This window comes from Ranitomeya variabilis, chromosome 6, assembly GCF_051348905.1.
Source record: "Ranitomeya variabilis isolate aRanVar5 chromosome 6, aRanVar5.hap1, whole genome shotgun sequence".
In the NCBI taxonomy this organism is placed as follows: Eukaryota; Metazoa; Chordata; class Amphibia; order Anura; family Dendrobatidae; genus Ranitomeya; species Ranitomeya variabilis.
In genome coordinates, this window is record NC_135237.1 from 114847590 (window position 1) to 114991768 (window position 144179).

The window sequence follows — 144179 nt, forward strand, 5'->3', positions numbered from 1 at the left end:
ACAGTTATATGAAAAAGTTTGGGCACCCCTATTAATCTTAAGCTTAATGTTTTATAAAAATTGTTTTTTTTTCAGTTTCATATATCTAATAACTGTTGGACACAGTAATGTTTCTGCCTTGAAATGAGGTTTATTGTACTAACAGAAAATGTGCAATCTCCATTCAAACAAAATTTGACAGGTGCATAAGTATGGGCACCTCACCAGAAAAGTGACATTAATATTTAGTAGATCCTCCTTTTGCAAAAATAACAGCCTCTAGTCGCTTCCTGTAGCTTTTAATGAGATCCTGGATGAAGGTATTTTTGACCATTCTTCTTTACAAAACAATTCCAGTTCAGTTAAGTTTGATGGTCGCCGAGCATGGACAGCCCTCTTCAAATGATCCCACAGATGTTCAATGATATTCAGGTCTGGGGACTGGGATGGCCATTCCAGAACAGTGTAATTGTTCCTCTGTATGAATGCCTGAGTAGATTTGGAGCGGTGTTTTGGATCATTGTCTTGCTGAAAGATCCATCCCCTGCGTAACTTCAACTTTGTCACTGATTCATGAACATTATTGTCAAGAATCTGCTGATACTGAGAGGAATCCATGCGTCCCTCAACTTTAACAAGATTCCCGGTGCCGGCATTGGCCACACAGCCCCAAAGCATGATGGAACCTCCACCAAATTTTACTGTGGGTAGCAAGTGTTTTTCTTGGAATGCTGTGTTTTTTTTGCCGCCATGCATAACGCCTTTTTGTATGACCAAACAACTCAATCTTTGTTTCATCAGTCCACAGGACCTTCTTCCAAAAAGAAATTGGCTTCTCCAAATGTGCTTTTGCATACCTCAGCCGACTCTGTTTGTGGCGTGCTTGCAGAAATGGCTTCTTTCGCATCACTCTCCCATACAGCTTCTCCTTGTGCAAAGTGCGTTGTATAGTTGACCGATGCACAGTGACACCATCTGCAGCAAGTTGATGCTGCAGCTCTCTGGAGGTGGTCTGAGGATTGTCCATGACTGATCTCACCATTCTTCTTCTCTGCCTTTCTGATGTTTTTCTTGGCCTGCCACTTCTGGCCTTAACAAGAACTGTACCTGTGTTCTTCCATTTCCTTACTATGTTCCTCACAGTGGAAATTGACAGGTTAAATCTCTTAGACAGCTTTTTGTATCCTTCCCCTGAACAACTTATGTTGAATAATCTTTGTTTTCAGATCATTTGACAGTTGTTTTGAGGAGCCCATGATGCCACTCTTCAGAGGAGATTCAAACAGGAGAAAAAACTTGCAAGTGGCCACTTTAAGTAGCTTTTCTTAAGATTGCATACACCTGGCTATGAAGTTCAAAGCTCAATGAGGTTACAAAACCAAAAAAAGTGCTTTAGTAAGTCAGTAAAAAGTAGGTAGGAGTATTTAAAACAAGAAAATAAGGGTGCCCATACTTATGCACCTGTCAAATTTTGTTTGAATGCAGATTGCACATTTCCTGTTAGTAAAATAAACCTCATTTCAAGGCAGAAACATTACTGTGTCCAACAGTTATTAGATATATGAAACTGAAATAGCTGTTGCAAAAAAACCCAATTTTTATAAAACATTAAGATTAATAGGGGTGCCCAAACTTTTTCATATAACTGTAACATTGCCCACGTAGTATATAGCAGCCACGTAGTATATAACACAGCCCACGTAGTATATAACATTGCCCACGCAGTATATAGCAGCCACGTAGTATATAAAACTGCCCACGCAGTATATATAACACAGACCACATAGTATATAAACACAGCCCACGCAGTAACACTGGCCACGTAGTATATAACACGGCCACGTAGTATATAACAGCCCACGTAATATATAGCACTGGCCACGTAGCATATAGCAGCCACGCAGTATATAACACAGCCCACGTAGTATATAGCAGTGTGGGCACCATATTCCTGTTAAAAAAAATAGTTATATACTCACCCTCCGTTGTCCAGCTAAGCTGTGTCGATGCGCGCACGGCTGCCGCCAGGTGCAACATACTGATGAGACAACCACTCACAACCTATCAATTCATGGAGGGGTGACTGCTAGTATTAAATTGCACAAAAACCGCTTGTATAGGGCGCTGGTCACAGGTAATGCACGGTGTCTGGCTTACAGCCTATTAGTGACACCCATACTATTAGATTAGGCGGGCTGCCCAGCACTATATGAGTGCACTCCATGAGAACAGACACCCTAGTTTACAATTAAGCACACATTTTCCAGAATTAACCCAAGCTGTTGATTTTCCCCATCATAAAGATTTTCCCCAGCCTATAAACAGCAGCCCGCAGCCACCCAGAAAAGACTCCTATTAGATGCGCCAATTCTGTTGCTTTGCCCGGCTCTTCCCACTTGCCCTGTGGATGTGTCATGTGGGGTTCATATTTGTGGGGTTGATGTCACCTTTGTATTGTCTGGTCACAGCCTCTCACTGACGCTGCACTCGCCGCAGCTCAGCCATCAGTGGTTCTCAAACAAAAACCTATACAGAAAGAGACACCAGAAATAACAACTTATATAGGCTAATGAAAACCAATATAAAAATTAACCCTTAAAGTTCCATCAGACCAAAAATAATACCATAAAATATATTTTTATTTAAAATTAATTGCAATCACAATACATCACCAATATATAGAAGTTTTTATTAAAAATATTTAAAAACAAATTATTTTTATTTTTTATTAAGAACATAAAATATATAAATAATACTTTCATATAACTCTTCCAATCGAGGTTTTTAAGGGATCTAATAATATTTAATGTAAATCCCGTATGTGCAGGACAGGGCAATTCCAAACTGGTCAGTACCAAAACTAGATGAATATAATGCAGCAAATAATATTAATTTATAATAATATATTATGTGATAAAAAATATATAAATCAAAAAATGTGCAGATAATAAGCAAGTGTGTATATATACACATGCACACTTCTCCCTTGTGTGCCACAATAAATTCAAATATTCAAATATTAAAGTGCAATAGTGCATGTAATAAATTAAATTGCCACAAAACATACAGTGTAATCACAAAAATAGTGAATAAAGGGATCCAAACCCCGAAATAATTATATAATTGTATCACAATGCTGCTAAATGTGCCAAGCCTAGTGCAAACCAAAGTTTATGAATACTGACCAGTTAGGGATGCCACTGCCCCGCACACAACACTCCAACGCTGTTTCGCTCACTGCTTCATCAAATTTGGGTATAGCAACAATGGCTTCAGAAGTCTAGCAACAATGGCTACAGACGTGGATCCACGTCTGTAGCCATTGTTGCTAGACTTCTGAAGCCATTGTTGCTATACCCGAATTTATCCCCTGATGAGCCCCTAAACTGGGAAGGGGCGAAACGCGTAGGGATGGCGAGATGGGACTGAATATGTCACCTACTCAGATAAGTTTTTTTCTTTATGTTTCTCTGTCAAGACAGACCAAGCACAGTATTTGCTTATAAGACAACAATGAGGGATTGACCTCAGATACTTTGGGCTTGTAGATGCACTAGCCTAACGCAATTGAGAGACACTATATGTGATACTAATTTGTTTTGTGTTTCTTTCTTTTTTCTGATTTTGTTTAATATTTTGCTAATTTTTTCTCTGGTATAAGATGCGGAACTCGTATGGCATCTAGAGTGCAGACTAATATGCTACTCACAGTAACAAAAATTTATCAGATTATCCATTGAAGAGAGGGTAATGAGGGATGGTTCTCAGTCGTTTCTGTATCCTTATGTGCATTAGCCCTAAAACTAAATGAGAAATACTATATGTGATACCCTATAAGGCAGATAATTTTTTTATTTGGGTTTATTTTGTTTTTTGTTTTTTGTTGAATATTTTGTTCCGTTTATTTTTGGACAATTTAGGGTGTAATATATATATCACCCAAAATATATTTACATCCATTGAGTGTATTCATATATCTGCTAACCTTTTCGGAGGGGTGTTATCTTGCTTAGGGATCCATTTTGTATATTAGTTTTATTGGTCTGTCTATGACTTTCAGGTCATTAACCACTAACAAAGATAGTGACATATTGTTACATATATTAGAGGCTTTACTACTCATGACCTCCGAGTATCTAACTGAGCACACTTCAACTGTGCCCTGCTGTACCCCATAGCTCTGTACTATTTATATATTTTTTCAAGAATATCCTTTTGAGGTAACTGTGGGGTACATGCAATTTAGTGCATTTATGCAGTAATGTCTGCAGTGTTTTTAGAACTTTTTGTTCACTTTTTTCTTTTTTCACGTTTTTTGGTTAGTGTGACCTATTGGTCAATTTGTGTGTGTATGTCTGTGGGTACCTGGGTGTGGGTAGCAAGTAGGACCCTACTAGGGTGAGAAGGGACAGTCGACGGTGAGCGGGGGCGCCATATCGAAATCTAGGGTGCCAACCTCCGCTGGTAGGTAGGTTTAAGGTACTTTAGGGCCACCTACAGGGACTGTGTCAGGTATATCTGCTATTTTCTCCCTATTTTTCTAGCTTACCCAACCCAGTTGGCTGATGTTCATTGCATACATTTGAGTTTTACTAATTGGAATTTTAGACAATCTAATAAAATATCGTTTTAAGGATAGTACGTTTTTTCTGGTTCTTCAATTTAATATATCCTTTCAATATTCTAGCTGGTTTTCTATTTTTGTGATTACACTGTATGTTTTGTGGCAATTTAATTTATTACATGCACTATTGCACTTTAATATTTGAATTTATTGTGGCACACAAGGGAGAAGTGTGCATGTGTATATATACACACTTGCTTATCTGCACATTTTTTGATTTATATATTTTTTTTATCACATAATATATTATTATAAATTAATATTATTTGCTGCATTATATTCATCTAGTTTTGGTACTGATCAGTTTGGAATTGCCCTGTCCTGCACATACGGGATTTACATTAAATATTATTAGATCCCTTAAAAACCTCGATTGGAAGAGTTATATGAAAGTATTATTTATATATTTTATGTTCTTAAAAAAAAATAAAAATAATTTGTTTTTAAATATTTTTAATAAAAACTTCTATATATTGGTGATATATTGTGATTGCAATTAATTTTAAATAAAAATATATTTTATGGTATTATTTTTGGTCTGATGGAACTTTTTAAGGGTTAATCAGTGGTTCTCAGCCTGGACGCTTGCATCTTGGCACCGTCCAGGTTGAAAACACGTGTGCCACAAGTATTAGGCTGGGGTCACACATGGCGTAAGAAAATACGCCACGTATTATACGTCCGTACTACGGCCGTAATACGGAGAAATGTCCCCAAAATATTGATCCGTAGTCAGGGTGTTTCAGCGTATTTTGCGCATGGCATCCTCCGTATGTAATCCGTATGGCATCCGTACTGCGAGATTTTCGCGCAGGCTTGCAAAACCGACATCTAATGGATTTATGTGCTCAAATGTTAGGGAAAACATATATACAGTATATATATATATATATGTCATTGAGACACATATATATATATTCTGTATTTAGATTTCATTCAGCGCGATATCTGTGAACAGCCGCTAATTCAATTGCCGGCTTTTCATTTCTCCTGCACAAACCCGACAGGATATGAGACATGGTTTACATACAGTAAACCATCTCATATCCCCTTTTTTTTTGCATATTCCACATTACTAATGTTAGTAGTGTGTATGTGCAAAATTTCAGCGCTGTAGCTGCTGAAATAAAGGGTTAAATGGCGGAAAAAATTGGCGTGGGCTCCCGCGCAATTTTCTCCGCCAGAGTGGTAAAGCCAGTGACTGAGGGCAGATATTAATAGCCAGGAGAGGGTCCATGGTTATTGGCCCCCCCGTGGCTAAAAACATCTGCCCCCAGCCACCCCAGAAAAGGCACATCTGGAAGATGCGCCTATTCTGGCACTTGGCCACTCTCTTCCCACTCCCTGTAGCGGTGGGATATGGGGTAATGAAGGGTTAATGCCACCTTGCTATTGTAAGGTGACATTAAGCCAGATTAATAATGGAGAGGCGTCAATTATGACACCTATCCATTATTAATCCAATTGTAGGAAAGGGTTAAAAAACACACACACACATGATTACAAAGTAGTTTAATGAAATAAACACAGCGGTTGTTGTAATAATTTATTGTTCTCCCATTCCATTTCCAGGACCTCGCTTGGCAACATAATAAACGCACAAGATACATACCTTCTGCTGTCAGATCTCGTCCCACGAAGTAATCCATCTGAAGGGGTTAACTAATATTACAGGCAGGAGCCCTGCAAATGCAGCTGTGCTCCGTGCTTGTAATCCCCGGGGAATGAATGAAATGTAGGTCATTGACCTACATTTCCTTCAGTCGCGGTGATGCGCCCCCTGGTGGATGTCCTCATATGACCTGGAGCGTGGGAAAAAGTTCCCAGGCTGCAGTTCATGAGAACATCCAGCAGGGGCGCATCACCGCGACTGAAGGAAATGTAGGTCAATGACCTACATTTCATTCATTCCCCGGGGATTACAAGCACGGAGCACAGCTGCATTTGCAGGGCTCCTGCCTGTAATATTAGTTAACCCCTTCAGATGGATTACTTCGTGGGACGAGATCTGACAGCAGAAGGTATGTATCTTGTGCGTTTATTATGTTGCCAAGCGAGGTCCTGGAAATGGAATGGGAGAACAATAAATTATTACAACAACCGCTGTGTTTATTACATTAAACTACTTTGTAATCATGTGTGTGTGTGTTTTTTAACCCTTTCCTACAATTGGATTAATAATGGATAGGTGTCATAATTGACGCCTCTCCATTATTAATCTTGCTTAATGTCACCTTACAATAGCAAGGTGGCATTAACCCTTCATTACCCCATATCCCACCGCTACAGGGAGTGGGAAGAGAGTGGCCAAGTGCCAGAATTGGCGCATCTTCCAGATGTGCCTTTTCTGGGGTGGCTGGGGGCAGATGTTTTTAGCCACGGGGGGGCCAATAACCATGGACCCTCTCCTGGCTATTAATATCTGCCCTCAGTCACTGGCTTTACCACTCTGGCGGAGAAAATTGCGCGGGAGCCCACGCCAATTTTTTCCGCCATTTAACCCTTTATTTCAGCAGCTACAGCGCTGAAATTTTGCACATACACACTACTAACAGTAGTGTGGAATATGCAACAAAAAAGGGGATATGAGATGGTTTACTGTATGTAAACCATGTCTCATACAGGAGAAATGAAAAGCCGGCAATTGAATTACCGACTTTTCACTAACAGCGCTGCGTATTTCTCGCAAGTCACACTGCAGGTCCGTGTGGAATCCGTATTTTTCGCGCCCCCATAGACTTTCATTGGCGTATTATTTGCGCAGTACGCTGACAAACGCAGCATGCTGCGATTTTGTACGGCCGTAGAAAGCCGTATAATACTGAACCGTAATATACGGCTAATAGGAGCAGCCCCATTGAGAATAATTGTGCCGTATGTAATGCGAGTTTTACGGACGTAGTTTCTGCGCTCTTACGTCCGTAAAACTCGCATGTGTGACCCCAGCCTAACACCCACGACACTGATCTCTCCGTACTGGAAATATCAGGACGTGTGAAACCCAGCCTTAAGGGCACAAAAATAAAGTTTGAAAATTCACGCCAAATTTCTGTTTTTTTCATAAATAAACGCAAGTCATATCGAAGAAATTTTAACACTATCACGAACTACAATATGTCACAAAAAAAACAATTAGTGAGATCCGTTGAAATGTTCCAGAGTTATTATCTCATAAAGGGACACAAAAATTAGCTCCGTCACTAAGGGGTTAACATAGCCTTGGAGCATTTTATGAATTACTACTAGTGATGACGAGCGAATATACTAGTTACTCGAGATTTCCTGAGCATGCTTAGGTGTCCTCCGAGTATTTTTTAGTGCTCGGAGATTTAGTTTTCATCACCTCAGCTGGATGATTTACATCTGTTAGCCAGCATAAGTACATGTGGGGGTTGCCTGGTTGCTAGAGAATCCCCACATGTACTTATGCTGGCTAACAGATGGAAATCATTCAGCCGCGGCAATAAAAACTAAATCTCCGAGCAGTAAAAAATACTCTGAGGACCCCCGAGCGTGCTCGAGAAATTTCGAGTAACGAGTATATTCGCTCATCACTAATTACTACATGTGTACAAGATCAGAACCACAGTTGGTACATGTATACACCAAGCTTAGTGCAGCGATAAACTGTCAGGTCAGCCACATATTGTATTGCGTGAACCTACAACTTCCATTACGTCCTTAGCAATGGCAGGAGATGCTGGGAGTTATCAGCCATCATCAGGCTACACAGGGCCGGCCTTTGCCCTGTGCGACCGCACAGGGCGCCAAGGCTCGTTAGCATACAAGGGGCGCATTTATTGAGCTCAGCAGATTAATGTCACATTACATCAAAATCAGGGGTGGGATTCAGCCGGTACGACCCGGTACGGGGCAGCCGTTTTCTAAAATTTCCATCTGCCAGCGTTCCGGTTACCACGCCCCCGGTCATCGGGCCCCCCCTGGCAGTGGCGTAGGAAGGGGGCGGCACAATGCGGGGGGGCGGGTCGCCGGCGGCGCAGAATTTACCTGGCTGTTCGCTTCTCGGCTTCAGAAAAATGGCCGCCGCGATCTCCATCTGCGCATGCGCGGCATCCCGCGGCCATTTTCCTGAAGCCCCGGGCAGCAGAGCACTCCACCTGCGCACGCGCGGCCTCAGGAAGATGGCCGCCCCCACCGATAAGCAGATAGAGCAGGATCGCGGTCAGGTAAGAAGAACTTGTTTTTTTTTTTTAATTATTATTGAGAGCGGCGATCGGGAGGGGGGGGCAGGGCAGAAAGCTGGACACAGGGAGGCAGAAAGCTGGACACTGGGGCAGAAAGCTGGACACTGGGGCAGAAAGCTGGACACTGGGGCAGAAAGCTGGACACTGGGGCAGAAAGCTGGACACTGGGGCAGAAAGCTGGACACTGGGGCAGAAAGCTGGACACTGGGGCAGAAAGCTGGACACTGGGGCAGAAAGCTGGACACTGGGGCAGAAAGCTGGAGACGGGGCAGAAAGCTGGGCACAGGGGGGGCAGAGCGCTGGACACTGGGGCAGAACGCTGGACACTGGGGCAGAGCGCTGGACACTGGGGCAGAGCGCTGGACACTGGGGCAGAGCGCTGGACACTGGGGCAGAGCGCTGGACACTGGGGCAGAGCGCTGGACACTGGGGCAGAGCGCTGGACACTGGGGCAGAGCGCTGGACACTGGGGCAGAGCGCTGGACACTGGGGCAGAGCGCTGGACACTGGGGCAGAACGCTGGACACTGGGGCAGAACGCTGGACACTGGGGCAGAACGCTGGACACTGGGGCAGAACGCTGGACACTGGGGCAGAACGCTGGACACTGGGGCAGAACGCTGGACACTGGGGCAGAACGCTGGACACTGGGGCAGAACGCTGGACACTGGGGCAGAACGCTGGACACTGGGGCAGAACGCTGGACACTGGGGCAGAACGCTGGACACTGGGGCAGAACGCTGGACACTGGGGCAGAACGCTGGACACTGGGGCAGAACGCTGGACACTGGGGCAGAACGCTGGACACTGGGGCAGAACGCTGGACACTGGGGCAGAACGCTGGACACTGGGGCAGAACGCTGGACACTGGGGCAGAACGCTGGACACTGGGGCAGAACGCTGGACACTGGGGCAGAACGCTGGACACTGGGGCAGAACGCTGGACACTGGGGCAGAACGCTGGACACTGGGGCAGAACGCTGGACACTGGGGCAGAACGCTGGACACTGGGGCAGAACGCTGGACACTGGGGCAGAAAGCTGGACACTGGGGCAGAAAGCTGGACACTGGGGCAGAATGCTGGACACGGGCAGAATGCTTGACACAGGGGTAGAATGGAGACACGGGGCAGGATGACAGACATGGCGTCATGACTGGAGACACTGGAGGCAGGATTGGAGACAGATGGGGCAGGATGGATACGATGGAGACAGATGGGGCAGGATGGGAAGATCATATGGGGCAGGATAGATACTCATTAGGGCAGGATGGGAGAATATATGGCTGACGCCAGGAATGAGACACACGGGGGCCAGGATGGCGAATATTATTACCATAGGGGCTAATTAAGGGATATTATTACTGCAGTGATGTATTTATTTTATTTTTTGAGTATACTGTTTTAAATGGAGGGGCGGTCCTATTACTGTGTAGAGTGACACTATGTCGCCTTCTTCATGTGGTGTAATGTAGAAGTTGGGAAAATTAAGTAATGTGTTCTGCAAGTGGAACTCGAGATAACTGTGTTATTTCCTGCAGAGACGAGTCCTGGCTGGATGAAGTGATGGCGGTCTGTGCGGGATGAAAGATGAAGGACTTCACCTAGAGATGTCACTGGTGAGTCAGTGTGTTACCTATACACTGACACTATACACTGTATACTATATACTGAGGTCCTGTGTATGTCACCGGTGATCACTGTATTACCTATACACAGACGCTGCATACTAAGTACAGATCTCCTGTGTATAATGGCACTTATGGTGATAGTATTGTGGGTTTTTTTATTATTGATCAGTATTGTAGTATTCAGTCACTATGTGGTGGTAATATGTGGTCTGGTCATGATGTTGTGGTATTCGTTCCTTGTATTTGATATTATTCGATCACTGTGGTGGTAACATGTCATCTGGTCATGGTGTGGCGGTGTTTGGCCTTGCAGGCCGCCGCTCTGCACTCTGATTGGCTGTCAGCCCATATGGCTTTGGACCAAGCGTCATTTTTTCCTTTTGGTCCGCTTTAAAGCACTTTATAATTCCCGTTATTGCAATATTAGTGTTTCTTCAAGTGTTTTGCAGGGAAACACAAGTTTTCTAAGTAAACGTGTTGTTGTGAATATTAAAGAGTTATTGTTTTCTTTCAAAGTTTGGAGGGGGGGGGGGGCGCCGTCCTGCAGTCTCGCACAGGGCGCCTTTTGGGCTAAGTCCGGCCCTGAGGCTACAGACCATACAGGATCCACAGTACTGAGGAGACAGGCAGTATTACAAATAAGCATTTACATCCAGGTATCATATAGGTGACATCTCTGATTGAAGTCATTCCCTATTAGATTATCTCAGCACAAGAACATTTTATTTAAACACATCCAATTTGTGGAAGTTATTATTCCAAGATCTATTGATTATAATTAACTTTTGTTCATGGGAAAACCCCTTTAACTTGTGACATGCAAACAAGCAATGTCCAGTGTGCCATTACCTCAGATAAGGAGGGCATATTTCCTCTAATGTCTTGTCCATTAACCACAAATAATTATTTTTGCTGCATATTTCAAGACAAGATTGTGAACATCAGACACAGCTTCAGCAGATGGTTATCTGGGGACAAAACTTTCTCCAGAGACATACTGATAGAGAATTTAGACTGAGTCCCAATGGGGACAGCGATGGTAATGTCTGTAAAGTACTGTGGAACATGATGGTGCTATATAAGCAATGCATAATAAATTCTCCACCAATATAGATGAAAAGCTTTCCACCCTACTATCCAAATCCCACCTGACCGCTCAGCCCTAACCCACTTTGTACCCTGACTGGTTGGCGTGAGCATGGGAGGGTGTGGCCCCACTGTGCCACAAGTCAGACTACCCTGGAAGGGGCGTGACTAAGCAGCTACCTGGGTGTTCACTGGAGCCTCTGATGGTGAGGTCAGGCTTGTGCGGCAGGTAGCTGCCAGGTACCACTCCAGGGTGGTGTCTGGCTGTGGCTGCTGATCCCACTGGGGGATGGAACGCAAGGGCAGGACTAGGCAACGGCTCGACTGGCGGGCACGGCTGAGACACTGGAGATGGGCACAGCTGAGACACTGACAGGCGGGCGAGGCTGGCACTCTGGCAGGTCAGGAACTGACTTGGTAGGGACAGTAACACAGGCAGGTATATGGAAACAGGTAGGGGCCTGTTCAGACTGGAGGGTATATGGGGACAGATAGGGACCTGACCCGCAGATTGCAGAATGGAAGTGGAGCAGGACTGCAAGGTTGCGGAGCGCAGAACAGAAATGCTGGTTGCAGTGCAGCAAGCTGAACCGCAAGGAGCAGATGCAAGGCAGAACCACAAGGAGCAGATGCAAGGCAGAACTGCAAGGTGTGGAGTGAGAGCAAAGCGGAACCGCAAGGGACGGAGCGAGAGCAAAATGGAACCGCAAGGGGCAGAGCGAGAGCAAAGCAGAGTATACACAGCAGGAAAAGGAAGCCACAGACAAGGATACAAACAGGTACAGGTTAAGGCTGAGTTCAGACAAGGTCAGGGACAGGATCTAGGATACAAGAATAGGACAGAGTACAGACAAGGACGGACACGGGAACAGATACTAGACAAGGACACAGGCCTGAGTATGAAGCCCTCGGGGAGACGGAAACATAGGACACAAAGTGCACCGTAACAGGTCTGGGGATGCAGCCCCCAGAGAAGGCGGAAACAAGACAGGACCTGGCCCCTCAGCAGCAAGACACTGACTGAGGAAAATAGTTGCTCAGGCATCCTCCTATGGGCAAGGATGCCTTAAGTATTCGAGGTCTCTTGACAATTGGCTGGGGACACTTTATGAAGATGCACACTGACTCAATAAGAGCCAGGTAGTGCCGGTGCCACCCCCTATGCACACAGCTAGGAAGTATGCAGAGAGCAGGCAGGAGGCACCCAGCATGGAGCTGGCAGAAGACAGAACTCACAGCATGGCCCGGAGTAGTGAGTAAGTTGGTGTGTAAGGCAGGTGGGGGATGGGAGGTCATGCAGTGATGCTGGCAGAGTTGTTACACCCGCATCTTTAAATGAAGTCTGTCACTCCTAAAACTATTTAAACTACTTATACAGTTCTACAGGGGACTTAGACCTTATAAAAGTCATACCTGTTGTATACATTTACTTTCCATTTTTCCAACAAATCATTTAACTTCATTTCATGTTATCCAGGCAAAGCAGAGGGCTCAGTGCACCATTCTACCCCCTCAATCACCATGCCGAGCAATTCCCGTTAGCTTGATTGACTGCACTTGCCCAGATTGGGCGCTACCTGAATTGAATCCCCGGCCTTGCACTACCCATCCTCCGTGATGCTGCAGAAGACGTGCAGATCTGCTGTCATCCTACTCTCCTGCTTAGAGCGGCCGTTTGTTGCACAGAGGACCACACAGTAGCGAGTGGTTGCTGCAGACAGGCGAGAAGGATGAGAGTGCATCCACACTGATACTGGGTGCGCACGCTTGCTGGGCTCCTGCACTGTCAGTGCTGGATGTACAAAGCCAGGGATTAATAATAATAATAATAATAATAATATAAATTTGATTTCTATAGCGCCAACATATTCTGCAGCACTTCAAGTCAGGCAGGCTGCAGCCAACGCCAGGCACCTTGAGCAGAGGTGTAGATCCAAATACTGCATGGTTTATGTTTTAACAAACGGCAGGTGAGGCAGGGAATTGTCAGAAAGGGAACAACCTCTCTAAGGCCGGAATCACACACAGCGAGATACGACTGAGTCTCGCAGGTTAAAAAGAAGCTCTGGCATCGGCACTCCGGAGCGGAGCGGGCGGCCGCATAGCAATACATGGAGCCACACGAAGTGCCGGTGCCAGAGCTTCTTTTTGACCTGCGAGACTCGGCCGTGTCTCGCTGCAGTGTGACTCCGGCCTAATCAATGGTCTCATACACACGTCCTTTTTTTCACATATTAAAAAACAGACTCATCAGTGTTTGGTCCATTTGCATTTTTTATTGTCAGTGATTTTCTCAAATGAAAAAAAAAATTGGAACGCTTTCACCCACCCATTACCTTACTCATTCCAACATCATATAGCTGGACATCTGGAGACACCTTTGTTAGCATCATATCTTTCTTTGCAGACTACTACCCATTGGAAATAAGCTTATGAGACCGATATAATTCAAGACCTTCGTATTTTTGGTAGCCCTTGTGCTTCTATTTAGTGATTTTTGTTTTTATGGATTTTCCTTTTGTATATATCACTCATTGTAGTTTTTAAATAAATATCTAAGAAAGTATATGGTTTTAAAAGGTGTATTTCTGTGAACCTAATATGGAGTAAAAAATTGTTGATGTTAACCCCTTAAAGGGGATGCTCGGGGGCCCAACACCCGACACACCCACCAACCAGCTGAAAGGTGCCCTAGCGGTGGCCAAAAATAAGCGACATATTTATTATGCTTTGCTTATATAGCGCTATTAATTCCACAGCGCTTTACAGACATTATCATCGCTGTCCCCATTGGGGCTCACAATCTAGATTCCCTATCAGTATGTCTCTGGAGTGTGGGAGGAAACCCACGCAAACACGGGGAGAACATACACACTCCTTGCAGATGTTGTACTTGGTTGGATTTGAACCCAGGCGCTAACCAGCGAGAGCAAAGCGGAGCCGCAAGGTGCGGAGCGAGAGTATTTCTGTGTAAAAAATTGTTGATATTAACCCCTTAAAGGGGATGCTCGGGGGTCCAACACCCGACACACCCACCAACCAGCTGAAATGTGCCCTAGCGGTGGCCAAAAATAAGCGACATATTTATTATTTATTATGCTTTGCAGTATGTCTCTGGAGTGTGGGAGGAAACCGGAAGAAACCCACACAAACACGGGGAGAACATACACACTCCTTGCAAATGTTGTACTTGGTTGGATTTGAACCCAGGTGCTAACCACTGAGCCACCATGCTGCCCCTAATACATACGGGGTGGACCACCACAGCTCTGTACACCGCTTAGTGCGCACTACAGAGCACTGAACTTTATCTCCCATTTATTATTCTCTAAAAAGCCGTAACTTTTCTTTTTCTGACTAGCTAGCCTGTTATGATGACCTGGTGGTTAGGAGCACTAGGAATGACTTGATGAGCAAACTAGTAATACAGGACAAGCTCTGGGAAGTGGGAGCTCTGCTGACCGCAACCCCTAATCCTATCGCAACAACTAGAAATAGCCGTGGAGCGTACCTGACTCTGCCTAGACGCCTCTTCACAGCCTAAGAGCTAACTACCCCTAAAGATAGAAAATAAGGCCTAACTTGCCTCAGAGAATTCCCCCAAAGAGAAAGGCAGCCCCCCACACATATTGACTGTGAGTTAAGATGGAAGTCACAAACACAGGAATGAAATAGGTTTCAGCAAAGGAGGCCAGACTTAACTAAACAGACTTGAGGATAGAAAAGGTATCTTTGCGGTCAGCATAAAAACTACCAAAAAACCACGCAGAGTGTGCAAAAGAGACCCCACACCGACTCACGGCGTGGAGGTGCCACTCTGCATCCCAGAGCTTCCAGCTAGCAAGGCAGAATCATGATAGCAAGCTGGACAAGAAAACAGTGGTAAACAAATAAGCTAGCAGGGACTTAGCTTTTGCTGGAGTAGACAGGTCATCTGAAAGATCCAAGAGAGAACTGAACCAGTACTAGGACATTGACAGCTGGCATCAAGTAACGATCTAAGTGGAGTTAAATAGAGCAGCCAGCCTAGGACTAAACGAGGTCAGCTGAGGAAGGAACCTCAGAACCAGCAGCTCCACTCACAGCCACCAGAGGGAGTCCATGGACAGAACTCGCCGAAGTACCATTCATAACCACCGGAGGGAGTTCGAGAACAGAATTCACAACACTAGCCATATGATGATGGATTGTTTTTTTGGCGGGAAAATGTGTGTTTCAATTGTTTCATTTTTACATACTTATTGATTACATTTTAACCCCTTCACCCCCGGAGCTTTTTTTGTTTTTTCGTTCTCGTTTTTCGCTCCCCTCCTTCCCAGAGCCATAACTTTTTATTTTTCTGTCAATATGGCCATGTGAGGGCTTGTTTTTTGCGGGACAAGTTGCACTTTTCAACGACATCATTGGTTTTAGCATGTTGTGTACTAGAAAATGGGAAAAAAATTCCAAGTGCGGTGAAATTGCAAAAAAAGTGCAATCTCACACTTGTTTTTTGTTTGGCTTTTTTGCTAGGTTCACTAAATGCTAAAACTAATCTGCCACTATGATTCTCCAGGTCGTTATGAGTTCATAGACACCAAACATGTCTAGGCTTTCTTTTATCTAAGTGGTAAAAAAAAATTCCAAAGCTTGCTAAAAAAAATTGTGTTATTTTCCGATACCCGTAGCGTCCCCAATTTTCGTGATCTGGGGTCGGGTGAGGGCTTATTTTTTGCATGCCGAGCTGGAGTTTTTAATGATACCACATTTGTGCAGATATGTTCTTTTAATCGCCCGTTATTGCATTTTAATGCAATGTTGTGGCGACCAAAAAAACGTAATTTTGGCGTTTTGATTTTTTTCTCACTACACCATTTAGCGATCAGGTTAATCCTTTGTTTTTTTGATAGATCGGGCGATTCTGAACGCGGCGATACCAAATATGTGTAGGTTTGATTATTTTTTAATTGTTTTATTTTGATTGGGGTGAAAGGGGTAGCGATTTGAACTTTTATATTTATATATATTTTTTTATATTTTTAAACATTTTTTTTTTTTTTAATTTTGGCATGCTTCAATAGCCTCCATAGGAGGCTAGAAGCATGCACTACACGATCGCCTCTGCTAAATAGAGGTGAAGCACAGATCACCTCTATGTAGCAGAAATGCAGGGTTGCTCTGAACGCCGACCACAGGGTGGCGCTCAAAGCAATCGGCCAATAACAACCATAGAGGTCTCAAGGAGACCTCTGGTTGTTATGGCAATGCACCAATGACCCCCGATCATGTGACGGGTCAGCGGTGCGAGCACCTCCGGCCGCGCGGCCAGGAGCGCTAGTTAAATGCCACTGTCAGCGTTTGACAGCGGCATTTAACTAGTTAATGGGCGCGGGCGAATCGCGATTCCACTCGCGCTCATTGCGCGCACATGTCAGCTGTACAAATCAGCTGACATGTTGCGGCTTTGAGGTGGGCTCACCGCCGGAGCCCACCTCAAAGCGGGGGTTCTGCCAGCTGACTTACTATTCCGTCAGCTGGCAGAAAGGGGTTAAAAAGAAGCACTCCGGTTCATTTTTTTTATTCCCTAAACCTGTGCAAATGTTAGTGCAGTGTCATTGTGTTAATATGCTCACCGATTGCCATCTTCTCCAGTATCCAGCACCATCCCACTCCTCCTCTCCGTGACGTCACCGCTTTTCAGCCTCTTGGCTCCCTCTATGCTCTGTATGTGAGCCAGAAGTCTCAGAACAAGGCTCTGCAGGCTTACACTGTTATAGATGCTCCATAGGCTTACTTTGTAAAAGCCCCTCTGGCGTCACACAAGAGCGCAGTCTGACCCGAAGAGTTTAAATCACTGTCACGTGACTCAAGTGGAGCTGATCGGCACTGGATACCGTAGAAGACAGCAATCAGCGAACATATTAACACACTGACAATACAGTATAACATTTACCCAGGTTTGAGAAGTGAAACAAATTAACGTTAGTGCTTCTTTAAGGACGCAGTCAGACGGCCATATAAATCGCACTGAGATCGGAATGCAGTGCACAAACTGGCCGATGGCTCTCCTGACCCGAGAGTGACCGCTGCATAGAAATACATGAAGAAGTCTCGCTCAGGTCAGGAGAGCTGCTGGCCAGTCCGTGCACTGCGTTCCGTCTGACTGTGTCCTACCTTCAAACAATTCTGACTGCACTACTGTGAGTCCTTGTGATCACTTTAACGTTTCAGAGAAAATATACTTTGACGATTCGGCCGGGGACCATAGCCAGAGGCTAGACTAGTCCGGATGAGGCCCCGTCTGGTTTTCCCAGTACTGTTGCAGGTGACTGATGGGTCACAAAAGAGAACAGACATGTCAGTCACATGGGAAGAGCCAGATTTTCAAAGTATATTTTTTCTCTAATGATGGAACATTTGAGAGAATAACATATCTTACTGAAATTCCTGCTGCCAGCGGTGTGGGCAGCAGGAATCACCTGACAGGTTCCCTTTAAAGGGGTATTCCCATCTCCAAAATCCTATCCCAATATGTAGTAGGTAGGTGTAAGAATAATATTAGCAAATATCTCTAATTAGAAATGTAGTATACAATTGTGTGAAAAGAGGGATTTTTGGTTCTTACCGTAAAATCTCTTTCTTGGAGCCTTCATTGGGGGACACAGGTAACCATGGGGTGTATGCTGCTGTCGCTAGGAAGCTGACACTATGCAAATAAGGAAATGTTAACTCCTGCTCGGCAGTATACACCCTCCGACAGGCACAATGCAACTCAGTTTGGTGCTAAAGCAGTCATAGGAGTAAGTATAATCAACTCAACCTATGTACCAACCCAAAACAACAGCATGTTGGCCAAGCCGGTACAAAATAAAGGGAGGGTGCTGTGTCCCCCAATGAAGGCTCCAAGAAAGATTTTACGGTAAGAACCAAAAATTCCTCTTTCTTTCTCGCTTCATTGGGGGACACAGGTAACCATGGGACATCCAAAAGCAGTCCCAAGGGTGGGAAAAAAATAGTCAGAGAAAAGAAGACTTAAGGTACCTTCACACTAAGCGACTTTGCAACGATAACGATAATGTTGCAGCGTCCTGGATAGCGATATCTTTGTGTTTGACACGCAGCAGCGATCTGGATCCTGCTGTGATATCGCTGGTCGTTGCTGAAAGTTCAGAACTTTATTTGGTCGTCAGATCGCCGTGTATCGTCGTGTTTGACACCAAAAGCAACGATGCCAGCAATGTTTTACAAAGGTAACCAGGGTAAATATCGGGTTACTAAGCGCAGGGCCGCGCTTCGTAACCCGATATTTACCCTGGTTACCATTGTAAAAGTAAAAAAAACAAACAGTACATACTCACCTTCTGCTGTCTGTCACAAGTCCCTCGCCGTCTGCTTCCCGCACTGACTGTGAGCGCCGGCCGTAAAGTAAAAGCAGAGCACAGCGGTGGAAGAGGGGCCCCTGCGATAAAAGAACCGGACGGTCTGGGAGTCTTCATTGGACGTCCGACAGCATGTTTACTAGCTCCACGTACCAGGCCCTGCGAGGCCAATCTGGAGCTATTAAGAGAACGGGGACCCTCTCTGCCTTTATCTTTTTTATGACCCTTGGAATCAAGGGAAGAGGAGGAAAAAGAGAGGGCATGTGAAACTGGGCCCACGGGATCACCAGGGCGTCGCAACCGACGGCCATCGGGTCCCAAGACCTGGCTACATACTGGGGAACCTTTTGGTTCGTTCGGGAGGCCATTAGGTCGAAGTCTGGAATTTCCCATCTCTGACATATCTGGTTGAAGACGGTGGGATGGAGAGACCACTAGCCTGACGCGAGGCCCTGACGGCTGAGGAAGTCGGCTTCCCAATTGTCCACCCCTGGAATGTGAACAGGTGAGATGGCGGTAACGTGGTTCTCTGCCCATCGTAGAATGTTTGATACCTCCCTCATGATCTGCTTGCTGCGAGCCCCTCCCTGATGGTTTATATAAGCCACGGCCGTGGCGTTGTCCGACTGAACGCGGGCCGGATTTCCTGCGAGGAGGGGGTGCCAGCGGAGGAGCGTGAGGAAGATCGCCCTGATCTCCAAGAGATTGTTGGGGAGAAGGGTCTCCTTAACCTTCCAGCGACCGTGCGCTGTGATGGAGAAAGACCGCACCCCACCCCTGAAGACTGGCGTCGGTGGTGATCACCTGCCAGCGGAGGGGGAGAAATGACCTCCCGCACAAGATGGAGGCGGAAAGCGTCCCCCAAGTGAGAGTGTCTCACATTGAGAGGAAGGCGAATTGGGCGATCTAGGGAAAGTGGGTTCTTGTCCCAGGCAGACAGGAGAGCCAGCTGGAGAGAGTGAGAGTGAAATTGAGCGTAAGGTACTGCTTTCATGGAAGCGACCATCTTCCCTAGAACCTTCATGCAGAGCCGTAGAGGTAGAGGAACCGGGCGCTTTTAGGCTTTGATGCCCTGGCGGAGAGAAGAACTTCTCTTTCGGGAGGAAGACCTGAGCTTGGATTTTGTTGAATTCCATGCCCAGGATCTCGAGGCGTTGAATTGGAATCAAGGTCGACTTGTCCCTGTTGATTATCCAGCTGAGGCGGATCAGCGTGTCCAGAGTGATCTGGAGACTCTGCTTGCAGTCCCGCTGAGACGGATACTTGACCAGAAGGTCGTCGAGATAGGGGATTATGAGGATCCCCTTTGAATGAAGGATGGCCATGACCGCTGCCATTACTTTCGTAAAGACCCTGGGGGTGGACGCTAGGCCGAACGTGAGAGCTGTAAACTGGTAATGTTGTTCCTGGATTGCAAAACGAAGGAACCTCTGATGCTGCTGACAAATCGGAATGTGCAGGTAGGCATCCTGAATGTCCACAGAGCACAGATATTCCCCGGTTCCATGGAAGCGATCACTGAGCGCAGTGACTCCATCTTTAAGTGTCAAACCCAAAGGTGGTGGTTCAACAGTTTGAGATCCAAAACCGGGCGGAGACGTCTTTTCGGAACCACGAACAGACTTGCGTAAAAACCCGAAAACCGCTCGTGGTATGGAACAGGAACGATCACTCCTGAGGTGAGGAGGGCATCGATAGCCTGGGGGAGCCCTGGGGCATGGGACGGCTGCTTGGGTGGATGGGAGAGGAAGAAAAGTCTTCCTGGGGGGCGAAGAAAATTCTATTTTGTAGCCTGATGTGACTATGTCCCTGACTCAGGCGTCATCGACTACCGATAACCAAGCCTCTGTGAACAGAAGAAGCCTGCCTCCCACCCTGGAAAGATTTCCAGGTGCGGGTGACCCATCATTTTGAAGAGAATCTGTGGCCGCGAGATCTGGGAGGTTTAGAGGAGCGGCTCTTAGCCCTCCAGTGAGCCTGAAGTAAAGTTTTCTCCGTTCCCCCTGAGCGGAAGAACGCTCCTGCTGGGAGGAACCGCCAGAGAAGGAGAAGGGCCGGAAGGGACGAAAGGACTGGGGTCCCCTACGATTAAAGGGGCGCTTAGGCCTGGATTGAGGGAGAGAGGGTGCTCTTTTCCACTTGTAGCGTCGGAGATGATCTGGTCTAGCTTAGTGCCAAAGCCTGGAGCCCTAGTACGGAAGGCCAGTGAGAGACTTTTTAGAAGCTGGGTCAGCATTCCATTCCTTCAGCCAAAGGACACAGCGAATGGCAATGATGTTACTGTTTGCTCTTGCGGAACAAGCAGCCACATCCAAGGAGGCATTTAACAGATATTTCCCCACGTGTGCAATCTGGTCCGCTAAATCAGCTAGTCCCTCCGAAGGAGCCGAAGCAACGATGCCCCTGCGAAGTATCTTGGCCCAGGCAGACACAGCTTTCGCCACCCAAGAGGAGGTGAAATTCGGGCAGAGGGAGGCGCCGGACACCTAAAAGGCTGATTTAGTTAAAGCCTCAATTTGCCTGTCCGTAGCGTCCTTAAGAGACGCTGCATCAGGGATAGACAGAACTGTCTGCGAGGATAGACGAGAGACAGGTGGGTCTACCTTAGGGGAATCAGACAATTTGCTGACTAGGTCTGGATTAAAGGGGTACAATATATCCAGACGCTTTCTTCCTGGAAAACGTTTTCTGGGTTGTTCCCAGCGTCTAGAGGTAGTATTCTCAAACTCTTTGTGATTGGGAAAAACTCTAGAGGGCTGTTTCACCCGTTTGAATGAAACGGGTCCTCGTGGGAGGTGGAATCCTCCTGGGAGGTGGAATCCTCCTTCTTAAGTTCAAGGGTTTGAATAATAGCCGAATTAAGGCTATCTACCCTGTCCTGCGTGCCACAGGTCTAATCTGTATCCGAATCAGACTCTGAGTGCGAAAGTACATCCGACCCGACGTCCGCCTCAGAGGAGGGGGAACGGGTGGAGAGGGGTATTCTAGATGGTGCCGCGGGTTTCCGGAGAGCTGGATGAGGAGCTAGACAGAGTCCTCTTTCTGGATCCTTTCTCCAATCTGACCCTGTGCGGGTCGTGGTCAGGTGTGAGAGAATCGCCGTGGGAGGTGTTCGTGGCACTGGTGGCAGAAGATAGAAGCGGCAAGTGTTACAGGACCTGTTCCAGGGACTGGGACACTTTTGTCAGGTCTGAGACTGACTGAGACATAGCAACAGCCCACTCCGGGGGAGGGGGAGTGCACTCATCCAGAGCAATTTGAGCTTCCTGAGGGACGGACATGGTGGAAGGACTGCAGGACAAACAGAAAGGCAACGAGTTGTGGCAGCTTCTAGTCTCCCATAGAGACTATTGAAGCATGCCAAAAGTAAATAAATTTTTTTAAAAAATATAAAAAATATAAAAAAGTTAAAATCACCCCCCTTTCGCCCCATTCAAAATAAAAATAAAATCAAACATACACATATTTGGTATCGCCGTGTTCAGAATCTCCCGATCTATCAAAAAAAAGGATTAACCTGATCGCTAAACGGCGTAGCGACAAAAAGTAAAAACGCCAGAATTAAGTTTTTTTTGTCACCGTGACATTGCATTAAAATGCAATAATGGGCGATCAAAAGGTCGTATCTACACAAATATGGTATAATTAAAAACGTCAACTCAGCACGCAAAAAATAAGCCCCCACCCAACCCGAGATCACGAAAAATGGAGACGCTATGGGTATCGGAAAATTGCGCTTTTTTTTTTTTTTTTTTTTTAAAAACAAACTTTGGAATTTTTTTTCACCGCTTAGATAAAAAAAGACCTAGACATGTTTGGTGTCTATGAACTCATAATGACTTGGAGAATCATAATGGCAGGTCAGTTTTAGCATTTAGTGAACCTAGTAAAAAACCCAAACAAAAAACAAGTGTGGGATTACACTTTTTTTTGCAATTTCACCGCACTTGGAATTCTTTCCCATCCCGTTTTCTAGTGCACGACATGGTAAAACCAATGGCAAAAAACAAGCCCTCACATGGCCATATTGACGGAAAAATAAAAAAAGTTATGGCTCTGGGAAGAAGGGGAGCGAAAACCGAAAACGCAAAACCTAAAAAAGCTCTGGGGGTTTAGGGGTTAAGTGTGATAAACATGCAAAAGAATAGGAAATGAGGAAGGGGCAAACAGTTTTTCTCTTAACTGTTATTTTTTCTGATTCCCTATGTCTCTTCCTCGTGTGCAGGCATTGCAGGACCTTGGGTATCCATGGTTAAGACCCCTAGCATATCAGTGGTCGCAACCATAGATACTCAAGGTCCTGCAATGTCTACACGTGAGGAATGAGACATAGCAAATCAAAAAAATATTGGGATAGGATTTTGGAGATGGGAATACCCCTTTAAGGTTTGCAGCCATATTTTTGGGGAAGTTGGACATGTTTTAATAAATCGCCTACTACAAATACAAATCAAACAGTGCATGTACAGAAAGACAGAATTGTAGATGCAAAAGCTTTAGAAATAAGTGATTTATTTAAATATGCGAGACATGACAATTGGTGTATGGATTCAGTTTGTGGTAATACTCTAGTCAGCTTTCCCTAACTGAATTAGGAGCTCCACTGGGCTTTAAGTAAAAAGGATATACCACTCCAAAATGGGAACTTAGTGTTTGCGAAACAAAAAAACGCGTCGCATTTATACATAAAACTTTATTGCACCAGGCTTTCATTATTGTTTCATGAAAAGATGGTCAATCATCCTTCATCACACAGAAATACAATTAAAAGAAATTTCAGATCAGGTTTTATGCAAATAAGAATCGGAAAATAGTCATATTATTGTTGTAAAGTAGTGACAGAACTACAAGTTACAGCAAAACCGGCAAGCTAAGGCCAGATGGGGCATATTTGAACTGTATGTCCAGAATGACATAGAAGTACTAGGGCTCTGACAGATCTTGTATTTTTTTCCTCTTTCCTGAAAAAGTAAGACCAGATATTTGACAATATGTTCACAACTGCAGAAAGAAGCACAATGACTGCCTCTAAAATACAGCTGAAAACCTGTTTAGTACTAACCCTATGCATAACTGCAAGTGGCACTGTTCAATAAGGGAAAAAAAACCACCACAAACGACACGTCCGCGCTCCTGGCATCTTTCTTTGCTTTCCCCATAAAGTTACTAGGACAAAGTAACTTTACACACGCTGCTCCTCTTATTCCTCCCGGTAACAGCAAAAATTGGTCAAGTGGCTGCTACCATTCCGTTTGTCAGTGGAATGGTGTCAATTTATTCATGTATTTCCAGGATTAAAAAAAAACAGGAATATGTTGCGACATTAAAGGGGTTGTCCGCTACTAGAACAACCCCTTCTCATTCCTCATCTATATTCTCCTTCCATGCTGGGGCTGTTCCAGCAGTGTCGGCACTTGGGTTCCCAGGGCTCACGAGAGGTTGTCATGTGAGCCCTGTGCCAAATCAGCACAGGCATCACTGTCCCCGCCTTCGGACAAATCGATCAAGAGGAAGTCAGAGAGCAACCGCAGCCCTGACTTCCTGTCCATGTTCAAATGAGCCCCGGGAATTTGAGTCCCAACACAGCTGGAACGGGAGGTGAGTGTAGGTTTGACGGGGCCAAACATGAAGAATGAGAAGGGGTTGTTCTAGTAGTTGACAACCTCTTTAAAATAGGGGCTTAAGCATTGTACAAATCTATCTATTCTCAGGAGAAAAGCTAAGAAAATGCAGAATTCCCTACTGACGATCCAATGTTCGGCTGATCAGTGACAACAGGATTTTATAAACCCACATTCACTACAATGATGCATTTACCTTGGCAGTGAGATGGCAATTTTATCAAAAGTGTCTAAATACTGGCTTCGCAATCAATCACAGCTTTCATTTTACCCTTTGAGCCCCCCGTGCCCACTAGCTGGGACTCATAGGAGAACATCAATATCACTATATACTTCAATACTGTAGCATTCCAGTACATAGTACAAGCGATCACAGGTTCAAATCCCCCAAGGGCACTAAAAATAGAATAAAATTTTATAAAGTAATTAAAAAAAAATTATATACATGTTTAAATCACACCCTTTTTCTCAGTTAAAGAAATGTTAAAAATAAACGTGTTTGGTGTTGTTATGTCTGTAAAAGTCCAATCTATCAAAATATAAATTGTTTAACTTGTACGTTAAAAACAGAAAAAAAAAAAAAAAAAATTCCCAAATGACCATTTTTTTTTATTGCCGAATTCATCACAAAAAAATGTAATAAAAAAAAATTAAAACATCTCTGGCACCCCAGAATGTTTTCAATAAAAATGTCAGCTCTCCACCCAAAAAAGAGGATTTTTGTACCTACCGTAAAATCCTTCTTGTAGCCATCATTGGGGGACACAGCAGACCATGGTTCTGCGGATCTTGCTGCCCAACCCAGGAGTGATCCCAGGTGGGGGTGACCCGCCATGAAAAGCAGAATCTCTTGCTCCTGGTTCGCGACAACTTGGAGGCAATGTGGGCGCCAAGAAGAAGTTGGCTTGAAGCATGGTCTCTTCTTTTCTTGAGACACAACCAGCCTCTCTTGGAGAGTAGCCGAAAACTGATAAAATCTTTCGAATGGCGAAATACGAGGAGTTCTCTTTTGTGGAAGCAGGGTGCTCTTGCTGTCCAAAATTATTTTGTCCAGCTTTTACCCTGAAGAGGCGAGATCCGCTTAACCATGGTCTCCTGTGTCCCCCAATGAAGCAACCGAGAAACAAGCACTGCCCTGATCCCTGATGAAAAATTTTTAAAAAAGTTATGGGTCTCAGAAAATGGCAAACCAAAATTTTTTTTTTCTTTTCGCTTTTTTGAGTTTTTTAAAACCATTAAAATAATAAAAAATATTTACTTGCTATGGCAGAAGATGTACTGACCTGAAGAATCATGTTGCCAGGACTTTGTTGTACAGCACAATGAATGCCATCTAAACAAACCCCCAAAAAAACAGTAGCAAAATTTTTTTTTACTGTTTCACCCCACTTGGATTTGTTTTTTATAAGTGCTTTATGTGGTGAAATGAATTGTGCCTTTAACTTCTTAATCCCCGGGCCATTTTCCGTTTTTGTTTTTTGCTCCCCTTCTTCCCAGAGCCATACATTTTTTTTTTTTTTTTCAGTCAATATAGCCTTGCGGGACAAGTTGAAGCTTTGAACGACACCATTGGTTTTAACATATCGTGTACTGGAAAATGGGAAAAAAATTCCAAGAGCGGTAAAATTTAAAAAAATAAGTACAATTCCAGTTTTTTGCTTTTTTTCCATGTTCACTATATGCTAAATCTGACCTGCCATTATGATTCTTCAGGTCATTACGAGTTCACAGACACCAAACATGTCTAGGTTCTTTTTTAAGTGGTGGAAAAAAATCCAAAATTTGTTGAAAAAAAAAATAAAAACTATGCCATTTTCTGAGACCTGTAGCGTCTTCACTTTTCGTGATCTCGGGTTGGGTGAGGGCCTATTTTTTACACGCCGTGCTGACGTTTTTAATTGATACCATTTTGGCCTGTTATTGCAATGTAGCGGCGACCAAAAAACGTAATTCTGGCGTTTTGAATTTTTTTCTCCTTACGCCGTTAACCGATCGGGTTAATTATTTTTTTATATTGATACATCGGGTGATTTTGAACACAGCTACCAAATATGTGTATATTTGATTTTTTTTTATTGTTTTATTTTAAATGGGGCAAAACTTTTTTTTTTAACTTTTTGCATGCTTCAATAGTCTCCATGGGAGACTAGGAGCTAGAGTACTTTGATCGCCTCTGCTACATACAGGCGATGATCAGATCACCTGTGTGTAGCACAAATGCTCATTTGCTATGAGTGCCGACCACAGCAATCTAGCAATGACATCCACAGCGCTCTGCTGCAGACCTCTGGTTGTCGCGCCGAACCCATCGGTGAGCTGCGACCATGTGACGGGGTCACCGATGGGCGGAGCCAGTGACGCACCTCCTGTAAGCGCACGTTAAATGTCAGAGATTGACAGCTGCATTTAACTAGTTAACAGCCGCAGGTGGATCGCGATTCCATCCGCAGCACATGTCAGCTGTATAGATCAGATGTCATGTGCCCGAAAAGGAGCGGGCTCAGCGTCGGAGCACACATCAAACAGGCAAAAAAGAAGCGCGTATTATTACAGCACATTTCGGAAAGGGGTTAAAAACGACAACTCATTGTGAAAAAAGCAGCCCCTCATACGGCTATGGTGACGGAGAAATACACAGGGATCTTGGAAGAGAGAGAGGAACAAACTAAAATTGGCTAAAGAGGGAAGGGGGTAAAAAAATGAAAGCTGAGCTGTAATTGTTGCTGGAGCCAACTTTTAGGCACTTTTGATAATGGAAAAAAAAAAAATTCTAGTAAAAAGTGCATGTAAAATGCCACAACTGTCAAAGCCTTACACTTCATCTATCAAGCAAAAGATATGGCTTCCAAAATCCTTTTAACAGACACATTGTTCAGTTAGATTTTTAAAAACGCAATAAAACCTTTAAAACGGTTATGTTCTAAACACTGTGATCCAGAAGTCGCCAGCTTCATTGCCATCCAGTGTGTCCTTGTGTGTGCACCTCGGGGGAAAACCGTACAACAGTAAAGATAGTGTCAAACCGTCCATGGAAACGCTGTAATCTCTCCTTCGCACGGCTGGATCCCGACAGAAACCTCTTAACACCAGACAAATCATACTTAAATATGTAAAAATACTAGACTAGGATCGTTCTTTAAGAGTGATAATAATTTCCAAAGAGTGTTCAGTCGCACTGAGGCTCTCTCGAAACAATTGTGTGTGTTGCCAGGCAGCATCTTCTTCTCCGCCGCTCAGATCGGCTTCAAGTACGACGTCCGACGCATTACCAAACTCTGGGTAAGAATGCAGGGCTGTATCTGTGGAGGGAAAGGCAATTTATTGAATAATGGTTTACATAGAAAGGAACGACATAAAGGGTAAAAAGTGAACTATACTCCATTCCGGGCTAAAGGGCCACGGTACACAGCTGTCAGGTGAATGCTTGTACAGCCAACAGCTCTGTCCCCCTACTTCTCCATATACAGTTAGGTCCATATATATTTGGACAGAGACAACATTTTTCTAATTTTGGTTATAGACATTACCACAATGAATTTTAAACAAAACAATTCAGATGCAGTTGAAGTTCAGACTTTCAGCTTTCATTTGAGGGTATCCACATTAAAATTGGATGAAGGGTTTAGGAGTTTCAGCTCCTTAACATGTGCCACCCTGTTTTTAAAGGGACCAAAAGTAATTGGACAATTGACTCCAAGGCTATTTCATAGACAAGTGTGGGCAATCCCTTCGTTATGTCAAAACATAAAGTGAAAACAACCCAGGAGATTATTAAAGCAAAGAAGTGGAATATTCTTGAATGGCCAAGTCAGTCACCTGATCTTAACCCAATTGAGCATGCATTTCACTTGTTAAAGACTAAACTTCAGACAGAAAGGCCCACAAACAAACAGCAACTGAAAACCACCGCAGTGAAGGCCTGGCAGAGCATCAAAAAGGAGGAAACACAGCGTCTGGTGATGTCCATGAGTTCAAGACTTCAGGCAGTCATTGCCAACAAAGGGTTTTCAACCAAGTACTAGAAATGAACATTTTATTTAAAAATCATTCATCTGTCCAATTACTTTTGGAGCTGAAAATCCTAAACCCTTCATCAAATTTTAATGTTGATACCCTCAAATGAAAGCTGAAAGTCTGAACTTCAACTGCATTTGAATTGTTTTGTTTAACCCCTTAGTGACAGAGCCAATTTTTACAATTCTGACCACTGTCACTTTATGAGGTTATAACTCTGGAACGCTTTAACAGATCTGCTGATTCTGAGACTGTTTTTTCGTGACATATTGTACTTCATGTTAGTGGTAACATTTCTTCGATATTACTTGCGATTATTTATGAAAAAAACGGAAATATGGTGAAAAATTTTTAAATTTTGCAATTTTCAAACTTTGTATTTTTATGCCCTTAAATCAGAGAGATATGTCACAAAAAATAGTTAATAAATAACATTTCCCAAATGTCTACTTTACATCAGCACAATTTTGGAAACAATTTTTTTTTTTGTTAGGGAGTTTTTATTTTCACAAGTGGAAAAACAGAAATTTAACCATAAATTTTGTTGTGCAATTTCTCCTTAGTACGTCGATACCCGATATGTGGGGGTAAACCACTGTTTGGGCGCACCGCAGAGCTTGGAATAGAAGGAGTGCCGTTTAACTTTTTCAATGTAGAATTGGTTGGAATTGAGATTGGACGCCATGTCACGTTTGGAGAGCCCCTGATGTGCCTAAACAGTGGAAACCCCCCACAAGTGACACCATTTTGGAAACTAGACCCCCAAGGAACTTATCTAGATGTGTGGTGAGAACTTTGAATGCCCAAGTGCTTCACAGAAGTTTATAATGCAGAGTCGCGAAAATAAAAAAAATTTTTTCCACAAAAAAAGATTTTTTAGCCCCCACGTTTTTATTTTCACAAGGGTAACAGGAGAAATTGGACCCCAAAAGTTGTTGTCCAATTTATCCCGAGTACGCAGATGCCCCATATGTGGGCGTACGGCAGAGCTCAGAAGGGAGCACCATTTGACTTTTTGAGCGCAAAATTTGCTGTGGCGTTTAGAGACCCCCAGATGTACCTAAACAGTGGAAACCCCCCAATTTTAACTCCATCCGTAACCCCAAAACACCCCTAACCCTAATCCCAACCCGATCCATAATCCTAATCACAATTCTAACGATAATCACAACCCTAACCCCAAAACAACCATAACCCTAATCAGAACCCTAAATCCAACACACCCCTAATCCTAATCTCAACCCTAACCTCAAACCTAACCCTAATCCCAACCCTAACCTTAACCCTAATCCCAAACATAACCCTAATGCCAACCCTAATCCAAACCCTAACCCTAATCCCAACTCTAACCCTAACTTTAGCCGCAACCCTAGTCCTAATTTTAGCCCCAACCCTAGCCCTAACTTTAGCCACAACCCTAACCTTAACTTTAGCCACAACCCTAAATTTAGCCCCAACCCAAACTCTAACTTTAGCCTCAACCCTAACCCTAAATTTAGCCCCAACCCTAACCGTAACCCTAAATTTAGCCCCAACCCTAACCCTAACTTTAGTGCCAACCCTAACCCTATACCTAACTTTAGCCCCAACCCTAACCCTAAATTTAGCCCCAACTCCTCTAGCTACCGGCCAGCAGATCATGGCGGGCGCACTGCGCATGCGCCCGCCATTTTCTTACTGGAGGAAGAAGCTGGCAGCCAGGAGGGAACACAGGAGGACCCAGGGACACCGGTAAGTATAACAGGGTCCCCGAATCCCTCTATTTCTCTGTCCTCTGATGTGCGATCACATCAGAGGACAGACAATTACACATCGCTTTTTTTTTTTTTGCGGTCGCCGGTAAACAGTTAAGGCTACGTTCACATTTGCGTTGTTGTGTGTTGCGTCGGCGACGCATCGGCGACGCAACGCACAAAGCTTGCAAAACGCATTGTTTTGTGACGCATGCGTCCTTTTTTTGCTTGATTTTGGACGCACAAAAAATACAACTTGCTGCGTCCTCTGCGCCCTGACGCGTGCGTTGCAGTGACGCATGCGTCACAAAACGCAAGTGCAACGCATGTCCATGCGCCCCCATGTTAAATATAGGGGCGCATGACGCATGCGTCGCCGCAGCGGCGCCCGACGCTGCGTCGCCCAACGCTAATGTGAACGTAGCCTAATTACCGGCGATCGAAAAACAGAGGTCGGTAAAAACGACCTACGGCAGCCGAGACCCCAAAGATCTTCCGGGTGCCGGCCGGCGGGGGCACCTTGCGCATGCGCCCGCCATTTTTGGGCCGCAACAAGATGGCGGCGCCCATCGGGAACCACGAGGAGCACCGGGGGAGACAGGTGAGTATCGGGGGGCGATCGGGGACCCCATTTCTCTGTCCTCAGATGTGCGATCACATCGGAGGACAGAAATTAAATGGGAAATTGCGTTTTTTGGGGGTTTTTTGCGGCCGCCGGTAAACTGTTAATTACCAGCGATCGCAACCCGGGGGTCGGTAAAAAAAACCCCGAATCATGTTCTCTAGGGTCTCGGCTACCCCCGGTAACCGAGACCCCAGAGAAAATCCGACTCTGGGGGGGCGCTATTCACTTTTTCCACAGCGCCGTTAATTAACGGCGCTGTGGTTTAAGTACCCTTAACTGCCGCAATTAAAAGGTGGTCGTTAAGGGGTTAAAATTCATTGTGGTAATGTCTATAACCAAAATTAGAAAAATGTTGTCTCTGTCCAAATATATATGGACCTAACTGTATGTGAACTTTTTGCTTGATTCCCTACAGGGAGAGAGAAGTTGCTACCACATTTGCCCAGCAGCCCCTTATCTACATGGAAAACGTGCTTGAATTCCACCTAGCCGACCCTTATCCCCACTACATTATCTGTTGGGAAATTTGGGAAGGTTACATATATATATATATATATATATATATATATATATATATATATATATATATATATATATATATATATATATATATATATATATTTCCAACTGAAATCAACAATTTAGTAATTTATTAATGGAAACCATTTGACTGCTGTTTGGGAAAGCTTTGCATGACACTTGAGGTAATATCAGATACTGTTCCAAATTTTCTCTCTCTCTCTCTATATATATCAGATGGTTGGCTGGTCCCACTGAAATCAACAATTTAGGCAGGCTATAATGTATATGAGGGACATCTAGGTGTGAAGATCCCCTGAGAGGCAACTATTTGGAAGGTGTATTCTTGCAATGTAAAGATCCTCAACCAGCAGATCACCATCAGGACAGCTCTCCTGTGCGAATGCATTTTAACAGAACTTTGTTGATGTACGTACAGGACAAGATCGTCCAAAAGTGCTGTGAAAAAGACATGATAAACCCCGAACCCACTAAAGCATTAACTTTACTATATGAAAATTAGGGGGGTTTCCAAACTTATGATACTGATGACCCATCTTTACGATAGGTCATTAATATGAGTTTGGTGGGTGTCAGAAATCCTGAATCCCCACTAATTAGCTGTTTCCAGCTGTGGTGATGACCAGATGTAAACAGGTTCTGAACTGCATTAATAGAGAACGGCCACTACACAGGAAGAAGCCGCAGTCTCCTTACTCTAACACTGTACATCCAGTCTAGATTGAGTAGTGTAATTATTGAGTTTTAAGGGGTTTCCCTGTCCTGACAGCGCAGTTTATTTTAAAATAGCCGCGCATTCCTCACCCTCCCAGGGTCCTGTGACAAGTCTACAGCACTGATATCACGTCGACAGAGCTGCAACCGATACCCGAGCTCAGCGGTTCTGCCCAAATTGATGCCATGAGCCATCAGCGCTGCAGTCAATAACAGACAAGCGGTGGTGGAGATCAGTGATGGACCTAGGGAGTGTCAGGTAAAGGTAAAGGTCAGGTTTTGTTTTGTTTTTTTCTCAAAAACAAACTTCAGCAAGGAAACAGGATTTCTGAAACTGGAAAACACCCTTTAAGTTTTTATATCTTCTGAGGAAAACATATTATTGAGCCCACCTATATTAGTAGGTGCATTATTATATGCTGGTGGGAGTCCGGAGCTAAGAACTTGTTTGGCAGTCTCCGGACTGACCAGGAGCTCTGGAGTATTTTCCCTCAATATCCTAATCGTCGTTCTAAACTTTTAGATAACTTTCATAATAAACATTAGGCCAACGTTACCAGCATTAGCTTCTACTTGTGTTTCTTGAGAACGCAGCTGCCAGTTTATGTTTCCACTGTGGAAAGTCTGGCTACTGGAGCGGACACTTATACTTTCAATGCTCAGTCCCACTGAGGCACATTCAAACTTCCAGCCAATTTTAGCAGAAGAGGAACCTTCTGTCCGGGCCAAATATACCTGTAAGACAGAGATAGGGTTATTGGTTCTGGGGAGGAGACTGATAGATTGTAGTTACGGGGTATGGCTGTGCATACAGAAGAGACGAACACGTCATTCATTTATAGTTGTCCTTTCTGGATCTATTGATGGCACGTGTCATTCTAGATTAAATACAGGTATTTTATCTGACATTTACCTAATCTCTATTGTCCACTTAAGAAATGCTCATAAATTGTAATGTTTGCAAGTCCTGCTGCCCTCTAGTGTGGACGGGAGCCTCCTAACTGTCCATTGTTGGGAGAATCAAGGATCATAATTGAGAAAAGTGGCTATCTGAGAAGTTTGGTAATGTTTGACTCCATTTCTTCATTGAAAAAAAAGCATGCATGCTTGGCCAAAATAAGCGTGCATGTTTCTGGGGAGGTCATGGGAGATAGCAGGCAGCCAACAGCAACCTTGTGGGGCTGATTCATCATGACCGGGATTGATCACGCCAGTCTTGATAAGGAGATGTGTTGGAGTCATACGCTCCTTGTTCATGAAAAGGTGGGACGAGTGCTGAGCACCTCCATGGGCGCCCTGCCACAAATCTTACTGCAGTCACAGCTCGAGTTGCGTCAAAATTATAGACTTGAGAGAGTTTTCAAAGTTTTTTACGCCAGCATAATGGTGCCAAATTTTTTTTTCTTTTTTTATATCAGCAAATAAAATAATTAAATGCAAATTATACATGCAATCATTCTGCAGCGCAGACGCCGCCGCATGCCGGATGAAGGTGACTTTTTTTTTTTCAATATATATGATATTCATTATGTAAACTAGGGGGAAGGTCAGTGAGGGATCAGAGCCATACTGGTGAACACCTAATTAGAGCACCACATGAAGACCCCCCACAGGCCGCCCCGAAGCACGAGCATATAACTTACTGAAAATAAAGATTACACAACAACCACAAGATGGATTTCATCAACCCAGGTATAATTTTAATCAGTATAACGGCGCCAACCTGACACTGTGTGTAGGTTACTGTGCACAATCCTGCTGACAGGTTCCCTTTAATAAAACCTGAAAGTCTACACTTCAATTGCATCTCAGTTTCATGTTAAATAAAAAACAGGCGTGCCGAGCCCAAATCATGACGATTTTGTCACTGTCCAAATATTTCTGGACCTAACTGTACCCCTTCAGATACATTTGGGGACAATAGCATGATCTGCGCTCGAATACAGAGACCAAAGACTGGCTGCAGCGGTCACATGATCATGGTCATCACTGCTAAACAATGTACAAAGACTGGAGGGACCATCAGTGCAGCGGTGGTGGAGAAGTGGCTGTTTTGCTGGTTACATCTAAGCTATTTTGCTATTTTATTGCATCCACTGCTTTGGTCGATTTCTTTTATTGTTTTTTTTTCATTTCAACCCCTTCACGCCTTGGCTAAATTTGTCTTTGCACTTCCCTCCACTTCTCCCAAGAGTCATAACTTGTTATTTCTCCATCAACATATCTATAAGTGGGATTGTTATTTTGTGTGAATGTAATTTTGAATGACACCATTAATTTTACCATGTAATGAACTGAAAAACATGAAAAAAAATCAGACGCAGTGAAATGTTAAATTAAAAAAACGCAATTCCACTATAATTTTTTGGGCTATTTTTAGTGCGTTCAGTGAATAGTAAAAGTGTCTTCAAATGATAAAAAAATACAGCGATTCAGAACTTTTTTTATGGATAAATTTATCATTTAACCCCCAGAGCTTTTTTTGGTTTTGCGTTTTCGTTTTTCGCTCCCCTTCTTCCCAGATCCATAACTTTTTTATTTTTCAGTCAATATGGCCATGTGAGGGCTTTTTTTTGTGGGACAAGTTGTACTTTTGAATGACACCATTGGTTTTACCATGTCTTGCTCTAGAAAATGGGAAAAAATTTCCAAGTGCGGTGAAACTGCAAAAAAGTTGCAATCCCACACTTGTTTTTTGTTTGGGTTTTTTACTAGGTTCACTAAATGCTTAAACTGACCAGCCAATATGATTCTCCAGGTCATTACAAGTTCATAGACACCTAACATGTCTAGGTTACTTTTATATAAATGTTAAAAAAAAAATCCAAACTTAAAAAAAAAAAAGAAAAAAAAAGAATAAATTGCGCCATTTTCCGATAACTGTAGCATCTCCTTTTTACTTGATCTGGGGTTGGGTGAGGGCTTATTTTTTGCGTGCCGAGCTGACGTTTTTAATGATCTCATTTTGGTGCAGATACAATCTTTTGATCGCCCATTATTGCATTTTAATGCAATGTCGCGATGACCAAAAAAACGTAATTCTGGCGTTTTGACTTTTTTTCGCTACGCCATTTAGCGATCAGGTTAATCCTTTTTTTTATTGATAGATCGAAAGATTCTGAACACAGCGATAACAAATATGTGTATGTTTGATTTTTTTGTTTGTTTTATTTTGAATGGGGCGAAAGGGGGGTGATTTGAACTTTTATATATTTTTTTATATTTTTAAAAACATTTTTTTTAACTTTTGGCATGCTTCAACAGTCTCCATTGGAGACTAGAAGCTGCCACAACCCGATCAGCTCTGCTACATAGAGGCAATGTTCAGATCACCTCTATATAGCAGATGGCGCTCATAGTAATCCGGCAGTGACAACCATAGAGGTCTCCAGGAGACCTCGGGTTGTTATGCCAACACACCGGTGACCCCCGATCACGTGACGGGGGTCACCGGTGTGCGTATTTCTGGCGCGATTGACGGAAGCGCAATTTAAATGCTGCTGTCAGAGATTCCACCCGCGCCTATTGCGGGCACATGCCAGCTGTTCAAAACAGCTGACATGTCCCGGGAAAGATGTGGGCTCAACACCGGAGCCCACATCAAAGGGAGGGAGTCCAACATTGGCATACTGCAGTTGGCCAAAAGTATTGACACCCCTGCAATTCTGTCAGATAATACTCAGTTTCTTCCTGAAAATGATTGCAAACACAAATTCTTTGGTATTATCTTCATTTAATTTGTCTTAAATGAAAAAACACAAAAGAGAATGAAGCAAAAAGCAAAACATTGATCATTTCACACAAAACTCCAAAAATGAGCCAGACAAAAGTATTGACACCCTCAGCCTAATACTTGGTTGCACAACCTTTAGCCAAAATAACTGCGACCAACCGCTTCCGTTAACCATCAATGAGTTTCTTACAATGCTCTGCTGGAATTTTAGACCATTCTTCTTTGGCAAACTGCTCCAGGTCCCTGATATTTGAAGGGTGCCTTCTCCAAACTGCCATTTTTAGATCTCTCCACAGGTGTTCTATGGGATTCAGGTCTGGACTCATTGCTGGCCACCTTAGGTGCTTTCTCTCAAACCATTTTCTAGGGGTTTTTTTAAGTGTCTTTTGGGTCATTGTCCTGCTGAAAGACCCATGACCTCTGAGGGAGACCCAGCTTTCTCACACTGGGCCCTACATTATTCTGCAAAATTTGTTGGTAGTCTTCAGACTTCATAATGCCATGCACACGGTCAAGCAGTCCAGTGCCAGAGGCAGCAAAGCAACCCCAAAACATCAGGGAACCTCTGCCATGTTTGACTGTAGGGACCGTGTTCTTTTCTTTCAATGCCTCTTTTTTTCTCCTGTAAACTCTACAGTATGTTGATGCCTTTGCCCAAAAAGCTCTACTTTTGTCTCATCTGATCAGAGAACATTCTTCCAAAACGTTTTAGTTTTTCAGGTAAGTTTTGGCAAACTCAAGCCTGGCTTTTTTATGTCTCGGGGTAAGAAGTGGGGTCTTCCTGGGTCTCCTACCATACAGTCCCTTTTCATTCAGACACCGACGGATAGTACGGGTTGACACTGTTGTACCCTTGGACTGCAGGGCAGCTTGAACTTGTTTGGATGTTAGTCGAGGTTCTTTATCTAACATCCACACAATCTTGCTTTGAAATCTCTTGTCAATTTTTCTTTTCCGTCCACATCTAGGGAGGTTAGCCACAGTGCCATGGGCTTTAAACTTCTTGATGACACTGCGCACGGTAGACACAGGAACATTCAGGTCATTGGAGATGGACTTGTAGCCTTGAAATCTCATGAAAGCTCATGCTTCCTCACAATTTGGTTTCTCAAGCCCTCAGACAGTTCTTTGGTCTTCTTTCTTTTCTCCATGCTCAATGTGGTACACACAAGGACACAGGACATAGGTTGAGTCAACTTTAATCCATGTCACCTGGCTGCAAGTGTGATTTAGTTATTGCCAACACCTGTTAGGTGCCACATGTAAGTTACAGGTGCTGTTAATTACACAAATTAGAGAAGCATCACATGATTTTTCCAACAGTGCCAATACTTTTGTCCACTCCCTTTTTTATGTTTGGTGTGGAATTATATCCAATTTGGCTTTAGGACAATTCTTCTTGTGTTTTTTCATTTAAGACAAATTAAATGAAGATAATAATACCAAAGAATTTGTGTTTGCAATCATTTTCAGGATGAAACTGAGTATTATCTGACAGAATTGCAGGGGTGTCAATACTTTTGGCCACAACTGTATTACGCCCAATGTCGAAAAGGGGTTAAAAGATCAGACATTTCCTGACAAATATGTTTATTTTTAAAAAAAATATTTGCAACTAGGGGAGAAGGTGGGCGTAAGTAAATGATTTTTTTACATTTCTTGATAATACTTTAAAAAAATAAAAAAATGTCAGTCTCCCTTGGAGACCTGCGATCATTTGATCGCTTGTAATTTATACTACAAGAAGTCATAACATATAGTGAATTTAACAATCTCCTATGATGCCTCGCCGCAGGCTCAAGCAGCACAAAGATGGCAGTAATGGGAGTCTCTTCAGGAGGCCATCAACCTGTATCTTAAATGCCTCTGTCAGTGGTTAACACAGCTTTTTTGGGGTTAAACAACAGTGAATGGGGATGTCTCCTGTTTCTGCCGATAGTGGAAGGTGATGGCTGTATAACACTGTCCCCAATGTAAACTATCCACAGTGCGTTGTTGCAATGTGCATCACTAACACTTTTTTTCATTAAAAACAGCAGTCCAATTATGTGCAAAATAAGGATTTTTGTGTACTCACCGTACAATCCTTTTCTCCGAGCCAATCATTGGAGAACACAGACCGTAGGGTGTATGCTGCTGCCACTAGGAGGCTGACACTAAGTGATACAAAGAAAGTTAGCTCCTCCCCTGCAGTATACACCCTCCTGCTGGCTCTCAGCTAACCAGTTCGGTGCAAAAGCAGTAGGAGATCAATAACAACATATGAGCTTACAGCATGTCATATTATATATGAGAGTATAGCATATCAGATTGAGCTTACAGCCTATCATATTATATATGAGAGTATAGCATATCAGATAATAAAAACAAGCATAAGCTAATACCAGGGTGGGAGCTGTGTCCCCCAATGATTGGCTCGGAGAAAAGGATTTTACGGTGAGTACACAAAAATCCCTATTTCTCCTTCGCCTCATTGGGGGACACAGACCGTGGGACGTCCCAAAGCAGTCCCTAGGTGGGGACAACATCAGATCAGGCCCTGTGGAACCGCTACTTACAAGTGCACCACCGCGGCCTGCAGAGTCCGCCTGCCCAGACTCACATCTGTGGAAGTGTGGAAATTATAGTGCTTCAAGAATGCATGCGGACTGGACGAATCCGCAAGCTTGCAGGCGTGCCTTGCCTGGTGCCTAGAACCCTCGATAGACAGGGAGATAGGCTGACATCTAGCACGGAAGGACCCCTGAATGGTGAAATGAATTCACCATGTTATCATGGCCGATGAAATGGCTAAACCCTTCCTGAAAACATCAGGAAGCCTTCCTCTACCGTCAGGAAGCCCAAATAAAAGCGTCCAACCGTTAGAAGGACGCCTTCCTCGAGACATACCTACTCAGAGCACTCACTTCGTTCAGAATATGGGGAACTCATTCCATTTTGTGTACTGGTGCTGAAAGAGATGAGGGAAGAATTATGCCCTCATAACAGTGGTAATACCTTACCACCTTGGTAACAAGCGATGGGGATGGCCTGAGGACAACCTTCCTTGAAGGTAATAAGGGAAAAAAATCTGAAAGAGCAGAGCAGCTAGCTCCAAAGACTCGTCAGAGTGAGGATATCGCAGAGAAAAAAGGGCGACTTTCCCTGATAGTAAAGTCTGCCCGGATGAAAAGGAGTCTACTGTAAGGCTGCTAGGACTATTAAGGTCCCAATGATCTAGGACCATAAAGGTCCCAATGGTCTAACAGTATGCGATAGGGAAGAACTACGTGTGAAAACTTCCTGTGAGAAAGTCCCTACTTGCAGTTTTGCTGCGATAAGGCGGGAAGACACTAGCTCCGCAAACAAAAACTTACGTGGTCAGTGCGGATCTCGGAGGATCACTGGGGCCCCTTTCTGCTTCCGAAAGGCTTTCGGAAGTACAGTAGTGGAAGTGGAGTTATGGAAACTGGTACCACGGCAGAACCAGAGCATGGAGTGCGATGGATCTTGGATCTCGAGGCCGAACCACGAACACGAGTACATTGGCATTCAGTCTGGACGTCATCCGACCTACAACTGGAGAGCTCCAGTGAAGGCAGATCTGATGGAAGACCTCGGGGAGAAGTTCCCACTGACTTGAGGCGGAACCCTGACGGCTGAATTTGTTTGCCGTCAAGAGTTCTACTCCTGTGATATGATATATACTGTCGAGATCAGCGAATGATAGATCTTGGCCCATCAGAGAATGTGAGGTACCTCGGTCATGGCGCCTGACCATGGGTACCTGGTAGATGATTGACGTATGGCACCACCGTGGCATTATCCATTTGAATTTGGATAGGGTGACCCACCAGAAGGCAGTGGACCTGCTGTAGGACTACCGTTCGGATCTCCAGAGCAATGATAGGGAGAAGACTGGCATTGGTAGTTACTAATAACCATTGAACCGGGAAAAAGGCTGTGGATGAAGAAGGGGCTCAGAGACTATCGTCTGAAAGTCTGTTTGACTTGCTAAAAACGAGCGGAGTGAAGGAAACTGCTTCCATTGTCGTCACCATTTTCCCTCAGAACTCTCCTAGCAAATAGAATGAAATGAGGGGGTGAGTAATCAAGTCCTCAGAACTGACCTTGCGCGAGCTCCCTGTTGAAGGGCCATGACCTTGTCTCGAGGGAGAATTACCATCCTTCTAGAAGTGTGCAGGATCATCCTCAAAAAGGATATCTGCTGGGCTGGAAATGAGGAAAACTTGTCTAAGTGTAGCTGCCAGCCCAGGTGAGAGGGTATCGCAAGTGATATAGACGACTCAGCGTAGTCCTGGAAGGGCAGCTAGACAGTCAACCACACAGGGCAGGACGAGCACGCCTCTAGGGTGCAAGATAAACATGACATCCGCCATGACCCGTGCTAACACTCTGGGTGCGGAAGCAAGGCCGAAGGACAAGGTTGTGACTTGAAAATGCTGTTCACGAATGGAAAGGCAAAGGAATTTTTGAAGAGGGTAAGCATCCCGAATGTCGATGGATGCCGGAAACTGCACCTTTTTCTGTTGAAGTAATGACTGAGTGGAGGAAATCCATCCGAAGAAGGAGGACCATGTCAAAGGTTGTTAGAAGTTTGAGGTCCAGGGTCTTACTTTTCGTTCCCCTTTTTGGAACCAAGATCCCTTAGATCTAGACTGTGCTGGACAATCCTTATACAATCCTTTGTCAGTCTCCCGCTCAAAAGATTTGATTGGCCAGTTGTTACTGGTGTGAATCAAGGTAGTTAAGGTCTCCAGCCAGGAGACCATTGCTCTAGCAATCCATGTGGCTAGGGAGGATAGAACGCTGAACCCGAAGCCGCAAGACGGAACTAACCAGATTTGCTATCTGACAGTCCGTGGTATTTTTAATTGATGACCCATCGGGTAGGGATACTGGTAGGTACAGTTATATGAAAAAGTTTGGGCACCCCTATTAATCTTAAGCTTAATGTTTTATAAAAATTGTTTTTTTTGCAACAGCTATTTCAGTTTCATATATCTAATAACTGTTGGACACAGTAATGTTTCTGCCTTGAAATGAGGTTTATTGTACTAACCGAAAATGTGCAATCTGCATTCAAACAAAATTTGACAGGTGCATAAGTATGGGCACCCTTATCATTTTCTTGTTTTAAATACTCCTACCTACTTTTTACTGACTTACTAAAGCCCTTTTTTTGGTTTTGTAACCTCATTGAGCTTTGAACTTCATAGCCAGGTGTATGCAATCATGAGAAAAGCTACTTAAAGTGGCCACTTGCAAGTTGTTCTCCTGTTTAAATCTCCTCTGAAGAGTGGCATCATGGGCTCCGATTTGAAAACAAAGATTATTCAACATAGTTGTTCAGGGGAAGGATACAAAAAGCTGTCTAAGAGATTTAACCTGTCAATTTCCACTGTGAGGAACATAGTAAGGAAATGGAAGAACACAGGTACAGTTCTTGTTAAGGCTAGAAGTGGCAGGCCAAGAAAAACATCAGAAAGGCAGAGAAGAATGGTGAGATCAGTCAAGGACAATCCTCAGACCACCTCCAGAGAGCTGCAGCATCAACTTGCTGCAGATGGTGTCACTGTGCATCGGTCAACTATACAACGCACTTTGCACAAGGAGAAGCTGTATGGGAGAGTGATGCGAAAGAAGCCGTTTCTGCAAGCACGCCACAAACAGAGTCGGCTGAGGTATGCAAAAGCACATTTGGAGAAGCCAATTTCTTTTTGGAAGAAGGTCCTGTGGACTGATGAAACCAAGATTGAGTTGTTTGGTCATACAAAAAGGCGTTATGCATGGCGGCAAAAAAACACAGCATTCCAAGAAAAACACTTGCTACCCACAGTAAAATTTGGTGGAGGTTCCATCATGCTTTGGGGCTGTGTGGCCAATGCCGGCACCGGGAATCTTGTTAAAGTTGAGGGACGCATGGATTCCTCTCAGTATCAGCAGATTCTTGACAATAATGTTCATGAATCAGTGACAAAGTTGAAGTTACGCAGGGGATGGATCTTTCAGCAAGACAATGATCCAAAACACCGCTCCAAATCTACTCAGGCATTCATGCAGAGGAACAATTACACTGTTCTGGAATGGCCATCCCAGTCCCCAGACCTGAATATCATTGAACATCTGTGGGATCATTTGAAGAGGGCTGTCCATGCTCGGCGACCATCAAACTTAACTGAACTGGAATTGTTTTGTGAAGAGGAATGGTCAAAAATACCTTCATCCAGGATCCAGGAACTCATTAAAAGCTACAGGAAGCGACTAGAGGCTGTTATTTTTGCAAAAGGAGGATCTACTAAATATTAATGTCACTTTTCTGGTGAGGTGCCCATACTTATGCACCTGTCAAATTTTGTTTGAATGCAGATTGCACATTTTCTGTTAGTACAATAAACTTCATTTCAAGGCAGAAACATTACTGTGTCCAACAGTTATTTAGATATATGAAACTGAAATAGCTGTTGCAAAAAAAACAATTTTTATAAAACATTAAGCTTAAGATTAATAGGGGTGCCCAAACTTTTTCATATAACTGTATATCACAGGAGATTCTACCCGGTTAATCTGCCTGTGGCAGAATGTGCGGCTGCATCCAGCAGGTCATAGTCTCTTGCCATCGCCGCTCTCTTTTGACGGTGCAGAGATAAAAATTAGGAACCCTAGATCCATCAACCTCTTAACAGGGAAGTGGAGAGGAATTGTCTGCCTTCTTGCATCATCCGCTAAATAGTGGTGATGCAGAGGGGGGTGCTCGTACGCCAAAAAAGGGTGCCTCTGAACATCCACAGAGTTCAGGTCTCCGGGTGGACAGGACACGTTGTCTGGCGTTAGGCCTGGATGCAGAAGAGGAAACATGGAGGCGACACTCCATGTGCTAGTCTGTTGATGGTGTGGGGAGATCGGTGCCCTTTAAAGGACCCGTCGCCCTTAAAAATCAGGCCAGGCATGGCATCCCACGTAGAGGCTTCTGTCCAGTGAATCGCTTATCCGAACTGAATGGCAAATGCTCTACGAGGGAGTTTAGTCTCCTTATGAGGGACACTGGGTAGTCTAGAGCAGAACCAGAGTCTTCGTCAATGTGCCAAGATTGGTTACTCTTCTCTGAAGCTCTGGCAAGTTCAGGCAATATCCAATCCATATTCAGAGCCTTGTTGTCATCAAATCATTGGTGAGGGAGCAGGAAACGAAAAACTTCCCTTTTCTAGATGCCTGTATGTTTCTAGACGCCTGTACGTTTCTAGAATACTTGCGGCCCCTGCAAGCCGACGGCTCCCATGTAGGATAGGGACCATGTACTGTATATCAGTCCTGCGAGCACTCCGAGCCACAGAGAGTACACAGAGGAATTCTATCTCTTGGTCAGAGAACCATGGATTGCGGTTAGTGACGAAGTCCACTGAAGGGAACTAGAGGATAAGCTGGGGTTGGCGGCGGAGGGCTCCTTGGATTGATCATGCGCCTTTAAGACCAGGGAATACTGGTCATGCGCCTTTAAGACCAGGGAATACTGGTCATGCGCCTTTAAGACCAGAGAATACTGGACATGCGTCTTTAAGACTAAGGAATACTTGTCATACGCCTTTAAGTCCAGGGAATACTGGTCACGTGCCTTTAAGACAGGACATACTGGCCGTGTGCCTTTAAGACCAGGGAAAACTGGTCGTGTGCCTTTAAGACCAGGGAAAACTGGTCGTGTGCCTTTAACCCCTTCCCGACCTATGACGCATACGCTGCGTCATGAAAGTCGGTGCCAATCCGACCTGTGACGCAGCGTATGCGTCATGGAGGGATCGTGTCCCTGCAGATCGGGTGAAAGGGTTAACTCCAATTTCACCCGATCTGCAGGGACAGGGGGGGGTTTACTTTAGCCCAGGGGGGGTGGCTTTGCCCCCCCATTGCAATTTGCAATATTCCACCTATGAAAATGGTGAAAGATTGCAATCCAGCCATGGCCGATGCTGCAATATCATCGGCCATGGCAAGAAATCCAGATCTGCCCCCCCCCCCCCACCGCCACCGATCTCCTCCCCAGTCCTCCGTTCTGTCCCGTACTCCCCTCCGTCCGCCTGTCCGCTCCCCCCGTGCTCCGATCCACCCCCCCTGTGCTCCGATCCACCCCCCCACCCCCTCATACTTACCGATCCTCCCGGAGTCCGTCCATCTTCTCCCTGGGCGCCGCCATCTTCCGAAATGGCGGGCGCATGCGCAGTGCGCCCGCCGAATCTGCCGGCCGGCAGATTCGTTCCATGTACATTTTGATCACTGTGATAAAAATAAAAAAAATAGTAAATGAACCCCCCCTTTATCACCCCCATAGGTAGGGTCAATAATAAAATAAAGAAAATATTTTTTTTCCCGCTAGGGTTAGAACTAGGGTTAGAACTAGGGTTAGGGTTAGAGTTAGGGTTAGGGGTAGGGTTAGAACTAGGGTTAGCGTTAGAATTAGGCTATGTGCACACGGTGAGGATTTGGCTGCGGATCCGCAGCGGATTGGCCGCTGCGGATTCGTAGCAGTGTTCCATCAGGTTTACAGTACCATGTAAACCTATGGAAAACCAAATCCGCTGTGCCCATGGTGCGGAAAATACCGAGCGGAAATGCTGCGTTGTATTTTCCGCAGCATGTCAATTCTTTGTGCGGATTTCGCAGCGTTTTACACCTGTTCCTCAATAGGAATCCACAGGTGAAATCCACATAAAAAAACACTGGAAATCCGCGGTAAATCCGCAGGTAAAACGCAGTGCCTTTTACCTGCGGATTTTTCAAAAATGGTGCGGAAAATTCTCACATGAATCCGCAACGTGGGCACATAGCCTTAGGGTTGGAATTAGAGTTAGGGTTGGAATTAAGGCTAGGGTTGGAAATAGGGTTAAGAATAGGCTTGTGGTTAGGCTTATGGTTAGGGGTGTGTTGGGGTTAAAGTTGTGGTTAGGGTTGGGGTTGGGATTAGGGTTGGGATTAGGGTTAGGGTTGTGGTTAGGGGTGTGTTGGGGTTAGGGTTGTGATTAGGGTTATGGCTAGAGTTGGGATTAGGGTTAGGGGTGTGTTGGGGTTAGTGTTGGAGTTAGAATTGAGGGTTTTCCACTGTTTAGGCACATCAGGGTTCTCCAAATGCAACATGGCGCCACAATTGATTCCAGAGAATCTTGCGTTCAAAAAGTCAAATGGTGCTCCCTCCCTTCCGAGCCCCGACGTGTGCCCAAACAGTGGTTTACCCCCACATATGGGGTACCAGCATACTCAGGACAAACTGGGCAACAATTATTGGTGTCCAATTTCTCCTGTTACCCTTGCGAAAATAAAAAATTGCTTGCTAAAACTTAATTTTAGAGGAATGAAAAATTATTTTTTATTTTCACGGCTCTGCGTTTAGCACTTGGGGGTTCAAAGTGCTCACCACACATCTAGATAAGTTCCTTGGGGGGTCTAGTTTCCAAAATGGGGTCACTTGTGGGGGGTTTCTACTGTTTAGGCACATCAGGGGCTCTGCAAATGGAATGTGACGCCCGCAGACCATTCCATCAAAATCTGCATTTCAAAACGGCACTGCTTCCCTTCCGTGCCCCGATGTGTGCCCAAACAGTGGTTTACCCCCACATATGGGGTACCAGCGTACTCAGGACAAACTGAACAACAACTATTGGGGTCCAATTTCTCCTGTTACTCTTGCGAAAATAAAAAATTGCTTGCTAAAACATAATTTTTGAGGAATTAAAAATTATTTTTTATTTTCACGGCTCTGCGTTGTAAACTTCTATGAAGCACTTGGGGGTTCTAAGTGCTCACTACACATCTAGATAAGTTCTTTGGGGGGGTCTAGTTTCCAAAATGGGGTCACTTGTGGGGGGTTTCTACTGTTTAGGCACATCAGGAGCTCTGCAAACATAACATGATGCCCGCAGACCATTCCTGTTATGATCCGGTGACCTTGGAGCCGCATGAGAGACTTTCTCAGGAGTAGGTGGTACCTGTACTGACCGCAAACCCTAAACTAACACCGCAACTAGAAGTAGCCGTGGGATGTACCTAACACGTCCTAGACACCTCGACACAGCCGGAGGACTAAATACCCCTTATAGATGGAAATGGGAATTCTATCTTGCCTCAGAGCAGAACCCCAAAGGATAGGCAGCCCCCCACAAATATTGACTGTGAGTATAAGAGGAAAAACACACGCAGGCAGAAAAACAGGATTTAGCAAAAGAGGCACTTCTAGCTAAATAGAAAAGGATAGGAAAGAATTCTAAGCGGTCAGTATAAAAATCCTAAAAATATCCACAGCAGATAATACAAATATTCTACATCTAACTAAAGACATAGAAAGTATATCTGCATCTCCTGAGAATCCAGCATGACTGAAAAATCCAAACAAAGTCTAAGCTGGACAAAAACACAATGAATTGCACTGAATTGCAAAGCACACTGCATGTGTGCACAGAGACAAAAAACCAGACACTTATCTTAGCTGAATTGGCAGCAGGGCATGAGGAGCCAGAGAGAGATGCAATCCCTCCAAGTACAATGGACAACTGGCATGGACTCATGGATCCTGCACACCTAAATACCTAATAGAGCTGCAATCAGCAGAAACACCTGCCCAGATTACAACCCCAAGACAACTGCACTACCACCAACAACCACCGGAGGGAGCCCAAGAGCAGAATTCACAACACATTCCATCAAAGTCTGCATTCCAAAATGTCACTACTTCCCTTCCGAGCCCCGGCATGTGCCGAAACAGTGGTTTTCCCCCACATATGGGGTATCAGCGTACTCAGGAGAAACTGGACAACAACTTTTGGGGTCCAATTTCTCCTGTTACCCTTGGGAAAATAAAAAATTGTGGGCTAAAAAATCATTTTTGAGAAAAGAAAAATTATTTTTTATTTTCATGGCTCTGCATTATAAACTTCTGTGAAGCACCTGAGGGTTTAAAGTGCTCACTATGCTTCTAGATAAGTTCCTTGGGGGGTCTAGTTTCCAAAATGGGGTCACTTGTGGGGGAGCTCCAATGTTTAGGCACACAGGGGCTTTCCAAACGCGACATGGTGTCCGCTAACGATGGAGATAATTTTCTATTCAAAAAGTCAAATGGCGCTCCTTCCCTTCCGAGCCTTACCATGTGCCCAAACAGTGGTTTACCCCCACATGTGAGGTATCGTTGTACTCCGGAGAAATTGCCCAACAAATTTTAGGATCCATTTTATCCTGTTGCCCATGTGAAAATGAAAAAATTGAGGCTAAAATAATTTTTTTGTGAAAAAAAAAAGTACTTTTTCATTTTTACGGATCAATTTGTGAAGCACCTGGGGGTTTAAAAAGTGCTCACTATGCTTCTAGATAAGTTCCTTGGGGGGTCTAGTTTCCAAAATGGGGTCACTTGTGGGGGAGCTCCAATATTTAGGCACACGGGGGCTCTCCAAACGCGACATGGTGTCCGCTAAAGATTGGAGCCAATTTTTCATTCAAAAAGTCAAATGGCGCTCCTTCCCTTCTGAGCCCTGCCGTGCGCCCAAACAGTGGTTTACCCCCACACATGAGGTATCAGCATACTCAGGACAAATTGGACAACAACGTTCGTGGTCCAATTTCTCCTTTTACCCTTGAGAAAATAAAAAAATTGTTGCTAAAAGATCATTTTTGTGACTAAAAAGTTAAATGTTCTTTTTTTCTTCCATGTTGCTTCTGCTGCTGTGAAACACCTGAAGGGTTAATAAACTTCTTGAATATGGTTTTGAGCACCTTGAGGGGTGCAGTTTTTAGAATGGTGTCACTTTTGGGTATTTTCAGCCATATAGAACCCTCAAACTGACTTCAAATGTGAGGTGGTCCCTAAAAAAAATGGTTTTGTAAATTTTGTTGTAAAAATGAGAAATCACTGGTCAAATTTTAACCCTTATAACTTCCTAGCAAAAAAAATTTTTGTTCCAAAATTGTGCTGATGTAAAGTAGACATGTGGGAAATGTTATTTATTAACTATTTTGTGTCACATAACTCTCTGGTTTAACAGAATAAAAATTCAAAATGTGAAAATTGCGAAATTTTCAAAATTTTCGCCAAATTTCCGTTTTTTTCACAAATAAACTCAGAAATTATAGACCTAAATTTACCACTAACCTGAAGCCCAATATGTCACGCAAAAACGATCTCAGAATCGCTAGGATCCGTTGAAGCGTTCCTGAGTTATTACCTCATAAAGGGACACTGGTCAGAATTGCAAAAAACGGCCAGTTCATTACGGTCAAAATAGGCTGGGTCATGAAGGGGTTAAGACCAGGGAATACTGGTCGTGTGCCTTTAAGACCAGGGAATACTGGTCGTGTGCATTTAAGACCAGGGAATACTGGTCGTGTGCTTTTAAGACCAGGGAATACTGGTTGTGTGCCTTTAACCCCTTTCTGACCACGGAAGGGATAGTACGTCTGAGCTCAGAAGCCCTGCTTTGATGCGGGCTCCGGCGGTGAGCCTGCATCAAAGCCGGGACATGTCAGCTGTTTTGAACAGCTGACATGTGCCCGTAATAGGCGTGGGCAGAATCACGTTCTGCTCTCGCCTATTAACTAGTTAAATGCCGCTGTCAAACGCAGACAGCGGCATTTAACCGGCGCTTCCGGCCGGGCGGCCGGAAATAAGCGCATCACCGACTCCCGTCACATGATCGGAGGTCGGCGATGCTTCTACATTGTAACCATAGAGGTCCTTGAGACCTCTATGGTTACTGATGCCGGATAGCTGTGAGCGCCACCCTGTGGTTGGCACTCACAGCACACCTGCATCTGCTACATAGCAGCGAATATCAGATCGCTGCTATGTAGCAGAGGCGATCGCATTGTGCCTGCTTCTAGCCTCCCATGGAGGATATAGAAGCATGGCAAAAGTAAAAAAAAAAAAAAGTAAAAAAAATGTGAAAAAAAAAAAATATACAAGTTTAAAATCACCCCCCTTTCGCCCCAATCAAAATAAATCAATAATAAAAAAAAAAATCAAACCTACACATATTTGGTATCACCGCGTTCAGAATCGCCCGATCTATCAATATAAAAAAAGCATTAACCTGATCGCTAAACAGCGTAGCGAGAAAAAAAATTAGAAAAGCCAGAATTATGGTTTTTTTGTCGCCGCGACATTGCATTAAAATGCAATAACGGGCGATCAAAAGAACATATCTGCACCGAAATGGTATAATTAAAAACGCCAGCTCGGCACGCAAAAAATAAGCCCTCAACCGACCCCAGATCATGAAAAATGGAAACGCTACGGATATCGGAAAATGGCGCAATTTTTTTTTGTTTTTTTAGCAAAGTTTGGAATTTTTTTTCACCACTTAGATAAAAAATAACCTAGTCATGTTAGGTGTCTATGAACTCGTACTGACCTGGAGAATCATAATGGCATGTCAGTTTTAGCATTTAGTGAACCTAGCAAAAAAGCCAAACAAAAAACAAGTGTGGGACTGCACTTTTTTTGCAATTTCACCGCACTTGGAATTTTTTTCCCGTTTTCTAGTACATGACATGGTAAAACCAATGATGTCGTTTAAAAGTACAACTCGTCCCACAAAAAAATAAGCCCTCACATGGCCAAATTGACGGAAAAATAAAAAAAAAGTTATGGCTCTGGGAAGGAGGGGAGCGAAAAACGAACACGGAAAAATGGAAAATCCCAAGGTCATGAAGGGGTTAAAGACCAGGGAATACTGGTCGTGTGCCTTTAAGTCCAGGATATACTGGTCGTGTGCCTTTAATGGACTGGTCAGATACTTCCTTACACGGGTACTGATGTAGAGTCGATGTGCCCCTTTAATGCAAAAAAAGTCGCCCCAGTGTGAGCCGGCCGGGTGGACCAAGATGGCCACCGGGAGTTGCAGAGTTGATAAAATCTCGCAGAGAGCAACAAGCGCCAATTTGGGAGGTGGAGCCACGGACACAATGTTGAATAGGCCCAAGCCGGGGGCTAAATTTCTGTAGCTGGCGGGCGACACCAGCGGGGCGTTCCAGGCGAGACTTCCGGGATGCGGCCTACACATCAGCCGAAGCCAGGGGCTAAATTTTTGCAGCCGGCCGGAGCGTTACCTCAGAGAGGTGGGCCACAAGAAAGTGGCTGAGGCTGCCTGTCAGCATGTGGATATCCCTCTGAAGATGGATCCACTGACCATCGGTGCGCGTCCCGGCATGGAGCCGCCGCGGATATGGGTTTCAGCGCTGTTCTGTGCAGCGTGGACGGTGCAGGGATAAGCCTCAATCCATCATCCGTTTGTTAGGGAGGTGGAGAGGAACCGTCCGCCTCCTTGTGCCATCCGCTTTCACAGTGGTGGGACTGTGGGGGCTGCTCGGACGCCATAGAGAGGGGCCTCTGTACATCCACGGAGTTCAGTCCGGGTGGATAGGGCCAGTTGTCCGGCATTAGGCCTGGCTCCAGGAGAGGATACATGGAGGCAACACTCCATGTGGTCGCCTGTTGCTGGTGTGGGGAGATCGGGACCGTGAAGGAACTCCGTTAAAAAATACAAATTTACAGAAAAGTAAAAAATAAAATAAAAACGTTGGGGTCTGAAACAGACCCGTGTGCCTCCTACAGACACTAAGCAAGAACTGGTTAGCTGAGAGCCAGCAGGAGGGTGTATACTGCAGGGGAGGAGAGAACTGTCTTTGTAGCACTTAGTGTCAGCCTCCTAGTGGCAGCAGCAGCATACACCCACGGTCTGTGTCCCCCAATGAGGAGAAAAGCACTTGATGTAGTTATATCTTACCTGCTCATTTAGTCATAGGGGTGTGCTTCATTGCGTGACTGGTTGATATGAAGTACAACCCTATGACTTGCACACTGCATCACTAACAACGCACTGGGGACAGTAGACATGCTAAAAAGGACATGACAGGTTCCCTTTAAAGGGAATCTATCAGTAAGATCAACCCTCCTAAGCCGTCCATATGGGCATGCAGCTCATAGAAAGCTGAATAAAATGACATTTTGATATCTGCGATCCGATGTCTTCTGCCAGAGAAATTCACATCTTTTCTTAATATGTAAATGAGCTGAGGACCGGACACAGATCTCCCAAAAAATCTGGCATTACCAGTGTGAGACATGTATATCAAAAGAGCATACTGTCAGTCATTACATGTCTCACACTGATAATGTCCCTTTACATGTAAAATAAGCTCTGGAGGCAGATTCTCAGAGAGATCTATGTCCAGCCCATAGATCTTAACAACTTATTTATATATTAAAAAAATTAGGATTTTTCTGAGAGAAAATATCACATTGCAAATATTGAGGTTTCATTTTACTCGGCATCCTATGACCTACATGTCCATATAGGCGGCTTCGGGTCGATCCTATAGACAGATTTCCTTTAAGTCTATGTTCAGGCAGGGATTTTTGTTGTTGACTTATTGAAGAAACAATGTTATTCTCATCAAATATAACAAACCAATAATATAATTTTACTAAAACGTCCACTTCTGTTATTATGTATATCAGGGTCGGTTTCGATCAATTTAGATTTACCATTTTCCAGTCATTCTCCACTTTCCGACATATAGACTCTGTCACCCAGACTCCATTTTCCCAGCCACTGATCACTTCGTTGTTATTTGAGACTCTCGTGTAGCGATCATCGACAACGTTGTACTGAAGATGGAAACGTTTGTCAGCTTTCTCTTTTTCAGTTGGTACAAAAATGAAACTCTTGGCCTGAAGTCAAACAGAAGATGACAATCATTACAGATTCAATCATTATCTGTTGATTGTGTTCCGATGCAGCAATTACAGAACAGTCTTCTCCAGTATCTACGCCGCTTTCCGCTATCGTATAGACGTGCTGCCTTGGATATTATAAATTATTGGCATACAATGATTGTAGCTTAGAAACAATTAACTGTAGCAGAAACGCACAGATTCTGGCAGGATCGGCCAATCGTTTAGTGAGCATGGGGTTCACCAGGTTCTCTCAATAGCGAATGTCCGGGAAAAGAAGCACCGGAATATTGGATTTCTGTGCCCAGTCTTTTGCGTCCGTTGGAAACAACACTTGACCAATAGGGTCTGGGAGCAGCAGGTTTGCGTTTTCCCATTAAAGGGAATATTTCACATTTTTTGCCACCTAATCTGATAGCACCACAATGTAGAGACAGGGGCCCTGATTCCAGAGATATGCCACTCACTGGGCTGCTTGTTGTAGTTTAGATAAAAATTAGTTTTATCAACAGGAGATCATTACTAGAGGAGTAGCAAACCTGTTACCAGGTGGTACAACCCCGCCCCCACCACTGATTGGCCACTCAATACCTATGCACAGTGTACACAGCTGCCAATCAGTGGGGTGGGCGGGGTTATACAGAGCTCAGCATTTAGAGAACTGGTAAATCTGCAGGGGTTTTTTTTTGGGGGGGGACTGTGTGTATGCAAAAAAATAATGGAGACATGTTGGATTCTGACAAAAATAACCCATACTAGTCTATGGATCCATGACAAATCACAGACTGTAGGCACTGTCATATGGGTGCTGTCCATGATTATCCATTACTACAATGGATACGAGAAATTTAGCAATTATTTTTTTTTAGAACGACAAAATTACAGATGAATCATTGATGGTATAAAGGACACACTGACCTATCATTGATGAGATTCAGATCCTAAGCACTGATGAATAATGGTCTGGGTTTTAACATGCAAGAAAAATAACTTCTGTCTGAATGAGACCTTAGCTGTATGGGATCTTTAATTACCTGCAAGCCAGTTTCTCCTCGTGCCACCCGCCAGGCTACAGATCCTGACACTCGACCACCAAGATCACCAGGTTTGGGCATCTTTGGAGACATAAACTCCACAATCTCCACTATCAGCCTCCCAAGCAGCTCCTTTTTTCTTTGTTCTGGCAAGGACTGTTGTCGCTAAAGGTAATACACAAAAATTATCCGGTCACTACAATGTAGAAGCATTGATGCCACGTAATGAGATAAATGTAAAAAACAGAATAGATAAGATAAAAAGAAACTGTGCTGTGGTTCGATTTCAGTAAAGGTACCTTCACACTAAACGATATCGCTAGCGATCCGTGACGTTGCAGCGTCCTGGATGGCGATATCGTTGTGTTTGACAGGCAGCAGCGATCAGGATCCTGCTGTGATATCGCTGGTCGTTTAGGAAAGTTCAGAACTTTATTTGGTCGTCAGATCGGCGTGTTTGACACCAAAAGCAACGATACCAGCGATGTTTTACAATGGTAACCAGGGTAAATATCGGGTTACTAAGCGCAGGGCCGCTCTTAGTAACCCGATGTTTACCCTGGTTACCATCGTAAAAGTAAAAAAAACAAACAGTACATACTCACCCTCTGATGTCCGTCACGTCCCTCGCCGTCCGCTTCCTGCACTGACTGAGGGCCGGCCGTAAAGTGAAAGCACAGCACAGCGGTGACGTCACCGCTCTGCTGTTAGGGCCGGCACTCAGTCAGTGCAGGAAGCGGACGCCGGGGGACGCGAAGGTGAGTATGTACTGTTTGTTTTTTTTACATTTTACACTGGTAACCAGGGTAAACATCGGGTTACTAAGCGCGGCCCTGCGCTTAGCAACCCGATATTTACCCTGGTTACCCTGGGACCTCGGCATCGTTGGTCGCTGGAGAGCTGTCTGTGTGACAGCTCTCCAGCGACCACACAGCGACGCTGCAGCGATCGGCATCGTTGTCTGTATCGCTGCAGCGTCGCTTAATGTGAAGGTACCTTAGCTCCAGTGATAACGTGTTGCCTGGAACAGAACGTGGCTCAATGTGGATCTCCTGATCTGTTCCAGACTGATTAAATATGTGGCTCTATCACATCAGGGACATGTGGAAGTGGACTATACTCAGAACATAGGTGCGCATAGCTAGCTACAGAGGGGAAGCTGGAATTAAAAAAAATCTTTAATAGGATGCACCCATAGACTATATTGCAGCATATTACTTTGCATACCAGCTCAAATTGTGAGCAGATTTGTCTGTAAGAAGCCAGCATCAGCGAGAAATTAATATGAAGCTGGTCATGCAGAGTACATTGGCAGAACTTTTCCGCAGGGCTGGCTGATATTGGGGGCTCTTGACTCTCTCCTGACTTGATGTCCCAGGAAAGAGGGCATTAGAGTTGAGTCATGTCGGTAGTCTGTGGCCCCTGAACCAGAGCCCTATGAACCTCTTGCTACCTGCTATAGTCGTTGACACTTAATCTGATTAGTAGGCCTGGTGTGACGTCTGTCACCATTGCAGCATGATTCACGAACAATGAATATGTACCTGGCATACAAATCAGAAAAAGTTTTGGAGATGCCGGCAGGACTCTGGTCTGCTGGCCATGGACTAACTACAAGCAAGACCGCTGGACCAAGGTTTTATGAACGTTCAAGCGTAACACTCCATGAGTGTGACGGCGGTGGGTGTGGACCTATTGCGCCATGGGCCGGGTTTACCCTGGAGGGGCATGGCTAAGTGACTACCTGGTTTTCGTTATATCCTCTGATGGTGAGGATAGGCTTGGCCGCAGGTAGTTGCCAGGTGTCACTTCAGGGCAGTACCTGGACGTGCAGCAGCTGACCGGAGGATCAGGGCAGGAGGGCAAACAAAAGTGTATTCAGGCAGTCCGAGATTGGGGCAGGCAGCTCAGGTTCACTATACAAAGCCTTAGTTAGGAGTGGAAAGGTCAGACTGAACAAGTAAATAAGCCAGGTCAGAAACGGAAGTCAAATCAAACATGCGCAACACCTAGCAGCAGACTGCAACTAGGAACCTATGCTCAGGCAAGGGTAGAGAGGGAGGAGCTGCCTAATATATCCCTAGCCTAACAGGGGATAGGCTGGGGAAAACAAACCCTGCAAGACACAGCAGTTAAATTCCGGCAGGATGTGGCCACACCTTCTTATTGCCAGGTGGAGACAGCAGAGATATCCAGCAGTACTGCATGAGGACAGTGGCCTGACACATGGAGGATCAGAGCAGTGAACACAGTGAGTAGGGCGACGTTGAAAAGGCGTGAAGGTCGCCAGCATGACAATAAGTAGAAGCAGTTTAAATTTTCAATTTTTCTTTCTATATGATAAAAACATATGCCACACCAATGGTGAAATGGACATGCACCACAAACGGATGAAAACTGCATCTAGCATACTGATGAAAAATGTTTCATTTTTTTCCCTACCCAAAAATATATGTGGATGTCTGAATGACACCTGAGTCAGAGTGAGTATTCTAAAATTGGCTTTCAACCACTATAGTACAACACACGCTGTCTCTGAACGATCCAAGTATTTTCTTACCGTCTTGTTGAGACCAGCAATTGTTTCTCTTAACCAACTTTCTCGAACATCCTTTCTCCTGGAGATGACGTCTTCATGTTTACACGAATACCTCCAAGTGACGTCCACAACCTATGGACAGGACTTAGAAGTTAAAATTTCTATTGTGTTTTTACTTTCTTATCAAATAGTGATGAGCGAGTATACTCATTACTCGAGTTTTCCTGAGCACGCTCGGGTGGTGTCCGAGTATTTGGATGTGCTCGGAGATTTAGTTTTCGTTAACGCAGCTGCATGATTTGCGACTGCTAGGCTAAATAATGTGGGAATTCCCAAACAAACAGGCAACCCCCACATGTACTCAGACTGTCTAGCAGCCGCAAATCCTGCAGCTGCGTCAACAAAAACTAGATCTCCGAGCACATCCAAATACTCGGGAGACCACCCGAGCGTGCTCAGGAAAACCCGAGTAACGAGTACACTTGCTCATCACTATTGTCAAATTGAAGGACTAGGAATGTGTAGGAGAGAGAAGCCTTTCCACAGACCTCTCAAATGGTCGCAATGTTGATGACTATATGTTACATATATGAATTTACTCACAAGTTAGACATACCTCGTCTTTGGAGAAGGCAATGATATATGAAAGCTTTTTCCCCCATCCGACTTCATATAGGAGGGGTTTGTCACAGGCATTCTCACAGGGGTCACAATGAAGCCATCTGTTTTGAGATGAAGAGAACACCTCAGTCCAGACATGATCTGCAGAGTGTGAAAACATGCACTTATTTGTGACATGGCATTGTAGATTTCATTCGAGAGTTAAAATAATAATAAAAAAACACAGATAGGATTTCACCAATAAGAAACTAAATTCTAATGACATGATTTCACATATTGACCATTCAAGGATTATTCCTGAAAAAAAAAAAAAAGTTATTCTCTATTCAATGGATAGGGGATAACTTGCTGATCACTGGGCGTCTGACCGCTGGGAATCCAGAGATCAGGGCTTTGGCACCCCAAGAACAGGGCTCGCAAGTCCCACAGACAATGAGCGAAGTGGAGGAAGAGTATGAGCATGTCTGCTCTGTACAAGTCAGAGCTGTAAAGCCCAGCTCATGGGTTGCCAAAGACCTGATCTTGAGATCGATGGAGGTGTCAGTGGTTGGACCCCCCGCGATCAGCAAGTTATCCGCTATCTAATGGATAGAAGATAACTTGTTTTTTGTGGAGTAACGCTATAAGACAAATGCCACAATCCAACTTGAAAAAAATGGATAAGATAACTCTTATGAATCCACGTTTTCAATGTAAACATTTTAAAGAGCTTTTCTTTCCAGTAGTTTAGGCAAAAGAAAATAACTCTACCAGTAACATGTAAATGTTATATTCACCCAATTTTATATTTTTGGTTCCTCAATCTTAATAGCAAAGAGAACATGAGATGGGATGTTGCTTTTCAGTCTCCAGCTCACCTGTAGAGTCCCACACATATCTTGCTTCCAGCCCCAAAGCCCTGCAGCACAAGGTAAAGCAGTTGGCCCATTCCCCGCACCGTCCACGTCTGGTTTCTAAAAGCTTTCCTGGGTCATTATACCTAAAGTATTAAAAAATATAGGATTTCAGTAAACATACTGTTCACTTGCTCACCTTGCACATAGAAAACGGCAAGTCTTTCCAACTGCTGAATTATTTATTTAAAACATTAAATGGAACCTGTCACCAGAAAGAACACTCCAGGGAGAAAATGAACTTTATTGCCATGCTGCGTTCCCATTTCAGTCATGGGGGAGGCACCGGCGTGGGATCAGTCACCACTCTGAGAATACAGAGCAGCGGCTGTAACCGCACCCCTGACTAACAGCCGACCTTAGTGCAGAGTCAGTGTCTCTCAGGGCTGGGGCCACGGTTTCAGTCATGGGGCGGCGCCGGTTCAGGCTACTTTCACACTAGCGTCGTACGACGCACGTCGCAATGCGACGTTGCGACGTACCGACGCAAACAGAGTAAAAAACACAACGGGGGCAGCGGATGCAGTTTTACAATGCATCCGCTGCCCCATTGTGAGTTCCAGGGAGGCGGGGGCGGAGTTCCTGCCGCGCATGCACGGTCGGAAATGGCGGACACGACGCACCAAAATACGTTACATGTAACGTTTTTTTGTGCCTACGGTCCGACACAATACGACGCATCCGTCGCACGACGGTTGCGACGTGTGGCAATCCGTCGCTAATGCAAGTCTATGGAGAAAAAACGCATCCTGCAAGCACTTTTGCAGGATGCGGTTTTTTTCCAAAACGACGCATTGTGACGTGCGTCGTACGATGCTAGTGTGAAAGCAGCCTCAGTCACCACTCTGAGAATAAAGAGCGGAGGCTGAAACTGTGCCCTGGCCCTGACTAACAGTCGACCTTAATTCTGAGTCAGTCTCAATCAGGACGGGGGCGCGGTTTCAGTCATGGGGTGGTGCCGGTTCAGTAACCACTCTGAGAATAAAGAGCGGAGGCTGAAACTGTGCCCCGGCCCTGACTAACAGCCGACCTTAATTCTGAGTCCGTGTCAATCAGGACGGGGGGCGCGGTTTCAGTCATGGGGTGGCGCTGGTTCAGTCACCACTCTGAGAATACAGAGCAGCGGTTGTAACCGCGCCCCGGCCCTGACTAACAGCCGACCTTAATGCTGAGTCAGTATCAATCAGGACGGGGACTCGGTGTCAGTCACAGGGGCGGTACCATTTCAGTCACTACTATGAGAACATAGAGTGGCGGCTGTAACCGTGGCCCCAGTATTAGGGCTGGTGGTCAGTCAGGGTTGGGGCACGGTTACAGACGCTCTTTTTTCTCAGAGAGGTGACTGAACCAGTGCCAGCGCCACACCCTGTGACTGAAAAAGGAATGCTGCTGGGGATAATAAAGTTCACTATCTCCCCGCAGCATTAGGCTATGTGCAGGCACCAGGCAGGTTAATAGCGCTTTTTCCGATGACAGGTCCCCTTTAAAGAATTGAAAGTAATGGAATTTATTTGTTGATAACATATAAGCGCTCATTTACCCTCAATTTATTAGGAAGCCAACTAAGTAAATTCCCAGGCCAGCGCCAAATCCATCCTGCTTGGCTGACGGCATCATTGCCTGAACTCACACAGCATAGAGGCTGACAGTCAAGCAGGAGGGGCAGCGCTGGGCGAGGCATAGGTTTCTCATCTACAGCCGAAAAGCTGATTTATCAGTAACAGAGGAACGGCCCGGCCATGTAAAGGTATTGTAGGACTTATACTTGGAAAAGTTACACGTGTATATTAATATTTGTGCAATTTCTCCTGAATATGCGATACCCCATTTATGGGGGGAAATCTACTGTTTGGATGCACGGCAGGACTTGGAAGGGAAGGAGCATCATTTGACTTTTTGAATGTAAAATTTGCCGGAACAATTAGTGGACACCATGTCGCGTTTGGAGAGTTCCTAATATGCCTAATCAGTGGAAACCCCCCATAAATGACCCCACTTTGGAAACCACACCCCTCAAGAATTTTATCCACAGGTATAGTGAGCATTTTGAACCCACAGGAGACAGAATTTGATAACATTAGGTCATCATATTGAACATGTTGTCATTAGTGTTGAGCGGAAGTGCTCACTACTCCAGTTTGCATTGGGTGCTCGGGTACGCACCAGATATCGCGGGTGCTCGAGTGACATGCTCGATTCCCTGCCCCGCATGTTTTGCGGCTGTTAGATGCCCCCCAAAAAAATGTGGGGATCTGCAATACTCTGCATACCAGAGCACCCAATGCAAACTCGAGTAGCAAGCACTTGCTTTTGAAAAATCCCAATTCTAATTCCAACCGTAACACAACCCTAACCCTAACAACCCTTACACAACCCTAACTGCAAAAAATTGAAAAAATATATATATATATTTTGTAATTTTTTAATCTAACTAAGGGGGTGACAAAGAGGTATTTGATTTACTATTTTTTTTTATTTTGGTCACTGTGATAGACCCTATCACAGTCATCAAAAAGAACCAATAGGAAAAATGTCCTATTGTTGCCGGGTACTTGCCGTCAGATCTCGACCGGCATACTGAGCATTTGCCTGCCATTTTCTTTCAAGGAAGATGAAGTTGGGGGACGGAGCAGGAGGGATCGGGAATAGCGGAGGTGTTGGGGAGGCTTGAGGGACCCCACTTATCTCTTTTCTGATATGTTACATCATTTCAGAGGAGTGAGAAATGAATTTTAAATCGGACTTTTTTCTGATCACCGTTAATTCGGTACTGGCCGTCAGATCTCGGCGGTGGTTAAGGGGTTAATTAAAAATATAATCACTAGCAGGACATGGCTAAGGGAATTTTTGTTCATCTCTAATCACTGATTGTGAAATTCTTGGTGAACTCATGCCCTTGCACAAGAATATCAAACTTTTATATCAGTGAAAGCCACTAATTCTCTAATAATCCATACACAAAGTATGATACAAGCCTACAGATTTCCTTTCTAAATGGACCTGGAAGAAAAGTTACACATAAGGGAAAAAAATCATAAATTCATGAAGAGATACAAAGATTTCACGTATAGATGACAAAAAATAAAGAAATCAAAGACTAGAAATGCCACCTTGGGAACCTGTTGATGTACTGACACTTGTTGCAATAATGGTTCTCCACCCGGCTGGCCCCCCACCGTAAATCATCATCAGAGGGAGAAAGTGATTCTTTAGCCTGAGTCTGCTCTCCACATCTGCTACATGGAAGATTGTTCACCCAACTGAAGAATTGTTCCTTGAACCAACATAACAGCTCTAACGTCAAGAAATCATCTTCGTTCATGCTGGTATCTGAAAAGGCAAAAAAAAAAAAACCGACACCAAATTTTTATCCCATCCCAAGACTATCAAGTAACACCAAAAAAAAGCTTTATATGCCACCATGTATAGATTAAAATAATGTTTTTATTGAACCAACTTATAAAAAGATATGTTAAAAAGGTAGAACAAAATACCACAGGTACAGTATAATTTTTAAGTGGGTCAACCAGGGGGTACAAACCCCTGGACAAAGCATTTCCAAGAGAAACGCGCGTCGGGTGTGGTGGATCCCCGGATGTTCCAGGGTAACTATATTTTGCTATGTTTATCATGTGGGCATTCCTCATTGTGGTATTACATTGGTGCTTTGTGCATACCATATGCTGCTATCAATAACTCACAGAGCTACGTTAATATCACTGGATACTTACCGTATATATACCTTATGTTGTGCAGTGTAATTTAACCATTTACTTGACTATATTAAGGTATGCCACATGGTAGCATTTTAGCTTTACCCTTTTCGTCCCCGAATGTATTGAGGACTACCTATCTTTATTTCTGAATCACTGATTATAAATATGATATTGTGGACAATGCAATATGACTATCAAACTAAGCTCATGCAGCCTTTATCTATCCTCCACTCCCTCAAGATGGCTGGACCATCATTGTAGATACATCATTGTAAATACACACCTGTACTTTGTATCTCCCTTACCTCAATGTAGATTGTAAGCTCTCATGAGCAGGGTCGTCTTATTTTTCTATAATTATTGTATTATCTTTAACGCTGTTACTTATGACTTGAGCTGTTGAATTGTAAAGCGCTGTGGAATATGTTGGCGCCATATAAATAAAGATTATTATTATTATTACTACAGTAACAAGCCACGAACATTACAGGCACGCTGAGAGAACCTATAGCGAGAAATTCTGGCTATGACCCCAGAAGTCCTGCGGAATACATTCAACAATACGGAAAGGCGCGTTCAGACGTGTTTGGATGAGAACGGTGGACATTTTCAACACCTACTTTAAAACATCCGTTTCTAATGAACCAAGGTATGTATAGTCCAAATTTCAGTACGATAGACCGTCTCTTTTAGAAGCTACAACAATTTTTCCAGGTAAAGTAGCGAGTGAATCACCCTGTATATCTCATCAATGAACGCCTGGGACAGATCCCATAAAGTAGTATACATTACAGAAAGAGAATAATGATTTTAGTTCAGTAGATACTTGCAGTATACTGATATGAAGCAGAAAGACAGTGGCCAACCTGGCACTCCATTTAGCATATACATCGAAGGCTTTCCAGCTAAATGTGGGGAAAAACTGTGAAAGGAGCCAAGGTGAAAAAGCATCATAATGCAGCGTAGGACCCAGAATGGACAACTTGGGGAATTATAGTTTGGAGATACAGTATAAGTAATGGCATCAGGGGTTAAAGGGTTATCCTCAATATTGGAAGTTATCACCTATCTTGCGAATAGTTGCTGTTTGATCTTTGGAGTCCAAACGATAGCGCCTGCACTGATCCCAGGAACAGGCTTGTGTTGTGTCCCTGTGGAAACGGAGCGTTGGCCACACATGCACACATGCTCCATTCATTCTGCCATAGAAAGCTGAGCACTGTATCTGACAGTCTCCAATGGTCCCATAGAGAATGAATGGAGCTCCACTCCGATGGAGCATTTCAGAGCCCTTATCAGCGTCAGTAGGGTACCAGGGTCTATGCTCCCACACGCTTTTGAGGTAGGGATTGTAAGGGAACATTTATGTCTGTTTTGCCACAAATTGTTGTCTAATTCTGGCTTTAGGGGAACATGAAAAACATAAGTTGATTATTGTGATTTTATTAGATGCGTTGTGAATTATATTTGTGATTCTAAGTCTCTTCATGAACTTATTCCCTAGTGGCTGAGCATCCAATTTATCCAATATCCAATTTAGCAAAAAGCATGAAACTATCTAAATGTGTCAAAACCCCAATGCACATATGTATTACACATAGGAAGTCAGTAAGTAAGCAGAATTCAGATCAATTACCGGACTCGAGGCTTTTGGCTTGCTGGAGTTTTTCCTGAGCTTTCGCTTTCAGTTCTGACACAGGAATGTGTTCTCGGGCTTTCTGCTGGAGCTCGGGCAGCTCATACATCATAACATGCTGAGCGTTTGACTGTAGTGTCTTGAAAAACTTGATTTCAGATGCCTGGAATACAAGAAGTTTATTAACCAGATGCATGGTCTTTAAAGAACAAGATTAAACAGTTAAAGGATTATTCTCAAGATCGGTCATCAGGAGTGCACCACTCCCCGGCCTCCCACTTGCAGTATTGGCGGTATGTTCCTGATGATTGCCTGTTCGGACCAGCAGGGATTGTGGTCTGGGAGGTTGAGAGCAGACTAGGATTAGCTCCTGCAAAAATCTGTCTCTGATCCTGATACCAGGCACTATTATCCCTGCAATTGTTCATAAATACGCGTGACAGCATACTCACTAGTCCCAGCAGTTCGAAACCGCTTTCAGAAGGAATATTTGCCAACATGATGAGGCAAAAGACCCAAGCTGGGCATCGACCTGTCTAACATGGTGCTACCGATGGAGACTCTGAAGGGACAAGACAGCGGAAGTAGCTGTCCAGCTGGAACGGTTTATTACCCACACATGCAGCCTTTTCTGATGCACCGTTCGATCTCCGTGAATGGGAAGGCGGGCAGGCCAGTGACTTTGAGAAAGGTGACGATAATGGTGAACCCAAGATGACGCCAAATGACCTGGACACGAATGCCCTGCCTCTCGCATGCTAATATCCCATGTCACAAGTGAGGTATGTGCTGCCTAGGACGCAGTTGAAGATGTACATACAGTGCAGAAAATAAGTATTTGATACCCTGCTGATTTTGCAAGTTTTCCCACCTACAAGGAATGGAGGTCTGTAATTTTTATCGTGGGTACAATTCAACTGTGAGAGAATCTAAAAATGAAAACTAGAAAATCACATTCTATGATTTTTAAATAATTACTTTACATTTCATTTTATTGCGTGAAATAAGTATGTGATCACCTATCCACCAGAAAGAATTCTGGCTCTCACAGACCTGTTAGTTTTTCGTTAAAAAGCCCTCCTACTCTGCACTCATTACCTGTATTAATTGCACATGTTTGAACTTGTTACCTGAATATAAGACACCTGTTCACACAATCACACTCCAACCTCTCCACCAAGGCCAGGACCAAAGAGCTGTCTTGGGAAACCAGGGACAAAATTGTAGACCTGCACAAGGCTGGGATGGGCTACAGGATAATAGGCAAGCAGCTTGGTGAGAAGGCAACAACTGTTGGCACAATGGAAGAGACACATGATGATTATCAATCTTCGGTCTGGTGTTCCATGACAGTTCTCACCTCGTGGGGTAATGATTCTGAGAAAGGTCAGAAATAAGCCCAGAATTACACGGAAGGACCCGGTCAATGACCTGAAGAGAGCTAGAACCACAATCTCAAACATTACCATTAGCAACACACTACGAAGTCATGGATTAAAATCCTGGAGGGCACGCAAGGTTCCCTGCTCATGCCAGCACATGTCCCGGTCTATTTAAAGTTCACCAATTACCATCTGGATGATCCAGTGGAGGCATGGAAGAAGGTCATGTGATCAGATAAGACCAAAATAGAACTTTTTGGTGTCAACTGACTAGTGATGAGTGAGCATGCTCGGATACTATGCTTGAGTTGCTGTGGCTGCATGTCTCATGGCTGTTCAAGAACCACAACACATGCAGAGATTGCTTGTTTGTTAGGCATGTGTTGCAACTGTCGAACAGCCGCGAGACAGCCAGCCATGGCGACTCATAGTATTAGAGCACGCCGAAGATACTCTATTAGCAATCAAGCATGCTCGCTCATCACTAATCAACCCCACTATCCGTGTTTGGAGGAAAAAAAATATGAGTACAACACCAAGAACACCGTCCCAACCGTGAAGCATGTTGGGGGAAACATGAAACGCTGGGGGTGCTTTTCTGCAAAGGGGACAGGACGACTGCACTGTATTTAAGAGAGGATAGATGGTATCATGTTTAGCAAGATTTTGGTCCTTTCCTCAGTAAGAGCATTGAAGATAGATCGTGGCTGGGTCTTCCAGCATGGCAATGACCCGAAACATCCAGCCAAGGCAACTAAGGAGAGGCTCCGTAAGAAGCATTTCAAGGTCCTGGAGTGGCCTAGCCAGTCTCCAGACCTGAACCCAATAGAAAGTCTTTGGAGGGAGCTGAAACTCAATGTTGCCCAGCCACAATCTGAAAGATCTGGAGAAGATCTGTATGGAGGAGTGGGCCAAAATCTTTGCTGCAGTGTGTGCAAACTTGGTCAAGAACTACAGGAAAGGTCTGACCTCTGAAATTGCAAACAAAGGTTTCTGCATATACAGTTAAGTCCATATATATTTGAACAGAAACAACATTTTTCTAATTTTGGGTATAGACATTACCAGTATGAATTTTAAACAAAACAATTCAGATGCAGTTGAAGACTTTCAGCTTTCATTTGAGGGTATCTACATTAAAATTGGATGAAGGGTTTAGGAGTTTCAGCTCCTTAACATGTGCCACCCTGTTTTTAAAGGGACCAAAAGTAATTGGACAATTGACTCCAAGGCTATTTCATGGACAGGTGTGGGCAATCCCTTCGTTATGTTATTCTCAATTAAGCAGATAAAAGGCCTGGAGTTGATTTGAGGTGTGGTGCTTGCATTTGGAAGGTTTTGCTGTGAAGTAAACATGCGGTCAAAGGAGCTCTCCATGCAGGTGAAACAAGCCATCCTTAAGCTGCGAAAACAGAAAAAACCCATCCGAGAAATTGCTACAATATTAGGAGTGGCAAAATCTACAGTTTGGTACATCCCGAGAAAGAAAGAAAGCACTGGTGAACTCATCAATGCAAAAAGACCTGGGCGCCCAAGGAAGACAACAGTGGTGGATGATCGCAGAATAATCTCCATGGTGAAGAGAAACCCCTTCACAACAGCCAACCAAGTGAACAACACTCTCCAGGAGGTCGGCGTATCAATATCCAAATCTACCATAAAGAGAAGACTGCATGAAAGTAAATACAGAGGGTTCACTGCACGGTGCAAGCCACTGATAAGCATCAAGAATAAAAAGGCTAGACTGGACTTTGCTAAAAAAAAAAAAAAAAACATCTAAAAAAGCCAGCACAGTTCTGGAAGAACATTCTTTGGACAGATGAAACCAAGATCATCCTCTACCAGAATGATGGAAAGAAAAAAGTATGGCGAAGGCGTGATACAGCTCATGATCCAAAGCATACCACATCATCTGTAAAACACGGCGGAGGCAGTATGATGGCTTGGGCACGCATGGCTGCCAGTGGCACTGGGTCACTAGTGTTTATTGATGATGTGACACAGGACAGAAGCAGCCGAATGAATTCTGAGGTATTCAGAGCCATACTGTGTGCTCAGATCCAGCCAAATGCAGCCAAACTGATTGGTCTTCTTTCATACTACAGATGGACAATGACCCAAAACATAAAGCCAAAGCAACCCAGGAGTTTATTAAAGCAAAGAAGTGGAATATTCTTGAATGGCCAAGTCAGTCACCTGATCTCAACCCAATTGAGCATGCATTTCACTTGTTAATAACTAAATTTCAGACAGAAAGGCCCACAAACAAAAAGCAACTGAAAACCACCGCAGTGAAGGCCTTGCAGAGCATCAAAAAGAAGGAGACACAGCGTCTGGTGATGTCCATGAGTTCAAGACTTCAGAAAGTCTTTGCCAACAAAGGGTTTTCAACCAAGTACTAGAAATGAACATTTTATTTAAAATTATTTAATCTGTCCAATTACTTTTGGTCTCTTTAAAAATAGGGTGGCACATGATAAGGAGCTGAAACTCCTAAACCCTTCATCCAATTTTAATGTTGATACCCTCAAATGAAAGCTGAAAGTCTAAACTTCAACTGCATCTGAATTGTTTTGTTTAAAATTCATTGTGGTAATGTCTATAACCAAAATTAGAAAAATGTTGTCTCTGTCCAAATATATACAGTCATGGCCAAAAGTATTGACACCCCTGCAATTCTGTCAGATAATACTCAGTTTCTTCCTGAAAATGATTGCAAACACAAATTCTTTGGTATTATTATCTTCATTTAATTTGTCTTAAATGAAAAAACACAAAAGAGAATGAAGCAAAAAGTAAAACATTGATCAGTTCACACAAAACTCCAAAAATGGGCCAGACAAAAGTATTGGCACCCTCAGCCTAATACTTGGTTGCACAACCTTTAGCCAAAATAACTGCGACCAACCGCTTCCGGTAACCATCAATGAGTTTCTTACAATGCTCTGCTGGAATTTTAGACCATTCTTCTTTGGCAAATTGCTCCAGGTCCCTGATATTTGAAGGGTGCCTTCTCCAAACTGCCATTTTTAGATCTCTCCACAGGTGTTCTATGGGATTCAGGTCTGGACTCATTGCTGGCCACCTTAGAAGTCTCCAGTGCTTTCTCTCAAACCATTTTGATGCCTTTGCCCAAAAAGCTCTACTTTTGTCTCATCTGACCAGAGAACATTCTTCCAAAACATTTTAGGCTTTTTCAGGTAAATTGTGGCAAACTCCAGCCTGGCTTTTTTATGTCTCGGGGTAAGAAGTGGGGTCTTCCTGGGTTTCCTACCATACAGTCCCTTTTCATTCAGACGCCGACGGATAGTATGGGTTGACACTGTTGTACCCTTGGACTGCAGGGCAGCTTGAACTTGTTTGGATGTTAGTCGAGGTTCTTTATCCAACATCCGTACAATCTTGCGTTGAAATCTCTTGTCAATTTTTCTTTTCCGTCCACATCTAGGGAGGTTAGCCACAGTGCCATGGGTTTTAAACTTCTTGATGACACTGCGCACGGTAGACACAGGAACATTCAGGTCTTTGGAGATGGACTTGTAGCCTTGAGATTGCTCATGCTTCCTCACAATTTGGTTTCCCAAGTCCTCAGACAGTTCTTTGGTCTTCTTTCTTTTCTCCATGCTCAATGTGGTACACACAAGGACACAGGACAGAGGTTGAGTCAACTTTAATCTATGTCAACTGGCTGCAAGTGTGATTTAGTTATTGCCAACACCTGTTAGGTGCCACAGGTAAGTTACAGGTGCTGTTAATTACACAAATTAGAGAAGCATCACATGATTTTTCGAACAGTGCCAATACTTTTGTCCACCCCCTTTTTTATGCTTGGTGTGGACTTATATCCAATTTGGCCTTAGGACACTTCTTTTTGTGTTTTTTCATTTAAGACAAATTAAATGAAGATAATAATACCGAAGAATTTGTGTTTGCAATCATTTTCAGGAAGAAACTGAGAATTATCTGACAGAATTGCAGGGGTGTGAATACTTTTGGCCATGACTGTATGAACCTAACTGTATGAAGTTCTGATTTTCTATTGTATCAAATATTTATTACATGCAATAAAATTAATTATGTAAAAATCATACAATGTGATCTTCTGGATATTTTTTTTAAGATTCTGTCTCTCACAGTTGACGTGTATCTATGATAAAAATTGCAGACCTCTTCATTCTTTGTAGCTGGGAAAACTTGCAAAATCGGCAGTGAGTCAAATACTTATTTTACCCATAGTATAGAGGCAGAACTGACTATTTACCGCCTTGATAAAAATCATATAAAATAGCACTAAATAAAATGGTCCATATCTCGAGAACCATAAGAAGTATAAAAAAAAAAAAAAAAAACCCTTATAAAACTCAGGGGAACAGAAGGAGTAAAGTAACCAGTCATTTTGACCTGGTAACAAGTTTAAATCACCCCTTTCTCCCCGTTTAAAAACTAAAGAAATATAAAAATTAAAACATTTGGTATTGCCATGACAGTAAAAGTCCAATCTATCAACATATATAATTATTTTAACAGTACATTAAACACTTTTTTCAGTCGCTTCACTCCCACTAAAAATGTATTAAAAAGAGATCAAATGGTTGAATGTTCACAAAAATAGTACCAATAAAAATGTAGGCTCAGAGAACAAAAAACAAGCCCCTGCCTGGCACACCTATTGAAAGAAAAATAAAAACAGATTTTTTTTTTTACAACTAAAATAAAAAACCTAACAAATTTGGTATCTCTGTATTTTTACTAACATGAAGAATCATATTGCAAGGTCATGTAGATGGCATAATGAATATCATGAAAACAAAACCCCAAAAATAAGGGCAGAATTGTATTTTGTTCACCATTTTGCCCCACTGGCATTTTTTTCCCCTTTTTTAGTATATTGTATGGAAAAGTAAATTGTGTTATTCAAAACTACAACACCTCCCACAAAAAAATAAGCCCTCATATAACTGTGTTTGATGGACAAGAAGGGGAGGAAAAAATAAAAAAGCAAAAACATAAAATTTCTGGTCATAAACAGTTTTAACCAACATACACAAAGAAACAATTCATGGACCTTTCACAGAAAGTAGTGGAAATGTAGTAAGTAGAGATGGGCAGACGCCTGAATGTTCGGGTCAGGCTGAACAGTTAAAAAACGTTCGGGTACCAGAACAGTACCCGGACCTGAAACCCATTCGTGAATGGGGAGCCCGAACATCCAGTGTTTGCCACGTTGTCATGTGCATGACATGGCATACATTGCTTCTGATCGGCGGTGAAATCACTGCAAGAGCAGGCGGCGGCTGATGGGAGTATTTATCAGCCAGTGCCTGCACTGTAAATAAATAATAATAATTAAAAAATGGCATGGATTCCCCTGTATTTTTGATAACCAGCCAGGCAAAACTCACAGCTGGAGGCCGCAACCCTCAGCTGTCAGCTTCAGCAAGGCTGGTTATCAAGATTAGAGGGTTCCCCACTCTGATTTTTTAATGATTTAAACAATAATTAAAAAAATGGCATGGGGTCCCCCCATTTCTTGACAACCAGCCTAGTTAAAGCAGACAGCTGTCATTCTCAGGCTTGTAGAGGACCGTGAACATTGGTCCCCCCCAGCCTAAAAATAGCAACCCACAGCCGCCCAGAGAAGGCTCATCTTTGCCCGGTTCTTCCCACTTGCCCTGTAGTGGTGACAAGTGGGTTTCATATTTGTGGGGTTCATGTCACCTTTGTATTGTCTGGTGACATCAAGACCACGGCTCAGTAATGGCTCTATAAGACATCTATCCATTACTAATCCTATAGTTATATTGTCTATAAAGAGACAACCAGAATAAATTCCTTTATTTGAAATAAAAACAAAACACTTTTACTTTTTATATTTAACCCCTTAACGACCGCCGATACGCCTTTTAACGGCGGCAGTTAAGGGTACTTAAACCACAGCACCGTTAATTAACGGCCCTGTGGAAAAAGTGAATAGCGCCCCCCAGAGTCGGATTTTTTCTGGGGTCTCAGTTACCGGGGGTAGCCAAGACACCAGAGAACATGATTCGGGTTTTTTTTTTACCGACCCTGGGTTGCGATCGACGGTAATTAACCGTTTACCGGCGGTCACGAAAAAAAACAAAAAACGCGAGTTCCCATTTCATTTGTCTGTCCTCCGATGTGATCGCACATCAGAGGACAGAGAAATGGGGTCCCCGATCGCCCCCCGATACTCACCTGTCTCCCCCGGTGCTCCTCGTGGCTCCCGATGGGCGCCGCCATCTTGTTCCGGCCAAAGAATGGCGGGCGCATACGCAGTGCACCCAGAAGGGGTAGCCGAGACCCCAAAGAACATGATCGGGGTCGGTTTTTACCGACCCCTGTTTTGCGATTGCCGGTAATTAACTCTTTACCAGCGACCGCAAAAAAAAAAGCGATGTGTAATTCTCTGTCCTCTGATGTGATTGCACAGTCTATCCGTCACTATGTCGGAGCTGACTGACGCCAAACAACTGAAATGTGAAAGAAGCCTTAGGGGTGTGTTGGGGTTAGGGTTGGAGTTAGATTTGGGGGGTTTCCACTGTTTAGGTACATCAGGGGGTCTCTAAACGCCACAGCCAATTTTGCGCTCAAAAAGTCAAATGGTCCTCCCTCCCTTCCGAGCTCTGCCGTGCACCCAAACAGTGGTTTACCCCCACACATGGGGTATCAGTGTACTCAGGACAAATTGAACAACAACTTTTGGGGTCCAATTTATCTTGTTACCCTTGTGAAAATAAAAACTTGAGGGCTAAAAAATCTTTTTTGTGGAAAAAAAAATATTTTTTATTTTCACGACTCTGCATTATAAACTTCTGTGAAGCACTTGGGCATTCAAGATTCTCACCACACATCTAGATTTGTTCCTTGGGGGGTCTAGTTTCCAAAATGGGGTCACTTGTGGGGGGTTTCTACTGTTTAGGTACATCAGGGGATCTGCAAACGCAACATAACGCTCGCAGACCATTGTATCAAAGTCTGCATTCCAAAACGGCGCTCCTTCCCTTCAGAGCTCTGCCATGCGCCCAAACAGTGGTTTACCCCCACATATGGGGTATCAGCCTACTCAGCATAAATTGCACAATACATTTTGGGGTCCAATTTCTCCTGTTACCCTTGTGAAAGTAAAAATGTGGGGGTGAAAAGATCATTTTTGTGGAAAAAATGACTTTTTATTTTCATGGCTCTACATTATAAACTTCTGTGAAGCAGTTGGGGGTTCATAGTGCTCATCACACATCTAGATAAGCTCTTTGGGGGGTCTAGTTTCTAAAATGGGGTCACTTGTGGGGGGTTTCTACTATTTAGGTACATCAGGAGCTCTGCAAATGCAACATGATGCCCGCAGACCATCCCGTCAAAGTCTGCATTCCAAGCGGCTCTCCTTCCCTTCCGAGCCCCGATGGGTGCCCAAACAGTGCCCCCCACATATGGGGTATCAGCGTACTCAGGACAAACTGGTCAACAGATTTTGGGGCCCAATGTCTCCTGTTACCCTTGAGAAAATAAAAAATTGCAGGCTAAAAAATCATTTTTGAGGAAAAAAAAAAGGATTTTTTTATTTTCATGGCTCTACTTTATACATTTCTGTGAAGCACTTGGGGGTTTAAAGTGCTCACCACACATCTAGATAAGTTCCTTAAGGGGTCTAGTTTCCAAAATGGGGTCACTTGTGGGGGGTTTCTACTGTTTAGGCACATCAGGGGCTCTCCAAACGCGACATGGTGTCCGATCTCAATTCCAGCCAATTCTACATTGAAAAAGTAAAACGGTGCTCCTCTTCCAAGCTCTGCGGTGCGCCCAAACAGTGGTTTACCCCCACATATGGGGTATCGACGTATTCAGGAGAAATTGCACAACAACTTTTGTGGTCTAATTTCTTCTGTTACCCTTGTGAAAATAAAAATTTGGGGGCAAAAAGATCATTTTTGTAGAAAAAATGCGATTTTTTTTTATTTTCACGGCTCTATTCAGGAGAAATTGCACAACAAAATTTATGGTTACATTTTTGTTTTTACACTTGTGAAAATAAAAAAAATGGTTCTGAAGTAAAATGTTTGCAAAAAAAAAGTTAAGTGTTCATTTTTTCCTTCCACATTGTTTCAGTTCCTGCGAAGCACGTAAAGGGTTAATAAACTTCTTGAATGTGGTTTTGAGCACCTTGAGGGGTGCAGTTTTTAGAATGGTGTCACACTAGGTTATTTTATATCATATAGACCCCTCAAAATGACTTCAAATGTGATGTGGTCCCTAAAAAAAAATGGTGTTGTAAAAATGAGAAATTGCTGGTCAACTTTTAACCCTTATAACTCCCTAACAAAAAAAAATTTTGTTTCTAAAATTGTGCTGATGTAAAGTAGACAGGTGGGAATTATTATTTATTAACTATTTTTTGGACATATCTCTCTGATTTAAGGGCATAAAAATACAAAGTTTGAAAATTGCAAAATTTTTAAAATGTTCGCCATATTTCCGCTTTTTTCATAAATAATTGCAAGTAATATTGAAGAAATGTTACCACTAACATGAAGTACAATATGTCACGAAAAAACAATCTCAGAATCAGGAGGATCTGTTAAAGTGTTCCAGAGTTATAACCTCATAAAGTGACAGTGGTCAGAATTGTAAAAATTGGCTCGGTCATTAATTAACAAATTCGCTCTGTCACTAAGGGGTTAAAAATAACAGACGCAGTTATACTCACCTAATGCTCATTCCATTGAAGTCCTTGTCTTTGTAATAAAAGAAAAATAAAAATCAACCATATTCCTTGTCCCCATATCTTGTCCATCTTTCTGTCCCATGCCTTAATCCATTGTCTGGGGATAAACAGTTTTCAACCTGGATGGTGCCAATATGCGACCGTGCAGGCTGAGTACCACTGGTGAATGAGCTGCTGCGAGCGCAGCATCAGTGAGCAACGGTGACCTCATCGAAGTTACTGCTGGTCACTGAGGCTGCGTTCCCAGCGGGGCTGAACTACAGTGACCTCGGTGAGATCCTCACTAGCACAGTGAGAAAAAGCCTCACGGTGCAGCAGTGAGTTCACCGGGAGGAATTTCTTGAACTGCAGTGAACTCTATGAGCTCAGCGCTGCACCATGAGACTTACTCACTGTGCTAGCAGGGATCTCACCGAGTTCACCGCAGTTCAGGGACCTGGCTGAGAACGCAGCCTGAGTGACCGGCAGTAACCTCGATGACATCACCGCTGGTCACTGATGCTGCACTCGCAGCAGCTCATTCATCAGTGGTTCTCAGCCTGGACGATCGCATCTTGGCACCGTCAAGGTTGAAAACTGTTTATCCCCAGACCTGGATTACAGCGTGGGACAGAACGACGGACAGGTGAGGGACATGGTTGTTTTGTTTTTTTTTTATTACAGACGACGAGGGATTCAATGGAATGGGTGTTATGTGAGTATGGTTTAATTTAGAATCATTAAAGGAGTCTCTGTCATTCTTTCAATTAAAAGACACTATTTTGCCTGTGTGATTATTTACAATATAACTAAAGGATTAGTAATGGATAGGTTTCTTATAGACGGCTCTCCATTAATAAGCCGTGGGCTTGATGTCACTACACAATTCAAAGGTGACATTAACCCCACAAATATTACCTCACTTGCCACCGCTACAGGGCAAGTGGGAAGGGCCAGGCAAAGCGCCAGAGTTGGCTCATCTAATAAATGCACCTTTTCTGGGCAGCTGCGAGGTGCTTTTAGGCTGGGGGAAGGGGCAATGTCAATGGCCCCTTACCAGCCTGAGAAATACCAGCCACTAGCTGTTTGCTTTAGCTTGGCTGTTTGTCAAAATTAGGGGGGACCCCACACCGATTTTTTTTTATTTATTTAATTACAAAATACGGCGTGGGGACCCCTCTATTCTTGATAACCAGACTTGCTAACACTGACAGCTGAAGGTTGCAGCTCTCAGCTGAGTTTTGCCTGGCTGGTTATTAAAAATATGGGGGAAATTTTTTTTATTATTTATTTAGAGCACAGGTGCTGCCAATACTCCCATCAGCCGCCGTCTGCTCTCGCTGTTATTAGCAGCAGCAGGCGTAGGCTGATGAGCGCAGTAGTCCCATCAGCCGATGCCAGTGACCGGAGGTAAACTTTTTACCTCCGATCACAGCTGTGGGCACACTCTGTCATTTGACAGCGTGGGAACTGCGGCTGTCTGATTGGCAGTAATTATTTCATCGCCGACCAGAAGCAGTTTTTGCCCCACTGTCTTTAACATGATAGCATGAGAACCAACCAGTATTCGGGGTGCCGAACCCAAACAGTAACACGCACTTCCTAATGAAGTCTCTAGTAATAAGTAGTAAATTCTAGGCAATGTATGATGTAGTAAGAATTGTCCTCCACCCTCCTATGCTCTAGTTACCAGGCTTGGACTCGGCGCCTGCTGTCCGCTTCCTGTAGCAGCAGGTACCGTCACATTTGACCCGTTGAGGCGCTTGTCTCTTTCAGATGCTATGCGGTCTCTGACCTTTCGCAACTTCTCTACAGATGCCTTCTTAGGAAACACAAGATGTGTTTCTCCCTGTAGAATGAAAAGAATGTATGAAAAAGTAATCATATTAATTTGTATGTCATAAATCAATAGTACGCAGGAAAATAAGAAACTTAGTAATATATCTCAGCAGAGAAATCAGCTTTTTCTCCTCCTGTATTGATCTTTCACTGTCATTCCAAGCGTAAAATTTGTATTAGGTGAGGACAGATTTTCCCATTACTGAGATAGGAGTTGACAGTTGGTGCTTCTGAAATTCTATGCAGAGGAGGGAGGAGACAGACATTCTACTCCAAGCTCTCTGGAAACAACAGTTATAGTTCTTCATAGAACTTTATAAAATGCGTACTCACATAGTAAGATTTTCATGTGTACTCTTGATTTATGTGAAAAGATAAATAAAGAAAAAATAAAAGGTTGGTTACTCTTTAATGGGAATCTGTCAGCAGGTTTTTGCTATGTAATCTGATAACAACACAATGTAGGCGTTAAAACACTGAATTCAGTGATGTTGTGTTTCTTATTATGCTGTGACATATAAGAAGAAAATAAAAGCGCACTCACCAGTTTTGAACTATCAAGGCGGTTTATTCACATGTGAATCATGCGGTGCAGGGAGGGTTTGTGAATACAAAGAGGATGACAGCTGTTTCGTGCTAGGTGTGCACTTCAACAGATCCAATGACGAGTGAGGGGGAGAAAGGCATTTTGACTGAAAGGGTCTTAAAAGCCCCTCCCATTATTCACTTCGTCATAATGGACAATTAGCCACTATCCGGAGAAAAAATATAGTGAAACAGTGAAACATTTAAAACAAGATAAAAACATTTAACGGGTGATGAATAATAACATTTAGGAAGAAATATACTATAATACAGTCACAATGAAAAAGATCTTTTACAAAAAAACCGACATATCTACTCTGTCATTGAACCCTATTGGTCCAGATGCGTTTGCTCTTAAAATCCACCTTGCCTTGCCTTCTTATATGTCACAGTGGAATTGTTTTTTTCAAAAGCAGCACCAAAGTGGAACCTTTGCAGCGGTTTTTTGGTTTATTTGACAAAAGGTATAGACGGTGCGACTTCATGCCTCTGGAGCAAAAAGGGTCTGGCGTATAGCGGCTGTGCGATAGCATTTTTTTCTTTATTGTGGACTGTTTCTTATTATGCTGTGTGCTGTTTACTTACAATGAAGGTTTTATCAGTAGGACATAATCATTGCTGGGACCCTAGTGCCAAGTTGTCTGACTCCTCCCCCACTTGTAATAAGCAGCTCACTGTCACTATACAATGTACAGAGAACCTGGTGTTGTACTCTGTGTCACAACTGCTGCCCCAGTATACTAAGTGATATATCATTGGATTCGGCATCTCTTTTCCTTCTTTATGCTGCTCATAGATGAAGTAGCAAAAACCTGCTGACAGATTCCCTTTAAAGGTTTTAAAGGGACCCTGTCATGTCCCCAAATGCTATTTAACTACAGATATGGGGTAATCCTCAGGTTAGTAGTGTAACAATGCTAAACATTCGCCTTATTGAAAGTGCGATCACTGGGAAGAAATTCACTTTTTTCCTCCCAGCAGCCTCCAGCTTTCAGTCATATAGGCGCAGCTTCAGTCACCGCTCACAGCATGTGAGCATGCTCTAACACTTTGATCGACACCTCACTCTGCACAGATGCGCTGTCAGATTGCCGGACGCGGTTACAGCCTCTGCTCACTGTTTACTGAGTGATGACTGAAGCCGCACCGGCCGCACCTTAATGACTGAAAGCCGGAGGTTCCTGGGAAGAATAAAGTTAATTTCCTCCCAGTGGCCGCGCTTTCAATAAGGCAGCTGGACAACATTGGAACGCTATTACCCTGCAGATGAACCCTATATCTACAGAGAAATAGCATTTGGGGACATGACATTTTCCCTTAAAAAACTTAGCGGATCTTCACACCACCACAGATACACATGAATAAAATTGAAGATCTGCAAATCATAGTCTAGATTTTTTTGCTTTGACTATATTGCTGTATATAACAGGAAAATCATAAAATTTTCTAACATTCACATCATAAACTTTACCGACTCGGTCGCCTGTGTATAAAAATAATAATAATAAAAAAAAGTCCTTTGTAATGATTCCAATTTCAGAACTGAGTGATCATGTAGAACATGAATGTCAGGTGACTCTACTGCTTACATAATGGTCACATGATGTGGAGGATGTGACTGATGTAACCTTAGTCCTATTCCCTTAGCCCAGGGATCCATTTCACAGGACGGATCCATTCTACAGCTGTCATCTGCACTGATATTGGAAAGGCACGCCAGCAGAATACAGAGAAATGAGAAAACTGCAGGATATATTATTATATAAACAAAGGAAAAGATTGTTGAATATCCCTTTAAGCTGGCAAAGCATATGAGCGGTAACTATGATGTCCATGATTAACACTCGTGTAGAGACACCGTCTTGTGTCCTGTACACAGCGGAACTCCGATAATAACTTACGGTTTCATTATTGTATTTCCACCTTTTTGTTGGTGTTTTTCGCCACTTCATTTGCGCCTCTTTTTTAAACCTATGTTCTATATGTTTGGCCGGTTTTGTTTTTCTTTTAGGTTTCTTACGGGGCCGGTGTGTCTGGATGTTTTTGGCAGATGAATCAATTGCGACTTTTTAAAAAGTTGCAATTTTGTTAGGAAAATGTACTTAAGTCCCCACCCCAAAGTGATTTTCTGTACATCTGCTATTTATGTGACATTCTAAGTGTAAAATGCGACTTTTCACTCTAAAAAGGTACAAAACAAAAATCAAAATTTTGAGCCAAATTCATGATCCGTGTGGACCATTATAACAAATTCCACAAGTCAAAAAAACCCTCAAAAATGAAGAATTGGGCCTATAGAGAATAATATACGATGTAACCTGCACCATCATTCACGCTAATCTCTAAAAGCAAGTCCCTGCTGGTAATGAGGAGCAGACTGTATCGGTCGCACACTTCGCTGCTCAGCCACCTGTACCTATGATGCCATCACACACATGACCCCATACTGGCGCCCGGCGTACCTCCTCAAATCCCATCTCAAAGAGACACTCCACAGCGCCTGGAACTGGTAAGAGTCTGGTGGAGAATGCCGTGTTCCCAATTCTGATGGATCGGTATTTTTCTTCATTTGGACTCCTGTTAGATTAATAGTCATTGGTTAGTACAGGCAATAATCGGGTGATCACAGGGAATCACATACAGCTGGAACACACTGACGCCTGGGCGATACCATTTTAGGGTAGGTTGTAGTGTCCCCTCACACTATAACGTTGTCCAATCAGTGCCAACTGTGACGGACACACGTACACAATCAGTGCCTACTGTGACGGACAGCCACACGTACATAATCAGTGCCGACTGTGACGGACACACGTACACAATCAGTGCCGACTGTGACGGACACACACACTTACAATCAGTGCCGACTGTGACGGACACACGTACACAATCAGTGCCAACTGTGACGGACACACACAGAATCAGTGCCGACTGTGACGGACACACAATCCGCGCCGACTGTGACGGACACACGTACACAATCCGCGCCGACTGTGACGGACACACAATCAGTGCCGACTGTGACGGACACACGTACACAATCAGTGCCAATTGTGACGGACACAATCAGTGCCAACTGTGACGGACACATCTACACAATCAGTGCCGACTGTGACGGACACACGTACACAATCAGTGCCGACTGTGACAGACACACGTACACAATCAGTGCCAACTGTGACAGACACACGTACACAATCAGTGCCAATTGTGACGGACACAATCAGTGCCAACTGTGACGGACACATCTACACAATCAGTGCCAACTGTGACGGACACACGTACACAATCAGTGCCGACTGTGACAGACACACGTACACAATCAGTGCCTACTGTGACGGACACACGTACACAATCAGTGCCTACTGTGACGGACACACGTACACAATCAGTGCCTACTGTGACGGACACACACACTTACAATCAGTGCCGACTGTGACGGACACACGTACACAATCAGTGCCAACTGTGACGGACACACACAGAATCAGTGCCGACTGTGACGGACACACAATCCGCGCCGACTGTGACGGACACACGTACACAATCCGCGCCGACTGTGACGGACACACAATCAGTGCCGACTGTGACGGACACACGTACACAATCAGTGCCAATTGTGACGGACACAATCAGTGCCAACTGTGACGGACACATCTACACAATCAGTGCCGACTGTGACGGACACACGTACACAATCAGTGCCAACTGTGACGGACACACGTACACAATCAGTGCCTACTGTGACGGACACACACACTTACAATCAGTGCCGACTGTGACGGACACACGTACACAATCAGTGCCAACTGTGACGGACACACAATCCACGCCGACTGTGACGGACACACGTACACAATCCGCGCAGACTGTGACGGACACACAATCAGTGCCGACTGTGACGGACACACGTACACAATCAGTGCCAATTGTGACGGACACAATCAGTGCCAACTGTGACGGACACATCTACACAATCAGTGCCGACTGTGACGGACACACGTACACAATCAGTGCCGACTGTGACAGACACACGTACACAATCAGTGCCAACTGTGACGGACACACGTACACAATCGGTACCAATTGTGACGGACACAATCAGTGCCGACTGTGACAGACACACGTACACAATCAGTGCCTACTGTGACGGACACACGTACACAATCAGTGCCTACTGTGACGGACACACGTACACAATCAGTGCCGACTGTGACGGACACACAATCCGCGCCGACTGTGACGGACACACGTACACAATCCGCGCCGACTGTGATGGACACACGTACACAATCAGTGCCGACTGTGATGGACACACACACACACTTACAATCAGTGCCGACTGTGACGGACACACGTACACAATCAGTGCCGACTGTGATGGACACACACACAATCAGCGCCGACTGTGATGGACACACACACAATCAGCGCCAACTGTGACGGACACACAATCAGCGCCGACTGTGACGGACACACAATCAGCGCCGACTGTGACGGACACACAATCAGCGCCGACTGTGACGGACACACACAGAATCAGTGCCGACTGTGACGGACACACACACAATCAGCGCCAACTGTGATGGACACACAATCAGCGCCGACTGTGACGGACACACAATCAGCGCCGACTGTGACGGACACACACAGAATCAGTGCCGACTGTGACGGACACACACACAATCAGCGCCGACTGTGACGGACACACACAGAATCAGTGCCGACTGTGACGGACACACAATCCGCGCCGACTGTGACGGACACACGTACACAATCCGCGCCGACTGTGACGGACACACAATCAGTGCCGACTGTGACGGACACACGTACACAATCAGTGCCAACTGTGACGGACACACACAGAATCAGTGCCGACTGTGACGGACACACAATCCGCGCCGACTGTGACGGACACACGTACACAATCCGCGCCGACTGTGACGGACACACAATCAGTGCCGACTGTGACGGACACACGTACACAATCAGTGCCAATTGTGACGGACACAATCAGTGCCAACTGTGACGGACACATCTACACAATCAGTGCCGACTGTGACGGACACACGTACACAATCAGTGCCGACTGTGACAGACACACGTACACAATCAGTGCCAACTGTGACAGACACACGTACACAATCAGTGCCAATTGTGACGGACACAATCAGTGCCAACTGTGACGGACACATCTACACAATCAGTGCCAACTGTGACGGACACACGTACACAATCAGTGCCGACTGTGACAGACACACGTACACAATCAGTGCCTACTGTGACGGACACACGTACACAATCAGTGCCTACTGTGACGGACACACGTACACAATCAGTGCCTACTGTGACGGACACACACACTTACAATCAGTGCCGACTGTGACGGACACACGTACACAATCAGTGCCAACTGTGACGGACACACACAGAATCAGTGCCGACTGTGACGGACACACAATCCGCGCCGACTGTGACGGACACACGTACACAATCCGCGCCGACTGTGACGGACACACAATCAGTGCCGACTGTGACGGACACACGTACACAATCAGTGCCAATTGTGACGGACACAATCAGTGCCAACTGTGACGGACACATCTACACAATCAGTGCCGACTGTGACGGACACACGTACACAATCAGTGCCAACTGTGACGGACACACGTACACAATCAGTGCCTACTGTGACGGACACACACACTTACAATCAGTGCCGACTGTGACGGACACACGTACACAATCAGTGCCAACTGTGACGGACACACAATCCACGCCGACTGTGACGGACACACGTACACAATCCGCGCAGACTGTGACGGACACACAATCAGTGCCGACTGTGACGGACACACGTACACAATCAGTGCCAATTGTGACGGACACAATCAGTGCCAACTGTGACGGACACATCTACACAATCAGTGCCGACTGTGACGGACACACGTACACAATCAGTGCCGACTGTGACAGACACACGTACACAATCAGTGCCAACTGTGACGGACACACGTACACAATCAGTACCAATTGTGACGGACACAATCAGTGCCGACTGTGACAGACACACGTACACAATCAGTGCCTACTGTGACGGACACACGTACACAATCAGTGCCTACTGTGACGGACACACGTACACAATCAGTGCCGACTGTGACGGACACACAATCCGCGCCGACTGTGACGGACACACGTACACAATCCGCGCCGACTGTGATGGACACACGTACACAATCAGTGCCGACTGTGACGGACACACACACACTTACAATCAGTGCCGACTGTGACGGACACACGTACACAATCAGTGCCGACTGTGATGGACACACACACAATCAGCGCCGACTGTGATGGACACACACACAATCAGCGCCAACTGTGACGGACACACAATCAGCGCCGACTGTGACGGACACACAATCAGCGCCGACTGTGACGGACACACAATCAGCGCCGACTGTGACGGACACACACAGAATCAGTGCCGACTGTGACGGACACACACACAATCAGCGCCAACTGTGATGGACACACAATCAGCGCCGACTGTGACGGACACACAATCAGCGCCGACTGTGACGGACACACACAGAATCAGTGCCGACTGTGACGGACACACACACAATCAGCGCCGACTGTGACGGACACACACAGAATCAGCGCCGACTGTGACGGACACACACAGAATCAGTGCCGACTGTGACGGACACACACACAATCAGCGCCGACTGTGACGGACACACACAGAATCAGTGCCGACTGTAACGGACAGGCCAGGGCAGAGGACAGGAGGCATGCACAGGAGCATAACCAAAACGTATCCATCAAGATGGGCATAGAGATGACGGCAGTAGTTATTGCCGGGACAACAGGTTATCCCCTGATTACTGGGATCGGATCACCAGGACCCCCCATCCTGAGATAGGCACTACGAAACCCCCAGAATAAGCTCTGCAGCCTTGTACTGAATGGAGACTTCCAGAGCCCAGATTCCGGGATCACTGGGGGTCCCAGCAGTCAGACCCCCAGCCATCAGCCAATTATCCCATATGGCTAGGGGAGACCTTGTTATTTTGGGGAGAATCTTGGACTCTCTTCCTTCCACTAGTGATCGCCTCGTCCATGGCGCCACACTGGCTGCAGTCACCTTCACTACTGGACTGGCCAATCCTACAGGCACCAGCACCGGCTGCACACTGCTCAGATGGAGCGGATCTCTGTCCGCAATGAATGACGTCACGCCTCCACATCCAGCGTCATGGCACCACAGACCCCTCCGCAGCCAGTGATGTCACCGCCGGGTACAGGACTCACCGCAGGATATTGTCCGCATAGGTGAGCAGCAGCTGGGAGGCGTCCATAAACACCTGGCGCCCGTTCTGGCACAGCTCGGTGATGGCGGAAGACTCGGAGGAAGCCATGACTGTGAGCCGGGGCTGAGTGCAAGGAGGAAGCGCAGCGGCGCGGAGCACGGCGCAGGAGCGGATGTGAGACGGACCCGGAACCAGCGGCCGGCTCCCCCACAGGTACGGACGGAGGGTCCCAGACTGCTGGAGGCGCCGGTCCCTCTGTGCACCAGGACTCAGCGCCTTCCACACAGCAGCCTGGTCACATGACGTCATCAGAGGGGCTTTAACATCTACCCCACGGGTGCAGAGATGTCACAGTGTGCCAGGGGATAGTATAGGGGCAGAGGTGTCACAGTGTGCCAGGGGATAGTATAGGGGAGAGGTGCCACAGTGTGCCAGGGGATAGTATAGGGGCAGAGGTGCCACAGTGTGCCAGGAGATAGTATAGAGGGAGAGGTGCCACAATGTGCCAGGGGATAGTATAGGGGGAGAGGTGCCACAGTGTGCCAGGGGATAGTATAGAGGAGAGGTGCCACAGTGTGCCAGGGGATAGTATAGGGGCAGAGGTGCCACAGTGTGCCAGGAGATAGTATAGAGGGAGAGGTGCCACAATGTGCCAGGGGATAGTATAGGGGGAGAGGTGCCACAGTGTGCCAGGGGATAGTATAGGGGGAGAGGTGCCACAGTGTGCCAGGGGATAGTATAGAGGAGAGGTGCCACAGTGTGCCAGGGGATAGTATAGGGGAGAGGTGCCACAGTGTGCCAGGGGATAGTATAGGGGAGAGGTGCCACAGTGTGCCAGGGGATAGTATAGGGGAGAGGTGCCACAGCGTGCCAGGGGATAGTATAGGGGAGAGGTGCCACAGTGTGCCAGGGGATAGTATAGGGGCAGAGGTCCCACAGTGTGCCAGGGGGTAGTATAGAGGGGGAGGTGCCAGAGTGTGCCAGGAGATAGTATAGAGGGAGAGGTGCCACAGTGTGCCAGGGGATAGTATAGGGGCAGTGGTGCCACAGTGTGCCAGGGGATAGTATAGAGGGAGAGGTGCCACATTGTGCCAGGGGATAGTATAGAGGGAGAGGTGCCACAGTGTGCCAGGGGATAGTATAGAGGGAGAGGTGCCACAGTGTGCCAGGGGATAGTATAGAGGCAGAGGTGCCACAGCGTGCCAGGGGATAGTATAGGGGCAGTGGTGCCACAGTGTGCCAGGGGATAGTATAGAGGGAGAGGTGCCACATTGTGCCAGGGGATAGTATAGAGGGAGAGGTGCCACAGTGTGCCAGGGGATAGTATAGAGGGAGAGGTCCCACAGTGTGCCAGGGGATAGTATAGAGGGAGAGGTGTCCCAGTGTGCCAGGGGATAGTATAGAGGGAGAGGTCCCACAGTGTGCCAGGGGATAGTAAAGAGGAAGAGGTCCCACAGTGTGCCAGGGGATAGTATAGAGGGAGAGGTCCCACAGTGTGCCGGGGGATAGTATAGAGGGAGAGGTGTCCCAGTGTGCCAGGGGATAATATAGAGGGAGAGGTGCCACAGTGTGCCAGGGGATAGTATAGAGGGAGAGGTCCCACAGTGTGCCAGGGGATAGTAAAGAGGAAGAGGTCCCACAGTGTGCCAGGGGATAGTAAAGAGGAAGAGGTCCCACAGTGTGCCAGGGGATAGTATAGAGGGAGAGGTCCCACAGTGTGCCAGGGGATAGTATAGAGGGAGAGGTGCCCCAGTGTGCCAGGGGATAGTATAGAGGGAGAGGTGCCACAGTGTGCCAGGAGATAGTATAGAGGGAGAGGTGCCACAGTGTGCCAGGGGATAGTATAGAGGGAGAGGTGCCACAGTGTGCCAGGGGATAGTATAGAGGGAGAGGTGCCACAGTGTGCCAGGGGATAGTATAGAGGGAGAGGTGCCATGGGATAGTATAGAGAGAGAGGTGTCACATTGTGCCAAGGGATAGTATAGAGGGAGAGGTGCCACAGTGTGCCAGGGGATAGTATAGAGGGAGAGGTGCCACAGTGTGCCAGGGGATAGTATAGAGGGAGAGGTGCCACAGTGTGCCAGGGTATAGTATAGAGGGAGAGGTACCAGGGGATAGTATAGAGGGAGAGGTGTCACATTGTGCCAGGGGATAGTATAGAGGGAGAGGTGCCACAGTGTGCCAGGGGATAGTATAGAGGGAGAAGTCCCACAGTGTGCCAGGGGTAGTAAAGAGGAAGAGGTCCCACAGTGTGCCAGGGGTTAGTATAGAGGGAGAGGTTCCACAGTGTGCCAGGGGTTAGTATAGAGGAAGAGGTGCCACAGTGTGCCAGGGGATAGTATAGAGGGAGAGGTGCCACAGTGTGCCAGGGGATAGTATAGAGGGAGAGGTGCAACAGTGTGCCAGGGGATAGTATAGAGGGAGAGGTGCCACAGTGTGCCAGGGGATAGTATAGAGGGAGAGGTGCCACAGTGTGCCAGGGGATAGTATAGAGGGAGAGGTGCCACAGTGTGCCAGGGGATAGTATAGAGAGAGAGGTCCCACAGTGTGCCAGGGGATAGTATAGAGGGAGAGGTGTCCCAGTGTGCCAGGGGTTAGTATAGAGGGAGAGGTCCCACAGTGTGCCAGGGGATAGTATAGAGGAAGAGGTGCCACAGTGTGCCAGGGGTTAGTATGGAGGGAGTGGTGCCACAGTGAGCCAGGGGATAGTATAGAGGGAGAGGTGCCACAGTGAGCCAGGGGTTAGTATGGAGGGAGTGGTGCCACAGTGAGCCAGGGGATAGTATTACAGGGGGAGGTATCCCAGTGTGCCAGGGGATAATATAGAGGGGGAGGTGTGCCAGGGGATAGTATAGAGGGGGAGGTGCCACAGTGTGCCAGGGGTTAGTATAGAGGGAGAGGTGCCACAGTGTGCCAGGGGTTAGTATAGAGGGAGAGGTGCCACAGTGTGCCAGGGGTTAGTATAGAACAGGGGTCTCAAACTTGGCTGGATATATAGGACGCATATAGAAAAAATTAGAACTTGGGGTCCGCATTCTTTGAAGGACAAAGTCACATTTTTAGTGATACCATTTGTTCTCTATACCTTTTGAAAATTTTTGCCGTGTTTATTATACATTTCTTTATAACTTGGGTAATTATGGATGTGTTTGAAAAAAATGATTTTAAAATCTGAAATGTTGGCCTACTGATATGTATGTTCAGTAAATGCACTCAATACTTGGTCAGGGCTCCTTTTGCATCAATTACTTCATCAATGCAGCATGGAGGCGATCAGCCTGTGGCACTGCTGAGGTGTTATGGAAGCCCAGGTTGCTTTGATAGTAGCCAAGTCCGCTCATCTGTATTATTGGGTCTGGTGTCTCTCATCTTCCTCTTGACAATACCAGTTTTATGAGATTGTAGACGGCTCTTATTTGCTTGAAGTTTTTAAACATTCCTTCATTTAGGAGTTGTGACAACAGAAAATTACCCCTATCTAACCAATTGTTGAAGCCTTTTAGCTTGTATATCTCTTACATGTTCTAGGTATACCATACAGCTGTGTAGTTTGTGAAGTTACCAATTCCCAGCATATTCTTGCCTCTATCCCACACTTTATATATTAGGTTTAGAGTGGGACAGTTTGCGGCATTCTGTCAAAGGGGGACCTATGTGTAATACTGACATGACAGTTTCCATTTAGTTCCTACTCTAAGTAGTTGACCTGATATCCTACAGTGCTCGGTTGTGAGGCCAAGTAGTAGATCCAGGCATTCGGGATAGAGAAATCAGTGTTTGGATTGATATACAATAGTCCTTCAGCCTCACTTGTATATCTGAAGCCTCCTTCACTCCAGCTCTATTCCTAGCACTGCCTCCTCCGACTTGACTGATGTTTCCGGTGCCTGAAGTCTGAAGTCACACCCAAAGTCAGGCATAGAAGTTGTCAGTCAAATAGGAGGAGGGTGAGGAATAGAGATGGAGTGACAGATGCAACAAATCTACATCCTCGTTTGCATATCAACTCAAGGGCTGATTCCTCATTATAGAAGGATCGGACTGACTGGCCATATTATGGTATTGCTGGAGTAATAAATAAATATATATACACAGGTTGTGGGAGAGGGTGAAATTCTTCTGACAGATTCTCTTTAAATTGTGTCAAGTAGAGATGAGCTGATCGATTTGTGGGACTCCGATCGAACATCCAGGTCAGTAGTACCTGGCAGGTAGTCGGAAAGCCTATCAATCTCTTGCCTTCCGGCGTCCCCATCGAGGTGTTTGATGTGTTGGTGCTGGCGCTATGTCATTTGTGCAATGTGATGCACAGATGATGTCACACCAGCTAATTCAAAGCCGGAAAGAAGTTTCCGGGCCTCCTTTCTCCCGCAAATCGAGCCATTTTAATCTCAAGCTGTCGAAAATTGGTAAAGGGTTCTCCCATCAGCATTCATTATTTATCCAAAGTTTAGGAGATAAATGTTTGATCACTGCGATTTCCACCAATCACAAGGACAGGGGTCCCGCAGTCTCCTGTGTGAATGGAGCAGTAGTATATAAGTGCAACTAATGCTCCATTATCTGATACTGGAACTAGTACAGAGAACAGTGCCAGCGGTCTCCGTCAGTCCCAAAGAGTGAGAGTGGAGTTCTCACATATGCGTTACCGCTCCATTCACACAGGAGACTTTAGCACCTCCGTTCTCATGGTCAGTGTCTCTCCTAGCGGTCCAGCCCATAGCCATCATAAATGTAGTGCTTACACAGTTTTTTATCCTTATCAGTAGCAAATGTTTTTTTAACACTAGTAGCAAGATAGCCTACACAGCCCAGCTGCTCCAGAAGAAGGGGAATCTTCATGTAATCGTCATGGTTAGCAGTTCCTGTCAAAATCAGCAGACTTGGCTGACATAAATTATGAGTGGTCTTTTAGTAGTATTGACATGTTCTTGTGCTACATAGTCACTTGGATTGACCACCTTGTGACTTTCTCATCTTGTCTGTGGATGGTGAGATGTGAGGATAACGTTGCTTGTCTATCCCTAGGCCGTATGGTAAAGTCATGTTTTTTATAATTGCACAGGTGCTCAGATAAACCGGGTGTTGTCTTTTTGACTACTTTTAGATAACATCCGAAACAAGTCATGACCATCCACCTACAAAAAGTCCTAAGAATGGCTGATGCCTGCTCCTTCTTGCTAAAACATCTCCGAACTTTATCACTATGTAAAAGAGGTATTAGCAGTCATACAGTTCAGAAGTGTCATCGAAGAGTTGTTGTAACTGGTGTTGGCATCGTATCTCCTATTGGCACTGGCACCCAGTTGGCATGGGATCATCTGATTCAAGGCAAAAGTGGAATAGTTGCTCTGGAAGAGGAAGAGTATGAAAATATCCCTTGTAGAGTCGCCGCTCGCGTCCCAAGGGGTCTTGGGTGTGGTGAGTTCTTTGAGGAACGATATGTTTCAAAGTCCGATATGAAGACCATGTCATCTGCCACAATTTTGGCTGTAGGAGCTGCTGAACAAGCAATTACTGATGCCAACTGGTTTCCAAAGACTGAAGAAGAACAAGGTTCCACTGGTGTGGCAATAGGCATGGGAATGGTTCCTCTTGATATCATTACAGAGACTGCATTGTTATTTCAAACAAAAGGGTACAACAAAGTGAGTCCCTTCTTTGTTCCTCGGATCTTAGTGAATATGGCTGCAGGACACATCAGTATTAAGTACAAGCTCCGAGGACCCAACCATGCTGTTTCAACAGCCTGTACTACAGGAGCCCACGCCATTGGAGACTCCTATAGATTTATCACTCATGGAGATGCTGATGTCATGTTAGCAGGGGGAACAGAAGCTTGCATCAGCCCCTTGTCACTTGCTGGCTTTGCAAGAGCTCGAGCACTGAGTACCAGCTATAATAAAACTCCTCAGAAAGCATGTCGGCCCTTTCATCCTGAACGTGAAGGTTTTGTAATGGGAGAGGGTGCAGCCATGCTTGTGTTAGAAGAATATGAACATGCAGTGGCCCGAGGTGCCAAAATGTATGCAGAGGTACTAGGCTATGGACTGTCAGGTGATGCTTGCCATATAACAGCTCCAAGTCCGGAAGGTGATGGTGCATTCAGGTACATTTTATCATTTTAGCTTCTAAAGAGTAAACTTTTTTAAATTAAATTATTTATCAGACGTTGCAAAGTTATGTTTTTTTGAAACTGGTTATTGTGCCGTGATCTCAGTCTGCACATGCGCCGCCTCTTGTGGCCATTTTCCTGAAAGGCAGCGCTGGTAGAGCAATATGCAGAGCGGGGACTCTGCTCCTGCCTGCAGTGCCGACATTTTCATGTAGTCCACCGCTGGGACACCCCCTTGTCCCAGCCCATAGCCTGCAGCATTGCCCCACTCCTGCTGCCACTGGCTTCTTGCAGTGGTTACCCTGCCTCCTGTGACCCCACTCCACCGCCACTGCCCCCAGGTAAACTAAGCTCATACTATAAGATGGACCCCCATTTGACCTATTACATATTTTTTTTTTTCCTATTTTCCTCTTCAAAATTTGCGTTGCGCCCTATGGTCCGGTACGTCTTATAGTCTGCAAAATACAGTAAACGCGACTTTGGCGCCAAGATCGCGTACCGCATGGCCGACCCCGCACAGGGATCGGGTCGGGTTTCATGAGACGCCGACTTTGCCAAAAGTCGGCGACTTATGAAAATGAACGACCCGTTTCGCTCAACCCTAGTTGTCACTTTTCATGGTGCTCAATCATGCTCCTAAAAACATTGTTCATCACTAAATTGCTCCTGGATTGTTGGGAGAAGTTCCTCTTGGACTATGTTTAGATCCCATTCTTTATTTGTGTTTATGTTTTTGGGCAAAATTGTATGGAAAGGAACCCTGCACTTAAATGGTCTCAGGATGCTTTACAGCTAACATGACACAAAAATCATGGTAGCGTTCACTTTTTCTTCTGTCATTCGCTCTTCCAGAAGTGACAACAGTCTGTATGGGGCTTCATCAGAGAAAATTCTCAGCTTTAGAGCACGTTCACAAGATCAGTAACTGGTCAGCATTTGTAATCCAAAATCAGGAAAGGAGCAATCGTAATAAACTATAATAGAAACACATGGACCATGTCTTCATTTTTTACCCACTCTTAATTTTGGCTTAGAAATAGTGATGTAAAATTCTGAAAGTGTGAACTTGACCTCATACTGTGATATCTCAGGCTGGGTCCGTGAAACTCAGAACATGTCCTGTTCTGATCAGATTTTGTGGATCAGACTCTGCCATTAAATGCTATGGTGATCTGTGACACACGAATTAAACTAAGAAGACCGACTTTGTATCACTGGAGTTTCATCCAATTTTAATTGATACATTGTTAAGAGTCAATGGATCAAAACATTCAGCCAAACTTCTGACTTCTCAATTTCCCAGACTACACAGCATTGCCTCACTACTACTGAGCATGTACATAAAGTGCAGCACAGATTCATCTCCACAGCACTGGTCACTACTGAGCATGTACATAAAGTGCAGCACAGATTCATCTCAACTAAAAACCGAGATCCTTAGATCAGGAACTTAGATATAGGACATTTCATAACTTACCCAAATTCTTGTGAAATAATTTCCACAATGTCCTGCATTGTACTACTGTACCCAGTTTATTATATACACTGCTCAAAAAAATAAAGGGAACACTAAAATCCCACATCCTAGATATCTATCACTGAATGAAATATTTCAGTTGTAAATCTTTATTCATTACATAGTGGAATGTGTTGAGAACAATAAAACCTTAAAATGATCAACGTAAATCACAACTTATATCCCACGGAGGTCTGGAGTTGGAATGATTCTCAAAATCAAAGTGGAAAATGAAGTTACAGGCTGATCCAACTTCAGTGGAAATGCCTTAAGACAAGGAAATGATGCTCAGTAGTGTGTGTGGCCTCCACATGCCTGTATGACCTCCCTACAACACCTGGGCATGCTCCTGATGAGGCGGCTGATGGTCTCCTGAGGGATCTCCTCCCAGACCTCGACTAAAGCATCCGCCAACTCCTGGACAGTCTGTGGTGCAACGTGACGTTGGTAGATGGTGCGAGACATGATGTCCCAGAAGTGTTCAATCGGATTCAGGTCTGTGGAATGGGCGGGCCAGTCCATAGCTTCAATGCCTTCATCTTGCAGGAACTGCTGACACACTCCAGCCACATGAGGTCTGGCATTGTCCTGCATTCGGAGGAACCCAGGGCCAACCGTACCACCATATGGTCTCACAAGGGGTCTGATGATCTCATCTCGGTACCTACTGTCAGTCAGGCTACCTCTGTCGAGCACATGGAGGGCTACGCGGCCCTCCAAAGAAATGCCACCCCACACCATTACTGACCCACTGCCAAATCGGTCATGCTAAATGATGTTCCAGGCAGCAGATCGCACTCCATGGCGTCTCCAGACTGTCACGTCTGTCACATGTGCTCAGCATGAACCTGCTTTCATCTGTGGAGAGCACAGAGCGCCAGTGGCGAATTTGCCAATCCTGGTGTTCTGTGGCAAATGGCAAGTGTCCTGCACGGTGTTGGGCTATGAGCACAACCCCCATCTGTGGACGTCGGGCACTCAGACCATCCTCAAGGAGTTGGTTTCTAACCATTTGTGCAGACACATGCACATCTGTGGCCTGCTGGAGGTCATTTTGCAGGGCTCTGGCAGTGCTCCTGTTCCTCCTTGCACAAAGTCTGAGATTTGTTGCCCTCCTATGGCCACCTCCACATCTCCTTGTGCACTGGCCTGTCTCCTGGTAGTGCCTCCAGCCTCTGGACACTACGCTGACAGACACAGCAAACCTTGCCGCAGCTCACATTGATGTGCCATCCTGGATGAGCTGCACTACAGAGCCACTTGTGTGGGTTGTAGAGTCCGTCTCATGCTACGAGTGTGAAAGCACAACCAACATTCAAAAGTGACCAAAACATCAGCCAGAAAGCATGGGTACTGAGTTGTGGTCTGTGGTCCCCACCTGCTGAATCACTCTTTTATTGAGTGTGTCTTGATAATTGCCAATAATTTCCATCTTTTGTCTATTTTATTTGCAGAACAGCATGTGAAATTGATTGTCAATCAGTGTTGCTTCCTAAGTGGACAGTTTCATTTCACAGAAGTTTGATTTACTTGGAGTTATATTCTGTTGTTTAAGTGTTCCCTTTATTTTTTTGAGCAGTGTATTTTAGGAATTGGTCCATTTTATTTCGACTCCACCAAAATGGACACCACCTCCAACTCCACAACCCTGGCACCTAGACCAAGTTTCTACAGTTCGGAAACAGAATTTACGTTGCATATTCGCTTGTTAAAAATCTGCATTTCACAGTGCCAGCATAATGCAATACAGTTTAAGAAACCTCCATATTTCTGCATCGTAAACTGACAGTAGCTATGGATTTGAGATCCACAACATGTCATTTTATTCTGTGGATGTAGGTGCAAGATTAACCTTTTGCTTCCCCCAACCTTTTTTACAATGAGGTCTGTAGTAAACATTCCATGGGAATATAGATGGCTATAAGCTTAAAGGTGTTTTCCACTACTAGGACAACCCCTTCTTGATCAAAATGTTTGGCCCTCATAAAATAAAGCTTACAGTCGCCTCCCGTGCTGGTGCCGTTCCCCGGGGCTCCCGTGCGGTTGTTGTTGTGATACGTGATATGTGATGCTGGCACCCAATCAACGCTGGGATCACTGTCTCAGTCTCCGAGCAAATCGAACATGAACAGGAAGTCCGAGCTTCAGCTGATCTCTGACTTCCTCTTCATGCTCAATTCGACAGGAAGCGGGGACAGTGACGCCAGCGCTGATTGGGCACCACGTGTCACAACAAGAGCCCGGGAGAAAGAGTGCCGACACTGCGGGAACAGCACCAACACGGGAGCAGGGCTGGTTTTAGACTAATTGGGGCTCTAGGCAAAATTCAAAGTGGGGCCCCGAATCCTGGAATATTCCACCAACAACACTGTTAGGCCCCCTTCACATGTCTATATAAAACACGTTCGTGTTACACCAGTATTGGCATCACCAGTGTTATCAATCAGTGTGTCGTCTGTGTTTTTCTGTTTTTTGGATACTGGATATTACAAAGCTTCTCACATACTTTCAATGTTAAACACGGACGGCACACGGACAGCATGTTTACACCGAGCAATAGACTTGTATTGGCCCTTCTAATCTGTGCTGCGTACTGCGTACTGCGTAATCTGTACAGACATGCGTGCAGCACCATATGTTAAACCCTTTACCGCCGAGGGTGGTTTTCACGTTAATGACTTGGCCAATTTTTACAATTCTGACTACTGCCCCTTTATGAGGTAATATCTCTGGAACGTTTCCATGGATCCCAGTGATTCTGAGACTATTTTCTCGTGACATATTGTACTTCATGGTAGTGGTAACATTTCTTTGATGTGAATTGCGTTTATTTGTGAAAAAAACAGAAATTTGGCGAAAATGTTAAATTTTGAAATTTTTCAACTTTGAGTTTTCATGCCCTAAAATCGCAGAGCTATGTCACACAAAATACTTAATAAGTAACATTTCCCACATGTCTACTTTACATCAGCACAATTGTGGAACCAACATTTTTTTTTGTTAGGAAGTTATAAGGGTTAAAAGTTGAACAGCGATTTCTCATTGTTACAACACCACAGCTAGCGGGGATCTCACCGCAGCTCAGCCTGGCTGGGAAGGGAGGCTCAGTGACCAGAGATAACCTCTATGACGTCACCGCTGGTCACTGATGCTGCGCTCGCAGCAGCTCATTCACCAGTGGTTCTCAGCCTGGACAGTCATATCTTGGCACTGTCCAGATTGAAAAAAAAGGCTTTATTCTGGCTGTGTCTTAATACAATACAACGATAGGATTAGTAATGTATAGGTGTCTTATAGACTCTTCTCCATTACTAAGCCATGGGCTTGATGTCAACTGACAATACAAAGGTGACATCAACCCCACAAATATGAACCCCACTTGCCACCGCTACAGGGCAAGTGGGAAGAACTGGGCAAAGCACCAGAGTTGGTGCATCTAATAGATGTGCCTTTTCTGGGCAGCTGCGGGCTGCTATTTTAAGGGAGGGGTCAATATCCATGAGAATACCAACCCCCAGTTGTGAGCTTTAGCAAGGCTGGTTGTCAAAAATGAGGGGGACCCCACAACAAGTAGTGGAGCCATGTTATTACGGAAATCTGCCACATTCGACTTTGCCACTGCAGTCCTTTATCCTGGTTCCGGCTCAGAGGCGCTGTGTTAGTTGTAGTTCACTTTTAAACTTGAACATTGGAACTGAACGTCATTTACATTTCATAAAAAGCAGTCTCATTTACAAGTGCAAGCCGTCCTGCGCTCCGTGGTCCTACTACAATCCATATTCAATGGCTTAGTCTTGCATATCAACCATTGCATGCAGGTTCCTGTTGTTTCCATGGAAACACGGCTTTCATTCACTTTTTTAAGTATTTTTTTTTTTCCGTTTTAATTGGCTCTGTTCTTTTTCATGGTTCATGGAGTTCTTCCTGGTAGCTGCTGCAGAATACAAAATTCAGTTTTCAAAAAGCAGCGGTTTTCTGAAAAAGATTCTAATCTTCACCAAGAAATGCATTTTTTTTTTCTAACTATTGTCTCCGAAGCTTTCTTCCCATCTCATTTTGAAGGCAGAACGACTTTAGAAACTCATTGTTCTGTTTTCTTCAGTTACAGTCCAATTTCAGTGTACCTTTATATTCTGGTGACTCACATCTATCCACGTCTGTAGGTCGGGATAGTATTTCCTAGTTAATGGGCTTTATTAGAGTTTTTTTGGCTTCTAAATTGTAAATGTCATTTTCAAATTATATATAATCACTGAAAATAGTTGACAGTTAGAAGGGATCTGGGTCTTTAGCCCCCACGAATCACACAAAATACTGCTCTGATGTGCACAGCTTTGGTGTGCAGCACACACATAAAGCGGTGTCTGGGCTCAATTGTAAGTCTAGGAGTCCTCAGTGCCACTACCCTGTGAGATGCTGAGTGGACCTATATACCTACTATTGAGCCCATACACTACTCTATGTACGGTCTACATACAAGAGATGTTCACATCAAAACAGTGTTTTGTGCGATTAGAGAGAGGTTTGAAACCTGAACCCCCACCAATAGACAGCTATTCTGCTCTGTGTGTAATATATATTAGAAAAATAGAGGCAACACACCATATACAGATGAAAAATTTGCTATATATATATATATATATATATATATATATATATATATATATATATATATATATATATATATATATAAACACTATATATAACACTATTCACAACCAGGACCCGTCGAAGCACTATACGTGCGAAACGGCCGTCGTCCTCACTCCAACACCGCACCCTCCTCATGCACCTGCAGTCCTTATGGATTGAAATACTTGTCTTCAATAAATTCACGTTTCACAGCATTTTTCTGGGTGAGTGCCGCATTATATTTTTCTCTCATTATGGAATATATATATATATATATATATATATATATATATATATATATATATATATATATATATATATATATATATATAATCTCAAAAAATAAAGGGAACACTAAATTAGCATCTCTGAATGAAATATTCCAGTTGCAAATTTGTATTCATTGCATAGTGGAATGTGTTCAGAAAAATAAAACATAACAATTATCAATTTAAATCAAAATGAATATCCCGTGTAGGTCTGGATTTGGAATAATACTCCAAATCAAAGTGGAAAATCAAATTACAGGCTTATCCAACTTAAGTGGAAATGTCTCAAGAGAAGGAAAAGATGCTCAGTATTGTGTGGCCTCCATGTGCCTGTATGACCTCCCTACTGTACAACGCCTGGGCTTGCTCCTGATGAGGCGGCGAATGGTCTCCTGAGGGATCTCCTCCCAGACCTGGATGACTAAAGCATCTGCCAACTCCTGGACAGTCTGCAGTGCAACGTGACGTTGGTGGATGGAGCAAGACCTGATGTGCCAGATGTGCTCAATCGGATTCAGGTCTGGGGAACAGGCGGGCCAGTCCATAGCTTCAATGCCTTCATCTTGCAGGAACTGCTGACACACTCCAGCCACATGAGGTCTGGCATTGTCCTGCATTAGGAGGAACCCAGGGCCAACCGCACCAGCATATGGTTTCACAAGGGGTTTGAGGTTCTCATCTTGGTACCTAATGGCAGTCAGGCTACCTCTGGCGAGCACATGGAGGGCTGTGCGGCCCTCTAAAGAAATGCCACCCCACACCATAACTGACCCACTGCCAAACCGGTCATGCTGAATGATGTTGCAGGCAGCAGATAGCTCTCCACGGCGTCTCCAGACTCTGTCACGTCTGTCACATGTGCTCAATGTGAACCTGCTTTCATCTGTGAAGAGCACAGGGCGCCAGTGGCAAATTTGCTAATCCTGGTGTTCTGTGGCAAATGCCAAGCATACTGCACAGTGTTGGGCTGTGAGCACAACCACTATCTGTGGCTTACAGCGCAGAGGATCTCCTCTGTGACACATACATACATATATATACAGTACAGACCAAAAGTTTGGACACACCTTCTCATGTAAAGATTTTTCTGTATTTTCATGACTATGAAAATTGTACATTCACACTGAAGTCATCAAAACTGGGAATTAACACATGTGGAATTATATACTTAGCAAAAAAGTGTGAAACAACTGAAATTATGTCTTATATTCTAGGCTCTTCAAAGTAGCCACCTTTTGCTTTGATGAATGCTTTGCACACTCTTGGCATTCTCTTGATGAGCTTCAAGAAGTAGTCATCGGGAATGGTTTTCACTTCACAGGTGTGCCCTGTCAGGTTTAATAAGTGGGATTTCTTGCCTTATAAATGGGGTTGGGACCATCAGTTATGTTGTGCAGAAGTCTGGTGTCTACATACATACATACACTGCTCAAAAAATAAAGGGAACACTTAAACAACAGAATATAACTCCAAGTAAATCAAACTTCTGTGAAATCAAACTGTCCACTTCAGTAGGAACACTGTTTGACAATCAATTTAGCATGCTGTTGTGCAAATGGAATAGACAACAGATAGAAATTATTGGCAATTATCAAGACACCCTCAATAAAGGAGTGGTTCTGCAGGTGGGGACCACAGACCACATCTCAGTACCAATGCTTTCTGGCTGATGTATTGGGCACTTTTGAATGTTGGTTGTGCTTTCACACTCGTAGCATGAAACGGACTCTACAACGCACACAAGTGGCTAAGGTAGTGCAGCTCATCAAGGATGGCACATCAATGCGAGCTGTTGCAAGAAGGTTTGCTGTGTCTGCCAGTGTAGTGTCCAGAAGCTGGAGGCGCTACGAGGATACAGTCCAGTACACCAGGAGACGTGGAGTGGGCTGTAGCTGGGCAACAACCCAGCAGCAGGACTGCTACCTCCGCCTTTGTGCAAGGAGGAACAGGAGGAGCACTGCCAAAACCCTGCAAAATGACCTCCAGCAGGCCACAAATGTGCATGTGTCTGCAAAAATGATTAGAAACCGACTCCATGAGGATGGTCTGAGTGCCCTATGTCCACAGATGGGGGTTGTGCTCATAGCCCAACACCGTGCAGGACGCTTGGCATTTGCCACAGAACACTAGGATTGGCAAATTCGCCACTGACGCCCTGTGCTCTTCACAGATGAAAGCAGGTTCACACTGAGTACATGTGACAGACGTGAGAGAGTCTGGAGATGCCGTGGAGAGCGATCTGCCTGCAACATCCTTCAGCATGACCTGTTTGGCAGTGGGTCAGTAATGGTGTGGGGTTGCATTTCTTTGGAGGGCCGAACAATCCTCCATGTGCTCGCCAGAGGTAGCCTGACCGCCATTAGGTACTGAGATGAGATCCTCAGACCCCTTGTGAGACCATATGCTGGTGTGGTTAGACCTGGACAATGCCAGACCTCATGTGGCTGGAGTGTGCCAGCAGTTCCTGCAAAATGACGGCATTGAAGCTATGGACTGGCCCTCCCGTTCCCCAGACCTGAATCCGATTGAGCACATCTGGGACTTCATGTCTCGCTCCATCCACCAACGTCCCGTTGCACCACAGACTGTCCAGGAGTTGGGGGATGCTTTAGTCCAGGTCTGGGAGGAGATCCCTCAGGAGATCATCCGCCGCACTTCAGTTCAAGGAAAAATTGTGGACTTTAACCCCTTAATCGCCCCAGGTTGGTTTGCACGTTAATGACTGGACCAATTTTTACAATTCGGACCACTGTCCCTTTATGAGGTTATAACTCTGGAACACTTCAACGAATCCTGATGATTCTGACATAGTTTTCTCGTGACATATTGTACTTCATGGTAGTGGTAAAATTTCTTTGATATTACCTGTGTTTATTTGTGAAAAAAAACGGACATTTGGTGAAAATGTCGCAGTTTTCCAACTTTGAATTTTTATGCCCTTAAATCACAGAGATATGTCACACAAAATACTTAATAAGTAACATTTCCCACATGTCTACTTTACATCAGCACAATTTTGGAACCAAAATTTTTTTTGTTAGGGAGTTATAAGGGTTAAAAGTTGACCAGCAATTTCTCATTTTTACAACACCATTTTATTTTTTTATTAGGGACCACATCACATTTGAAGTCACTTTGAGGGGTCTATATGATAGAGAATACCCAAGTGTGACACCATTCTAAAAACTGCACATCTCAGGGTGCTCTAAACCACATTCAATAAGTTTATTAACCCTTCAGGTGTTTCACAGGAATTTTTGGAATAAAAAAAAAAAAAAAATGAACATTTTAACTTTTTTTTCACAAATAATTTTACTTTAGCTCCAATTTGTTTTATTTTACCAAGGGTAACAAGAGAAATTGGACCCCAAAAGTTGTTGTACAATTTGTCCTGAGTACACTGATACCCCATACGTGGGGGTAAACCACTGTTTGGGCGCATGGCAGAGCTTGGAAGGGAAGGAGCGCCATTTGACTTTTCAATGCAAAATTGACTGGAATTGAGATGGGACACCATGTCGCGTTTGGAGAGCCCCTGATGTGCCTAAACATTGAAACCCCCCACAAGTGAAACCATTTTGGAAAGTAGACCCCCTAAGGAACTTATCTAGATGTGTGGTGAGCACTTTGACCCACCAAGTGCTTCACAGAAGTTTATAATGTAGAGCCGTAAAAATAAAAAATCATATTTTTTCACAAAAATGATCTTTTCGCCCCCAGTTTTGTATTTTCCCAAGGGTAACAGGAGAAATTGGTCCCCAAAAGTTGTTGTCCAATTTGTCCTGAGTACGCTGATATCCCATATGTTGGGGTAAACCCCTGTTTGGGTGCATGGGAGAGCTTGGAAGGGACGGAGCGCCATTTGACTTTTCAATGCAAAATTGACTGGAATTGAGATCGGACGCCATGTCGCGTTTGGAGAGCCCCTGATGTGCCTAAACAGGGGAAAACCCCGAATTCTAACTGAAACCCTAACCCAAACACACCCCTAACACTAATAACAACCATAAACCTAACCACACCCTTAACCCGAACATGTCCCTAGCCCTAATCCCAGCCACACCCCTAACCCCAACACACCCCTAATCCCAACCCTAACCACACCCCTAACTCCAACACACCCCTAATCCCAGCCATAACGCTAACCACCCCCCTAACCCTAATCCCAACCCTAATTCCAACCCTAAATGTAATGCAAACCCTAACTTTAGCCCCAACCCTAACCCTAACTTTAGACCCATCCCTAACCCTAATGGGAAAGTGGAAAACATTTTTTTTTTAAATTTTATTATTTTTCCCTAACTAAGGGGGTGATGAAGGGGGGTTTGATTTACTTTTATAGCTTTTTTTAGCGGATTTTTATGATTGGCAGCCATCACACACTAAAAGACGCTTTTTATTGTAAAAAATATTTTTTGCGTCTCTTCATTTTGCGAGCTATAATTTTTCCATATTTTGGTCCACAGAGTCATGTGAGGTCTTGTTTTTATTGGTACCATTTTCGGGCACGTGACATTTTTGGATCGCTTTTTATTCCGATTTTTGTGAGGCAGAATGACCAAAAACCAGCTATTCATGAATTTCTTTTCTTTTTTTTTTTTTTTGGGGGGGGGGGGGCCGTTCCACGTTTGGTAAAATTGATAAAGCTGTCTTATTCTTTGGGTCAGTACGATTACAGCAATACCTCATTTATATCACTTTTTTATGTTTTGGCGCTTTTATACGATAAAAACTATTTTATATAAAAAAAATAATTTATTCTGAGGACTATAACTTTTTTATTTTTTCGCTTATGATGCTGTATGGCGGCTCGTTTTTTGCAGGAAAAGATTACGTTTTCAGCTGTACCATGGTTATTCATATCCATTTTTTTGATCGCGTGTTATTCCACTTTTTGTTTGGCGGTATGATAATAGAGCGTTTTTTTTTGCCTCGTTTTTTTTTTTTTTTTTTTTACGTCGTTCACTGAAGGGGTTAACTAGTGGGACAGTTTTATAGGTCGGGTCGTTACGGACGCGGCGATACTAAATATGTGTACTTTTATTGTTTTGTTTTTTTAATTTAGATAAAGAAATGTATTTATTGAACAATATTTTTTTTTATTACACATGTAAATTTTTTTTTTTTTACTTTGTCCCAGGGGGGACATCATACTATAGCGTCAGATCGCTGATCTGACACTTTGCAAAGCAGTGTGTCAGATCAGTGATCTGACAGGCACTGCAGGGAGGCTTCCCGACGCCTTGTCTAAGCAGGCTCTTGAAAGTCACCTCCCTGCAGGACCCAGAGGGAGCCCCGTGGCCATTTTGGATCCGGGGCCTGCAGGGAGGAGGAGGTAGGAGACCCTCGGAGCAACGCGATCACATTGCGTTGCTCCGAGGGTCTCAGGGAAGCCCCCTCCCTGCGCGATTCTTCCCTATGCCGCCAGAATGCTGCGATCATGTTTGATCGCAGTGTTCCGGGGGTTAATGTGCTGGGAGCGGTCCGTGACCGCTCCTGGCACATAGTGCCGGATGTCAGCTGTAATAATCAGCTGACACCCGGCGGCGATCGGTCGCGCTCCCCCGGTGAGCTCGGCCGATCGCCTATGACGTACTATCCCGTCACTGGGAATTAAGTCCCAGGTCACATCGACGGGATAGTACGTCATATGGGATAAAGGTGTTAATCCAGCACCAAGTGGTGCAATGTTTCGACCTCACAGCACGGTCTTTGTTAAGCACCAGTATGTATAATATATATATATATATTCTGCAGCGCTTTACAGTTTAACAGTTTCAAACACAAGTCATAAGTAGCAACGTTAACAATACAATAATTAAAGCAAAATAAGACGACCCTGCTCGTGAGAGCTTACAATCTACAATGAGGTGGGGAGATACAAAGTACAGGTGTGTATTTACAATGATGTATTTACAATGATGGTCCAGCCATCTTCCGGGGGTGGGGGATAGATGGAAGTAGTGAATGGGCCACACACACACACAAATATAAAATGACTTTGATTAGTGAACGTGATAGGCCACTCTGAACAAATGTGTTTTGAGGGAGCGCCTAAAACTATACAAATTGTGGATGTTCCTAATATCTTGGGGTAGAGCATTCCAGAGGATTGGCACAGCACGGGAGAAGTCTTGGAGTCAGGAGTGGGAGGTACGTATTAGTGCAGAGATTAGTCGAAAGTCGTTTGCAGAGCTCATTGGTCAGTTGAACCGATAGACCAAAATGAAATGATGGAGGAGATGTAAGGGGGTGCAGCACTGTGGAGAGCTTTGTGGGTGAGAACAAATACTTTGAATTGGATTCAATAATATAATATATAGTGAATGGGCAAGCCAGTGTAACGACTGGTGAAGAGCGGAAACGTCTGAATACCAATTAGCTTGATGGACAACCCTGGCTGCTGCATTAAGGATAGGTTGGAAAGGGGAAAGTCAGGTAAGGGGGAGGCCAATTAATAGAGCGTTTCAGTAGTCCAGGCGGGAGTGGATCAGGGCGACAGTGAGGGTTTTTGTTGTTTCCATAGTGAGAAAAGGGCGGATTCTAGAGATGTTCTTTAGGTGTAAGCGGCAAGAGCGGGCAAGAGATTGTATATGGGATGTGAAGGAGAGATCAGAGTCAAACCTAGCACCCAGACAGCCTGCCTGCTGCCGGGGTGTTATTATGCTGCCTCCCATGGAAAGGGAAATGTCAGATTTAGGGAGGTTAGTAGATGGCGGAAGCAGAAGAAGTTCAGTTTTGGAGAGGTTGAGTTTCAGATAGAGAGCGGACATGATGTTGGAGACTGCAGATAGACAGTCACTCACTGGTATTCTGTAGTACAGCGGGGGTAAGGTCAGGGGATGACGTGTATAGTTGTGTGTCATCAGCATAAAGATGATACTGAAAGCCAAATCTGCTGATGGCCTGTCCAATTGGGGCCGTGTAGAGGGAGAAGAGAAGGGGCCAAGGACTGAGTTCTGAGGGACCCCAACAGTGAGAGGAAGAAGAGATGAAGTGGAGCCATCGAACAGAACACTGATGGAGCGGTCAGAAAGATAGGAGGAGAACCAGGAGAGAGCAGTGTTCTTAATGCCTAGTGACTGGAGCCTAGAGAGTAGGAGAGGGTGGTCAACAGTGTCGAAAGCTGGAGAAAGGTTGAGAAGAATGAGCAGAGAGTGGTCACCGTTACATTTTGCTGTCAGAAGGTCGTTGGTCACCTTGATGAGTGCAGTTTCTGTAGAATGTAGGGGCGGAAACTGGACTGTGAAGGGTCTAGGAGGGAGTGAGTGGAGGGGTAACGGGTAAGGCGGGAGTAGATCAGGCGCACAAAGAGTTTAGAGATGAATGGGAGGTTGGAGACTGGTCTGTAGTTGTTTGTGCAGGATGAGTCGAGGGCGGGTTTCTTTAGTAATGGAGTAATGATAGAGTGCTTGAAGGAGTAGGGGAAAATGCCAGAGGAGAGGGAGTGGTGCAGATACAATCTTTTGATCGCCCGTTATTGCATTTTAATGCAATGTTGTGGCGACAAAAAAAACGTAATAATGGCGTTTTGACTTTTTTCTCCTTACGCTGTTTAGCGATCAGGTTAATTATTTTTTTACATTGATAGATTGGGCGATTCTGAATGCGATAATACCAAATATGTGTATGTTTGATTTTTTTATTGTTTTATTTTGAATGAGGCAAAAGGGGGGTGATTGAACTTTATTTTTTTTTATTTTTTAAATTTAAATATTTTAAAAAACATTTTTTTTTTACTATTGGCATGCCAGTAGTCTGAAGAAGCTGCCATAACTCGATTGCCTTTACTACATACAGGTGATGATCAGATCGCCTGTATGTAGAAGAATTGCTGACTTTCTATGAGTGCCAATCACCAGGCGGCACTCATAGCAATCCGGCAGTGACAACCATAGAGGTCTGCTGAAGACCTCTAGTTGTCATGCCAACCCCTCGGCAACCAGCGGTCATGTGACACGGGTGCTGATGGGTAGGATTTTCGGTGCGCTTGCCGGAAGCGCATGTTAAATGCCGCTGTCATAGTTGACAGCGGCATTTCACTAGTTAACAGCCGCGGGTGGATCAGCTGACATGTCGTAAAAGATGTGGATAGGTGATAACATCTTAAGTTGGGAATAACCCCTTTGGGTTTGTGCACATGATGTCTTTTTCAGGCGAGTCTGCCTAGGAATCAGCTTGAAAAACCGCTAAAGAAATTATCAAAAGAATGATAATGTGCACAGCAATTTCAAAAAGGACTTGCTGTGCATATGTTCATCTTTTTTACCTTTTTGCAATTGCTTCAGGCTTCCAAATCCACAAAGCGCTTAAAAGAAGTGACCTGATTATTCTACTGCCAGCTTCTGCTTAGAAGCTGCTTACTATTTATATATACGAGTTTAACAGAAAGAAAAAACAGCAGCAGACTAGCAGCAAAGAACTATAGGAAGGACTTAAAAAATTGTCTTATTTATTTGTGGTGATTCCTTTTACTGGCACTATATAGTAGTGTTTCATTAGAATTTTTGCATATTCCAGCCTTCGTCTTTTAAGGGGCAGTTATGCTGCATAATAGAATAAGCATTATTAAAATCACTGCGATATACACAGGCAGGCTGTAGATCACCCGATGATCGAGAAACGCTCTTTCATCAGGTGAAATGATCTTTAGTGCAGCACAGCAGGTCATCATTCTTGGCGGTGCATTATCCTGTGTAAACAAGATTCGCACTGCCAAGAACTATAGCAGCTTTTGTGCACGGAACAATCTTCTTCAGATCGCTCAGTTCGTATCCTTTGCTTTGGTCTGACTGTGTAAACAGACTTTTAATCAACCATCAATCAGTGAAACTTTACCGATCTGCGGTCATATCGTGCCACTGGTGGGTCCATGTAGGCTCTGCGTTCTTTAACACTCATCCCTTATCTTTTGGGGAGTGTGGTCACTGGATGCCATTACTTATGTGCGCTAAGAATGTAGCATATCCAGTTTTAATCCATGACTCTATTCTGATATTTGAATCCTTGTTAAAGTAGATCTAGTATTTTATGCTCATGGGTGGGCACATCGCTGTTATTTGAAGAGTCTCTTCAGTTTTGGTTCTCAACTTGTCTACAACTTGTAAAAAAAAAAAAAAAAAAAGCAGGTAAGAGTTAGTCATTTACACCTGATTTTGCCTAGTTAATCAGTAAATATTTATTATACTTATCGATGAGGTTAGTTTAATCAGTAATTAATTACGCAGGCTGACCGCTCTTCAGATGCACGCTGAACGGTCTCTAAGTGATCTTTTGGTGCCAATGTTCTCGGCAGAAGAAGTCCTGCTTATACATGATGATGTGCTTCCGAGAACAATGGCCCCTTGTACAGCACAAGATTTAATTTCACTCAGCAAATTAGCGTATTGTTTGTCCACTTGGCAATCAAAATAATCATGAATTGAGGAACCCTAGAAAGGGATAATTTCGCAGTGTAAATGGACCTTTAGTCTAAAGTGCAAGTCAAGTACGTTTTGGGATCACAATCTTTCATTGTGACTCAAAGCGAAATGCAACTGTGAAAGCTGTGTAACCCTGCCCTATATAAATATATTGTTAACTAGATGGTAGCCCGATTCTAACGCATCGGGTATTCTAGAATATGTATGTAGTTTATTTATGAAGATTTTAGAATAATACATTGAATACACAGGACTGCGCCTGTCGCTGATTGTTCGCGGCCGGCCATGTAGTATATAACAACCCATGTAGTATATTGCACAGCCACGTAGTATATTGCACAGCCACGTAGTATATTGCACAGTCACGTAGTATATTGCACAGCCACGTAGTATATTGCACAGCCACGTAGTATATTGCACAGCCACGTAGTATATTGCACAGCCACGTAGTATATAGCACAGCCACGTAGTATATAGCACAGCGACGTAGTATATAGCACAGCCACGTAGTATATAGCACAGCCCACGGAGTATATAGCACAGCCACGTCGTATATAACACAGCCCACGGAGTATATAGCACAGCCACGTAGTATATAGCACAGCCCACGGAGTGTATAACAGCCCACGTAGCATATAACACAGCTCACGTAGTATATAACAGCCCACGCACGCAGTATATAACTCAGCTTACGTAGTGTATAACACAGCCCACGAAGTGTATAACACAGCCCACGAAGTGTATAACACAGCCCACGTAGTGTATAACAGCCCACGTAGTGTATAGCACATCCCACGTAGTGTATAGCACATCCCACGTAGTGTATAGCACATCCCACGTAGTGTATAGCACATCCCACGTAGTGTATAGCACATCCCACGTAGTGTATAGCACATCCCACGTAGTGTATAGCACATCCCACGTAGTGTATAGCACATCCCACGTAGTGTATAGCACAGCCACGTAGTATATTGCACAGCCCACGTAGTATATTGCACAGCCCACATAGTATATAGCAATGTGGGCATCGTATCCCTGTTAAAAAAAAGAATAAAAATAAAAATAGTTATATACTCACCTTCCGTTGGCCCCGGATCCAGGCGAAGCGGTTACCGACGCTACTCGCGCGCTCTGGTCCCAAGAGTGCATTGCGGTCTCGCGAGATGATGACGTAGCGGTCTCGCGAGACCGCAATGCATGGAGCGGTCACCGGAGCGTCGCGAGGAGCGGGAAAGGCCGGTTCTGGATCCGAGGGGCCGACGGACGGTGAGTATATAACGATTTTTTATTTTTTTTATTAACATTAGATCTTTTAACTATTGATGCCGCATAGGCAGCATCAATAGTAAAAAGTTGGTCACACAGGGTTAATAGCAGCGGTAACGGAGTGCGTTACCCGCGGCATAACGTGGTCCGTTACCGCTGCCATTAACCCTGTGTGAGCGCTGACTGGAGGGGATTATGGAGCGGGCACTGACTGTGGGGAGTAAGAAGCGGCCATTTTGCTGCCGGACTGTGTCCGTCGCTGATTGGTCGTGGCCGTTTTGCCGCGACCAATCAGCGACTTGGATTTCCATGACAGACAGAGGCCGCGACCAATGGATATCTGTGGCATTTATATAGTAGATCAGTCTGCATGAAGGCAGATAAAACAGATAAGAAAAAAGAATCTTTGTTCTCTACAATGATTTCTGCAGACTGCCGAAATAATAGTAGTTACGGTGTATTGGTCCCTAATCTCCTGGGAGCAGTGGCGGAAGGTTTCACCAGCAGTAAGCGGCTTCCCGCAAGGGACAGATGAACTCTAGGTTCTGCCACTACCTATAATCTGAGGTTCATATGTTCTAAAAGGGAGACAAAATAAAAGCCAAGGATGTATGGAAGCAAAGGGACAAGTCAAATTCCTTTAATGTTTCATGAAACTACTAGACTGCTATGTTATGTAGTGAGAAAAGGACTAATAACTAATGCCTTTGCTGTTATTTTTTATCAGGTGCATGAGGGCAGCCATTGTGGATTCCAAGTTACAGGTAGAAGATGTGACTTATATCAATGCTCATTCCACCTCCACACCCCTCGGCGATGCTGCCGAGAACAGAGCTATTAAAAGACTGTTTGGACAACATGCACATTCACTGGCGGTATCTGCAACTAAAGGAGCTACAGGTCACCTGCTTGGTGCGGCGGGGGCTGTTGAAGCAGCATTCACAGTTCTGTCTTGCTATCATGGAACCTTGCCACCTACTCTGAACCTTGACAGAACAGAGCCAGAGTTTGATCTGAATTATGTCCCTCTTAAAGCACAAGAGTGGAAACCGGGGAAGAGGCGTATAGCGTTGAGTAACTCATTTGGCTTTGGGGGAACCAATGCTACACTTTGTTTTGGAAATCTGTAAATAATACTGTGTATTTTCATATTTGTAGTGGATACAATTGTATTTTTTGCAGAAGTTATAGATGCAGATTATTTTTTTTCCTTTTTACAAAATTCTGGGCAAGTACATGACAAATATTGGACAGCAGAATCAGATCCTGGCTGCACGATTGTAGTCTGTTACTTCTTCTCTGAAGCGTTCCGGCGTTTCAGATAAAACATAGTTCGAAGAGACGGCCAAGAGCTATAGGGCGAGACTAGACTAGTCCACTTCCACTATGTGTGATTGACAGGTCTCTAAGTCTGTACATACATGGCAGAGACCTGTCAATCACCTACAGTGGTGCTGGGAGAAGCTGGCCACGAGCGTCACCAGACTAGCTTCGTCTAGACACTCTTCAAACCATGGTTTTTGTTTTTTCTGAAACCCTAAAGTGCTTTACAGAAAAAATACAGTTTTTTCTTTCGTTTTGGTCAGAATTAATCAAGTGATGGGTTTCTTTTAATCTGTGGTCACATATTTTCAAAAACTCAGCCAGGCTACGTGATACTCATGCAGTTAATTCCTGATATCGAACAGGTTGGTCAGTAAGAATTGTCTTTTCTGACCTGCGCTAGACATATTAGGTAGACATAAGAAAAATAAACCAGCAGCGATAGAGAGGGGGGCACCACAACGAGAATGTAACAGCAATATGTCATAGGAACGGGTTTTTTTTAGAAATACAGTTGAAAAGTTTTTTGAACATGCATGTTGATTTACAGGCAGCTTGTTATGGAGCAGAATGACACGTAGTTATACTTGGGTTTATTGCAAGAATAAGATTCAGGAATAGCTATGGCGTGCAATAAGCCACGCCGAATCTATACCCTCAGGGCTTGACAATTCAAAGACAGCTATGGAGGATAACCACTATATAAAACATAACTTTTAATATAATCAAGTTAAAAATCTTGGATCCCAACAAAAACACATACATAAACCAAAGAAAACGTGCTCAAGTGAACCAGTGCTCAAGATAAAAAAATGGAACAGTCTTATCAGTGTAGACGGGCGTAAAAGAAAATACCTCCCAATCTCGAAGAGATGAGAGTGGTGGTTCCAGAGCAAGGGGCAAAGGGTGGGGGTAGGAACACTTCCACTATCTTCCCTGTAGCACCCTTGTAAAGCTCCTGTCCTGGCAAGGACAGGCCCCGAGTGAGCCCTACTATGGACACCCACCATCCAATATGTGATCCCAAAATGTCTCTTATCTCCCAACGCGTTTCAACTCCCGTGCAGGAGAATCATGAGGGGAGTTTGGAATAATTATGTGCCAATAGGCTCAGTCGCTAATCCAGCAGTAAAGTTCATATAAGTCCATTCAAATTAGGTCCCGCAGTGGCTAATCACCCTAAATAATCAGCAAAGGCTAGCTGTGTCTGCAGCTTATGATAAGTCCTCACTTACCAGGACTTACCATAAGCTGCAGACACAGCTAGCCTTTGCTGATTATTTAGGGTGCCCAGCCACTGTGGGACCTAATTTGAATGGACTTATATGAACTTTACTGCTGGATTAGCGACTGAGCCCATTGGCACATATTTATTCCAAACTCCCCTGATGATTCTCCTGCACGGGAGTTGAAACGCGTTGAGAGATAAGAGACATTTTGGGATCACATATTGGATGGTGGGTGTCCATAGTAGGGCTCACTCGGGGCCTGTCCTTGTCAGGACAGGAGCTTTACAAGGGTGCTACAGGGAAGATAGTGGAAGTGTTCCTACCCCCACCCTTTGCCCCTTGCTCTGGAACCACCACTCTCATCTCTTAGAGATTGGGAGGTATTTTCTTTTACGTCCGTCTAGACTGGCAAGACTGTTCCATTTTTTTATCTTGAGCACTGGTTCACTTGAGCACGTTGTCTTTGGTTTATGTATGTGTTTTTGTTGGGATCCAAGATTTTTAACTTGATTATATTAAAAGCAAGAATAAGATTCAGTGTTACTAAGAAGTCCAATCGGTGGCCCTACATTAACAGATATCACCACATGCTCAATCATAGCGGAAAAAGAGTAATCATTAATTAGGACCGCTCACGTGACTTTTATTAAGCATGAAGAAAAAGGGAGTCAAATTATTAACTTACACGTTATACTAAGTTATTCTCCATATGACTATGTATCAATCTGTTGCTCTATACCAGTGTTCCCCAACTCTGGTCCTCAAGAGCCACCAACAGGTCATGTTTTCAGGCTTTCCTTAGTGTTGCACAGGTGATTGAATGCTTGCCTGTCCAGGTGATGCAGTCATCACCTGTGCAATACAAAGAAAATCCTGAAAACATGACCTGTTGGTGGCTCTTGAGGACCGGAGTTGGGGAACACTGGTCTATACCATGCTCTCTGCAGATCGGACTGCTAATGTCTGTATCTTTTCTTATACAGCTAAATGTATACTGTTGATCCTGTTAGTTAAAAAAAAAATTAAAAAAAATCTGCATCTCCTCCGTTTTCTTTTAATTCTGCTCTTAGTTTTGAAATTTGCAATATTTATATGTAAATATGTTATAGAATTAAAAATAAAATGACTATTTTATATTGAGCGTTATTACTTTATTTCTTTTTTTTTTCTCTGAGGAATTTACTGTAGTCAGTGCAAGGTGTATAATTAACAAGCTTCAGGGTAGTTTTCCTGTGATTTTCCTTGTCTTTGACCCTTCAACAGTTTTTATATTCTTTTCAGCACGCTGCTGTATACATAATGCATAACATTGTTTTCTGTGGGGCCAACATAAGCTGGAATGTGGTTAGCATCTATACAGCTCTGTCAAAAATTAAGAGACCACTGCACAGTTTTATAAAAATCAGCTTCTCTACATATCTGACGGCCATTCCAGTGTCAGCTGCATTCCAACCTGAGTACACCTCATTCTACTTAATGGTCACCTGAACCAAATCTTATTTAACAAAGTGACCTTTCGGTGATTTTGGTGTCATTAGATTGGCTAGGAATTAATGGTCGCTCTGCTGCAATTGGCTGCTGTGGACAGAGAAGATTTTCTTAACCCAACTTCCAAACAGTGTGGTGGTGTACATAGCATCCAATCATACCATATCTTTCATTTTTCCTCAGCAGAATAAGAAATGGAAGCTGCGCTGTGATTGGTTGTTATGGGCAGGAAAGACAGATTTTTAAATTTTTTTTAGTCCCAGTTAATAACTGTGGTTGTGTCCATAGCAAAAGCACAGTTTTCATTTTATCTCTGCAGTATAAGGACTGAAAGCTGCACTGTGATTGGTTGCTATGGAGACCAAAGGCAGATTTTCTTTTAGACAGAGTTTATAAGGGTGTGGCGGTGTGCTTACCATGATTTCCTTCAGTACACTGTGTTCCAAATTATTATGCAAATTGGATTTAAGTGTTTTAAAGATTTCATTGTTTTGTTTTTCAAATAAACTCGTGGATGGTATTGTGTCTCAGGGCTCAATGAATCACTGAAATCAATCTTAAACACATGTGATAATTAGTTTTCCAGGTGATTCTAATTAAAGGAAAACTACTCAAAAATGATGTTCCACATTATTATGCAGGTCACAGGTTTCAAGCAATATGGGAAATAAAAAGGATCTCTCTGCTGCTGAAAAGCGTTAAATAGTGCAATGCCTTGGACAAGGTATAAAAAAATAAGATATTTCACGAAAACTTAAGAGTGATCATCATACTCTGATAAGATTTGTGACTGAAACAGAGCACAGAGTTCATGCAAATAAAGGCATAATGAGGAAGTTTTCTGGCAGACAAATTCATTGGATTAAGAGAGCAGCTGCCAAAATACCATTACAAAGCAGCAAACAGTTATTTGAAGCTGCTGGTGCGTCTGGAGTCCCTCGAACCTCAAGGTGTAGGATCCTTCAAAGGCTTGCTGTGGTGCATAAACCTACTATTCGGCCACCCCTAAACAGTGTTCACAAGCAGAAACGGTTGCAGTGGGCCCAGACATACATGAAGACTAATTTTCAAACAGTCTTGTTTACTGATGAGTGTCGAGCAACTCTGGACGGTCCAGATGGATGGAGTAGTGGATGGTGGGTGGATGGCCACCATGTCCCAACAAGGCTGCGACGTCAGCAAGGAGGTGGAGGAGTCATGTTTTGGGCTGGAATCATGGGGAACCAGCGGTAGGGCCCTTTAAGGTTCCTGAAGGTGTGAAAATGACCTCAGCAAAGTATATAGAGTTTCTGACTGACAACTTTCTTCCATGGTCTAAAAAGCAGAAACGTGCCTTCAGGAACAAAATCATCTTCATGCATGACAATGAATACCTCTGAGTCATTGGCTGCTATGGGCATAAAAGGAGATAAACTCATGGTGTGGCCACCATCTTCCCCTGACCTCAACCCTATAGAGAACCTTTGGAGTATCATCAAACAAAAGATCTATGAGGGTGGGAGGCAGTTCACATCAAAACAGCAGCTCTGGGAGGCTATTCTGACTTCATGCTAAGAAATACAAGCAGAAACTTTCCATAAACTCACAAGTTCAATGGATGCAAGAATTGTGAAGGTGACATGAATGAAGGGCTCCTATGTTAACATGTAACTTGGCCTGTTAGGATGTTTTAGAGTTAAATAGCTTTTTTGTTCAGTGAATGTGACCTCCTAATGCTGCAAATTCCACAAATGAGCATTTTCAGTTCTTTAAAACAGATCAAATGTTTAGAAATTCTACTGTGCCTAATAATTTGGAACAGTGCATTTTGAGGTTTTATTCATTTTGGAGACTATACTGTTATCATTGGGAGGTTTCTTCAATAAAATTCGATGTATACTCTAACGGGTGATGAATTTTATTAGACTGACTGTCATTTGCACTGACCATTTAGGAAAATCCGAGAAAAATGTCATTTGCATAATAATTTGGAACATAGTGTATTTAGTGGTTGTGGTGGATTAAGCTTATGTTTCTAACAATGTGATCAAAATGGCTACAAGGGGCTGTCATAATTCACCCAATAGCTTTTGCTACATTTGCAGTTTTGTTGTGACGAAACAATAAAGTAATATTACTGACTTTGTTAGAAAAGTGTATTATGCGTATCTAGAGGGAAGACAAAGTACGCCTGTGCAGGAGCCGCGGCAGGAAGCAAAGAAGAGGACGTCATCGTATGAAGACAGGAGGCGCTGGACTCAGACCGCGACGCCCGTCGGACCGGACCGCAGCGGGACCGCCCCTGGGTGAGTATAATCTAACTTGTTTTTCTTATCTTTCAGGTGACAATCGGGGCTTATCTACAGCATTCCAGAATGCTGTAGATAAGCCCCTGATGGCGGTGGCCTTAGCTTATAGGTGAATTTTGGGGTGACAGGTGACAAATTCCCTTTAGGTGTAAAACTAGGTGATCAGGACAAGTCCTTGGCTCCACATGTAGTGTATTCTTTTTGTGCAGAAGAACTGTGACTTTGGTCTAAAGGGAAGGAGAGCTTTCATTTTGGCATGCCTATTAGTTATGGGCGAACCCGAACAGTAAAATTTGGGATCCGTACCGTACACCTGCCATGCACAGACCCCGAACAGGGACTTCTCAAGGTAAAGCAGAGATCTGGAGGCTGGTATTCTCAAGCTGGGAAGGTCCGCGGATATTTGGCCATCCCCAGCCTAAAAATAGCAGACTGCAGCCGCCCCAGAAAAGGCGCATCCATTAGATGCGCCAATTCAGGCGTTTTGCCTGGCTTGCCATCTTGCCCTGGTGCATTGGCAAGCGGGGTAATTTGGGGTTAATCTCAGCTGTGTGATGTCCGCTGACATCAAGCCCAGGGGTTAGTAAGAGAGCGTAGTCTATAAGACACTCCCAATACTAATCCCGTAGTCAAAAGCAATAAACACACAGGAAAGTTTTTTTTAATTGTAAAAAGCACTCCTGCCCCTCTTTTACCCATTTCTTACCTTTAAAAACCTAATAAGAAGGGGTCCCTGGAAATCAATCCCATGTCACAAGATGATCCCCGACTCTGCTACATCCAGATGCAGTGCTGAGTGCTGAAATCAGTACTGTTACAGCTCAGCACGGCCACCGGAACACACTGAGAGTAGCGTGTGAATCTGGCTGCTGCGATGAGTGCTGACGTTAGTAAGGTTATCGCAGTTCACAGCCGATGAACTGCAGTAACCTTACTGACGTCACCACTTGCAGCATGAGAAATTTCTCATGTAAGTGGTGACGTCAGTAAGATTACCACAGTTCATCTGCTATGCACTTCGATAACCTTTCTGACGTCAGCGCTTGTCACAGCCGTCGGATTCACACACTACTGTCGTGTTCCGACTGCCGTGCTGAGCGATCACATTACTAATGCCACCGCTCAGCACTGAATCCGGGTTTAGCAGAGTCGGGGATGGATTTACAGGGGACCCCTTTGGGATATTTTATTTTTTAAAGTATATTAATTGGTTAAAGAGGGTAATTGTTAGGGAGTGCTTTTTTACAATTAAAGGACTTTTCTCTGTGTGTGTGTTTATTGCTTTTGACTACGGAGTTAGTAATGGGGATGTCTGATAGACACTTCTCCATTACTAACCCCGGGGCTTGACGTCAGCGGACATTACACAGCTGACATCAACCAAAAAACAATTACCCCGCTCGCCAGTGCACCAGGGCAAGCAGGAAGAGCCAAGGCTAAGCACCAGAATTGGAGCATCTAGTGGATGCGCCATTTCTTGGGTGGCTGAGGGCTGGTGTTATTAGTCTGGGAGGGGGCCAATATCCATGACGCCTTCCCTGCCTATTAATATGAGGCTGCAGTTGTCTGCTTAACCATTGATGGTTATTAATAATAGTGGGGATCTCATGTCATTTTTTGTGGGTGTCCCCCTTTTTAATAATCCGCAAAGTCTATGCAGACAGTTGTGAACTGATAATAATAGCCTGGGAAGCTCCATCCTTATTGCCTCCTTCGCAGAATAACACCAGCCCCCAGCTGTCCGCTTTCCCTTAACTGGGTACTAAAAATCAGGAGGAGGACCCCTCACCACTTTTTTTTTCTTTAATTTATTAGTTAAATACATCTGCAGTAAACTACGCACGCGCTGCATTAATTATATATGTCACTGACATATTTCTTACACCTGGCATGGCCTACAATCTATGGCCCAGGTGGTTTAAATGAGCAACTCATCTTTATTAGCTACATCTGACATGTGTTTGCTATAGTTCCCATTTTACAGTTAACAATGCCAGGATATATAGACCATGCCATTGTATCTTATCTAAGATCCGTTATTTTTAGGATCTTGTATGGTTTTTATTGTCTATATATTTTCTCAGACCTTCTGGTCATTATCATTTCTCGAGTCATGCTCTCACTAGTGGTACAGTAACATTGGTGCTTTATTCTTTCCATCTATATCATTGGAGTAAGTTTTAACAATTGACCTTTACATCGAGGTCTATACTCACCGCTGGGGGAACACATTTGCGCTCTAGGATGGACGTCCTTTCCGGAGTGCGGACAAAGCCTCTATACTGGAGCGCATTTGTGCTCCATCTTATTATTGACATCACTCCTGGTGATGCTGGTGCGATGATTGAATGCATTATGTGTTCCATTTGAGATTGGAGATCATTTCCGGTCAAAGGCCAGCGGAACCATGCAGAAGTGACTCAGCTATGGTGGAATGCACGCAGTGTTCCACTATGACACATGCTGTCCAGATGGCAGGATTCCCATTATAGCACTTCTCTCCACCCTAATTCTGTCCCCTGATGAACCCCTTATCCTACATACGAGGGAAATGCGTCGGGGTGGGTTACTCTACTTTAAGAAAATTCTATCATCTACATTTATGGTTATAATTCATCTGTTTACCTGTACTTACTGTGTGCTAACCCTATTAGGCACATGCTGATGGTTTATGGTTAATGTCTGACATTGGTAATTGATATTGTGAGAAGCATTGTCATTTGAAGTGCTTGTGTTTTATGGCTAACAACTCTGCATATATGTATGTATACAGTTAAGTTCATATATATTTGGACAGAGACAACATTTTTCTAATTTTGGTTATAGACATTACCACAGTGAATTCTAAACAAAACAATTCAGATGCAGTTGAAGTTCAGACTTTCAGCTTTCATTTGAGGGTATCCACATTAAAATTGGATGAAGGGTTTAGGAGTTTCAGCTCCTTAACATGTGCCACCCTGTTTTTAAAGGGACCAAAAGTAATTGGGCAGATTAAATCATTTTAAATAAAATGTTCATTTTTAGTACTTGGTTGAAAACCCTTTGTTGGCAATGACTGCCTGAAGTCTTGAACTCATGGACAACACCAGACGCTGTGTTTCCTCCTTTTTGATGCTCTGCCAGGTCTTCACTGAGGTGGTTTTCAGTTGCTGTTTGTTTGTGGGCCTTTCTGTCTGAAGTTTAGTCTTTAACAAGTGAAATGCATGCTCAATTGGGTTGAGATCAGGTGACTGACTTGGCCATTCAAGAATATTCCACTTCTTTGCTTTAATAAACTCCTAGGTTACTTTGGCTTTATGTTTTGGGTCATTGTCCATCTGTAGTATGAAAAGATGACCAATCAGTTTTGCTGCATTTGGCTGGATCTGAGCACACAGTACGGCTCTGAATACCTCAGAATTTATTCGGCTGCTTCTGTCCTGTGTCACATCATCAATAAATACTAGTGACCCAGTGCTACTGGCAGCCATGCATGCCCAAGCCATCACACTGCCTCCGCCGTGATTTACAGATGATGTGGTATGCTTTGGATCATGAGCTGTACCACGCCTTCGCCATACTTTTCTCTTTCCATCATTCTGGTAGAGGTTGATCTTGGTTTCATCTGTCCAAAGAATGTTCTTCCAGAACTGTGCTGGCTTTTTTAGATGTTTTTTAGCAAAGTCCAGTCTAGCCTTTTTATTCTTGATGCTTATGAGTGGCTTGCACCGTGCAGTGAACCCTCTATATTTACTTTCATGCAGTCTTCTCTTTATGGTAGATTTGGATATTGATACGCCGACCTCCTGGAGAGTGTTGTGCACTTGGTTGGCTGTTGTGAATGGGTTTCTCTTCACCATGGAGATTATTCTCCGATCATCCACCATTGTTGTCTTCCGTGGGCGCCCAGGTCTTTTCTGCATTGATGAGTTCACCAGTGCTTTCTTTCTCAGGATGTACCAAACTGTAGATTTTGCCACTCCTAATATTGTAGCAATTTCTCGGATGGGTTTTTTCTGTTTTCGCAGCTTAAGGATGGCTTGTTTCACCTGCATGGAGAGCTCCTTAGACCGCATGTTTACTTCACAGCAAAACCTTCCAAATGCAAGCACCACACCTCAAATCAACTCCAGGCCTTTTATCTGCTTAATTGAGAATGACATAACGAAGGGATTGCCCACACCTGTCCATGAAATAGCCTTGGAGTCAATTGTCCAATTACTTTTGGTCCCTTTAAAAACAGGGTGGCACATGTTAAGGAGCTGAAACTCCTAAACCCTTCATCCAATTTTAATGTGGATACCCTCAAATGAAAGCTGAAAGTCTGAACCTCAACTGCATCTAAATTGTTTTGATAAAATTCATTGTGGTAATGTCTATAACCAAGATTAGAAAAATGTTGTCTGTCCAAATATATATAAAGTTAACTGTATGTGTGTGTGTGTGTGTATATATATATATATATATATATATATATATATATATATATATATATATATATATATATATATATATATATATATATATATATAAAGGTTCCAATTACTTATTGGGTCTAAAGTTCATATGTTGTAGGTACATATGTTTGAGCTGTATTCCGCACCTATATCGTTGCATATTTGGGAGATATATGTACCTGGTACCTTATTTAACAGCATTTGGTGTCTGTATACAGTGGGGGAAATAAGTATTTAATGCCTTGATGATTTTGTAAGTTTGCCCACTGACAAAGACAGGAACAGTCTATAATTTTATGGGTAGGCTAATGTTAACATTGTGATTTTCTGGATTTTATTGTATAAATTTACTTGCATTTTGCAGTGAGAAATAAGTATTTGATCCCTCTGGCAAACAAGACTTAATACTTGGTGGCAAAACCCTTGTTGGCAAGCACAGTAGTCAGACCTTTTTTGTAGCTGATAATGAGGTTTGCGCACATGTCAGAAGGAATTTTGGTCCACTCCTGTTTGCAGATCATCTCTAAATCATTAAGATTTTGAGGCTGTCGCTTTTTCAACTCGGAGCTTCAACTCCCTCCATAAGTTTTCCATGGGCTTAGGGTCTGGAGACTGGCTAGGCCACTCCATGACCTTAATGTGCTTCTTTTTAAACCGTTCCTTTGTTGCTTTGGCTGTATGTTTTGGGTCATTGTTTTACTGGAAGTCCTAGCCGCGACCCATTTTTAGGCTATGTGCACACGTTGCAGAATTGCCACGGAAATTTCCACAGCAATTCTGCAACTCTCTGCCATGGGAAATACGCAGGCAGAATTGGCATGCATATTCCCGCTAAACACTAGCGTTTTGCAAGTGTAATTAGCTTGCAGAATGCTAGCGTTTTCCAAGCGATCTGTAGCACACTGTTTGACAAGTGTGATCAACTTTTTACTATTGATTCTGCCTATGCAAAAAAATGGATTTTACGGTATATGGCTCCATCCATTTTCCCATTGATGCGGTGAAGTAGTCCTGTGCCCATAGCAGAGAAACACCCCCAAAACATAATGTTTCCACCTCCATGCTTGACAGTGGGGATGGTGTTCTTTGGGTCATAGGCAGCATTTCTCTTACTCCAAACACAGCGGGTTAAGTTAATGCCAAAGAGCTCAATATTTGTCTCATCTGACCACAGCACCTTCTTACAATCACTCACAGATTCGTCAAGGTGTTCATTGGCAAACTTCAGATGGGCCTGCACATGTGCCTTCTTGAGCAGAGGGACCTTGTGGGCACTGCAGGATTTTAAACCTTTACGGAGTAATGTGTTACCAATCATTTTCTTTGTGACTGTGGTCCCAGTTGCCTTGAGATCATTAACAAGTTCCCCCCATGCAGTTTTAGGTTGATCTCTCACCTTCCTCACGATCAAGGATACCCCATGAGGTGAGATTTTGCATGGTGTCCCAGATCGATTTTTGATTGACAGTCATTTTGTATTTCTTCCATTTTCTTACTATTGCACCAACAGTTGTCTCCTTCTCACCCAGCAACTTACTTATGGTTTTGTAGCCTATTCTAGCTTTGGGCAGGTCTATGATCTTGTCCCTGACATCCTTAGAAAGCTCCTTTGGTCTTGCCCATATTGTAGAGGTTAGAGTCTGACTGATTTATTGAGTCTGTGGACAGGAATCTTTTATAAAAGTGACTGTGTAAGACAGCTGTCTTTAATGCTGGTAACACGTTGATTAGGAGCGTCTAAGACTAGTTTCACACTAGCGTTCGGCAGGGCTGCGGTCTTCCTCTGTGAAGCCCCACCAACTGCCGCGCCTCTTCCTTCAGCTCCGCCTACGGCTGCATGCGTCCTGCGCACCCTATCTTTAACATTGGGTACGCAAGCCATGCAGATGTATGCAGAAGCCTGCGCATGCATTGTCTTGACGCTGCGCTGACTTGCATCAAACGGAACATGTTAGGATTTTGTTGCGGTCGGTGGAGCTTCAAAACGACGCCTGTGGAGGCATCCGCATACATCCGCATGGCCTGCATACCCAGTGTTAAAGATAGGGTACGTAGGACGCATGCAGCCGTAGGCGGAGCTAAAGGAAGAGGTGCAGCAGTGGGCGGGGCTTCACAGAGGAAGTCCGCAGCCCTGCCGAACGCTAGTGTGAAACTAGCCTAACTGGTCTGTAGGAGCCAGAACTCTTAATGGTTCGTAGCGGAACAAATACTTATTTCTCACTGCAAAATGCAAATAAATGTATATAATTTATACAAAGTGATTTTCTGGATTTTATTTTTGATATTCTATCTCTCAATGTTAAAATTAACCTACCCTTAAAATTATAGACTGTTCATGTGTTTGTCAGTGGGCAAAATTACAAAATCAGTAAGGGATCAAATACTTATTTCCTCCACTGTGACTGTTTCTGTGGTGATTCAGGAAAATACTAGTTGAAGACCTTCACTTATGGGAAGAGGTTGCAGAACAGTTTTTGCCTGATTATGTTTTTATTTTAGGTTAATGCCTCTAATACCGTAAAATATAATTTACCTAACTTTAACATTTCATCCATTTTTTGTTAGATACATACAATGTTTCCTCATCTCTAAACTAAATTAAATTTAGAAATGAAAATATATTTACTTTTTGAACATTTGAGCCTTTTAGTGGCATATTTGGTTTTCTGGTATTAAAAGGGTTTTCTGGTAAAAAACGATAAGTCTGCAGTCAGTCTGCTCATTCCCACTTTGCAATGAAACCTAACGGATGCAATCTGATAAAAAATTGGATTGTATTCGGACCAATGTTATTCTATCATTCTGTGTTCATCTGCTTTTCTTTCCAGGGCAGATCGGATCATGACCAGACTGGAAAAAAGCTGCAGCATGCTGCGATTGTAATCAGAAATAAGATCGCATCTCGCAATAGAAGTCAATTGGTGTGAGAAAAAAAATCGCACAGCACTCGGACCATGCAAGTGCAGTCCGATTTTAACACACCAATCACATTTAAAAAGCTGGCAATTTGCCGCGTACAGTAAAATCACAGCATGACCGGTTAGAATGGAATAGATAGAATAGATATATACACATAGGATAGTTATATAGATGGCAGTGACACACACATATATATGTATATATAGTAGATAGATTGATAGAAGAAAAGCCGGCAATTCAGCAGCCGCATACTGTAAAATCACAGCAGGAGCAGACAGCATAGAATAGATGGATTACATACAGTATATACACATAGAATAGATATATTGATGTCAGTGACATATACAATTAGTACAATGTGTGTGCAGCTTACTGTACATGTATTTAATTATTAAAAGATTATTTTTCTGAAAAAAATGGCTTTGGCTCCTGCATAAGTTTCTTAACAAGTAGAGGGAAAGCCAACGGCTGGGGGCAGATGTTTATAGCCTGGGAAGGGGGTAATACCCTGCAGCTTCCCAAGCTATTAATATCAGCTCATAGCTGTATACTTAGCCTTTTCTGGCTATTAATATTGGGAACCCCTCAAAAAATGATGTAGGGTCCCCCTATAGTTAATAACCAGCAAGGGCTATGCAGACAGCTGTGGGCTGATATTAATAGACTAGGAAAGGGTCATGGATACTGTCCCCCGCTAAAACCATCAGCACTCAGCCGCCCGAGAAAAGGCGTATCTCTAGCGTGCCAATTCTGGCACTTAGCCTTTCTCTTCCCACTTGCCCTGTAGAGGTGGCAAGTGGGGTGATAGTTGGGGATTTTGATGTCACCTTTGTATTGTTAGGTGACATCAAGCCCCAAGGTTAGTAATGGAGAGGCGTCAATAAGAGGCCCCCATTACTAACCCCTTAGTCATATCTTATGAAAACACACACAGAAAAAAGTCCTTTAACCCCTTCATAACCCAGCCTATTTTGACCTTAATGACCTGGCCATTTTTTGCAATTCTGACCAGTGTCAAGAACGCTTCAACAGATCCTAGCGATTCTGAGATTGTTTTTTGTGACATATTGAGCTTCATGTTAGTGATAAATTTGGTTGATAATTTTTGCGTTTATTTGTGGAAAAAAACGGAAATTTGGCGAAAATTTAGCAATTTTCAAATTTTTAATTTTTATTCTGTTAAACCAGAGAGTTATGTGACACAAAATAGTAAATAAATAACATTACCACATGTCTACTTTACATCAGCACAATTTTGGAAACAACATTTTTTTTTGCTAGGAAGTTATAAGGGTTAAAATTTGACCAGCGATTTCTCATTTTTACAACAAAATTTACAAAACCATTTTTTTAGGGACTACCTCACATTTGAAGTCACTTTGAGGGGTCTATATGGCTGAAAATACCCAAAAGTGACACCATTCTAAAAACTGCACCCCTCAAGGTGCTCAAAACCACATTCAAGAAGTGTATTAACCCTTCAGGTGATTCACAGCAGCAGAAGCAACATGGAAGGAAAAAATGAACATTTAACTTTTTAGTCACAAAAATGAACTTTTAGCATCAATTTTTTTTATTTTCCCAGGGGTAAAAGGATAAACTGGACCCCAAAAGTTGTTGTACAATTTGTCCTGAGTACACCGATACCCCATATGTGGGGGGGGACTCATTGTTTGGGCGCACGAAAGGGCTCGGAAGGGAAGGAGCACCATTTTACTTTTTGAATGAAAAATTGGCTCCATTCTTTAGCGGACACCATGTCGCGTTTGGAGAGCCCCTGTGTGCTTAAAGATTGGAGCTCTCTCACAAGTGAACCCATTTTGGAACTAGACCCCCCAAGAAACTTATCTAGATGCATAGTGTTTACTTTCAACCCCCAGGTGCTTCACAAATTGATCCGTAAAAATGAAAAAGTACTTTTTTTCACAAAAAAATTATTTTAGCCTCAATTTTTTCACTTTCTCATGGGCTACAGGATAAAGTGGCTCTTAAAATGTATTGGGCAATTTCTCCTGAGTACACCGATACCTCACATGTGGGGGTAAACCACTGTTTGGGCACCCGGCAAGGCTCGGAAGGGAAGGAGCGCCATTTGACTTTTTGAATGAAAAATTAGCTCCAATAGTTAGCGGTCACCATGTCGCATTTGGAGAGCCCCTGTGTGCGTAAACATTTGAACTCCCCCACAAGTGACACCATTTTGGAAATTAGACCCCCCAAGGAACTCATTTAGATGTGTGATGAGCACTTTGAACCCCCAAGTGCTTCACAGAAGTTTATAACGCAGAGCCATGGAAATAAAAAAATCATTTTTCTTTCCTCAAAAATTATTTTTTAGCCCACAATTTTTTATTTTCTCAAGGGTAACAGGAGAAATTGGACCCCAAAAGTTGTTGTGCAGTTTGTCCTGAGTACGCTCATACCCCATTTGTGGGGGTAAACTACTATTTGGGCACATGGCAGAGCTCGGAAGGGAAGTAATGATGTTTTGGAATGCAGACTTTGATGGAATGGTCTGAGGGCGTCATGTTACGTTTGCAGAGCCCCTGATGTGCCTAAATTGTAGAAACCCCCAACAATTGACCCCATTTTGGAAACTAGAGCCCCCAAGGAACTTATCTAGATGTGTGGTGAGCAATTTGAACCCCCAAGTGCTTCACAAAAGTTTAGAACACAGAGCCATGAAAATAAAAAATCATTTTTTTTCCTCAAAAATGATTTTTTTTGCCCGCAATTTTTTATTTTCACAAGGGCAACATGAGAAACTGAACCCCAATAGTTGTTGTCCAGTTTGTCCTCAGTACGCTGATGCCCAATATGTGGGGGTAAACCACTGTTTGTGCACACGTTGGGGCTCGGAAAGGAAGTAGTGACGTTTTGAAATGCAGACTTTGATGGAATGGTCTGCGGGCGTCACGTTGCGTTTGCAGAGCCCCTGATGTACCTAAACAGTAGAAACCCACCACAAGTGACCCCATTTTGGAAACTAGACCCCCCAAGGAGCTTATCTAGATTTGTGGTGAGCACTTTGAACCCCCAACTGCTTTGCAGAATTTTATAACCCAGAGACGTGAAAATAAAAAATCTTTTTTTCCCCACAAAAATAATTTTTTAGCCCCCATTTTTTTATTTTTTCCAAGGGTAACAGGAGAAATTAGACCCCCAAAATTGTTGTACAATTTTTCCTGAGTACGCTTATGCCCCAAATGTTTGGGTAAACCACTTTTTGGGCACACGTCAGGGCTCGGAAGGGAGGGAACACCATTTGACTTTTTGAATGCAAGACAGGCTGGAATCAATGGTGGCGCCATGTCGTGATTGGAGACCCCCTGATGTGCCTAAACAATGGAAACCCCTCAATTCTAACTCCAACACTAACCCCAACACACCCCTAACTCTAATCCCTACTCTAACCATAACCGTAATCACAACCCTAACCTCAACACACCCCTAACCACAACCCTAACCTCAACACACCCCTAACCCTAATCTTAACCCTAATTCCAACCCTAATCCTAATTCCAACCCTAACTCTAGTTCCAGCCCTAACCCTAAGGCTATGTGCCCACGTTGCGGATTCATGTGCGGATTTTTCCTCACCATTTTTGAAAAATCCGCAGGTAAAACGCACTGCTTTTTACTTGCGGATTTACTGTGGATTTCCAGTGTTTTTTGTGCGGATTTCACCTGCAGATTCCTATTGAGGAACAGGTGTAAAACGTTGCAGAATCCGCACAAAGAATTGACATGTTGCGGAAAATACAACGCAGCGTTTCCGCACGCTATTTTCCGCACCATGGGCACAGCGGATTTGGTTTCCATAGGTTTACATTGTACTGTAAATGTGATGGAAAACTGCCACGAATCCGCAGCGGCCAATCCGCTGCGGATCCGCAGCCAAATCCGCACCATGTGCACATAGCCTAATTCTAGCCCTAATTGCAACCCTAACCCTAGCCCTAACCCTAGTTCTAACCCTAACCCTAGTGGAAAAATAAAAATAAATATATTTTATTTATTTCATTATTTTCCCTACCTATGGGGGTGATAAGGGGGGCTTTATTTACAATTTTTTTTATTTTGACCACTGTGATATAACCTATCACAGTGATCAAAATGTACCTGTAACGAATCTGCCGATTCGGCGGGCGCACTGCGCATGCGCCTGCCATTTTGGAAGATGGCGGCGCCCATCGAAGATGCCGGACGGTCACCGGGAGGGTCCCCGGGACTCCAGCGGTAGGGGGGGGTGGGATCGGACAGCGGGGGGGCACCGGAGGGGAGAGGAAAGCAGCGGAGGGCAGCGGAGCACCAAACGGAGGGGAGAAAAGACTGACAGCGGTGGCAGATCGCCGCTGTCAGTCGGTGGGGGGGTCAGATCACGGTCTACAGCCATGGCCGATGATATTGCAGCATCGGCCATGGCTGGATTGTAATATTTCACCAAATTTCATATTTGAAATATTACAAATTGCTCTGATTGGCTGTTGAAAGTGCAACAGCCAATCAGAGCGATAGTAGCCACGTGGGGGCAAAGCCACCCCCCTGGGCTAAAGTACCACTCCCCCTGTCCCTGCAGATCGGGTGAAATTTGAGTTAACCATTTCACCCGATCTGCAGGGACACGATCCCTCCATGACGCCACATAGGCGTCACAGGTCAAACTGGCACCGACTTTCATGACGCCTACGTGGCGTCACAGGTCGGGAAGGGGTTAATTAAAAGAATGACGCAGACTCCTTTAGTAAATCTTAATTAACCCATACTCACGACCTCACCCATTCCACCGACGCCATTGTCTTTTGCAAAAGAGTTAAAATAAAAACAACAATATTCCTCACCTTTCCACAGAGAAGTTGTTAATCCATTTGTCCTACGACGGGTCTAGCACTGCTACATCTAGATGGCAGGCTGCATGGTTGCATGATGCAACCATACAGCTTGTTATCCAGCAGAGACACTGAGCAGCGTGTGCTCAGTGTTTCCCTGTGAACTCCAATTACCTAGCTGACTGCACTGTGATTGTGAGAAAGTTCTCTTGCTTGCAGTGCCATCAGACAGGTCCTGGGAGGTCACGGCCAATGAACTCACTTCACCTATCTGACTATCTAAGTGAATGTACAGCGCATGTCAGGAAGGGGTTAAGTATAGTGTTTAAAGCGAACATGGCGGTATTCAACTGAATAAAATGATACCTGAGGTGAAGAAATCGGTCTTGTGTGAAGAAATATCGTGGACAATAATACAAGGACTTATCAATTTCATATTAAAGCTAATTTGATCAGCATTTTGTATATTTCAAACTGTATTAACTTTGCAAAATTACTTTTCATAGAATATGAATGTGAACATTGTTTTTAATGTATTTGGAATTATAAGTATGGAAACTATTAGGCTGCCGTCACACTATCAGTATTTGGTCAGTATTTTACATCAGTATTTGTAAGCCAAAACCAGGAGTGGAACAATTAGAGGAAAAGTAAAATAGAAACATATGCACCACTTCTGCATTTATCACCCACTCCTGGTTTTGGCTTACAAATACTGATGTAAAATACTGACCAAATACTGCTAGTGTGATGGCAGCCTTACGGTGAATGGTTCAGAGTCGCTTAGGTCTATAGAGCAAAACTAGAGTACGTGGGACTACGAGACATTCATATTCACAGCTGGTTGAACAGTCATGCAAGCTCATTGGCATTACATTTTAAATAAATTTACATTGCCGGGTTCCTAAGAAATTGCTCATTCAAAGGACTTTAAAAGAGGTTAAAAACTATCTAAAGATCACGAACATCGTAGAATTGATGTGCGAGTGGTTGTAAACATCTCTTCCAGATGGTGCACGAATGACATTGTGACAATTTTGGATAAGTATTTTTAGATGCTGATGGAACAGAAGTGACTGGCAGCATGTGCACAATGCTGCGGCAGGTGGTCTGCTCTATACTACAGCAAATTTTGTCTAGCTTAGTAACAGTAAACAGGATAGAAAACAGACTGGGAACCTTGATGAGAAATCATTTAAAACAAATGACCACTAAAGATTTAAAGGAATACTGTATGCCCACCTGGCTTCATATCACTTCTATTTTCAGTCACCTATAAAAGTGGAATAGGACACCATCAGGGCGTGGTGCTGTGGACACTTACCTCGGTTTCTTTTATCATCTCCCTCTGAAGATGACCTGAATCCATGGCATTGATAGAAGCCATGGGAGAAGTGACCTTGGCGCCAGCACTCTGCTTCTGTCTCCCCCACCGTAGCTTCTTAGGCTACGTTCCCACGGTCAGCACGTCTGCTGCGTCCAAAGCACTGCTGGCTTTTGAACGCAGGTGATTCCGCATGTGTTCATTGAACCGTGCAGAATCACTGCATCGCATACATTGTATGGGTGACATTTATCTTAAGATAAATTGACATGCTGTAGTACAGGGGTTGACTAAAGCCATGAAATGTTATGTATATTTAATATTTATTTATGCTTTAAAATATTGTATTGTTTCTAATATGTATTAGGGAGAGCGTAGTACCGTAGTTGGCCCACTAGATGGGAGTGGAGAGTTACTCAGCCTGTAAATAGTTAAGTGGGAGGAGCTAGTGACAGGGTTCAGAACAGCTGAGAATTTGAATCAGTTGGGTGGGTGCGCCCTGTCAGGACAGTCAGCTCTGCAGAAGTCCAAGGTCCAGTCGTGCAGCATCAGGGCCAGGAAGGCCAGCCGAGAGAGAAGAAGGGCATTGAAAGAGTCACTGATTGTGCAGTATAAGTGGGACTGTGGCTGACGGGGAAGAAAGAACTAAGCAGTACGGACAGGTCACTCAGAATGTGGCGGCTTGCTAAGTTGATGGATGTACTTGGAACCAGGGTGAAATGGTTTAGAGGTATCCCTATTAAAGCAAGACTGGGCACAGAGGACGCTGGAGGACCAATAGGCACAGGCCGGTCTCAAAGCGAGCTTAGTAAAGATGGAGAACAGGCAGAGAAAGAGGAGAAGCTGTGAAAAGCAAAACCAGATATAAATGCTGACAAGGTCAGGGAAGAGACAGGGACAGCAAGGAAATTGTTTAATGTAAAGCCTGCTGTAAATGCTGAAGAGAACCGTTATATGCCCGTCTTTAGTAAAGTTTATTGTTCAAGCGTTCAATTGGACTGTGACTCTGTTTATTCTGCTTCGGCTGAGGAAAACATGCAAATCTTTATAGGAAGCCCCAAGAGAAAAGGAGCAGCAGGTGTGCTGACTGGGAGTCGTGGAGTGTATGTGAGGGGAGGCCAGGGTGTGATGGAGCAGAAGTCATTAGCCACGACTACCCACCTGGCCCACCCTTACACTGTGGTCTGGAAAGACGCTCCGCATGTCCATCTCCGCGGGTGATCCGCAGGCGTCGGTGCACCCATAGTGGAAATGGGATTTTTTAAAATTCCATCCACTATGCTGTAACATCTTGACACTACGAGTCGGATGCTGCAGATGCATCCAACCTGCAGCGTTTACTGACCGTGGGAACATACCCTTTCTGTGAAAGGAGACATTATCAGGGTGTGGCGATAGAAGCAGGGTGAGTGACAGCAGCACCGTCCCTTGATGACGATTTGTCTGAGGGTTTTTGGAGAGGATCCGCTTTTTATGCCAGGATCCCTCAGCCCAGAAATTCAGACGTGACTTTTGTGTTATGTCAAGTTCTGTACATTCACATTAGAGACTGTTATGGACATTGTTTTAATTAATTATAATTATATTTAGGAAAATCATGTATGCACACCTGACTATTGTTTTTCTAATGGATAAATTAAAAAACTTGATGCCATATGAATACCATCCATAGGGCCTTTATTTTTGACTGATCCATTGGAATTCTTACCTAGTCTTATTACACAGCATACTGTCTTTGGCCTTTTATAATTTTTCAATTGTTAATTGAAGTTGCTTAAAAATGGATGCCATGCAGATGTAAAAAAAAGACAACATATGGACCGATGAGGCTTACGGTAATTGATTCATGAAATGATCCGTTTTAAAAATGGATCCATGTAGCCTATCTTTGAGACTTGGAGCATGTCCTATTCTCATCCATTTTGTGTATCAGACATGGCTATGAACCCCCTCATGACGTGTCCAATTTCCATTTTACGTTTTTCCTCCCCTTCTTCTCAGAGCCATAACTTTTTTATATTTCTGTCCGCATAGACATATGAGGGCTTGTTTTTTTGGTGGGACAATTGTACTTTTGAATTACACCTTTCATTTTACCACATAGTGTACTGGAAAGTAGGAGAAAAATTCCAAGTGGGGAGAAATTGTAAAAAAACATGCAATTCTGAAATAGTTTTTTGAGAGTTGTTTTTACAGTGTACATTTTATGGTAAAAATGACCTTGCAATATGATTCTGCTTGTCTGTATGATTGCGGCGATACCAAACAAGTCCAGTTTTTTTTAAATTATTTTAGTGGCGAAAAAAAATCAGAAGTTTAAAAAAATATATTTTTTTTTGAAGGTTGTGTTGCCATTTTCCAAGACCCGTAATGCTTTTATTTTATGGTCAATGGAACTCAGTGACTGCTTATTTTTTTGTGGGGTGAAATGTCATTTTTATTTATTGCAGCGACCAAAAAAAAAAATCGTAATTTTGGTGTTTTTGATTTTTTATTTGCTTGCGTTGCTTAGGGATCTGGTTAATTATTTTAATATTTTGATGGATTGGGCCTTTCTAAATGTGGACATACCACGTGTATTTTTTAATTTTTTTATTGTTTTTATTTTTAATGGAGGGAAAAGGGGGGTGATTTGAACTTTTATGTTTTTTTTTTAAATATTTTTCAAACTTTTTTTTAGGGGACTTGAAGCTGCGATGTCTGATCACTTGTGCTATATGCAGCAATGCTACAGCAAACTGCTGAATCGTGACAGAGTGCAATGTGGTCAGGTGCCTACTGGCCTCTCCCTGCTAGAACATCGATAAAATGAGGAGAGTCTTGTTGGCATGTGACCACAAGTGATTGCCCGCCTGCACAGGGAATGCAGGGGAATCTTGACTGTGTGCACACCCAACACTGTCAGGATTGAGCATTCTGCAGAAATAGTGTGATGGAAATATATATATATTTCATATAGATCTCACTTACATATAAACTCATATATACTCACAGCTAATATATACACTATAATAAATTGCTTAAAATGGCTGACATAAACTGATATAGGCCAGACAGACTGTTTGGGGCTTTCCAAGCCAAAACCGGAACAGCACCAGATGTTCTAAGTGATGATCAGATGTCTCAACTTTGTCCTACATGCAGAAAATGGAGACAGCTACACTTTAGTTGCTTAATCAGCATTCATATGTGCATTATTCACAATATTCCATATATATTTAGATAACCAATAACAGAGGAGCTTGACAATATGGTAATTAACTAACCACCCCCTTTCTATATGCAATTATAAAACCATGTATGTACAATAAATCATCAGTATTGATGGAATGTTATTGTCACCATAGTGTATAGTCCTATTCTTGATGAGCGCTCAAAATACTCAGTCTTATTGGGAACAGCCGCAGCACACACAGGGATAGATCTATCCAAACCAAATTTCCATAACAAGAGTAACTGCAGACTTTTCTTCTGAGACTAGACAGCCTATTTAAAGTTAAAATGTAAAATCTAATCTTAATATATCTCATGCACTGTACACATTCATCATTTTATAATGTTTGGATAAGGACATTTTTTTTTTTGTTCCTTGACGCCTCTAGTGTTGTAATAAAATTCTCCACCAGGTGTCAGCCAAACCTTAAAATCCAATTAGATGTTTTTCTAAGGTTTGGTTAAAAAGAAGAAGGGCAAGACTGCAAATTATGTGACATGCAGTCGTCAACTAATTTGTTTTATAATGCAAATTATCTGTTTCTTCTTATATTTGCACTGCTCCATTACTGCCTAGAGAGTATTTTTATAAAGTAAAATGTTTGAATTTCAGGAACCACAATTGCATATTATTCTGCTCATTGTAAAATGTAATATTGTACATTTATCAAAACTGGTAAAAAGAAAAAGGAGGTGCCCATTACAACTAATCAAGGGCCTCAGAAAAAAATTAAAGGGAATCTATCACCTAATTTTGCCGCTATTAACCCCTTTCTGCCATTGGACGTACTATTCCGTCCATGTGGGATGGGCCCTACTTCCCAAGGACGGAATAGTACGTCCAGCACGATCGGCCGCGCTCACGGGGGGAGCGCGGCCGATCGCGGCCAGGTGTCAGCTGACTATCGCAGCTGACATCCGGCACTATGTGCCAGGAGCGGTCACGGACCGCCACCGGCACATTAACCCCCAGCACACCGCGATCAAACATGATCGTGGTGTGCCGGCGGTACAGGGAAGCATCGCGCAGGGAGGGGGCTCCCTGCATGCTTCCCTGAGACCCCCGCAGCAACGCGATGTGATCGCGTTGCTCCGAGGGTCTCCTACCTCCTTCCTCGCTGCAGGTCCCGGATCCAAGATGGCCGCGGCATCTGGGTCCTGCAGGGAGGGAGGTGGCTTACCGAGTGCCTGCTCAGTGCAGGCGCTGGTAAGCTTGCTGCACTCTAAGTCAGATAGGTGATCTGACAGAGTGCTATGCAAACTGTCAGATCACCGATCTGTGATGTCCCCCCCTGGGACAAAGTAAAAAAGTAAAAAAAAATGTCCACATGTGTAAAAAAAAAAAAAAAAAAAAAAAAAAAATCCTAAATAAATAAAATAATAAAAAAAAATTATTCCCATAAATACATTTCTTTATCTAAATAAAAAAAATCAAACAATAAAAGTACACATATTTAGTATCGCCGCGTCCCTAACTACCCCACCTATAAAACTATATCACTAGTTAACCCCTTCAGTGAACACCGTAAAAAAAAAAAAAAAAAAAAAAAAAAACGAGGCAAAAAACAACGCTTTATTCTCATACTGCCAAACAAAAAGTGGAATAACACGCGATCAAAAAGACGGATATAAATAACCATGGTACCGCTGAAAATGTCATCTTGTCCTTCAAAAAACGAGCCGCCATACACCATCATCAGCGAAAAAAAAAAAAAGTTAGTCCTCAGAATAAAGCGAAGCCAAAATAATTATTTTTTCTATAAAATAGCTTTTATCGTATAAAAGCGCCAAAACATAAAAAAAGATATAAATGAGGTATCGCTGTAATCATACTGACCCGAAGAATAAAACTGCCTTATCAATTTTACCAAACGCGGAACGGTATAAACGCCTCCCCCAAAAGAAATTAATGAATAGCTGGTTTTTGGTCATTCTGCCTCACAAAAATCGGAATAAAAAGCGATCAAAAAATCTCCCGTGCCCGAACATGTTACCAATAAAAACGTCAACTCGTCCCTCACATGACTCTGTGGACTCAAGTATGGAAAAATTATAGCTCTCAAAATGTGGTAACGCAAAATATATTTTTTGCAATAAAAAACGTCTTTCAGTGTGTGACGGCTGCCAATCATAAAAATCCGCTAAAAAACCCGCTATAAAAGTAAATCAAACCCCCCTTCATCACCCGCTTAGTTAGGGAAAAATTAAAAAAATTTAAAAAATGTTTTTATTTCCATTTTCCCATTAGGGTTAGGGCTAGGGTTAGGGTTGGGGCTAGGGTTGGGGCTAGGGTTGGGGCTAGGGTTAAGGCTACATTTAGGGTTGTGGCTAAAGTTAGGGTTAGGGTTTGGATTACATTTACGTTTGGGAATAGGGTTGGGATTAGGGTTAGGGGTGTGTCTGGGTTAGAGGTGTGGTTAGGGTTACCGTTGGGATTAAAGTTAGGGGTGTGTTTGGATTAGGGTTTCAGTTATAATTGGGGGGTTTCCACCGTTTAGGCACATCAGGGGCTCTCCAAACGCGACATGGCGTCCGATTTCAATTCCAGCCAATTCTGCGTTAAAAAAGTAAAACAGTGCTCCTTCCCTTCCAAGATCTCCCGTGTGCCCAAACAGGGGTTTACCCCAACATATGGGGTATCAGCGTACTCGGAACACATTGGTGAACAACTTTTGGGGTCCAATTTCTCCTGTTACCCTTGGGAAAATACAAAACTAGGGGCTAAAAAATAATTTTTGTGGAAAAAAAAATATTTTTTATTTGCATGGCTCTGCGTTATAAACTGTAGTGAAACACTTGGGGGTTCAAAGTTCTCACAACACATCTAGATGAGTTCCTTAGGGGGTCTACTTTCCAAAATGGTGTCACTTGTGGGGGGTTTCTACTGTTTAGGTACATTAGGGGCTCTGGAAACGCAATGTGACGCCTGCAGACCATTCCATCTAAGTCTGCATTCCAAATGGCGCTCCTTCCCTTCCGAGCCCTCCCATGCGCCCAAACGGTGGTTCCCCCCCACATATGGGGTATGAGCGTACTCAAGACAAATTGGACAACAACTTTTGGGGTCCAATTTCTCCTGTTACCATTGGGAAAATACAAAACTGGGGGCTAAAAAATAATTTTGGGGGGAAATTTTTTTTTTTTTTAATTTTCACGGCTCTGCATTATAAACTGTAGTGAAACACTTGGGGGTTCAAAGTTCTCACAACACAACTATATAAGTTCCTTGGGGGGTCTAGTTTCCAATATTGGGTCACTTGTGGGGGGTTTCTACTGTTTAGGTACATTAGGGGCTCTGCAAACGCAATGTGACGCCTGCAGACCAATCCATCTAAGTCTGCATTGCAAATGATGCTCCTTCCCTTCTGAGCTCTGCCATGCGCTCAAACGGTGGTTCCCCCCCAGATATCAGGTATCAGCGTACTCAGGACAAATTGGACAACAATATATAGGGTCCAATTTCTCCTGTTACCCTTGGAAAAATACAAAACTGGGGGCTAAAAAATAATTTTTGTGGAAAAAAAAATATTTTTTATTTGCACGGCTCTGCGTTATTAACTGTAGTGAAACACTTGGGGGTTCAAAGCTCTCACAACACATCTAGATGAGTTCCTTAGGGGGTCTACTTTCCAAAATGGTGTCACTTGTGTTTTTTTTTTTAATGTTTAGGTACATTAGGGGCTCTGCAAACGCAATGTGACGCCTGCAGACCATTCCATCTAAGTCTGCATTCCAAATGGCGCTCCATCCCTTCCGAGCCCTCCCATGCGCCCAAACGGTGGTTCTCCCCCACATATGGGGTATCAGCGTACTCAGGACAAATTGGACAACAACTTTTGGGGTCCAATTTCTCCTGTTCCCCTCGGGAAAATACAAAACTGGGGGCTAAAAAATAATTTTTGTGGGAAAAAATTTTTGTTTTATTTTTACGGCTCTGCATTATAAACTTCTGTGAAGCACTTGGTGGGTCAAAGTGCTCACCACACCTCTAGATAAGTTCCTTAGGGGGTCTACTTTCCAAAATGGTGTCACTTGTGGGGGGGTTTCAATGTTTAGGCACATCAGTGGCTCTCCAAACGCAACATGGCGTCCCATCTCAATTCCTATCAATTTTGCAGTGAAAAGTCAAACGGCGCTCCTTCCCTTCCGAGCTCTCCCATGCGCCCAAACAGTGGTTTACCCCCACATATGGGGTATCAGCGTACTTAGGACAAATTGTACAACAACTTTTGGGGTCCAATTTTTTCTCTTGGGAAAATAAAAAATTGGGGGCGAAAAGATCATTTTTGTGAAATACTATGATTTTTTTATTTTTACGGTTCTGCATTATAAACTTCTGTGAAGCACTTGGTGGGTCAAAGTGCTCACCACACATCTAGATAAGTTCCTTAGGGGGTCTACTTTCCAAAATGGTGTCACTTGTGGGGGGTTTCAATGTTTAGGCACATCAGTGGCTCTCCAAACGCAACATGGCGTCCCATCTCAATTTCAGTAAATTTTGCATTGAAAAGTCAAATAGCGCTCCTTCGCTTCCGAGCTCTGTCATGCGCCCAAACAGTGGTTTACCCCCACATATGGGGTATCGGCGTACTCAGGACAAATTGTACAACATCTTTTGGGGTCCTTTTTCTCCTGTTACCCTTGGTAAAATAAAACAAATTGGAGCTGAAGTAAATTTTGTGTGAAAAAAAGTTAAATGTTCATTTTTATTTAAACATTCCAAAAATTCCTGTGAAACACCTGAAGGGTTAATAAACTTTTTGAATGTGGTTTTGAGCACCTTGAGGGGTGCAGTTTTTAGAATGGTGTCACACTTGGGTATTTTCTATCATATAGACCCCTCAAAATGACTTCAAATGAGATGTGGTCCCTAAAAAATAATGGTGTTGTAAAAATGAGAAATTGCTGGTCAACTTTTAACCCTTATAACTCCATAACAAAAAAAAATGTTGGTTCCAAAATGGTGCTGATGTAAAGTAGACATGTGGGAAATGTTACTCATTAAGTATTTTTTTGTGACGTATCACTGTGATTTAATTGCATAAAAATTCAAAGTTGGAAAATTGTGAAATTTTCAAAATTTTCGCCAAATTTCCATTTTTTTCACAAATAAACGCAGGTAATATCAAATAAATTTTACCACTATCATGAAGTACAATATGTCACGAGAAAACAATGTCAGAATCACCAGGATCCGTTGAAGCGTTCCAGAGTTATAACCTCATAAAGGGACAGTGGTCAGAATTGTAAAAATTGGCCCGGTCATTAACGTGCAAACCACCCTTGGGGGTGAAGGGGTTAACTGCGGCCACTGCCATTAGGGGCTTATCTACAGCATTCTGTAATGCTGTAGATAAGCCCCCGATGTATAACCCTCAAAAAATTCATCAGACCAAATAGAATATTGTAGAACAAAATATTAATTTTATTTCAATAAAATCACAATAATATCACCAAATCAATTCATATACAGAAATCTTTATTGATAATAAAAACAATTAAAAAAGGATAAAAATATATATATATATATATATATATATACACTCACTGGCCACTTTATTAGGTACACCTGTCCAACTTCTTGTTAACACTTAATTTCTAATCAGCCAATCACATGGCGGCAACTCAGTGCATTTAGGCATGTAGACATGGTCAAGACAATCTCCTGCAGTTCAAACCGAGCATCAGTATGGGGAAGAAAGGTGATTTGAGTGCCTTTGAACGTGGCATGGTTGTTGGTGCCAGAAGGGCTGGTCTGAGTATTTCAGAAACTGCTGATCTACTGGGATTTTCACGCACAACCATCTCTAGGGTTTACAGAGAATGGTCCGAAAAAGAAAAAAAATCCAGTGAGCGGCAGTTCTGTGGGCGGAAATGCCTTGTTGATGCCAGAGGTCAGAGGAGAATGGGCAGACTGGTTCGAGCTGATAGAAAGGCAACAGTGACTCAAATCGCCACCCGTTACAACCAAGGTAGGCCTAAGAGCATCTCTGAACGCCCAGTGTGTCGAACTTTGAGGCAGATGGGCTACAGCAGCAGAAGACCACACCGGGTACCACTCCTTTCAGCTAAGAACAGGAAACTGAGGCTACAATTTGTACAAGCTCATCGAAATTGGACAGTAGAAGATTGGAAAAACGTTGCTTGGTCTGATGAGTCTCGATTTCTGCTGCGACATTCGGATGGTAGGGTCAGAATTTGGCGTAAACAACATGAAAGCATGGATCCATCCTGCCTTGTATGGAGCATCTTTGGGATGTGCAGCCGACAAATCTGCGGCAACTGTGTGATGCCATCATGTCAATATGGACCAAAATCTCTGAGGAATGCTTCCAGCACCTTGTTGAATCTATGCCACGAAGAATTGAGGCAGTTCTGAAGGCAAAAGGGGGTCCAACCCGTTACTAGCATGGTGTACCTAATAAAGTGGCCGGTGAGTGTATATATATATATATATATATATATAAAACGCATAAATATAAATATATATATATATCTCCTATATCGTGGTTTATGGAGATAAAAATTTATTGAACCATATGTATGTGCAGGACAGGGCAAACCCAAACTGATTGGTATAAATAAATAAATAAATAAATATGTAAATAAATATGATACTAAAATTAATTGGCAGCAAAAGAATTTTTTATATATAAAAATATATATGAGAAATCCCTGACAAAGCGGCAAGCGAAATGAGCGTTGGAGTGGTGTGTGCGGGGCAGTGGCATCCTTACACTGGTTGGTATATTGCACTAATCTTTAATTGCACCTTTGGCAGCAATTGTGGTTTGACTATAATTATACTTTGGTGACATTTTCTTCTATGCACTTTTTATTAGTGTTTGTCACATTTTGTGTCTTGTATTTACTTTGGATTTTGTATTAATTGCACTTTGGCACTATATTAATTAAATTATAAATTTTTGAGTTTTACATGCACATGTTTATACTTTTTGCCACTAGATTTATTTATATATATATATATATATATATATATATATATATATATATATATATATATATATATATATATATATATATATATATATATATATATATATATATGAACACCATTCCTAATGTAAAGCACGGAGGTGTATCGCTGATGATTTGGGGATGTGTGAGCTACAAAGGCACAGGAAACTTGGTGAAAGTTGAAGGAAAGATGAATGCAGCACGTTATCAGCAAATACTGGAGGCAAATTTGCACTCATCAGCCCAGAAGCTGCGCATGGGACGTACTTGGGCGTTCCAACATGACAACGATCCAAAACACAAGGCCAAGTCGACCTGTCATTTGCTACAGCAGAATAAAGTGAAAGTCCTGGAGTGGTCATCTCAGTCTCCTGACCTCAATGTCATTGAGCCTCCCTGGGGAGATCTCAAGCGCGCATTTCATGCTAGACAGCCCAGGAATTTACAGGAACTGGAGACTTTTTGCCAAGAAGAGTGGGCAGCTTTACCATCTGAGAAAATAAAGAACCTCATCCACAACTACCACAAAAGACTTCAAGCTGCCATTGATGTTAGAGGGGGCAATACACAGTATTAAGAAATGGGGTATGTGAACTTTTGATCAGGGTCATTTGTATGTTTTGGGTTGTCATTATGATTTAAAAAGAGAAAACACAGTAGTTTGACAATAAATGGCTTCACCCAACCACTAACCATGAGTGGAGAAAAAGTTTTGGTGTTATCATTCGTATTCTCTGAAAAAAGGCCAAGAAAGCAAAAATTCTGCCAGGGTATGTAAACTTTTGAGCACAACTGTATTTAGAAAGTTCTCCTAGTGTATTTTTTTGCATATATTTAAATCCTGCTACAAAGCAGGCAAGAATATTATTTGCTTATTTGTTTTATCTTACGGGCTATTTTTCAGAAAGTCTCTACAGAGTCCTCTTTCAGGCTGCACAGTGCTATCATTAATTAGTTTTTTGTGTACATAATGCCCTTGGAAGTAGTTCCCTTTGAATTAGAAATAGATGCACGCTGAAATAGTTATTTATAAAAGGTAGTAGATATCATCATGGAGCTCTTAATTGCCATGTTTGGAGGCCAGAAAATTGCAAAATGTATTGTAAAGCAAACCATCTATTAATAAATGACCAACATTTTAGTATTGATACCTTTCTTTTAAAAGAAGGAACAAATTAATAAACAAGATCTCTACTTCTCATTTATTGGGCTTGCATTGATGTATATTGATGTATCTCTGTTTTTGAACGAATAGCTATTTCTTCCAAAAGTGGCATCACCGCCTAAGCTGGAGCTCCCAAAGGGAAGATGGAAGACTACTCCCTGCCACATCTAGCTCTACTTATACACCAGGAATGAGGTTCTACTTAGTATGAATACTTCTTTGTTTCTGTAGGTCTTTGTGACTGTTTGCCACTACTTTTCATGGATGCTTGATTATGCACAGTTGTAAATGTGCAGTGTGTTAAGTCATAAGAAAAATTAAGTACACCTTCTTTGGTTTTATGTATCAGGACACAACAAAACATTTGATCTTTAGAATGTCTTAATATTTGGTGACTACAACTTTAAGTGAACAGCAACACATGAAAAAATTCCACCATGTCAATTATTTACCAAAAACTAATCCACAATAGACAAGTGGATGAAAAATTTAGCATATCCCATGGATCAATAGCTTGTAAATCCACCTGTAGAAGCAATGATTTGAAGTAATCTTTCTGTATGTCTTTATCAGAGTCCCACATTACTCTGGAGGATTTTGGCCCACTCCTCTTTACAAATTTGTTTAACCCCTTAGTGACAGAGCCAATTTGGTACTTAATGACCGAGCAAATTTTTACAATTCTGACCACTGTCACTTTATGAGGTTATAACTCTGGAATGCTTTAACGGATCCTCATGATTCTGATATTGATTTCTCATGACATATTGTACTTCATGATAGTGGTAAAATTTCTTTGATACTAATTGGAAATTTTTTAAAATTTAGCAATTTTCAAACTTTGAGTTTTTATGCCCTTAAATCAGAGAGATATGTCACACAAAATAGTTAATAAATAACATTTCCCACATGTCTACTTTACATCAGCACAATTTTGGAAACAATTTTTTGTTTTTGTTAGGAACTTATAAGGGTTAAAAGTTGACCAGCGATTTCTCATTTTTACAACAAATTTTACAAAACCATTTTTTTAGGGACCATCTCACATTTAAAGTCACTTTGAGGGGTGTACATGACAGAAAATACCCAAACTTGACACCATTCTAAAAACTACACCTCTCAAAATGCTCAAAACCACATTCAAGAAGTTTATTAACCCTTTACGTGCTTCACAGGAACTGAAACAATGTGGAAGGAAAAAATTAACATTTAACTTTTTTTGCAAACATTTTACTTCAGAACCAATTTTTTTATTTTCCCAAGTGCAAAAAGAGAAAATGAACCACAAAATTTATTGTACAATTTCTCCTGAATATGCCGATACCACATATGTGGGGGTAAACCACTGTTTGGGCGCACGGCAGGGCTTGGAAGAGAAGGAGCACCGTTTGACTTTTTCAATGCAGAATTGGCTAGAATTGAGATCGGACACCATGTGCACTGATGTGCCTAAACAGTAGAAACCCCCCACAAGTGACACCGTTTTGGAAACTAGACCCTTTAAGGAACCTTTCTAGATGTGTGGTGAGTACTTTAAACCTTCACAGAAGTTTATAACGTAGAGCCGTGAAAATACAAAATCAAATTTTTTCTACAAAAATGATTTTTCGCCCCCAAATTTTTATTTTTACAAGGGTAACAGGAGAAATTAGACTACGAAAGTTGTTGTGCAATTTGTCCTGAGTACACCGATACCCCATATGTGGGGGTAAACCACAGTTTGGGCGCACGGCAGAGCTTGGAAGAGAAGGAGTTCCGTTTGACTTTTTCAGTGCAGAATTGGCTGGAATTGAGATGAGACGCCATGTCGCGTTTTGAGAGCCCCTGATGTGCCTAAACAGTGGAAACCCCCCACAAGTGACCCCATTTTGGAAACTAGACCCATTAAGGAGCTTATCTAGATGTGTGGTGAGCACTTTGAACCCCCAAGTGCTTCACAGAAATTTATAACATAGAGCCGTGAAAATAAAAAAAATCTTTTTTTTCCTCAAAAATGACTTTTTAGCTCACAATTTTTTATTTTCTCAAGGGTAAAATCAGAAACTGGACCCCAAAATTTGTTGTCCAGTTTGTCCTGAGTATGCTGATACCCCATAATTGGGGGGGGGGGACCACTGTTTGGGCACACATCGGGGCTCGGAAGGGAAGTAGTGACGTTTTAAAATGCAGACTTTGATGGAATGGTCTGCGGGCGTCATGTTGCATTTACAGAGCTCCTGATGTACCTAAACAGTAGAAACCCCCACAAGTGACCCCATTTTGGAAACTAGACTCCCCAACGAGTTTATCTAGATGTGTGGTGAGCACTATGAACCACCAACTGCTTCACAGAAATTTATAATGTAGAGCCATGAAAATAAAAAATCATATTTTTTCCACAAAAATGATCTTTTCACCCCCAAATTTTTACTTTCACAAGGGTGACAAGAGAAATTGGACCCCAAAATTTATTTGGCAATTTATCCTGAGTACGCTGATACTCCATATGTGGGGGGGGGACCACCAATTGGCAGCATGGCAGAGCTCGGAAGGGAAGGAGCACCGTTTTGGAATGCAGACTTTGATAGAATGGTCTGCGGGCGTTATGTTGCGTTTGCAGAGCCCCTGATATACCTAAACAGTAGAAACCCCCCACAAGTGACCCCATTTTGGAAACTAGACCCCCTAAGGAACTTATCTAGATGTGGGGTGAGCACTTTGAACACCCAAGTGCTTCACAGAAGTTTATAATGCAGTCGTGAAAATAAAAAATATTTTTTTCCACAAAAATGATTTTTTTAGCCCCCAATTTTTTATTTTCCCAAGGGTAACAGGAGAAATTGGACCCCAAAAGTTGTTGTCCAATTTGTCCTGAGTACGCTAATGCCCCATGTGTGGGGTGGACCACTGTTTGGCCACACATCGGGGCTCGGAAGGGAACTAGTGATGTTTTAAAAAGCAAACTTGATGGAATGGTCTGCGGGCGTCATGTTGCATTTGCAGAGCTCCTGATGTACCTAAACAGTAGAAGCCCCCCACAAGTGACCCCATTTTGGAAACTAGACCCCCCAAGGAACTTATCTAGATATGTGGTGAGCATTTTAAAAACCCAAGTGCTTCACAGAAGTTTGACGCAGAGCTGTAAAAATAAAAAATCATTTTTTTTCCACAAAAATGATTTTTTAGCCCCCAATTTTTTTATTTTCACAAAGGTAACAGGAGAAACTGGACCCCGAAAGTTGTTGTACAACTAGTACTTAGTACGCTGATGCCCCATATGTGGGGGTAAACCACTGGGCGCATGGCAGAGCTCAGAAGGGAGGGAGCACCATTTGACTTTTTGAGCGCAAAATTGGCTCTTGTTTGGAGACCTGCTGTGGGTTCTGCTCTTGGGCTCCCTCCGGGGGTTATAAGTGGTAGTGCTGCTGTTTGTCCTTCACAGCAGTCATCAGGTGCTTCCACTTTGGACGGGGCTATTTAGTCTGGCTTCACCCTTTAGTGAGTGCCAGTTGTCCATTGTTTTTCTGGAGGATTCACATCTCTGCTTGGTTTCTCCTGCTGGATTGTCCAAATCATCAAAGATAAGTCCTGGCTTTGTTTTTGCAGTCCACATGCGGTGGACTTTATAGTTCAGTGAATTGCTATGTTTTTTCTTGTCCAGCTTTGTCTGTGTAAGGATTTATTCAGCCAAGTTGGAAGCTCTGGAGTCGCAGAGTTACCCTCCATGCCTTTAGTTAGGTGTGGAGATTTTTGTATTCTCTGTGGTGGATTTTTGTAGTAATTTAATACTGACCGCACAGTACTCTGTCCTGTCTTTTCTTTCTAGGTAGCGTGGCCTCCTTTGCTAAATTCTGTTTTCAGTCTGCGTTTGTAATTTCCCTCTCCTCTCACAGTCAATATTTGTGGGGGGCTGTCTTTCCTTTGGGGATTTTCTCTGAGGCAAGATAGTTTTCCTGTTTCTTTCTTTAGGGGTAATTAGTCCTCCGGCTGTGACGAGGTGTCGAGGGAGTGACAGGAACATCCCACGGCTACTTATAGTTGCGGTGTTAAGTTTAGGGTCTGCGGTCAGTATAGAGGCCACCTACTCCAGAGCTCGTCCATGCTGCTCCTAGGCCACCAGATCATAACAGTACAACTGGCCAAAAAGAGTTAACCGCATCTCAAAAGAAGGGAAAGAAAGTGCTGAGCCATTTTTTTTTCTGTACTCTGTTGTGTTTTTTTTTTTTCCCTCTTCACCTCTGGGTGGCTCAAGAGTTAGGCGCTGACATGGATGTTCAGGGACTTGCTTCTCGGGTGGATCAACTTGCTGCTAGAGTACAGGGTATTTCTGATTATATCGTGCAGACTCCTGTTTTAGAGCCTAGAATTCCTACCCCCGATCTGTTTTTTGGGGACAGGTCCAAATTTTTGAGCTTTTAAAATAACTGTAAACTGTTTTTTGCTCTGAAGCCCCGTTCCTCTGGTGATCCCATCCAGCAGGTAAAAATTGTAATTTCTCTGTTGCGTGGTGACCCGCAGGATTGGGCATTTTCCCTGGAATCTGGGAATCCGGCCTTGCTTAATGTAGACACCTTTTTTCAGGCGCTTGGGTTATTGTATGATGAACCTAATTCTGTGGATCATGCTGAGAAAACCTTGTTGGCCCTGTGTCAGGGTCAAGAAGCGGCAGAATCATATTGCCAGAAATTTAGAAAATGGTCTGTGCTTACTAAGTGGAATGAGGATGCTTTGGCGGCAATTTTCAGAAAGGGTCTTTCTGAATCTGTTAAAGATGTTATGGTGGGATTCCCCACGCCTGCAGGTCTGAGTGATTCTATGTCTCTGGCCATTCAAATTGATCGGCGCCTGCGTGAGCGCAGAGTTGTGCACACTATGGCATTGTCTTCCGAGCGGAGTCCTGAGCCAATGCAGTGTGATAGGATTGTGTCTAGAGATGAACGCCAAGGATTCAGACGTCAGAATAGGTTGTGCTTTTACTGCGGCGATTCTGCTCATGTTATTTCTGATTGCCCTAAGCGTGCCAAGAGAATCGCTAATTCTGTTACCATCAGTACTGTACAACCTAAATTTCTGTTATCTGTGACCCTGATCTGCTCATTATCGTCATTCTCTGTCATGGCATTTGTGGATTCAGGCGCCGCTTTAAATTTGATGGACTAAGAATTTGCCAGACGTTGTGGTTTTCCCTTACAGCCTTTGCGGAGTCCTATCCCTTTGAGGGGTATTGATGCTACACCATTGGCTAAAAATAAACCTCAGTTTTGGACACATTTAACCATGTGCATGGCACCAGCCCATCAGGAAGATTGTCATTTCCTGGTGTTGCATAATTTGCATGATGCTATTGTGCTGGGGTTTCCATGGTTACAGGTACATAATCCGGTGTTGGATTGGAAATCTATGTCTGTGACTAGTTGGGGTTGTCAGGGGGTTCATGATGACGTTCCTCTGATGTCAATTTCCTCCTCCCCCTCTTCTGAAATTCCTGAGTTTCTGTCAGATTTCCAGGATGTTTTCAATGAGCCCAAGTCCAGTTCCCTTCCACCGCATAGGGACTGTGATTGTGCTATTGACTTGATTCCAGGCTGTAAGTTTCCTAAGGGCCGACTTTTCAACCTGTCTGTGCCTGAACATGCCGCCATGCGGAGCTATGTAAAGGAGTCTTTGGAGAAGGGGCATATTCGGCCATCTTCTTCTCCATTGGGAGCAGGTTTTTTTTTTGTTGCCAAGAAGGATGGCTCCTTGAGACCCTGTATTGATTATCGCCTCTTGAATAAGATCACGGTCAAATTCCAATACCCTTTGCCTTTGCTTTCTGATTTGTTTGCCAGGATTAAGGGGGCTAGTTGGTTTACTAAGATTGACCTTCAAGGGGCATATAATCTTGTTCGTATTAAGCAGGGTGACGAATGGAAAACTGCATTTAATACGCCCGAGGGCCATTTTGAATATCTTGTGATGCCATTCGGACTCTCTAATGCCCCATCCGTGTTTCAGTCCTTCATGCATGATATTTTTCGGAATTATCTTGATAAATTCATGATTGTATATTTGGATGATATTTTGATTTTTTCAGATGATTGGGAGTCTCATGTGAAACAAGTCAGGATGGTATTTCAGGTCCTTCATGATAATGCCTTGTTTGTGAAGGGGTCTAAGTGCCTCTTTGGAGTACAGAAGGTTTCTTTTTTGGGCTTCATTTTTTCTCCATCATCTATAGAAATGGATCCGGTTAAGGTTCAGGCCATTCATGATTGGATCCAGCCCACATCCGTGAAGAGCCTTCAGAAATTTTTGGGTTTTGCTAATTTTTATCGCCGTTTCATTGCCAACTTCTCCAGTGTGGTTAAACCCCTGACCGATTTGACGAGGAAGGGCGCTGATGTAGCTAATTGGTCCTCTGAGGCTGTTTCTGCCTTTCAGGAGCTTAAGCGCCGATTTACTTCTGCCCCTGTGTTGCGTCAGCCGGATGTTTCTCTTCCTTTTCAGGTTGAGGTTGACGCTTCTGAGATTGGGGCAGGGGCCGTTTTGTCTCAGAGAAATTCTGATGGTTCCTTGATGAAACCGTGTGCCTTCTTTTCTCGAAAGTTTTAACCTGCGGAACGCAATTATGATGTCGGCAATCGTGAGTTGTTGGCTATGAAGTGGGCATTTGAGGAGTGGCGACATTGGCTTGAGGGGGCCAAGCACCGTATTGTGGTCTTGACCGATCATAAGAATCTGATTTACCTCGAGTCTGCCAAACGGCTGAATCCTAGACAGGCCCGATGGTCCCTGCTTTTCTCCCGTTTTGATTTTGTTGTCTCGTATCTTCCGGGTTCTAAGAATGTTAAGGCTAATGCCCTCTCTAGGAGTTTTTTGCCTGATTCCCCTGGGATTCTTGAGCCAGTTGGTATTCTGAAGGAGGGGGTGATTCTTTCTGCCATCTCCCCTGATTTGCGACGGGTTCTTCAGGAGTTTCAGGCTGATAAACCTGATCGCTGTCCAGCGGGGAAACTGTTTGTTCCTGACAGATGGACTAGTAAAGTGATTTCTGAGGTTCACTGTTCTGTGTTGGCTGGCCATCCTGGGATTTTTGGTACCAGAGATTTGGTTAGTAGGTCCTTTTGGTGGCCTTCTTTGTCACGGGATGTGCGTTCTTTTGTGCAGTCCTGTGGGACTTGTGCGCGGGCCAAACCTTGCTGCTCCTGCGCCAGTGGGTTGCTTTTGCCTTTGCCGGTCCCTGAGAGGCCTTGGACGCATATTTCTATGGATTTAATTTCGGATCTTCCTTTTTCCCAGAGGATGTCTGTTATCTGGGTGGTCTGTGACCGGTTTTCTAAGATGGTTCATTTGGTACCCTTGCCTAAATTGCCTTCCTCTTCTGAGTTGGTTCCGTTGTTTCTTCAGCATGTGGTTCGTTTGCATGGCATTCCGGAGAATATTGTGTCCAATAGAGGTTCCCAGTTTGTTTCTAGGTTTTGGCGGTCCTTTTGTGCTAAGCTGGGCATTGATTTGTCTTTTTCTTCCGCATTTCATCCTCAGACAAACGGCCAAACCGAGCGAACTAACCAGACTTTGGAAACTTATTTGAGATGCTTTGTGTCTGCCGATCAGGATGATTGGGTGGCTTTCTTGCCATTGGCCGAGTTTGCCCTTAATAATCGGGCTAGTTCTGCTACCTTGGTTTCACCATTCTTTTGTAATTCTGGGTTTCATCCTCGTTTTTCTTCAGGGCAGGTTGAGTCTTCTGATTGTCCTGGGGTGGACTCTGTGGTTGACAGGTTGCAGCAGATTTGGGCTCATGTTGTGGACAGTTTGGTGTTGTCTCAGGAGGAGGCTCAGCGTTTTGCCAACCATCGTCGGCGTGTGGGTTCCCGGCTTCGGGTTGGGGATTTGGTCTGGTTGTCTTCTCGTCATGTTCCTATGAAGGTTTCTTCCCCGAAGTTCAAGCCTC

At 43.8% G+C, this 144179-nt stretch overlaps 2 protein-coding genes across 3 annotated transcripts; one reads left to right on the top strand and one right to left on the bottom strand.

Moving 5' to 3' along the window:
• Positions 1–21435: 21435 nt before the first annotated feature.
• Positions 21436–81977, bottom strand: NGLY1 (N-glycanase 1). 2 transcript variants are annotated; one of them, XM_077268920.1, is made up of 12 exons: positions 81848–81977; positions 76990–77104; positions 73794–73952; positions 62003–62165; positions 59761–59980; positions 56615–56736; positions 55753–55898; positions 55158–55268; positions 52598–52762; positions 51375–51560; positions 32685–32862; positions 21436–27800 (listed from the first exon to the last, which is right to left on the bottom strand). In XM_077268920.1, the coding sequence occupies exons 1-12, from the start codon at positions 81952–81954 to the stop codon at positions 27625–27627; spliced, it is 1848 nt and encodes a 615-aa protein (XP_077125035.1). In that variant the 5' UTR covers positions 81955–81977; the 3' UTR covers positions 21436–27624. The 2 variants fall into 2 exon arrangements, with proteins under 2 accessions (XP_077125035.1, XP_077125036.1); XM_077268921.1 differs by lacking the exon at positions 81848–81977 and adding an exon at positions 81681–81824.
• Positions 81927–107627, top strand: OXSM (3-oxoacyl-ACP synthase, mitochondrial). The gene is made up of 3 exons (XM_077268933.1): positions 81927–82059; positions 86954–87955; positions 105797–107627. Exons 2-3 carry the CDS (start codon positions 86973–86975, stop codon positions 106197–106199), a joined length of 1386 nt encoding a protein of 461 aa, XP_077125048.1. The 5' UTR covers positions 81927–82059; positions 86954–86972; the 3' UTR covers positions 106200–107627.
• Positions 107628–144179: the final 36552 nt, after the last annotated feature.

What these genes read in the sequence shown, in the direction of transcription:
- NGLY1 (XM_077268920.1), bottom strand. Translation starts at nt 81,954, where the DNA reads ATGGCTTCCTCCGAGTCTTCCGCCATCACCGAGCTGTGCCAGAACGGG. An exon ending in TGGAGAATGACTGGAAAATG is followed by an intron (nt 32,863 to 51,374) that starts GTAAATCTAAAT and finishes TCTGTCTTACAG; the next exon opens with GTATATTTGGCCCGGACAGA. An exon ending in ACAAGTAGAAGCTAATGCTG is followed by an intron (nt 27,801 to 32,684) that starts GTAACGTTGGCC and finishes TTCCCTCCACAG; the next exon opens with ATACAGCCCTGCATTCTTAC.
- OXSM (XM_077268933.1), top strand. Translation starts at nt 86,973, where the DNA reads ATGACCATCCACCTACAAAAAGTCCTAAGAATGGCTGATGCCTGCTCC. An exon ending in GAAGGTGATGGTGCATTCAG is followed by an intron (nt 87,956 to 105,796) that starts GTACATTTTATC and finishes ATTTTTTATCAG; the next exon opens with GTGCATGAGGGCAGCCATTG.